This window comes from Nannobrachium achirus, assembly GCF_963921795.1.
Source record: "Nannobrachium achirus genome assembly, chromosome: 15".
Taxonomy (NCBI): Eukaryota; Metazoa; Chordata; class Actinopteri; order Myctophiformes; family Myctophidae; genus Nannobrachium; species Nannobrachium achirus.
The window spans coordinates 35,399,935-35,544,113 of NC_137822.1; the positions used below are offsets into that span (position 1 = coordinate 35,399,935).

The 144,179-nt window shown below is 41.9% G+C and overlaps 3 protein-coding genes across 3 annotated transcripts; 1 reads left to right on the plus strand and 2 right to left on the minus strand.

Moving 5' to 3' along the window:
- Positions 1-41,760: 41,760 nt before the first annotated feature.
- tprn (taperin) lies at positions 41,761-84,946 on the minus strand (the record flags this gene model as incomplete). Its single annotated transcript, XM_080743589.1, has 4 exons — positions 41,761-41,864; positions 42,744-42,868; positions 46,212-46,419; positions 82,550-84,946. The coding sequence occupies 4 exons, from the start codon at positions 84,944-84,946 to the stop codon at positions 41,802-41,804; spliced, it is 2,793 nt and encodes a 930-aa protein (XP_080599715.1). The 3' UTR covers positions 41,761-41,801.
- Positions 84,947-89,918: 4,972 nt separating this feature from the next.
- On the minus strand, positions 89,919-91,713 carry tmem203 (transmembrane protein 203). The gene is made up of 3 exons (XM_080743023.1): positions 91,616-91,713; positions 90,628-91,259; positions 89,919-90,047 (listed from the first exon to the last, which is right to left on the minus strand). Exons 2-3 carry the CDS (start codon positions 90,919-90,921, stop codon positions 89,925-89,927), a joined length of 417 nt encoding a protein of 138 aa, XP_080599149.1. The 5' UTR covers positions 90,922-91,259; positions 91,616-91,713; the 3' UTR covers positions 89,919-89,924.
- Positions 91,714-92,523: 810 nt separating this feature from the next.
- alad (aminolevulinate dehydratase) lies at positions 92,524-107,824 on the plus strand. The gene is made up of 12 exons (XM_080742994.1): positions 92,524-92,585; positions 93,577-93,704; positions 98,038-98,088; positions 99,876-99,972; positions 100,559-100,694; positions 101,945-102,028; positions 102,953-103,041; positions 103,390-103,445; positions 104,410-104,497; positions 104,966-105,052; positions 105,467-105,596; positions 106,546-107,824. The coding sequence occupies exons 2-12, from the start codon at positions 93,586-93,588 to the stop codon at positions 106,602-106,604; spliced, it is 996 nt and encodes a 331-aa protein (XP_080599120.1). The 5' UTR covers positions 92,524-92,585; positions 93,577-93,585; the 3' UTR covers positions 106,605-107,824.
- Positions 107,825-144,179: the final 36,355 nt, after the last annotated feature.

Genomic DNA, 144,179 nt, shown 5'->3' on the forward strand with positions numbered 1-144,179 from the left:
CCTCATTGACTACTTTTAAAACTCTAAAAAGCCATTTTTTACAGAATAGCTTTTAACTAGTGCTGGTCAATTGGGCTCTTTGTTTATCTGAGGACTCTATTTTTATTGTTTATCTTTCTTGCTGTTCTTTGTAATGCTTTTATTTCTTGCTGTAGGAATTGTCTTAACCTAATTGCCTGTGTTTTTAGTTGTTTTTAATTTTTCTTACCTCACTCTGTTGTCGGGGTTTGCACTTTGTTAACTTGCTTTTGAAAAGTGCTATACAAATAAAGTGTATTATTATTATTATTACAGTATATGAAATTAACTTATAAATACTGTAGCACCGCTTACTTCACACTAAGTGTGATTTTCTCATAAATGAACGCCCTACTTGATCGTACTACAGCGTTGCACGAAAGCATCAGAAGTAGCAGATCCACACACGCGTGTCGTGTTTTTGAATTTGAATCCTGAAAAGTCACAGTTTCCGCCTGACACAGATGATTTATGGACCCCTCAGGTCTTAATGGGTTAAAGCGTGGTGGTCACAGTGCTCATGCAGGCGGTGGGAAGGCCTGCAGAGGACATGCTTCTGACGGAAACTCAAAACCATTCTTGACAAACTGAGGAGGCTCCAACCTCCTCCAAGCCACAGGCAGGCAGTTCAGGATAAAGGAGTTATTGGTCATTGGATTTCAATCTACATGATACAGTAGATCACATAGTATAATAGATACTGCATACTGTGGGTTTTACACTGCACAGTACAGTATGCATCACTAGTCCCATTCTGTACCCAGTGGCGTCACACTGGGGGGAAAAGTGTGACAGACTTACTAGGGCCCCAAGCTGGGGAGGCCCTCGAAAAGCCTGGATTGAGATCAATTTGCTTTGTAGTTCACACTTCCGATCTAGAGCGGATACGGAAACGCAAAAGTGGGCTTGCATGTATGGCTGTGGAAGTTATCGGATGCAGTAGGTGTGCTCTAGACTGATAATATGATCACTGAACAAGTAAATGAAAAGCTGTCTTTTCATTGGCTTTGCGAAAACCAGCTGATTCATCGCAGCTAAAAAATAAATTCCACACATGGAATGACTGATGACTGAAGAAGCGTCAGAATAGCGATGCAAGTTTCGTAAACTAAGTCATGCCTTAAGTTGGTACACAAAAGTTAAATCAGGCTCTCAGAAGAGAAAAGAGAGACAGAAAGCAGAACTCCTCATTTCTTCCCCAAAAAGACAGGTGAGCAGGCAGTTTCGTTCGTTTGCAGTTGCAAAAATAGTCAAGCCTTGGTAGTTTGTTACACAAAAGTTAAATCAGGCTCTCAGAAGACCCCAAATTGCCATTGCATATTGAAATCCATAGAAAACAACTCTAAAAGAACGTTCACTTCTGTCATAAATGTAAAAGGTTGTACCGTATCATTTTTTAGAAATTATTTTGGTGCGCGAAAAGAAGCATACTGGCAGTGTACTGTTCACTGTCTACGCTGTGGTGGATGGTTTATTGCGACCGTCAGGTCGCATTTACTACCAAAACCTCCACCGCCTGTCTGTCCGTTTGTCAGTCTGTCTGTCACGTCACACTTTTGCCCTGCTCATATCTCCGCAACCGTTGCCCCGATCCATGCCAAATTGTGCACACATACTCCTTGCCTGCCAAACCACAACCTCCACCCATCAATTCTCACATGCCCCTCCTCTAGCGCCACCATGAGGCCGATTCTTGCAAAACACATTTTTGGACACAGCTCCTACAATTTTTGCCCTAAAATCACGCAAATCGGTACACAGTATGTATGCACTCATGTCATCAACATGGATCTGTCCCATATAGCGCCACCTTCAGGCCGATTTTTTTAAACACATTTTTGGACACTGCTCCTACAGATTTTGCCTTAAAATCACGCAAATCGGTACACAGTATGTCTACACTCATGTCATCAACATGGATCTGTCTAATATAGCGCCACCATCAGGCCGATTTCTTCAAACACATTTTTGGACACTACTCCTACACATTTTGCCCCAAAATCACGCACATCGGTACACAGTATGTCTACACACATGTCATCAACATGGATCTGTCCCATATAGCGCCACCTTCAGGCCGATTTGGAGATAAGCGACCTGGCGGTTGCTTATCTCCCTATTGGGGAGTCTTACTGGTTATGAAGATTAGACAGATAGTATCATAACCATAATCTTTGCATCGTGTCATTGCTAACCGAGCCCAAACCTGCTCATGAAATCCAGGGGTGGAAAATGTTGTACTCAGTAAAAGTATCTATACTGCAATGTAGAAACACTCTGTTACAAGTTAAAGTCCAGAATTCAAAATGTACTTAACTGTAAAAAAGTATTGGCATCATGTACCAAAAGTAAAAAGTAGCCTACTTATTGCAGAATGTACTATTTCACAAGTTTTCAAATGTATGAAATGTATGCAAATATTTTGTAAAGGGCTCTGACAGCTGCAGGGGAAAAAACTTTCTTAGCCTTGAACCCTGGGCTGTGAGTGAGACGCAAGGTCACAAACAGTCTTTTACTGGGATGGTGTTTATCTTTTTGAATGACTCAATCTGTACCTTCTCTTGTATGTGTCCTGCAGCAATTTATTGCAACCGTCAGGTTGCAAGTTACTACTAGTTACTCAGGGTTGTTAAGTAACGGATTACATGTAACGGGATTACGTAATCAGATTACAAAAAACAGGTAACTTGTAAAGTCTCAGGTTACATTTTAAAATGTGTAATCTGGATTACAGTAACGGATCTGAATGATGGGGGTTACATGCTGGATTACATTCTCCCCTTGCCCTCATCAATTTTACAAATAAGTTACAACGCCAAGCAATAAAATAATCAAGTCGAATCAGCGTAAAGTACTGCCACTTCGCTTAGGTAAAATTCTGTTGTCCTTTTCCTAATTTCATTGGCTCAATATTCTTGTCTAGTTATCAATGGTAAAACTTGTTTTATTTAATTAAAGCGAGTTTTGCTAAACAGTAATCCAAAAGTAACTGAAAGTAACTAGTAGTTACTTTTTAAATTGTGATAATCAGATTACGTTACTGACTACATTATCTTTGCAAGTAACTTGTAACTGTAGGGGATTCCTTTTTAAAAGTAACCCTAACAACCCTGTAGTTACTACTACCAGTCCCTCTGTCTGTCCGTCACGTCACACTTTTGTCCCGACTCTTATCTCCGGCACTGTTGCCCCTATCCATGCCAAACTTTGCACACACACTCCTTCTAGCGCCACCATGAGCCTGGTTTTTGTTAACAACATTAATGGACACTGCTCCTACAGATCTTGCCTAAAAATCACACAGTGATAATGCCACTTACAGGCCAATTTGTGTATATGTTACAGTACGTTTGGGTAACTCAGTACGTTCATTGTAAGAGCGATTGTTTTGTCGTTCACCACCAGATGGCGACGACAGCCATTCACTAGTGAAGGCGCTGACGTCACTCGTTTGCGACTCTCTTTATTTACTAGCCTAGCTCGGCAGTGTTTAGCCATTAGCTTACTATGAGCTAGGGAGCGCTCCATTGTAGTCACTTGGACAGGGCGTTTATCGTGGGCTTGCCCAGGCCTTACGGCCTGGGCATAAATATAACGATTGCATTCACCAGGGCTTCGTAACTCGCGCGGCGCGGCCCTGGCCCGCTCTTCGCGGCCACTCGCGCCTGCGGCGCTCGGGGGCGAAGAGCAGGACCAAGGTCCGCTGGCCTTCGCGCCGCTTGCAATGTCGTGGACAATCGAGCGGCTACGCCTGGAGGACGTTGTTGCGGCTCAAAGCGACCGCGTGTTCCGCCCCGTGCCGCACGACGAGTGCTCCGTTTCTCGACCGTACTGTTTCTCTATCAAACCGTGACATATACATGCAATCTGACGGTCACTTATGGCATGTGGCTGGACCAGTAGGCCAGCGGGCGCCCTGAGTCCAGAGCTAATCTTGCATATGGTTGCAGAGGCGTCAATTGGGTATGGCAAGGTATGGCAGATGCCATTACAGGGGAAAAAAATAAATGTATCATGCCTGTGAAGCGCGTGTGCAAGACACCAGTCATGTTGCCATAGCTTTAGCTGAACTGACGCCACTGTACCGCTGGACTGATCAGTGCCACATTCTTTATGCATTAGAAAAGGAAGGGAAATCTCTACACTGTTTCTACTGTCTCCCAGTAGAAACATTTATTAAGTGGACATATCAACTTTCAACCCAGCATTTCTTAGATGCACTGCCTATATAGGATAACTTAGCATCTCCACAAACAGATAGATACCATATTTTCTGCATATATATTTTTGTATTATTTAACTTTAGTTTTATAATGTAATTCAGTGGGGGGCTCTAGATTGGGCTGAAATCTTGCCCAAATTTGGAGTCATACGTCTCAGATAATGTCATAGAAGACTGAAGTCATAGTAGATACATGACATCACAGGCTGGCCGAGATTCACATGAAGCCATGTTGTTCCCATGTGGCTCTCGAGGTCCACATGATTTTTGTGTCATATGCTATTTTTACTTTAACCAGATTTACCGGTTTCATGTGCTAAATCACATGGGATCACCTTTATCTGTTAGTCTACTGCATGTGCAGACAGTTTTGTGAAAAATGGCAAGGAGATATGATCAGTTTGGAGAAATGCCCACCCATGATGTCTACTCTGCCAAGTCAAGACAGGGTCCACATTTTCCTCCTTTCTTTTTTGTTTAAAATATTGCCGTATTGCAGTATAATTGACAAACAGTAGGTTGTTTTGTCGCACAGTCGCACAAATATAAACTAGAAATGCACTCTATCGAGGTGCCAACTTGCGTCTGGCACACGCACAAGTAGGCCATATGAAATGCCTGTGTGTATCTGGGAGGTAACCAGTAGAGTCGCTGGAAAGAAACTCGAAGAGATTTTTATTCTTGTATTTGTTTTACTGAGAATAAGGTTAGAAATAACTTTAGGATTACGTATATCTCTCTGAGGTTAAGATTAGGAATAGGGCTAGGTCTTGGCACCGTTTTACTGAGGTTAAGGTTAGGAATAAGGTTCGGTTTAACGGTTTGGCCATAGTTTACAGAGGTATATAAGGATATTAAGGATCTCAAAGGAAAATAACAAACACGCCTTGCCTGACCTGAGTTTATTTTTAGTGGACATTGTATCAGTGAACTGTACGGTCATGAAACTGTACCTTTTCCAATCCAAAACTTCTAATAAATACCTCAAGCAATCAATCAATCAATCAATCAATCAATCAATCAATCAAAATGCATAAACCACCAGCTCAGGCGAGTTTCTTTCCAGTGACTCTTCTGGTATTCATCTGGGACACATGTTGTGGTTCTCAAAACCTTTCCACTTCAAAGGCCCCCAGTTTGGTAAGCAGTTGGCCACAGACACCCATAACTCTGAGAGTGTACGCATAGGACCAAATGGATCCGTAAGCATCCATTTGATTCAATTTGTGCAACTCTTACAGTTATAGATCAGTAACCTTGGGTTCATGTGGTTCCCATTACCAAATCATTTACCTGGGGACCCCCCTGGAACCCCATCAAGACCCCTGGGGGTAACTGGATCCCCCTTTGAGAAACATTTCTCTGGGTAAACCTATAAAGTAATATCAAAGCACACTTGTTGCTCTAGAGCAGTGGTTCTCAAAGTGTATTCCAGGGACTTTGTGGGTTCCTTTAGGGGGGGTCTAAATTAACCCATACAAGTATGTAACTCTGACAGAGTACCAACGGAACCAAATGAACCCTAACGGGTCCATTTGGTTCCGTTCGTACACTGTCATAGTTAAGGGGATACCTTGAAATTTGAAAGTTTGAGAAACACTGCTCTAGAGAGAAGAGGGAAGGGAGAACTGAGAAGATTACTCAACTGAATACAGATGAAGGGGCTCCCTGCCAAGCCCAGGGTTATTTGAGTGTAAAGTTGGAAGTGTGTTTCAGCCTGTCTTGTGGCCCGTGGTCTCGAGACCAACTTCACTGGGAGGAGGGTACGTAGTAGGTTTCGGTTGACAAGTCTGAGCGAGAGTGAGGGACGGGGAGGCGTGTGAACGAAAGAGAGCACCACGTGTAGCAAGCATGTTTAGACTCAACTGAAGGTGTGTGTGTGTGAATGGTAATCTCTCTCTAAATGGTAAATGGTGCATTTATGTGGCGCCTTTGTCCAAGGCACTTTACAGAGACTGTGCATTACATTCACCCGAATTTCACACACACATTCATACACAGATCGCAGAGGAAACCATGCAAGGCACCAACCTGCTCACCGGGAGCAACTAGGGGTTCAGAGTCTTGCTCAAGGACTCTTCGACACCAACTCTGGGGGAGCCCGGGATCGAACTGGGAACCCTTCGGGAACCCTCTGTGTTCTAATGATGGTTTCTCTACCCCTAAGCAACTGCCACCCTCTCTTAATCTCTGTGTGTATGATGTATGTGAGCTTTACTATTATTCATTTGAAAGATTTACGCCTGACAATATTTAGCCTGAGGATGGAAACCTGTTACACAGACAAGGTCAGATAAAATATAATATTTAAGGTCAGGTTAGGAATGGCACACTTCAAGATTTTCCTTCTGGACAGTGACAAATAGTTTCTAATATTCACTGTTGCTATTAGCCTACGGTGTTGTAGTGCAGTTTGTCGGTTCCAAACAAACCTCCTCCAAACCCACTGATGCACCCAGACTTTGGCTCTAAGCAGGCAAGAACACATTGTCCACATGCAGGTTGAAGTTTAGTTTGCATACTATTTTACTTATCCACAACGTGCATTGGTACAAACAGCTTCAGCTTCTGTGTTGATGGCATTGTTCTGTGACTCTGGTGAAAAAAAAAATCATTTTGTCTGTCAACCCAGGTGCTTGCCATTCCCTCATCACCAGCTTATGCCCTAGCTGTCAATCAGCCAGGCCTGGGAGAGCAGGCATGCCCTTGGTGCCCAAAATCATGCAGTCAATCAATTATCTAACAAACTAATCTATAATGAACTACTATTATGCCAAATACTACTAAATAATCACAGCTGCAATAACGATTATAATAATAAGTACAGAGTGAAAGGTCCTTAACCTTATTAAGTATTGAAAGTATATCTGAAAACACAAATCGACATGAATCCAAAAATACACTGATGATCGTGCTGTCAAACGATGAAACAAACTATGGAATCTCCGAAAAGGTTGTGGGGGTCCCTGCTTCATCTCTCTCTCTCAACTAAGGGGCCCTTGGCCTGAAAACGCTGAAGACTCACCTCGATGACTATCCCTTTAATGAGGAGGTTGTGTGCAGGTGCTGGATATCAAAGCAGGGGAAAAGCAAAAGGTTAACACATCCACACACACCAGTTGTATTAATGGCACAAGTACAACAACATTTTGACGATGTACCATAGGTCATCAGGCCAGGGGTGTAGTGCTACTTTTAGAAGTGCGGCGCGTGCGTGTGTCATGCTCATGTTCCATGCCTTATATATAGTGTCCTTGAGCAAGACACTGAAACCCTATTTGCTCATGATGAGCAGGGTTTGGTGCCATGCATGGTGTCCTCCACCATCTCGGTAAAGCACCTTGGATAAAGGCGCTATATACATGCTCCAATTCCCATTTTTAAAACCATCTGATGGAACATTTTTTAGAAGTGGTCGGTTACTTTACTCCCATGCCCGGGAGGATTCGATGTATGAGAACGGCCAGGTTGTTTGTTAACTGGAGGAATGTTTCACAGCCATTATTTACTAAAACAAATTTGAAGCTACGCTTTGCTGCCATCTAGTGGACATTTCTCAGGCTTGGTTGATTGAAGAGTTTATAGCAGTTTGCAATAGAAAAAAGTACAGTTTCATGACAGCACAAATCACTGGTACAAGGTCAACTAAAAGGAGATCCTAGTAAGCTTTATGGCTTATTTACACAGGAACCACTTTATGTATCTCATATAACATTGAAAGACAGACGGATAGAACATAGTAGTCTACTATAGGATAACATTTACAAAAGCAGAAAAAGGATAAGCTTAGTCTATTTATAAGTCTTGAGTAGCAGCCACCTGAAGGTGACTTTTCAGACCAATTTTGAAGGAGGCTAGGGATTTGACATTCTGTGTTAAATAATTTGACATATGGGCAGAAAGAACAGGAAAACCCCTAAAACCGGGTTAGGCCTATAACTGGTCTAAAAGTGAATGTTTTTTAGACGGCTAGGCTTAGCCTAGATGTATGTTGTCTGTTTTTGCGATTTTTGAACATTTAAAATACAATATGTAAATCCTTTAGGGACTTACATAGGGACTCCACGTTTTAAGTATTTTAAGGGAATGTTAGGAGCTATGTTAGCTGTACCTCTAATAATTTAATCTGTATGACTGTGAAATGATCTGTAAAGATCTACTTTTAGTAGACCTTGTATCAGTGAACTGTACCGTCATGAAACTGTACCTTTTCCTATGCAAACTTCTAATAAAGTCTTCAATCAATCAATTGAGTAAATGTAATTTATAATAATATTACGACTACTAATACTGCTACTGCTACTAATAATAACAATACAAATATCCAGTATTGTGCTTAAACCAGTGATTTATTTACTTGATTAAACAGAACAGTGTACATTAATTAAACAACCTGGAACCTACACCAATCAAGTTGAGCTTGTACAAATATTGTAATAATGTTGAAATACATGTTCACTTCAGTGAAAGATGATATGGTTGTAAATGTATGTTTAGATCAGAGCCAGATTCTTTAATCCAATGGCAATTTTAGAGAAGCAAAATTCACTGCCATTCATGACTACTGAAAAATGAATATATCGGCCTGACATATCGACTGGGTTTTAGTTTAGATACATTTTGTTCTGTACTTTGAGCTTTTTATACATACATACTGTACTATAGTTATTATAGTATATTATAAAATGCATGTTCCATTTGTAACCAAAGCTCTTAACTCATTGAATGCCCTTTTCAAGATGGCCGCCAAGTACCAGGATGCCACGTTCCTAAATTTCTAGTGCACGGATCAATTTTTAGTGCACGGATCGTGCACGCCCATGCCTAGATCATGCACCATATGTGTAGTACTTTTTAACAGCTTTCAAACAAAAAAATTCGCTTGGAAATCCGTTCAGGCATTCATGAGATACAAGCCTTCAAAGTCAGACAAAACAGCCATTTTTGACATTTTGAAAGATGTGTTTGTTATGGGGCTAAACATGCAATTTCGCAATTGCGATCATGCCTAATACATTTGAGGCATTTTTAGAAATATTTTTATAAAAAAAAAAATTGATTTTTTTTTTTTTTTTCTTCAAAATGGCTTCCAACTCGGGAAACTCGGGCTGTGGCAGCCTGGGAGTACTGTAATAACTCGTGAAACTCGTGCCTTGGCAGTCAATGAAATAGTCAACAGATACGTCTAAATAAACATGTAGGCTACCTAAACTTATTTAGCCATTATTATCACTAGAAGCGTCTAGTCGGCGACCTGGCCAACTCGGAACAATGTAAATAGGGAATGAATGCCCCGCCCTTTAATGCAAACCCCATTATACCTGTTTTCATAGGACCCGTTTTGACCATTTGTCTGCCTGTGTCCATTTATGCCCATATATGGAGATATCTGTATCTGTCTGTCGGTGTCCATTTTATGTCCATATATGGAGATCACTGCAGTTATAGTTCTGGGTCCATTTTATGCCCATATATGCCCATATATGGAGATATCTGTCTATCTGCGTCCATTTTATGCCCATATATGGAGATCTCTGTATCTGTCTGTCTGTGTCCCTTTTATGCCCGTATATGGAGATCTTTGTGATTCTGCATCCATTGTATGCCCATATATGCCATATATGGAGATATCTGTTTATCTGCGTCCATTTTATGCCCATATATGAGATTTCTGTCGCTTTTTCAAACAGATGGTCAAAACGGGTCCTATGACAACAGGTATAATGGGGTTTGCATTAAAGGGGGAACCGGCACTGTGTCTGCAACACAGTCGGTGGCACAGACAGATAGAGAGATCTCCATAATGGGAATAAAGGGACACAGACAAACAGATGGAGGAGGAGACAAACTTAATGCAAACCCCATTATACCTGTTGTCATAGGACCCGTTTTGACCATCTGTTTGCCTGTGTCCATTTATGCCCATATATGGAGATATCTGTATCTGTCTGTCTGCGTCCACTTTATGCCCATATATGGAGATCTTTGACCATCTGTTTGCCTGTGTCCATTTATGCCCATATATGGAGATATCTGTATTTGTCTGTCTGCATCCATTTTATGCCCATATATGGAGATCTATGCAGACACAGTGCCAGTTCCGGAAAATCCTGATGTCAGACATCAGAATCCGAACCTTTCGTGCTGGTTCCAGAAAATCGTGTATCGGGTCGGGTCGGGTCGAGGCCGAGCACTGCACTACCTGCTGCGGTGGGGAACGCACGTGCCGAATTTGAAATAGGGAATGAATGCCCCACCCTTTAATGCAAACCCCATGAATGCCCCACCCTTTAATGCAAACCCCAATATACCTGTCATAGGACCCGTTTTGACCATCTGTTTGTCTTTGTCCACTTATGCCCATATATGAAGATCTCTGCACACACAGTACCGGTTGCAGAAAACTCTGATGTCAGACTTTATGCCCATATCTGGAGAACGCGCGTGCCGGTGGGAAGAAGGGTTCTCGAGATACGCGGATTACATACATACATACACATTCACAGAGATTTTGTGTTGACTCATGTGGCGTACGTGATGTCAGAGCCTTTTATGAAGTGATGTCACAATGACTCAGCGCTTGCGCCGATTTCCTCCGGAACAGCCTGATGTCAACAATCAGCTCCGCATAAGGAGATTCCGAACGTTTCGCGCCGGTTTCGGAAAACCGCGAGTCGGGTCGGGTCGAGGCCCGGCACTGCACTCCGCGCGGCGGCGGGGAACGCGCGTGCCGAATCTGAAGCCGGTGGGACGAACGGTTCTCGAGATACGCGGATTACAAACAAACAGACAGACAGACAGACAGACAGAGATTTGTCGCATTTATAGATAGATAATGTATCAAACAGTGAAGAATTATGCTCATATTAACAAGGAACAGCTATTACATTGTTCGAACAATGATCATGTATGATGGAGAAATAACATGAAAGTGAGTAATTTAAGACAAACTAAACTTAATGAGAGCTACCGGTATTTTATCCCTTGGGGCAGGCAGGGGTCTTCAACAGGGGGTCCGCGACCCCTAGGGGGTCCGCGGAGGTACTGCAGGGGGTCCGCGAAATTATTGCTTTTTAAAAAAAAAAATCAAAAAATGTTTTTTTTTTTTTTTTCACATTTATGTTAAAAAATAAATCATGATTCTATCCATTTTGAATAGCTTGAATACATGATTACTATGCAATTGACAGATTGTTGATATTATTGACATTGGTTCTCAGTTAATAAGTAGTATGTTTAGAAATGGTAGTGGTACGGCCCACCCTGCTCGCTGTAACTTGTACATGTTTAAAATAAAAAAATATGTCGTAGCCCCGACCCCCCCATCCTACAAGGTGGTAGGGGGTCCCTGCTCCATCTCCCCATCAGTTTGGGGGTCCCCGGCCTGAAAACGTTGAAGACCCCTGCCTTGGGGAATATTCCGTTTTCAGCTTCAACTAGCTGAGTCCTTCAAACAGGGAAAGGGAGTTGAATGTCTTGCTCAGGAATCAAACCTGCTTCCCAGGAGGGCTTTCTACACATTGAACTATGACCCTGCCCCTAAAGTTGCATCTCATCAGCACCTTCACTCATGGTATCAACTCCTGAAGAGGTTGCTGTTGGTCCAGTATGTCTCTTCAGCAGCCAATCAGTGACCTTGTCAGGTGACCAGCAGTATGAACTTCCTGCTTCAGAGGGTGCTCCACCATGCACTGCAACAGAAGACAACAGACAGACAGCAAGACATTTACAATGAGAATAAAAACACACCTGGATGTGAAAACCCTGCAGCCATGCCCACCATCCATCTCTACATGTCTGTGTTCCTCACATATGAACCATGCGATGTCAATTTGACCTTTTCCATCCAAAATGTTTTCAGGGCAGCCTACCGATCATTCCCTCTTAGTTTCAAGACAATACACCCATCCATTCTTGTACACACTCACTCACCCGTCTGCCCGCCCAAATGAAACTTCGCACCCCCATTCTGGGGAGGAGATTCAGCAGAAATGGAGCTGATTACAATTTCACAACGCATTACGACATGCGGTCAACCAAGAGTACCGTTGTACTCGAAATTATTCAACCCCCTCTGAAAAAGAGGTTTATTAGTGTAGCCACTGTTCCTTTGAATTAGAACTTGTGAACTATGCTCAAAACCGTACTTTTTTGGAACATTCAGTGTCTTTGCAATTGTTTTATATCCTTTTCCTTTTTTTACAAAGCAATAATCTCTTCTCTGAACCTTTCTGACCATTCCTTAGATTTAGCCATGTTTCTAACTGCTCTAATCACAGTCAACAAGTCAACAAACTTCTAGTCAGGCCCGGTTGCACATCTGATGCAACTATTTTAAGCCCTTGATTAGTCGATTGCAGTTGATTACAGATATTTTCAGGTGTAATTAAGAGTTGAATAATTGAAAGTGACATTGAAAGTGGCATTTAGCATTGAATTTGGAGGGGGAAAAAACACTACAAATATTACTTTTGTTGAGCTATTTACATTGTTCTTGTTTAAGTGGTTAACACATTATTATTATGATTATTTACTACTATTACTATAATAATAATAATAATTTGTATTGTATTCATAATTCAGCTACATGAATTATTACTGCGTTACTCACTGCTTGGACGATATATTTCCATGCTGCTTGCTCTCCTGACAGCTGGCAGGGTTGGTTCTTCTTGAACCTTCTCTGCAAACTTCAACATCCTCTCTAGCATCTCCTCCTCTCGCTTCCTCCATTCTTCTTCTGTTAATACCATTTCTTTCAGCGTCATCTGTCCGGGAGGTCCAAGGTGCCGTCCTCTGTTCATCGTCAGCATGTCTTCTATTTTCTCCATCAGCTCTGTCTGTTCTGAGATGTCCCACTTGCAGCCATCTTGGACATGGTACCTGTTAGGGCATTCACGAATAGCGATTTTTAGTATTCAAATTATTTGACCTCAAAGTATTTGAATAGTTGAATATTCTACAGGACTGGCCAAACTGTCAAATATTAAGTAAGCAAGAGGCGAACATTGTGAAAATAGCAGATCTACATGCTCACAACGCCTCGCAACCCAATGCAGAACCGAGTCACATTAAATGTAATACCTACAATTCCAAGTGCTTGTCAGGGTGGGGGTCCCCAGTTCAAATATGTTTATTTTGGGGGTCACAGCCTAAAAAGGTTTGAGAACCCCTGGTATAGAGCATTAACAAATTCATCCACCAGGGGCATTGACAACTAATTCTTATGACTTCCTATCTAGTCAAGCTTTATAAACTATATTTTTTCCAAAATAATAATAATAATAATATTCGACTTTGGTGAACAACGTTGAATAGTGACTTTGATATCTGAATATTCGAATATTTGGTGAATTCCCAAGTACCTGTAGCCACATTTCTCCAGGAGCCTTCTCAGAGGTTCTCCTTCAGACTCCATGTACTCCTCAACACATCTCTCTCCCAGCCACCATCCCTTTGTGAACAGAACCAGAGCATGTCTCCAGACTCTGTCCCCCAGCAGCTCCATCTGTTCCTCCACTGATCTCCTGTCAGCTTCAGAGAAACTGGACCTGACATCAACAGTCACCAGGACAGCGTGGGCTCCAGGAGAACACAGAGTCACACCGTGTAGGAGGGTGTCTTTCATCTTCTGTGATGGAGGTGTAGTCGACCAGTCTGGACAGTTAACCACACTCACTTTTCTGTCAGCAACTCGTCTCTGTTGTCTGACACATTCTGTCAGTTTAGTCTGGGTTTTAAACTCCTGTAATATGAGGTTTAATGTATGTTAGTCACAGACATCTAGTGGAGAGAGAGAGAGAGAGAGAGAGAGAGAGAGAGAGAGAGAGAGAGAGAGAGAGAGAGAGAGAGACCTTTATGCTAAATAACATACAAAAGATTAGGAAAATGTAAGTTCTGGACATCATTTTCAAGATGGCGTTCACAGGACTTGAAATGCCTATACAATACATTGGGAGGGAATATGTGCCATCTTGAAAATTATGCCTTTACAGAGCTTAGATTATCCCAAATCTTTGGTATGATATTTTGATTAATTAGTCCAGCACCCAGCCTATACAGCATATGGCCTTGGATGTGCATGTCCTTTTGGCAGTTTTTTAGCCTCTAGATTAAATTATGTTATTTAGCAGAACCAACAGAATACATTGAAAACCTCTTCCATCAATTATTTGGCTTTTCAACCATAATACTGACCTATCTAATATTTGAGTCATTGAAAACAGACCACTAGGGGCAAGCCCAAATTGTTTGCACTGGCTTTTGAAACACTTATGCCCAAACCTAACACCATGCCAAAAGTCAAACACATCACCAAGTGCACGGTTTTCATGAATTCCCTCCCAGCTATGACAGTTCATTGATCACATGATGTCTCAAACAGTAGATACTTTCACATTATCATCAGACAACATTTATATTTGATCTCTTTAATGTTTACTTTTTTTTTTTTTACTTTTGTTTATTGGGTTTTTTAACAAGCATTCATTGTATGAATCAAGAAAAAGTCATAAAAATGCTTAATATATCCCCATTATCACAAAGAAACATCTGAAATATATATCATTTTTCCCCCCCACACAAGAGAAACAGAAAGAAAAAAAAACACTTACAAAAACAACAAGACAAAAAAGGAAATAACAACAATAATAATAATAAATATAGCTGCAAGCAGCGATAAAGTGGCCAAGGCAAAAGCATCAAGGGAAAGCAAAGAAGACATCAAAGACAAACTAGAAGCAGTGTTCTTCCGAACAGGTCAGGTGTTTTTTTTGGCCCACTGGTGACTCTATAACAGGCCAATGTGAGAAGGGTGGCATCTGTTCCTTGGCCTAGTGGGAATGTGTGTGCAAAATCTCACACACATAGCAGGCTGCGTTTGAGACAATTTGTTCAAAAAGGAGCAATCCTGCAAACCTTGGAATTCAATTTTAGCCAATTAGATAGAATATGATATCGGACAAATCCGTCATGATCACATCACTGTAGAGATACTGTGTACTGATTTGTGTGATTTTCTGTCTATAGCTGCAGAGCGAGATGAACAAATCTCAGTGAGAGTTGCAAGGGCCCCATAGCCTAGTGCAGTGTTTGTTATTTTTGCCTTTTTCTTGAGTTTTGCCTTTTGTTCCCGTTCCCGAGTTCTCTATTTTTAGATTTTTGGCAAAGTTTATTTTTGCCATTTTAGAATTTTGGGTTTCACTGTACAACTGCATGGTGGGGGCTGGATAAATAAAAATCTTAACGAGACACAAATTGCTTATAAGCAGACATGGCAACCCAGGTACATTCAGAGCCCAGAACGCCAACTACTGACACTTTAATGCAAGGACAACAGGAAATCAAATGATGTTTTTCAGGACAGCTTTTTCAGCCCCCGCCTCTTTCAGGATATGAACAGGATAACAGGGGCGGTGCCAGGAATAACATGAATATATAGAGATAAATAGTAATACTGAATAAAAGTACAAAGGTATTGGCATCAACTTGACATTTTTTGAAAATAGCAGATCTACAAGCTCACAATGCAATGCAACGCATGAGCATTTACTGGAGTAGCCTAGAAGTAAGACTATACAAGTGAAGTATAAAATACCTCAAAATTATACTAAGGATAGTATTTGAGTAAATGTACTCAGTTACTTTTACACCCCTGGCATTGTAGACCCAGATGCTTGTGAAACATGATAAAGAAATAGTCATGCAATAGTATGAATTTCAGTTTATTTACACAAAGGATTTGCAATTGCAAAATATTTGGCAGCATTATTTTCTGTAAGTGGCTAGCAGAGTCAGACTTAACTAAACTTAAATTGTTTTTATTGAAAAACGTTGAGGGGAAGGCGGCTGGGGGTCAAAACTTGGAACTTTAGGCGCTCACATGGGGCTGCCGTCCTGTGGGCAGAGCAGACTATGGATTCCAATTGGGGGGTGTTGGAACCCAGCCAGCCTAGGTGGGGGAGGGAGAGAGAAATGAGGTGAGCTTCAGAATAATTACAGTTGAGCCACAAGTTAGAGAAGAGGTGTTCAATCTGCCCGTTCCACACAGTTCAGAATAATGAACCCACTTACACTGCCGTTCTTTGGCTTCAATGAAGCAATCTGGGAGCTGGTACTGATTGTCAGCTGATTGTCAGATGGGCTTCAGGTGTGAGGCTGAGCTTCCCCTGCATGGTTTGAAACAATAAATGAATAAATGAATGCACTCAAACATCATTACTTTATAAAGAAACTCAAAGTCATTACTTCAAAATCAAATCAAACTAGGAATGAGTGTCACTGCGGCTGCTTTTTCCTACCCATAGGTCAGACAGGATTGTGTCAGTCTTTCTGCAGGCTCGCCATCTTTCAGATTCAGTTCTAGGCAATAAACCTGGCCTGGATCAAAGAAAAAGGCCAAATGAATAGAAAAACAACAAATTCAAATAATCTGCTGCACTACAGGCTTGAAACAAAATAATTCCATTAATCTCCCCAACTAGGCATTGGCATTAAACTCAAAATACATCAATTCAATAATCAACGTTGCAGCTAACATACAAGCATTACATTCCAAAAGAAATCGTTTAACATTTAGATACCAAAACCAAAAACAACATAACATTTCAGAGCACATGGTCAGCTTACCAAGTGACACATTGTTCCTCCATCATACACAGCCAGTGTATCGAGTGGATCAGGTAGGTATGTTCAGGTGAGGTAAATCTAAAAGCCAAATTATAGTATGGGTAAGTATAATGAATGAAACTGTTAGAAATTGGAATAGTTGTTGGAATAATGAACAGTGTACAGACCTGCAGCTGCTGCATAATGTAGCAGTGAGTAGCAGCAACCACCAGCACCATGCGGCTTCCAAACAATCTGGGAGGGGGGGAGTGGCCTCAACTCAACCACTATTTATACCCTTGCTTAAGAAGGTTGCCATGTTTGGTCGGGTTGCCATGTTCAGTTGCAGTACCAGGGTTTTCACGGCAAAATGTTGTAAAATGTATTTTAAATGCATGAGGTAAGGCTTGAACAGGGGACTTCTGGAATGATAGACAAAGGCCTTACCAGGTGAGCTATGCACAGCTCTGCACAGTGAGAAAATATTACTTTAAATGTTTGTTTTAGAAGCAGAAGAATAATTTGCATAAAACCGCAATATTGATGAATTATTTAAAAAAGCATGTTTCAATTTTTAAAAAATCCGATCTGACAGATCTTTAGATATTGGTCCAAAGTTCATGTAAAAAAAGTTCCGTGCACGTGACGCGAAAGTTCCGGAATAAAAGCGGGTTTAAGTGTTTTACGAACTGCTCCAAAAGGCAGAAAATCGAAGGGCGGAGCTTACTTAACAAAGACACAGATGTCTTCAGCTTGAGTCAAGGCACGCGTGTAAGCAAGTTGCATGTCTTCAAACGAAACGAGGCATGACTTATGCCCCTTTAAAGTTTGAGTTTTCAAACGCTTCGTATAGCGCCCCCCTATGGTCAATTGGAGTAAGATTGCTTTCAGTGATATTTGGACTAATCCTCTACATATTTGCCAAATGCCATGAACGTGTCACTTTGCATGTATGATTTAGAGGCAGAAGAATAATTTGCATATAACTGCAACATTGAGTGAATTATTAAAAAATAATGTTTCGCTTTAAAGAAAATCCGCCTAAGTTCTCAGACCGTATTGGTCCAAAGTTCATGTAAAAAAAGTTTCGCGCACGTTACGCGAAAATCCCAGGAGGAGATACATTTTTACTGTTTTTCATATAATTCAAAATTGTGGGAGAAGTAAAGGTCAAAAGTCAGAGCGTAAAAGTTGTTCGGCATGAGGAGACGCATAAGTGTATACAGGTTTCATTGCTGTACCTGAAACAGGGCATGAGCTACACCTGTTCAAAGTTGGCATTTTCAAAGGCTTCCTACAGCGCCACCCTTTGGCCGATTGTTGCGAGCTTCGCGTTTTAGCCGTTTGGCATAGTCCTCTGCCATACTGCCGAGTTTCGTAAAAAGCGACTGCACGGTCTAGCCGCTAGAGAAAAAGTGGCGGAAGAAAAACATGATGAAGTCCAATATCAATGAGTGGCCATTTGCCACTTCGTGGCCTTGGCCACTAATAAAATAAAATGAACATACAAAATATTTACTTTGAGCTCATGCATTATAATACATTCATATCATATCATAATACTCGCCTTGAATGGAGTTCCTGTAAACACAATCTGCTGCAGAATGAGATTTCCAGCTATACTCCTCTCAGCCTGCTTTCCACCAATCAGCATCAGCCTAACGTCTGCTAGACTCTGATGTTCTCCTGACACACACACAAACACACACACACACACACACGCACACGCACACGCACACGCACACGCACACACACACACACACACACAAATACTTTCTATAAAACTCACTTGTCACTCGCTATGGGAGAGCGCCCTCTGGAGTGAACACAGAAGCATTATACCTTTTTACATTTTACACCCTACCCGGCACAAAAACGTCAAGATTAATTGATATTATAAAATTACTATATAATATGGGTATTCCCAGATGATGCCCAGTTAGGGTAACCACACTAATACAATCTGTACAATTCTGTGTTCACCCCAGAGTGCGCTCTCCCATAGCGAGTCACTTTGCTTGTCTTATCATAAAACCGGGGTTATGCTAGTAACCTATAGTTTCACAAACATCACCTTCAAACAGAGCTTTCAGAGCAGTTCTTTGTCTGTGTGTCTTGGTAAGGAATGTGTGGACATGTTCCTCTATGTCCCTCTTCCTCTCTGACATCTTCTCATCTCCATCATCTTCATAGTGTCCACCTGTGTTTCCTGACACCATGTCCTCTATCTTCTCCAGAAGCTGTGTGACCTGAGTGACATCTCTCTTCGTCTCGTTGAAGACATGATACCTGTTCGCACATTTGCCAACAAGCCAGCGGAGGTCTTCCCCTTCAGCCTCAATGTATTGCTCAATGCTCATGTCTCCCAGACAGTCTCCATGGGTGAACAGTATCATAGAGTAACTCCACACGCCCTGGGGCAGAAGTGTCATATGTTCCTCTGCAGCTACTCTCTGTGCTTTGGTGAATGCTCTATGAAGAGGAACCCCCAGAAGGACAGCATGTGGTCCAGGAGGACAGAGAGACACACTGCGCTGGATCTCCAGTTTGTCCATCTCTGAGGTGTCCTGTAGAGGACTGTTGTACCACCAGCCTGGTGAGTCCACCACTGTCACGTGTCTCCCTGCTACTTCAACCTGTCCCACCTCACACTGCACTGACCTCTGAACTCCCCGACTAAATTTAAAACCACTTCCTGTTAGAATGGTGTTTCCTGCTGAACTCTTCCCAGACCCTTCCCTTCCCAACAACAGAATCCTAAGGTCAGTCAGTCCTGTCAGAGAAAACATTGATTATTCCACTTTGACAATGACCGACAGACAAACCATGTACCTTCTGATGGAGATTAATGAAATATTCTTTCTTAAAGTAAAACAAAACATACCAACAGCTTTTGGAGGTCCAGTTGATTGTTTCCGAGTGTTTGCCGTCCTTTGTTCTGCTTTTTGTCTGATAGTTCTCTCCGTCTTCTTCAGTTCCTCTGAGACGTGTTCTTCTGTCTCATAGTGACAACCATTACTAGTCACTATCTGATCTACCTTCTCCAACAGCTTTGTCACCTGACTTCCATCTCCTCTGTCACTAATGTTAAGAACATGGAAGCGGCCTTCACATTTCTCAATAAGATCTCTTAAGTCAGGGCTAGATCTGATGAGATCAGGTCTCATTTTGTTTTTATCGGCTACAGTGAACACCAAAATAGTGTGTTTCCACACTCTGTCACTGAGGAGAAATCTCACATGCTCCTCTGCGGACATCCCTGTTCCTACATATGGCAGGTCCAGTCTCATCACTAGGGCAAAGACATGGGGACCTGGAGGACACAGATTCACACTCCGTTGGATTTCTAACTGAGTCAGTTTTGGGGTCAGATCTATGGGCTCATGAGACATCCATCCTGGAGTGTCGACTACAGTGACCTGTCTCCCTGACACTAACCCCTGTCTCATGACACTCTTAGTGGTTCTGTTTTTTACAAAAACATCTCTGCCAAGGATGATGTTTCCTACTGAACTCTTTCCACTGGGTCCACCTCCAGGACTTCCCCCGATCAGAACAATTCTCAGTTCTGACAGGTTGCTGTTCTTCCCTGGTTGGAAAAAAATAAACATAATATTCATAAAAATCACAGATGTGACAAAGCCGGTGTCAGTTTGTTGGTTTTATGTGTTTGGATAGAACTCACCTTTGATGGAAGCTGAGGTTCCACTGGACATCATGTCTACAGCTGTTGTTTGAACTGTAAAAAAAGTAACATATACAGTAAGTTATAATAATCTGTTATTATTGTTTTGTTGTCATTGCTGTTATATCACACATTTGACCATGGCCGCTGCCACCTATGTTGCCAATATTGCCATGGCAACACTAGTTGTGGGCTAGCCTGAAAGGCGAGAACATTATGTTATCTTCATTATTTATTTACAGAGTTCTATCGCGGTGGTGGTAGCTGGAGTATTGGTTGAGCTTCATTTATTTACCAAGTTCCGTCGCAGACAGTACAAAGGCAGGGCCCTTAGCCAATGAGGTGCAATTGAGTTGCGGAAAAACATCTGGGAGTGGTGTTAGCTGGAGTATTGGTTGAGCTTCACATGACAGATAGCACGCTGCAGAATATAGTCACGTTGGCAAACATAAGAAATGAAGGGAAAACAACAATTTATTTGATTAAGAGTTTTTATTTTAGTTATTTTTTAAATTATTTATTTACGAGCGAGCCTAGCTCTGGTCCATCGCGTCACCTCCCGCATCGCTCCCGGTGACGCTCTGACAGACCCGTCGGGAAACGGCTGGACTCGAGATTGTCGGCCCCTCCGAGCGCTCAATACCAGTCAAAATAAACAAAACCGTTTCACTACTCACCAAACCAAAGGTCGTTTTGCGCTGTTGAAAGTCTATTCTCCGCGGTGGTGAACCCCTCAGCACCCCACCTACTCTGTAAAATACATTATTTTTGTCAAGAAAAAAAACGCACCCACCTCGAGCCACCTAGCGGCCACCACAGATACAATGGTTCACAACCTGGAAATAAGCGGCGGTCGAGTTGGATGCACTTGGGGTGCAGGTGGGGTGCTGAGGGGTTCACCACCGCGGAGAATAGACTTTCAACAGCGCAAAACGACCTTTGGTTTGGTGAGTAGTGAAACGGTTTTGTTTATTTTGACTGGTATTGAGCGCTCGGAGGGGCCGACAATCTCGAGTCCAGCCGTTTCCCGACGGGTCTGTCAGAGCGTCACCGGGAGCGATGCGGGAGGTGACGCGATGGACCAGAGCTAGAGCGAGCCCACACTGTTTCGTAGGAACAGTACTTCTAGTTTTTATCTGGTATTGCCTGGCAATACCACTTTTCCCCCGGATCATATGGCATTTTTATTTAGTCTTGAGCACTTGAGTAACCTCTGATGAAAACATATTGTAATGAAGAATCTGACTCAGGGTTGCTATCACATCTGCAAAGTAGCCCATAGTGCACACATGGGCAACTGGCGGCCCGGGGGCCACATGCGGCCCCCACCTTCACTTAATGCGGCCCGCAGGTTAATACCAGAATACTAATATATTATTGATGTCAGCTGTTACAATTGCAAACATGACCTGCTTTAATTCCGTCAGTCTATATTAGTAGCTTAATGACTAGTATAGTAGTATTGTTATTTGTATTTAGGTTCATAAAGTTAACATGACTATATAACTAAATGTGTTTGAAATTAAATAAAAATGTTACATTTCAGGATTCCAATTAAAAAATAACAAAAAATAAATCGCAGCACGATGCGTTTTGAGCTTGTAGATCGGCTATTTTTACTTCTTTTGTATGAGATACTAGAATGACAAAGTAGGACGTAGCAATATGCGATGTGGCCCTCTGGAGTGAAGGTGGAAATATAGTGGCCCTCGCCATCATCAAAGTTGCCCACCCCTGCCATAGTGCCTGGGCCGGGACAGTGATGATGGCCGTGCACCCCACTTGGTGTAATTAAGATTTTAACATACAGTAGGCCTATTGTAGTTGGGTGTCATAAATTAGGGAAACAGTTAAGTCGAGTCAACTCCACCAGTGCTTCAAGCTCTCTCTTCTCATTGATTTTGAAGCACTATGAATCAATTATTAGGCTATTCTCATTTTGAATTGTTCTTGAGCGATAACAAAATCATAACCTGATGAAAGTAAATAATTCTGATATATTCTCAAAATGCCAAATGCATATAGGCTAGCTACCATATATAGCTATAGGTATTCATTAGTCAAAGTCAGAAACAATTAGGCTACTTAGAAATGTGGGGTTTGTTTGTGGAATGATACATTACATATACTCTTATCTGTGATAAATCATTCAATAATTTCCTCATATCTCTATTTATTTTAGTTCTTAATTTGCATGTCAAACTGAACAAAACAAAGATCCTGATATTTAGGATACTTGCTGTATACTTGAACATTCAGCAACCACTGAGCCCCGTCACTGCTGGCCACTCTTGAACTAGCCACTTAGCCCAATATACTATAACAAATACAGTAGCTATATTATATACATTTTGTTGCCGAATATTGCCCTAACCCCAAAATAGGGATGACAGGTTGAAAGTTCTTAATTTGCCTGCATGTGGTTTTGTTGTATTGTTCAATAGCAAGGCAAAGTTACCAGGACAATGTCACTGTTGAACTTATAACCACCTTGATGATACGATCTAGAACTTGATAAGAATATCATGTTGCAAAGCTGTCTGCTACCACAGTTTGTTGCTTTGAAACGTCTCATCTGCAAATGCAGAAACACCATTGTTCTGTCAGCTATTCTTTAAACAAAGGAGGCCTATGTTTGTTTTGAAAGTGTGTGAGAGGCGAACGTCATTGTGACAAATATATATTGTAGCCCAATACCCAGCAATTGTAGCCATGACATTTATAAAACTAGAAAATTAGCTTGAACATCATGTTTACTTCAAATGGATGCCAATTCGAAATCTCAAAATACCAGAGAACAACTGTCACGTCATGTATTAGGGAGGGCAGTATGAGTCACCAGATCCAAATATCTGTCTTAGAAATGTAGGCCTAGAGTGATAGACATAATGTCTACATTAGTCTGTACTGATTTAACTATTTACCGCCTGGATTCACACATTCAGCTTCTGCTACTAATTATTACACAACTATGATCTGTTTTCACAAACGGCTTCCAATAGACTAGGCTACTACATTTGTATTTAATGAAGTCATTTTAAAAGCATCATCTTATAGGCTACAAGTATAATGTACACTTGTTCAGTCATACAGTTCTATTGTGCAATGTATAACACCATTACACATCCTTACCTGTCAATGAGTCTTGTTTGTCCACGGTTGGGAGTAGAATGAGCCTTGGTCTATAAGTTGTTTTGTAGTTGAACTGTAGTCAGACTGCATCAGATACAAGATCAAGTGGCGTGATGGGCGGAGAGAGAGAGAGAGAGAGAGAGAGAGAGAGAGAGAGAGAGATTCCACAGAACAGGGAGGGTCACAGGTGTCATTAAGAGGAGGAGAAGTCCATATTAACATGTTGAACAACAGGGTGGGTTGTGCCAATGCATTTCAATCTTATACATGATATACCATGATGTCAGTGAGAATGGAGTGTTGCAATGCATTGTGAGCTTGTAGATAGGCTATTTTCAAATGGATGAAATGGTTAATGCGTGTTTTGTAATAATAATACAAATCTACCAAGTAATTAGTAACTGTTTTCAAATAATTGTAGTGGAGTAAAAGTAGGCCTACAATATTTTCCTCCGAGATCTAGTGGAGTAGAAGTAAAAGTACTGAAAACTGGAAATACTCAGGGAAAGTAGGCCTAAAAGTGTCTTGTGTTGCACAGTGTGTGCAATCAATGCAGGACGACGACGTGTTACAATATAGGCTTTTTATTACAGACTGCTGGCATACATGTTATCAGGAAGGCTGACTTCACTCGACTGACTCTGTACCTGAAGACACACCTATCTAGTGGGTGGTCCTAACCTACACAACTGCTATGTGTACAGACAGACACTAGGTGGTATCATCATATAGATAACACAGGACAGGTAACCATAGGTAACTGATACAGATATTCTCTGAGAATATTACATCCCCCTTCTTTTGAAAAGCTTGCACAGTACAGTGTTAATAGAAATGCCTAAATAAACGCAGTAGTCTTGACATCAAAGAATATACTGTTGACCTTCAGCATTGTGCATTATTTCAAAATACATACTGTAACCTGTGCAAAGAAATATTCAATTTCAGTTATCAGTAGGCAGACTCCTTGTAAACAAAATATTCAATATACAGAAACACACTTTTTTCTTCTTCTGTATGCATCGTAATACTTTCAAAACAAAGTCAACAGCAATCAAATGCAACTCGGTATTCACTCAAAATATTCAAAATGACATTTTACAGGCTAATTCTTTTTTTTTTTTTCTTCTCTTCTTTTTTAAGCTCAATGTCATGCAACTCAGTCCTTGTGTGACTCTACCTACAAGTCCATAACACTTCTAGGTTTGACTGTACGTCCACACCTTGTCTGATAGGGGACAGTCATAGTTGGTGGTGCAGTGTCAGTCACAGTGGGAGGTGTGGTATCACCTGTTGCCTGTAGGGCATGTGGTGTTGTGTACTGTTCATCTGAGCTCACCTCATCACTGTGCACTTCATTTGTGTCCAGAAGATGGAGTCTGTTTCGCCTGTACTCACGTCCGTCTGTGGTGCGTACGTGGTAGGATCGATCTGTGTCAGCTGGCTGGATGACGACTGCTGGTTTCCAGTGGCCATTCTCCTGGAGTCGGATGCTTTGTCCTGGATGCAGTGAAGTCATCGGGCGCGCTGACCGGTCGTAGTACTTCTTCTGATGATGCTGTTGCTGAACTCTCTTGTCGTAGACATCACCGTGGTTGACTACCTCTGGTTGCAGCTGCTGGTGGGTGTTGGGTAGGATTGAGCGTAGGCGACGGCTCATTAACAGCTGGGCTGGTGATTTGAAGTTGTCCACGGGTGTGTTACGGTATTCAAGGAGGCTGAGGTAGGGGTCTCTTTTGTCGACTTTGGCCTTCTCCATGAGTGACTTGGCAATGTGCACAGCTTTCTCAGCGAGGCCATTGCTGCGAGGATAGTATGGGCTGCTTGTGACATGTGCAAACTCCCATTCTTTGGCAAACAGTTCAAATTCCTTGCAGCTGTACTGGGGGCCACCATCAGAAATCACAGTCTGAGGAATGCCGTGCTTGGAAAAGGCTGCCTTCAGTTTGTGGATCACGGCGGAGGCTGTTGTGCTGTGTAGCTTATCCAGCTCGAAGTATCGGCTGTAATAATCCACTGTGACGATGTAGTTATCGTTGTTCCAAGTGAACAGATCCGTAGCCACTGTTTGCCATGGCCTATCAGGGATCTGATGACACATCAGGGGCTCTTTAGTGTTAGAAGGTCTGTATGTGAGACAAGTGGGGCATTTTCCAACCATCTCCTCAATCTGCTTGTTCATCCCAGGCCAGAATAAGATGTCACGGGCCCTCAGCTTGCACTTTTCCATGCCCATGTGACCTGCATGTATTCGGGATAACATTTCTGTGCGCAGTAGAGCAGGAATGATGATCTTTTCCCCCTTGAATATAATGTCATTCATCACAGAAAGTTCACTCCTGTGATTCCAGAACTCTGCTATGCTCTGAGGACACATTCTCCTTTCCTCAGGCCAGCCAGACTGGATTGTTTCTTTCAGTCGCACAAGCTGTGTGTCTTTCTCAGTCTCAGCTCTGATTTCTTGCAGTTTGGTGTCACTGACAGGTAAGTTGCTGTACACTGTGTGCACCTGCATGTCCATACCTTCTCTGAGACTGTCATCCTGGTCAGACAGTGACTTCCTGGAGAGGGTGTCTGCGACAGGAATGTCCTTGCCTGGTCGGTGAATGATGGTGAAATCATATCTCTGCAGCTGGAGAATCATCCTTTGGAGTCTTGGAGGTGCTGCTGCAAGTGGTTTCTTCATGATGGACTCCAGAGGTTTGTGGTCGCTTTCCACGATGGTGTGGCGGCCATAGACATACTGATGGAAACGCTTGCATCCAAACAGAATAGCGAATAACTCCTTCTCAATCTGTGCATAGTTCACTTCACTGTCACTGAGTGATTTGGATGCATAGCCGATGGGCTTTCCTTCTTGTAGTAAGACAGCACCCAGTCCATATTTTGATGCATCCACTTGGAGTCTGAGCTCCTTGCTGGGGTCATAATATGTGAGAACTGGGCCAGGCTCTCGTGTGATCAGCTCTTTCATCCTCTTGAATGCTGCATCATGCTGAGCGTCCCATATGAATTCACTTGATTCCTTCATTAGCTGACGCAGGGGTGCATTGATGTCTGAGAGCATAGGGGCAAATTTTGACAGATAATTGATCGTGCCAAGAATTGTTTCGAGCTCACCTTTGTCTTTAGGTGGTTCCATATCTCTCACGGCTCTGACTTTGGCTGGGTCAGGCCTGATTCCATCTTTGGTGATGATGTGCCCAAAGTAGCTGACTTCCGTAGCGCAGATAGTGCTTTTCTCTGGGTTGAGCTTTACTCCTCGCTCTCTGGAGCGCTGTAACATGGCATGGAGGTTCTTGTCATGCTCCTCTTTAGTTTTTCCAAAAATGAGGACATCATCCACTATGGCGGTGACTCCCTGTAGACCCTCGTAGGTCTCGTCAACTCTCCGTTGAAACTCGTCTTGGGCTGATATGATTCCAAAAGGTAGGCGGAGGAACCTGTATCGCCCAAACACTGTGTTAAAGGTGGTCAGTTTGGACGACTCTTCAGTGAGCTTAATCGCCCAGTAGCCTGACCTGGCATCCATGACACTGAAATAGCAGGCTCCTGCCAGCTTAGCTGTGATGTCGTCGAGAGTGGGCAAGGGGTAGTGTGGCCTTTTGATAGCCTTGTTCAAGTCCTTGGGGTCGAGACATACTCTCAGCTTGCCTGTGCGTGGTTTTTCAGCTGCCACCATTGAATTGACCCATTCAGTCGGTTCTGTCACTTTGACAATGACCTGCTGCTTCTCCATGCTCTGCAGCTCCACCTTGAGACGGTCACGTAGTGCGATGGGAACACGTCTTGGTGGATGGACCACAGGCATTGCATTGGGGTCGACGTGGATGGTACATTCACCAGGAAATAGTCCTATTCCTGTGAAGACATCCGCAAACTCATCTAGGATTGACACATCTGGGTTGCCAGACACAGATAGTATGAGCTTGATCAGTCCAAAATCCAGACATGCTTTTAAGCCTAGCACTGGGGGTGCACGTGTGTCCACAACATGCATTTTCAACATTAACTTCATGTCCTTGTATTGGCATTTAATGTTGCAGTTGCCCTTGACATTGAGTTGCTCACCTCCATAGCCATAGAGTGGGCGTTTTGAAGGCTCCAGTACATTCTGTACTCCTAGAGATCTGAATACATCTGGGGTTATGACATTTGTGTCTGCACCTGTATCCAATTTGAAGCGAACTACAGTCTTATTTGGGCCAACTTGTACATTTGCATAGGCTTGCTCTGTATTTTTGGTGTTGTTTCCTTGTGTCACTGCATCAATAAACAAACCATCATTATCATTATCTGTGTCTGGGTTCTGATTCATTTCACTTACTGTATGCACTTTGCTTGTTTTGGAACGGCACACCTTTGCAAAGTGGTTCCACTTGTTGCAAATCTTGCATTGCTTTCCCTTTGCTGGGCAAGTGTCTTGTAGTCCATGCGCCTTGTTTCCACAATATCCACACGGTTTAGAGTGGCCTCTGTCGCCCTCCGTAGGATTTCTGGGGTACTGCGCTTGTTTTCCCTTTGTCCATTCTTGGCGCGGCTTCCAGGCGGCACCCTTTGAAGTATGGCGCGTTACTGCATGAACAGCCTGTTCGCGCGGGCTCGCGCTGCTGTTAGCAAAACTCCTGAGCTGAGCTTGTGCCATATCGTGGCTCCTAGCAATGTCTATTGCTTGATCCAAAGTCAAATCATTTCCGACGTTGAGTAGCTTCTCTCTCACTTTAGGTGAATTGATCCCAAAAACCACACGGTCTCTGACCATCTCTTCTGCCATATTTCCATATTTACAGTCCTTAACAAGTAGCCTCAAATCTGTCACGAACTGTTCAAAAGGCTCAGTAGCTCCCTGCATTTTCTCATGGAACTTGTATCTGGCGAAAATCACATTCAGTTTGGGCTCAACATATGCTTGAAAGCGGTCATAGTAGGTTTTCAATACTTTACGTTCATCTTCAGTGAGCGTCCATGTATAGTAGACATCTCTGCCTTTGTCTCCAATCCAAAGAAGCAAATAGCTGCACTTTTCCTCTTCGCTTTTCTTCTTGAAAGGACCAGAGAACATTAACTCCACATGTAGCTTGAATTTTCGCCATGCTTCGGGCAGGTTGCTTGCATCCCAATCCATTCGGGGTGAAGGTACTCCAGCGTCCATATTTCCGTCTTCTTTTTACTTTTTACTAGTAGGTTCGGGTTACTCTGACACCATGTCTTGTGTTGCACAGTGTGTGCAATCAATGCAGGACGACGACGTGTTACAATATAGGCTTTTTATTACAGACTGCTGGCATACATGTTATCAGGAAGGCTGACTTCACTCGACTGACTCTGTACCTGAAGACACACCTATCTAGTGGGTGGTCCTAACCTACACAACTGCTATGTGTACAGACAGACACTAGGTGGTATCATCATATAGATAACACAGGACAGGTAACCATAGGTAACTGATACAGATATTCTCTGAGAATATTACAAAAAGAATACCTGAAAATGTGTTAATTTACACCACTGCTTACCAGCAGGTCTGTGTCACAGGCTACAGGAAGACATTTAGAGATCTTTATACTGCATGTGTGCTTTTGGAATATCAATGTAATCAATCATTTCACAATCTGTGATTTATTTTTCTGCCCTAACCCTCAAAACAGTTGAATGCCACAAATGCCATGCTGTCTCAGGAACCAGTTGGTGCACAATTCACTCCTCTGACCTAATTTTTAATCAGCCAGTAAATCTCTCACAAGACGCACGTCAACCAAGTTTTAACCCCCTAGTAGGCTTTTATTAAATTTTTATCCCACGATTTTTGTAACCCATTTTTTCACCCGGTGCCAATTGCCTAAGCTGTGATCCTGGGCTCTACTCTCCCTCTGCCAACCTGGGGAGGGCCCCGAACTGAGCTCATGCTTCCTTCAATGCATGAGGAGTGAGCAGGCCGCTGCTTATCACCTGACAGGGGGAGCTTCCCCGGTTGGACGTAACGCGTGGAAGGAACACGTTATTCCAACCAGTTCCATTCCCCTCCATCAGGCGCCCCGGCTGGCCAGGGGGAGGCTTTATAGAGACCAGGATTACTGCATGTTTTTGTGAGGGTATCTACCCTAGGAGACACGGGGAGAACATGCAAACTCCACACAGAAAGGCCCTTTTGCCAACCCCACCTAGGGTGTGGGCACTGATGACGCGGAGGAGGGAACACGCCCCCAGCACCCACAGTGTCCCCCGGCGGGAATCGAACCCAGGACCTTCTAGCTGTGAGGCGACAGCACTACTGACTGCGCCACCGTGCCCCCTATGGCTTTTATAAAGATAGGCATACAGGTAGGCATTTTGAGATGGGGAATAACGCCGCAGTGAGCAGTGGTTTTCATTCATTTCAACAGAACACAGGAAAATACATCTACTCTGTTAAAAACAATTGAGGGGAGCAGTCACAGACAGACCCTCCCAAATCTCCTGAATTCTGACAGTGTCATTTTGGCAACCCTGGTTTTGACTGACCCTGCCTACAACAGACAAGCCAAGTGTGGGGGATGATGATGGGGACAGACAGTGAAGAGCCATTACAGCAGGTGTCACTCTCCAGTCTCTACCCGTCAGTCACAAGAGACACTGGCATGGGGCCACGGCTCCTAGGAAAACTTGGGCTTGAGCCTTGAGGGAGGCACAGGTACCCGGACACACCATCCTGTTGGAGAAGTGGTTAAAAATAACACCCAGCGAGTGTCAACAATAGCAGTGAGGGAATGTGGGGTGGTGGAATCGCAAATAAATAAGACAAATAAAATAGTCACCACCATGACCAGTCAGCAAACACGCTATCAATAATCACAAAAGGCCCTCAGACCAGTCCTCTGCGGTTGCACCGTTCCATTACCTTGACACATCACATATGACTCTGTCTGCATCTCTTCTAAGATCTAAGATCCTGCTGTGTGCTATTGTAACCTGTGTGCCAACTATTAAACGGCATAGGGTTCATTCCAGTTTAATGTTCCTCCAACACCGCCCCCCCCCCCCTCTCAGGTCAGGTGATGCCAAGTAATCAGGGGGACTGCCCATACGTCAGCGATCTCATTAGTCCTACATCTCATTAGTCAGAATTTAGTTAGCGTTAGGTTTTAGGGTTTAGACATAGTTTTACTAAGGTTAGGGTTAGGGTTTAGGACCAGTAAGATAATAAGCAACTGTCCTTGTGTTTTTGCCTGAACTCATCCTCTTCTCCTGCATGTGCCTCGTAGTCTGGGGATATCTTCAGAAATAGTGTCATATCCTGGAATAAATTCCTTACCAAAAACTTTCTTCACCAATGTGTTTGTAAGGGTGTCTAGTAACACATCTCACAAAGACTGAAATTCAGTTTCCATAGGGAGACTCTGTGACAGTTGCTGAAAGTTGGGGTCCCATTAAATTAACTATACAGGATAAAACACACCAAAATAAATCTGCTTTAAGTAGCATGTGAGGGGTCAAGCTAGGGGTTTTTCATGATTCTGAATCCATTGCAAGCATTTGTTTCGCATGAAAAACATTCTTTGGGGTAAAGGCGGCTCCCACAAAACTGTGAAAAGTGATGACTCATCACTTAACCATAGTTTTATGTGGGCGTTTTTATGGGGGAAACTGAATTTCAGTCTTTGTGGGATGTGTTACTAGACACCTTTACAAACACATTGGTGAAGAATTGTTCTGGTAAGGAATTTATTCCAGGACTTTTTTAAGATACCCCCCGACTATCAGGAAACATCTACGCACCTGCTCTGCTGCCTGTTTTCTTTCTGCCTGTTGGCTACCTGTTTGCTGGCTACATGTTTGCTGCCTGCGTGCAGGTTTTCTGCATGCTGCTGGTTGAATTGTAATTTAGGAGAGCATTAACATAATGAGAATTTGGCTAAATGTGTAGCTAGCTACAAGTCGGCCATCCTATCCAAAATTGCTATGTTCTAAATAGGCCTATGTGAAGTTCATCATCATCATCACCTTTATTTATTCTCGAAGTACAGTTGAGGGCAAGCCCTCATTTTCAATGTAGCCAAGGATACAATACAGAACAATAAAAACACAATATTAAAACATTATAAATTAAACAGAGTAAATTACAAAAGAACATCAACTAATAAATCAAGAGATGAACATGTGCAATCATGAACCTGCCAAGAGATGGCAGCATTGGCAGGGAGGACAGTTTTAAGGATTTTTGAAGTAAGTTCCAGGTTGTTGGGCCGCTGATGGAGAAAACTGGCTGCCTCGCCCAGTACTGTGCGCTAGAGGAGCCTTTAACATAAGGAGATCACTGGAGCGGGAGTGATGTGTGGTTTCACTCGGTTCTAGCATGGAACAAATATATGAGGGGAGCATACCTGAAATACCTTTAAATAAAAATCAAACCTCGGTTCGAAGTGAAGCGGTGGACAGATAAAACCTCTATTCTGAATGTATTTTTCATCTGTTTTGATAATCTGCAATAGATACTGCATGTACAAGACAGATAAACCCTGAAGGCCAAATTATCATGTGAAGCTTGACCAATCCTCAAAGTATCCATTCATCTAACCGGGAGGGACACCACACATTTTGCTTTTTGAAAAAGCCTATTCATTCTGGACTGATATTTTACACGTACGGGACAGGAAAAACCTGTTCATTCTGGCCTGGAGTGACCATATATGGACATAAGGTAACATACTTTGTGTTTTTGAAAAACCCTGTTCATTCTGGACTGAGATCACCATATATGGTAATTAAACGGACATTCTGTGGGACAGGAAAAACCTGTTCATTCTGGCCTGGAGTGACCATATATGGACATAAGGTAACATACTTTGTGTTTTTGAAAAACCCTGTTCATTCTGGACTGACATCACCATATATGGTAATTAAACGGACATTCTGTTTTTGAAAAAGCCTGTTCATTCTGGACTGAAATGACCATATATGGGCGTGATACACACTAAGCCATTCATTGGAAGCGGTTTTCACCGCTTCAAAAACAAGTACCACCAGTGTTTGTCCCGACTCTCGGTCAGTCCATAATATCAATATCCTAGAAATGGGGAAAATGCATGTGAATCTTTTGGATGTCTCATTGCGCCCTCATAGGTAGAATGAGTGTGGTGTGACTGTGCCCTAACAGTTTTTCTATAATGTAGTATTGCTATTTGTGTGTGACGTGACACTTGAGCGTTGAATGTTTGTTTTTTTACACTTTATGTATATATTCTTCTTTTATTGTGACAGCCTTTTGACACTTTATGTATATATTCTTATTTTTTTGTGCCTTGCTTTTTTGACTGTACACAACAGTACTTTTTTTTCTTTTTCTTACTTCTTTGTAACTTGTAACCTTAAACTGCTGTGCTGCCTCTGGGCAACTGATTCTCCCCCTTGGGATATCTATCTATCTATCCATCTACAAGCAAAACCTTGCTTAGCAGTTTTCCACAACTGCTGGTAATGAGGGCCTGGGAACCTGCCTCATCTCTCTCTCTCAGCTAGGCGGTCCTTGGCCAAAAAAAACCTTGAAGACCCCTGCTTTACACCAAACGTCTTCACTGAAACTAGCACATTGTGAGCTTATAGATCTGCCATTAACACCCAAATGTGGATTCTCCCCAGAATAGGGACACCACCAGTCTTCATGTGGGTTAAATCTGACAGCTTTCATATGAAACGCTGTAGATCACAATGTGTCACGTTGTCAACGTGGTCGCCTAGGCCTACTGTTCATCAAAGTTATACACATGCATGAGATTCACACATATTCAAGTCTATTTATTGAACTTTACTTTGTACAAGTGTGACATCACTTTTCTTTTTCTTTTGTTGCCCAAATCATTGAGAAGTAGGCTACATTGTTTTTCAGTTTTTTTCCTTTCTCTTTTCTTTTCTTTTCTTTTATTACAGTAAGCACATCTGTAGCGATGCAGATTTACATACAAGTAAAAGAGGAGCACAAGATGGACCTTCTACCATTATAGTCACTACAGTATGACATGACATTTTACTTCTCAACAGGAACAGACAGGAAAATAGTGCAGCCCAAGGCAGAGACAGGGTGGGTCATTCAGATTCAGAAGCATGTGATCACTGCAAGATTAACCACTTAAACCCTCTAGATCAGTGTTTAAAAAAAAATCATGTCAAGGTCCATTATTTCAGTGGTTCTCAACCTGTGGGTCGGGACCCCCAAGGGGGTCCCCAAATTATTTTGAGGGGTCCCCAGATGATTGACTTAATGTGCAACATTGTTTTATCACTCAACAGTAAACAAACCAACATAAAGTTTTAAGTGTATAGAGGGTATCTGCATGTTTCTAAAGTGACAATTTAAGGACTTTTAATACCTCTAAAATGACAAATTAAACATCGGCCAAATTGTCAAATATTAGAGGCAGAAATTGTGAAAATAGCCGATCTACATGCTCACAACGCGAGGCGTTGATGTAGATCGGCTATTTTCACCATAGAACCGTGTTATACAAAATATAATCCCTCAACTCTTAGTGCTCGCCAGGGTGGGGGGGCCCCATTTAAAATATGAATATTTTGGGGGTCACAGATATGGTGTAGAGGGGAGGGGAACAAGTATAGACCCCTGGGAGACCCTGATCAAATACATATCGTTGTTGTCGGGTGAAAACCTTCTATGTCCAAAACAGTTCGTTTTGCTTTTATCATTTTTTAAAATGATTTAAACTAGTGAAAACAGCCGATCTACAAGAACACAACCCCTCGCACCGCGAGGTGTTGTGTACTTGTAGATCTGCTATTTTCACTACTTTTGTGCGACAGCCTTGTGTGATGAAGCATGGCTTTACTTTGCGAAAGAACATACACATTTGAAACTTGGAGATATGAGGTTTCCACCCGACAATGACGATATATAGGGTTTAAATGGTTAAGATCAATTCATAACCCATCGCATGACAGTGTTTCTTGTGATGTTCAATGTCAAGCATCAGTTATTGTCAGAAAGAGACATTGTCGTGTGACGGAGTAGAAAGTCCATGGAAACCCCAAAACAGGGTGGAGAGGTAGAGGCAACGGCTTCATCGCCAGACAGTGTAACGCTCCAATACAAGCTAACCTACAGGATTGTAGACGGGATATTTTGGAGCTTGTTGTAGACGGCTAGTTCCTAAGGGGACTTGAGGTCTGTAGGGCAGCAGTTAGTTAGCACAGGTGGGAGCGTTTCACTGTTACTACATGTCATCTTTTCGACACCCAAACCCAACCCTTACCCTAACCTCCGTGTGGTGAGTCGCTAACCCTCCCGACGCTCCTTTGTCGAAATGACGGTCATTCGAAAGAGCGAGATTTCCCCAGCACAGGTCAGTGTTCTCGGGCCCGGGGACCCCCAGGGTTCTTTTGGAGGTTCCAAATGGACCTGTACAGGTCTGTAAAACTCTCAAGAGTAAGGGGGGTCCTGGGAATTAAAATGTTTGAGATAACCACTAGCGCAGATGATCGTGGCTGGTATGGCATCAGATCATTAGCCCCGTTCAAATAGCAGGACCAAGTAAAGGGTTTTCTGGGTCCCAAATGGGGGCCTTTCCCTTAATGCTCAGAATGAACATTTATACTTGGTTTTGGAATAAACAACGGTCTTCATCTGCAAAACAATTGCCGATATACAGTATATAAAGCAGGGGTCTTCAACAGGGTCCTCCGAGTTACTACAGGGGGCCGCCAAATCTTTGTGTGATATAGGATCATGTTTTTTACATTAACCACTTGAACCCTAGCGTCTCCATTCTGAGTGGAACATTAGCCAAAAATAGCAGATCTACAAGCTTACAACGCCTCGCGCTGTATCGGCTATTTTTGGCAAAGAGGTTTGTAGAGGGAAAAGAATAGCAGACTAAAGTATTTGAAGGTTCAAGTTGTCAAATGTCTGAAAACACAAATTACTCCAACATGATGACAGTGCTGTCAAACAAGTCTAAGCTGTCTAAGAAATCTATGAAAATTTTTAATCTGCAACACAATATTTTATACAATATGTAGTGGGTGTCCCTGATTCATCTCTCTCTCAGCTAAGGGGTGAAAATGTTGAAGACCCCTGATATAATATATATATATACTGTATATATCAAATGTCTCTGTGTCTAAGGGGAAAGGGGGAGGTTAGTTAATCCTGCAGTTGTTTCAGATTCACCCAGCTGGTGTCTGGCTGCTCAGATGACATGAGACATCATGGTGAGCGCTTGGTGGGAAAGCAATCAGGGGACAGGTGTGTCTTGCTCAGGGACAAGTCAACACGTGTTACCACACAGCCTCTCTCTGGCCACTAAGCTACGACTGCTTCCAGTCTGATTGAGAGATTACTGGATGTTGTAAACAAAGTCACAGTGGAACAGTAATTTCATGCCTTTCCTAACGTTTTACTGGACCTGCCAGGGCTGGGCAATCTAGCCTGGTTAATAAACCAGACCGCACAACACCACCCCCTGGCGGTAGTAACGAAGTGTGCGATAGAGGCTGGCACCGCCAGGCTATGGGCAATCATCAACCCAAAATACTTCGAAAACCATATTTAGGACCAATAAATCGGCTTAAACTTGCTCATTTGCTATTTGAATAATCAAGAAGCAGTTAAAAATAAAATAAATGAATAATTACATCTCTTCAATTAAAAAGATATATATTATAATGAATCAACTAAATAAATTAGTCGGTTAGTCGTGATATTAATTTGACGTTGCCCAGCCCTATACCTACTCTCCCACTACACAGAAATGAGGCATTTTCTTTTGCAAGTGGTTACCAACAGTTACATGCTGGAAGAAAGAGAACTATACCAACATTCCGTGCAAGGCCTCCGTTATACAATTAAAAACAAAACTAGTGACTAAGTTGTCTCAATTGGCAAATAAAAAAGACATAGAAAATGTTGTGGGAGCAGATTGAACTTGGTCCTGTATTGAAACTCAGCTATGGTTAGGTAATGACGACAACGCCAACAATCAGAGTTTTCAATTCAAGGCTGTGAAAAAAAAAAAAAACATGACATTCATCGGCAGTGCATTCATTCATTTCAATATTACATCGGTGAATATTATAATATACACCGATCCATTTTGAAAACAAAACAAAAAAAGCCTAAAAGTCCTTCATTAAACATTACTTTAAAACAAGAGGGCAGTGTAAAACCTTCATTTTGTCAGCCAATGTCTTATTTAATTTATCACCTGTAAACACTAAAAAAGTGCTACTTTGCCAACCATTTCTCAAGTATTTTGTCCCAGGCATCATTTCGTAGTGGTACATTTTGTTTCCCTAACTATGGGTATCAATTTGGACAAAACAAAACAACAAAACTCTTCAATTAAATTTCTTTCAAGGGCACATTTCCCATCCCCGTCACCGAAGCCTGATTTATACATAGTTAAACGCGGACGTCTCATGCCCACAACAGCTCATTTACAAGCTCACCGCACGCCGCGCGGCGCGCCACAAGCTTGTACATCAGCTACTTTCATGCACAATAATGGCCTGCAACTAAGTATAAGTCAAGCATTACTCTATATATCAGTGGTTGTCTATTCCTTCCCATGAGGTGCAAAACAAAGCTAAATCAATGACAGTGCAAATGAAACGAAAAAAAGAAATATAATTTAGACTGCAGATAAAACAACAATTTCTAATTGCTCGCGATACAGACAGAAGGTTCCATCATCTGTGTTGACGATTCCACCAAAACCAATTTAACGTGATCATAGAAATAAAAATAAAAATAAAATTTAATGCTAGAGGCAAGTAAATAAATATTGAAACTGTACATCAATACTGGCTGAGGGGAGTAAATGTGGGAATGAAACGAATTAGCAAACTCAAGTGGTGGCCATTACAGAAACACGTGAATAAATTGGCATTGCGAGTACAAAAATCTTTTGGAGACCTGGAAAAGTCTTGTATACAAAACAAATCATTAAAAAAAAAAGATGATTACATTACATCATTTTAAACTTTCCACCAGAAACACACTCATCACACACAGTCTATCATTCACTCCGGCAAACACACCACATTATGAAATGATAATAACAATAATAATAATAATCAATGTTGCCTTCATTACTGAAAAGGACCAGCTTACTTTCCGTGGAATGTTGAAAGTACACAAGGTCTGACTGGAAAAGATACAGAAGGGCCGACCGATCTATAGTCCAACGAGCCCCCTTCCAGTAGTGATGGGACGATAAGAGATATTATCGTGTATCGTGATTAAAAACACTCACGATAATCGTATCGTGGAGATTTGATTTATCGTGATATCGTCCTCCGTCATGCACTGGGATCAATTCACCTTTTATTTGCCGAGCTGCATATCCGGTACCACTTAAACCCTCTAGCATTGGTAAAAGGTACTTATAATATACATACTTGATCGTTTTTTTCACTCTCTCTAAAATGTCTTTGCAACCCAAAAAAAGCCGATCTACAAGCTCACAACGAGCCGCATTGCGACGCGTTGTGAGATTGTAGATCTGCTATTTTTTGGCAAATGTTCCGCCCCAGGATAATGGATTTTGATTATCGCGTTAATATCTTCACAATAATCGTGATATGCAATTCTCATATCGTCCCATCCCTACCTTCCAGTTCCACCCCGACAGCGATGTATCCATACAAAACACTTTTATAAACGAGCTGGCTCTCTGACATGCAAACTTCAACTTACCACAGGGAAAAAAATATATAGTTACCTTCTGACAAGGTGCCAGAGAAAGCCATCGTTGGGAGAATTGATGGTTTGACAGCCAGCCAAATAATGCGATTGTTACTTTGAAAAATGGGGAAACAGCATATTTATACACGGAAACATTCTGCAAAGATGTATTCGATATTGTGTGTTTGTATGCATCATTCACAATACTGACGTACAGATATTATTGGCCAAGGTCACTTTTCAAGTATATTATCAAAAGATTATACTATATGCTAATCAAGGGACTATGTTGAAGTTTACTTGCCATTGGATTCCACAGGTTCTGCTAGCTTCAAACAAAAAACCAGCAGCTTGAATACAGCATAGTTTGCCAGAAACAAACATACAAAACTAAAAGGCATACAGAAGCATTACAGTAAAGAGAGAGAGAGAGAGAGAGAGAGAGCCAACCGAGCCGTCGGGCTGAAATAAGAACATGCAGGTACAAAAAACGAGACAAAGAACTACAATTGTGGCACCCTTTCACTATTGAAGTCTTTTTTTGTTTTCTCTAACGAGTCCGCCGTTCGTCTTAACTGCACACAGGGTCCTCCGGCACCTACTGTACGTTTGGAGGTTGGTCTCTGAAATGACACGTTTCCATGCTAACACTGACACTTATTGTCACCATGGCGAGCTACGTGATGGACGGGCACTCGTGGCTTTCCTGCTCGTTAAGGAATTTTGGTCACTGACTTTCATCTCTCCGCCACTCCTCGCCCTCCTCCGCATACTGGCGGGATTCTCTGAGATGACGGATGCAAAGAGTAAGCGAAACGTCACAAAGACTTCATCAGAGTAGGGCTGGGCGATATAGATGAAATCAAAAAAGGTATATTTCTGACCAAATGCCTCAATATCGATATTGTGATGATATTATTTTCCCCTTAAACCAAATACCTCAATATCGATATTGCGATGAAATCATTTTCCCCTTAAAAAATTTCAAAAATAGCTAATCTACAGGATCACAAGCTTGTAGATTGGCTATTTTTGAAGATTTCTGAAAGTAGAAAATAAGGCTTAAAGGAGTAGTTCACCCCCAAAATTACTTTTTTTCTATTGATTAGTCACGCCATGGAGACTAGAGTTCAATAATATTTTTTTGTTCTTTGTCGCATTCCTAAGACAAAAATGTGATAACAATAAATTTACCCCCATTCGTTCCGGATGGGGACCCGTTTCAAAACGGGTCCCCATCCGGAATCAATGGGGGTAAATCTACTTGAATCAAATTTTTGTCTTAGGAAAGTGACAAAAACCAAAAAATATTATTGAACTCTACTCTCCAACTGCGTGACTAATCAATAGAAAAAAAGTCATTTTGGGGGTGAACTACTCCTTTAAGTGATTAAAACCAAGAAAAGACATCACTTAATGCCATATCACGATATCCAAAATCCAAGTCGACATCTAGTCTCATATTTGTAGTCTCATATTTACGATATCGATATATCGCCCGGCCCTACATCAGGGCAAAGAAAAGACAGCAGAGCTTGTTGGAAAAGTCAGTCCAGAGTCTCACAGTTTGAAGAGTGCGCTGCCTATGAGCAAGGCAGTGGATGAGACGAATACAGGAAAACTCGACCTAAAACAAATTTGACCTCATTCACACGGCCGCTTGTTTCCAAACGAGTCTGTGGCCTTAAGCTAGATGCAGAATAGACCAAAATCTAATCTTTGCTTCTGGGGGTCCCTGGAACAAAATATTTTGCGATAGGGGTCCATCCGTGGAACAAAATATTTTGAGATGGGGATCCGCGGCCAAAAACACATTTTGGGGGTCCTTAACCACTGATAGGCACATTCTACAAATCTATTCTAAATCCTAACCGTTTTCTGAAAAAAACGTATGTTGCTATCAGTGTTTCTCAACCTTTGTCATGTCAAGGACCCCCAGAATGATATGTATTTGGCCACGGACCCCCATCGCAAAATATTTTGTTCCAGGGACCCCCAGAAGCAAAGATTTGATTTGGGCCACAGACCCGTTGGGAAACGCATGGTCGTGTGAATGAGGTCGAGTTTGTTTTAGGTCCAGTTTTCCTGTTACCGATGGGGCGATTTGATGAGGGCTCAGCAGAGAGGACGGGACAGATTAACTGCCCCAGGATAGCGATGGAAGACAGTCCTGCTGCTTTCTGAGGTCTGTGTGTGACTACAGATCCATGTCTGGTTGTTAAGACAAAGCGGAGTGCGTCGCGATAACAGAGTGAAATTAACACCACATAACGGCAGAAATTGACTGTGGCTGTTAAAGTCGAGCTGAAATAAGGAACATCCCCGTCCTATTTAGCAATGAATGGCCAAATAAATAACTTAATTGAATTGTCGTGCTTTTACTGTATGTCAAAATCCTACTGTAAACAAAATGACAGGCAAGAACCAGTCAATTTCAACCAACAACTTCCACACAGAGCTAAGATTCATTATGTTATAGACACCAGTGTGGCGTCGTGTGCTGTACGCAGTTACGGCAGTGATCCACCATGTCCAAAACGATCTCATTTTACAGATAACAGACGGTACACCAAAATATAATTTCTGGAAACATTCCGAGGTGAGAAATAGCTACCGCAGCAACAGAAACTTTGATCCAGCACTGCCTAGTTTGATAAGACTTTACTTTGTGGTCCAAGACGACCTCCAGGAGGGTCATCATGGTAGCTGCTATGCCCGAGATGAGTGCTCATAGTTGGGGTAGGAGACGCACAGACAGTGGGCGTCCGTCCCGGGAGCTTCCAAAGCTCCATGTGGCTAAACCATCGCGGTGATTGATCGCCATGTTCCAACTCCTATCCTATTTCACTTGGTAATGCATCACCATACGAAAGTTAAATACTCGCGAAATACCGTTTCAGCTCGACTCTAACCCCTGACTTGTACTTGATTGCGCGCCGTGTCACGCACCGAAGGTCACCAGGATTCCAACCACACAGTTATTGGTGGAGAGGGATGCGTCGCCAAGCAACAGTGCTGAGTTTAGCACATCATCATCATGGGCTTGAAGAAAATTCAAAGTGTCGTTTGCTTCCTGCGACACGTTGTGTGAGCTTGTAACCATTTTCGGTGCGTGATCCCTGGCACGCGACCATGTACAGTATAAACCACCCATAAGCTTGTCTATTATGCCTGCTACGTTGGCAGTAAGCCATCATTCATACAGGTTCGTGTAGGTTTCAAATTACGTTTGTCTGGTGAGAGTGAAAGTTCTTTGAATCCTTTGGCCATTGTGGCCTTTGGACTTTGAACAGTCAGTGCCATGACTTGGTCGGGAAGTGTGCTTTTTCTGTCCTTGTTGGGACTTGGGAGTGTTGAGTGAAGTGTTGAGTGAAGTGCGACAGGCCCGGATCCGATAGGTGTGACTATGGAGGCTCTTACAGTGGCGGTTGCTTTTGGAGATGAGAGTTCTATTTGGTCCAGAGAGATCAGAAGTAAAGAGCAGGCTCGCTACTGAAGTCAGACAGAGACGAGCTATCAGCTGGTGTGAGCTATGAGAGAGAGAGAGAGAGAGAGAGAGAGAGGGTTTGAGGGTTCAAGTTAAATAGGGAGACATTATTTAATTTCAATTCAACCATGGAAATGTAATTAATTGAATTACTATCTAGGCCAAGTAATGCACCCACACGACACATGTGAATACCGTCATTGTGCCTTAATTATAAGCCCTGCACATGAGACACTGTTCTATTCAAGTTCTTCATTTGTCGTGTGCGTATGGTACAGCCAGTAGCTGGTAGTAAGTAAAATGCTGTAAATTGCACTGTAAATTCCAGAGTGTTCATTTGTACACTCTGAGAGTGTACACATGTCTGGGTCCATTTGGTTGCATTTCTACATTTACAAATGTTACAAATGTAAAAATTATAGAAGTGTGCTTTGGCACTGCCCTCACGATTCAATTCGATTATACGATGCATATATTATTGAACAACATGGCAACATTTTCATCAGTCAATACAAGCAGTCAGCTATACCTCCTACAAAATGTATGCCAAATATCTAAATAGCTATGAATTGGATTCATACTTATTTTGTATTTGTACCGACTGTCAAAACAGCACATTATAGGCCAACAGTGGTGTAATTTTACATTCCACAGACCATAAGACTCATACTTTCCTATAACTTGACAAAGCACTCTTATTTTGAAGTCCTCTGACCGGACCGTGCGCAGCCCTGCTAATTTCATACTCACACACACACCTGCCCGTTATATAGTCGCACGGCCGAATTGTGATGCATCGCTGAATCGATTATTGTTGACACCACTAATAAATGAACACTGAGGATTGTACTATTGATATATGTCTCTACATCACTTCTTGACAGCCGAGCTTGGTTAATCCATAAAATATCAACATTTTTACCATGACTTCCTCTGACATCTGTGTGCGCTGGGAATTGGCGTCCCCCTGGTAAACCGGGTCATCGAGTTTGTGTTCCTGCCAGGCATTAAAGTCCACAGAATGCTTGGGAACGTAGCTCGACAGGTCTAGAGAATGCAGAAGGAAACGCAGAATTATATACTGATCAAACAAACCATATTCAACACTTTCACCATCAATCAATCACAAAAGGTACAGTAGTGTGTCAAGGGCAATTGATTAGACAGGGGTTGACAACTTGACACTAAGGTCTCAGAGGCACTTGCCCATTGGGCAAGTACTAGGTATAGGTAAAATTTGAACACTTTTTGTTTACTTTCTGGGGCTGTGCAATGAAAAATGCCTCGATTTGTATGCCAAATACATACCTAGCTGTGAATTTGACTATGGGTTTCACGCTTGTTATTTTATATTTTTCAGTACAGCACATTACAGTGAAAACAGCACATTATAGGTAAATAGTGCTCTTATTTTACATTCCACAGACCAAAATACAGAGCGCTCTGGCCATGTTCAGGTGTTTAGACAGATATCTTGTGTTGCGTTTATAGATGGTTGCGTCCCCTCTCAAAGCAAGCTCCACCTGCCCGAAGGTTTTATTTACCTGCCAGGGGCAGGTGCGGCCCTTTAGATAGGAGTTATTTTCTAAATCGACATGCTGTAATGCACTGAACCTTTCAGTACTGTAAACTGACCTATAGGTGTCACCCAAGACTACCAATAAGCCAGACAGTCATCCAGGGAATGAATCCATTTAAGTTGCCTCAAACTGACTGGCAAAATAGCAAGTACACTATTACTACTATACTACTAGTGTACTGTGCCAGGTTACAATGTGTTGATGCGCTGTGAGATTGTAGATAGCCATTTTAGCGATATATATAAAAAAAGGCTATAGCATTTTGTTTTCTTTGACGGGAAATGGGGAGTGTGCAGACTATTTATGCTATAGACTCCTATCATTTTCAACCTCTCCTCTCCTCTCCTCTCCTCTCCTCTCCTCCTAATATATTTGGGAAGCCGTTGTCTGTTCGTTTGTGTTGAGTACCGACATCCATCAAAACGTATGACTCCTTAAATGCCTAAAAATGGTCTTCTAAGCTTAACACCAGAAATGTATACATTTATTGCTACTAGTGTTGATGATCAATTTTAATGACGCCCTGTTAGAGAGATCTCTGTGATGCCAGGGGGAACAAATCCCTTTTATGCCCATATATGGAGATATGGAGATCCCTGTGATGCCAGGGGAACAATCCCTTTTATGCCCATATATGGAGATATGGAGATCCCTGTGATGCCAGGGGAACAAATCCCTTTTATGCCCATATATGGAGATCCCTGATGTCCACATCCCTGATGCCCACATCACTGTTGTCCCTGAGGCGTCTTACTAGTGTATATTACTGTATGTCTTGATGAATTAAAAACACAAACACAATGGAAACAAGCCCTTAGGGATTTTTGTGTTATCCTTTTTTTTTGCTGATCTACAAGCTCAAGCTTGTAAATTGTCTATTTTCGGAATGCAGCTAAGTGAAAATCAGCCATTTCGGCCTTAGACGATAAAATCAACTGTAGACTTAGTCGACTGAAATCCTTAGTAGACGAAGACAAATATTTTAGATGACAAAAACGATATCATAATTTTCCGTCAAAATCAACACCGCCTTCATTAGTTGGTCCTGCACCCGTTTTATAGTGGACGTGTGAGCCCTTTTTCTTTTGATAGGATAGGATTTAACCAATGGAATTGATTAACACCTTCGGTAGCAGATCCATTGTGTGATGCCTGGCTTTCTCAAGTCACCATCAACAGAAGGTCAGGGGGGAAAGAGAATGAATGGGTTGGCAACTACCAGCCTCAGCCTGTGATCACTCATGACCAGCTGTTCTACACTGCCCTCTCCAGGAGAACATTGTAACGGTTTATTGTGGGTGCTGCAGAGGGAGTAACACTGTAAGGAGCTGCTTGTCTGTAAGTCAAGTTTGCTTTTGACAACAAAATAACATTCTGCATTCGGAATAGTTTACAAATTCTGTAATGAAACGTATGCTTTTCAGAAATAAAACTACATTGAAAAGTCAAATATCACAATATGTTTCCACCAAATACCTCGATATCAATATTGTGACGATAATCAACATTTTGAGAAATGTAGAGCGGCAATTTCTGCAATTTTCCAACATCTCTGACCATTTCTAAATGTATAAATAAGGGCTTAAGAGATTAGAACCAGGAAAAGACCAACACTTATATACCAGATCACGATATTACAATATCCAAAACCTATATATTCCAATAATTGTATTATACCCATATTATGAGGAGCCCATTCACATTAACATTTTAAGAGAGCTGTCCTGCGCTTTTCATTGATGAAGGGTTTAGTAAACCCATAGTCCGGAAAATGTGTCAAAAAGTGCAAATAATAGCCGAAACTATGAACTTCTCTAGATGTTAAATTATGTCCTGAGAACCCCATGACGTTATACATAGATCTATCGCTCAAAGTTCACCAGCGCAATACATTTAACTTACTTCCAGATTAGATTAGATTCCTGCCGGACCAATTGCTATATGCAACTTCCCTGTACTCTCTCTCCATGTCAACACAGTACCGATCAAATGAGGATTTTATTTCATTTTATTTTTTATCTGGTACAACAGGGGTTTTCAAAGTGGGTGACAAGGCACCCTGGGGGAGCCGCGAGATAATTTGATAATATTTGGAATTCATCACTATCACTACATCAATATCACTTCACTATGTTAGTAAAACAGACCTGATTTGCACTGTACTTGATGAGTTCTTTTTCCATCTACGACACACCTCTTCACCAAAAATAGCAGATCTAGAAGCTCACAACGCGTCACTTTGTGATGCGTTGTGAGCTTGTAGATTGGCTATTTTTGGTGAACCTTCCCCCCAGAATAGGCATGCGGGGGTTCAAGCGGTTAAACGTCAAGTATAACGTTATTTTCAGTCAGTTCTGATGGAAACAGAGGGAGTAATACTGTCTATAATATACAGTGGTTCTCAACCTGTGGGTCGGGACCCCTAGGGAGAGTCAGTAATTCAGGGGTGCCATGGATGAAAAAGTTATTCACAGGGGTGCCCTGAGTCAAAAAAGTTTGAAAACCCCTGGACTACAACACTTATCATCTCACCAGTGTTGGTGGTGGTGTGAGTGGGTGAGCTGGTGAAAGTGGACTCACCAGGTAACATGTCATTAGGTCGAACACCCTTTGGATCGACCACCAAACTCTAACCCAAACCCTAATCCTAACCTCAGTAAAACTATGCCTAACTCTAACCCTAAACCTAACCTCAGTAACCGTGACGCGGGTGATTATCTTAACCTGCCGACACTAGCGGGTGATTATCTAACCTGCCGACGATGTTTGACCCAACAGGAGTTCGACCTATGGGGCAGTCCCCGACTCACCAGTGTTGTTGGTGGTGTGAGTGGGTGAGCTGGTGAACGTGGGCCGGGGGATGTGGATGCGTCCCACCATGCTGGGCTGGTCGTCCGCCACCTTCCCTTCTCGCCTCACGCTCTCCTCTTCGTCCTCGTCTCCGCTGTCCCACACACAGCTCTCCGACGGATACTCGTATGTGCTGCTGAGGCTGGACTCGTTGAACGAGATCTTCATCTGAGAGAGGGAGAGAGAGAGAGAGAGAATTGTTATAACAACACGTAACTGTAAAAGGAAAAATAAAACCACATGGATCTCAGGATCCCGGTGGGAACGTTGTGGCTCCAATAGGGATCTTGGACTTCATGTGACCAAAATGTTTGACCAAACAGTCTGTCAAAGGCGAATTGACTAAAACAATTGTTGTTGTTGTTTTGTACTAAAATCTTAAATTTTTTAAAAATGAAAGTATAACACATAAAATGGTAAATGGTGCATTTATATAGCGCCTTTATCCAATGCACTTTACAGAGATTGTGCATTACACATCCACACATTCACACACTGATTGCGGAGGAAACCATGCAAGGCACCAACCTGCTCACCGGGAGCAACTACAGTAGGGGTTCAGAGTCTTGCTCAAGGACTCTTCTACACCAACTGTGGGCTGGGGGAGCCCGGGATCAAACTGGGAACCCTCCGTGTTCTAATGACAGTTTCTCTGGGCCCTGAGCCACTGAGGTCTTCTTTACTGTTTGCATTTAATGGTGAAAATGATGACCTTTTGTAAAGTACAAGTTGCATGCACAGAATATTCACGGCAAAGCAACACCACTAGGCAGATGGGATAAGCGTCTCAGTTAACTTTAACTGTGCTGATATTTTTGTATCAAAGGCAGAGTGATATTTATAGTGATGATGATGATGATGATGAGGCATATTTGATATTTGAGCACAGCTGGAATCAATCAGAGGTGGAAAAAACCTTAAGTTTAGAACTAGCAAAAGTCAGCACATGGCTAAATGACAACAAGTTGTCACTAAATCTTAAAAAAACTGAGTCAATACTCTTTGGGTCAAACCACAACCTAAGGGAATCTCCCGGACTCAAAGTGGTAGTAGGTAATAATCAAATCACAGACAGGCAGGCCGTCATGTATTTAGGATGCATATTAGATAACAAATTATCAGGTGAAAATATGGCATTAAAAGTAATAGCAAAAGTAAATCAAAAAGTGAAATTTCTTGCCAGAGTCTCGACTCAGGTGGATCAAAGAGCGCTAAAAATACTAGCATCAGCACTAGTCCAATGTCATTTCGACTATGCATGTACCTCCTGGTATTCCAGCATCCCTAAAGTCCTCAAAACAAAGCTACAGACCTCCCAAAACAAAATGATTAGACTAATCCTGAGACTTCATCCCAGAACTCATCTTCTCCCAGCACATTTTCATAGCCTAAAGTGGATGCGAGTCGAGGAGAGAGTATCGCACACAAAAATGCGCATGGTTCACAGAATTAAGAACAGGGAGGTACCCAGGTATCTGGTCAAATATTTTGTAGATGTAAAGGACACCCATCGGTATAACACCAGAGGTAGCTCTACTGACTTTGTACCATACAAATTCAACAGCGGTATGGGAAAGAGCACATTTCTATACTCAGCAGCCGTTATGTGGAATGGACTTCCTAAGAAACTTAAATCCATAGTCTCAAAGGACACTTTTAAATCTTCACATAAAAGATGGCTAGAAGAAAAAAGACAATTTTCATAACTATGTCACATTTGCAACAGTAAGATGCTTTTAGAGAACATTGTTGTACTGTATTATTGTACTATATTGTATTATATTATATTGGAAAAGGACCATAATGGAAATAAGCCTACCAGCTTTCTTATGTTCATCCTTTTGGCTATTTGTATGCTTATATGCTAATATGTCAATAAAGAAATCAATCAATCAATGGAGCACAGCCTTTCGACCAATCAAAATTGCTTGGCCACAACGCACCTTTACAGTGCGTAATGCACATCACTCATTATGATGATGACCAGATAATTATATCACCATGGCAAACATTAACAGTAATGATTGCCTCCTTATTGCTGTTGAATCATTGCTGCAGACACCCTTTATCTGATAAAGCACAGACTTGGCTGCAGACTTGCAGCATGAGTCGATAAAAGTTTCTATAAGTTCCGATAAAAATTCCTACATTTCCTCATTCTCGGAAAAGAGCAAATTTAGTCCAAAGTGCACCTGGTAGGTAGTGAATACATCAGACACAGCATTTTGTGGCGTCTATGACATCCAGCTGTCATTCATGCACTCAGGGGCGTCACAAGGGGGGGACAAGTGGGACTGAGTTACCAGGGCCCAAGGTGGAGGGGCCTTAATTTAGCTATTGAAAAATAGCAGATCCACAAGCTCTAAGCTCTCCACAGATCTACAAGCTAGCAGCGCGGCGCGAGCTTGTAGATCTGCTGTTTTTGAAAAGTCATGAAAATGTGTGCAAATCTTTGAATATTTTTTTTTAAGCGAAAATTTGTAACTCAAATTTTGCTTCCTGAGGGGTCCCTGGAACTTTTGAGATGGGGGGGTCCGTGGCCAAATACATATCATTTCGGGGGAGAAAAAGTTCTGAGCACCACTGACATAGAAACATGCGCAGATCTTCATGCCTAATAATGCGTTCCCAGTCTAAGTGGGTTAAACCCCCTCCCCCTATGAAGAACATTCATGGGGGGCTCGCAGTGAATCCTTGTACCCAGGGCCCAGAATTTGGTGCGACACCCCTGGCATGCATGCACTTTAAAAGGACAACTCCTCCCTAAATCATTTCTTGGCTCATTTTCCTACTTATATTGATCCCAAAAGACTGTCCATGGGGTCTATTAGGCACAAATGCCCCTGTTGTCCAGTTTCCCCAGCAGAACGCAGCAGCTATCATAGCATAGAGTTGAGCCTAAAAGGCTATTGCTATGACACTAATTGTTGTGGTCAAAAGTGTTTTTTTTTTTTTTTTTTCATGAATGTGTTACTAGTTGTCGTTACAAATACATCCATGGCTTCGTTGTCCCACACAAGCCACCACAATCTCATGAATGATGTTTTGGGGTGAGCATTATTCACAAGTGCCAATCATGCCAATTGTAGGGCATCTTTTCCGGGACTTGGCAAAACACATAAAAGCCTAACATCCGTTTAGCAGAGTGTGATGGCTTGTGTGGGACAGAAATGACATGAATTTGTTTGTAATGACAACTTGTACCACATTCATGAAAAATAAAAACACTTTTGACCACAACAAATAGTGTAAAAGCCAATAGGCTTATAGACTCCACTCTATGAGTGCTATAAGTGAGAGCTGCTGGGTTCTGCTGGGGAAACTGGACAACAAGGACATTTCTGCCTAATAGACCCCATGGACAGTCTTTTTGGATCAATATAAGTAGGAAAATGAACCTAGAAGTGTTTTAGGGAGGAGTTGTCCTTTAAATGCACAGCACTTTCCCCCGGTCAGATGGGGGCAGGTGGCTTCCTTGCGGGGGCTTCTATGCTCTTGCCATGTGACGGATCACCCGAGAGCTTGTTGTAAGACATGTCCATCTGGCAACGCTTCAGTGCTCTACAAACAGGGATCCATGGGGCGAGAGAGACAAGCCCTTGCACTTTTCTGCCCAGACCAGTCACTCCCAAGAATCACGACCGCACGTTATGTCAGTCACGTTTGCACATTGCCGCTGCTGTTTCGTATCCATTTTCGGACCAGGATCGATTTTTTCATATTTCAGCAACTTCAACTGTCCAAGAAACAAACCGTTTCCCGTTAGGGTTAGGGTATTCCAGTATTGCTTCCAAGATGATCGGACTTCCTACTAGCGATGGGACGATAAGCAATATTATCGTTTATCGTGATAAAAAACACTCACGATAATCATATCGTGAAGATTTAATTTATCGTGATATCGTCATGCACTGGGATCAATTCACCTTTTATTTGCCGAGCTGCATATCCAGTACCATTTAAACCCTCTATTGGGAAAAGGTACTTAAGTACTTGATAGTCTTTTTTCACTCTCTATCAAATGTCTTTGCCAAAAAATAGCCGATCTACAAGCTCAAAACGCGCCGCAACGCAAATGTTCCGCACCAGGATAATGGATTTTGATTATCGCGACAATATCGTAAATCACGATTTCTTTTGTCGCAATAATCGTCCCATCCCTACTTCCTACATCCACACTTTCTGGTGTGTGAACAATAAGGCCATCACACGCTTAACAATTTCAATAACAAATGACACTAAACTACAAGTACAGTACTTAGATAATTTCCACCACTGCACTCTAGTATGTATGACGTTAATTTACGGAAAAAAAAAACATTAAAAAGTTTAAATATGGAGATACAAGGTTTCACTTTCTGCTCGACAGCAACGTTATGTGTTAATGTATTCAGCCAATAAACTAAAAGAAACTTCTACTTATTTTCCATTTGTCAGGACTGCATGTGAATCTGATGCATCAAGATTTGGCATCTGTGTCAACTTAAAAGGCATCAAAGGATTTCAAAGAGCTTCAAATACTGTAGTCTGCTGGTGAAAATAGTTTTTCTTTTCACTGATGACATTTGAAACGGGTGAAGTAATTTGAGTGCATAAATGTAGTGCATTTTATTTATTGACCAGTGGTTCTGAAACTTTTTAATCTTTATTTGAAGGGACTATATAGAGTAACTTTCAGAGTACAAGTCCATTATATTTGCAACCACCCACTTAGAGAAATGTTTGGTATGTTTATTTAAATTTCCCCCAAACAATTTAAAATACAAATCTCGTTCCCCCTGGCACAAACATTTTTAGATGGGGTTCCCAGGCCAAATACATATTAATCTGTGGGTCCTTGACATGAAAATGTTTCTAGAGCCACTGCTGTGCAAGGTCTGTATATAAGCAGTTTGGAAAATGCAAGCCTTCACTCTCAGAGGGGTAGAAATGAATACAGAGATACCGCAGTCCGCAGTGTGCCCATTCAGTCACACAGTCGCAGGCAAGCCAAAACAAGCTTACTTTTAGTAATAACCGAAATGTTGGCACAACCCGCTGGCAAGACAAAATCATTAGACTGCATGTTGTTCTCTAAAACCCATGTCAAACACAAGACACTGACGTGCATGCAGTGGTGGAAAAAGTACTCAAATTGTTTTTACTTAAAGGAGCTATAGTCAACTTTTTCTTGAAAAACGGATGCTAAAATAAAAATAATGTTTCGAAAATATTTTATAAAAAAATAAGCTTCATATATGTGTTTCAATTAAAAAATGACCACAAAAAGCGTAAAATAATGATAAAATAATCATTTTGGCCCTTTGTTTACATTTACAGGGCCCGTACTTTGTTTACATCCTAGTCTGTAGACTAGGATGTACACCTACAATGAAAAAGTTGACTATAGCTCCTTTAAGTAATACGCAGCAATACTGCAACGTAGAGATACTCTGCTAAAGCAGTGGTTCTCAACCTTTTCAGGTTTTTTTAGCTGGGGACCCCCCACCCTACCAGTGGTTCTCAACCTGTGGGTCGGGACCCCCAGGTGGGTCCGCAAATTATTTTGGGGGGTCCCCAGATGATTATCTTAATGTGAAACATTGTTTTCTCACTCAATAGTAAACAAACCAACATACAGTATAAGTATATAGAGGTTATCTGCACATTTCTGGACTTTTAAGACCCTTTTAATTAATACCTCTAAAATAAAAATGTTTCACATTGGCCAAATTGTCAAATGTTAGAAGCAGAAATTGTGAAAATAGCCGATCTACATGCTCACATGTAGATTGGCTATTTTCACAATAGAACCGTGTTAAACAAAATTAAATACCTCAAATCTCGTCAGGGTGGGGGGAGGGCTGTCCCCAGTTAAAATATGATTATTTTGGGGGTCGCAGCCTGAAAGGGTTGAGAACCACTGGTCTACATTTCCCACTTGATATCCTCAACGACAAACACAAGTGGAATGTTTCTATGCAGCAATGCGCTCACTCTAGTCTCACCATGATGTTACACAGGAACGCTGCACTAAAAGCTGTGGTGGTAAATGCTATACCAGTGTGTTTCCGACTCCTCTTAAAAGGCCACTCCTTTTAGCGAGCGTTCGTTTTTAGCCCTGAAAACCAACTACTTCAGTGTCTCTGCTAAACTGTAGGCTTATACCACCAAAAGCATTTCCTTGCTAAGTCCACATCCTGTGTGTTTGGGAGGAAGCCACTTGATGCCAAACGAGAGTTTATCAATAAATCAGTCTAGCTGGCGGGCTTGCCTCCCCTTTCACTGTCTGTGTCTCCCTCTGTCTGCGTTGTACTTTTTCTCTTATTCTCAGAGACAGGGACTTGCAGAGAATGCAGGGGCAGACATTTCTAAAAGGGCCTTTTGGAAAAAATAGCAGCTCCAAGCTCACAACACACACTTGGAGGTCGGCTATTTTCTTTGTTTTATGCCACACTGAACTAAGCATAATCAAGTGAATATTGGAGATGTGGCGTAACGGCATGGATGTCTACACAGAGAGGGCAATTCTGTCAACATAAGATGCTGCATTCAAGTTCAGGAGAGTTTGGACGCAGCAATTCTCTTGAATGCTGCGAGAGAGAGAACCCAGGAATTCTCTCTATCCGTTCCTGGTTGATCTTATTTACTTGTATTTGGGTAAAGCACAAAGGGCATGTAGGGCTAAACAACCAGACTTTTAAGGAGCTTGCCCACTGAGCCCGAATTCTTAATCTGAAATTGTCGTACATTAAAAAAAAATAAACTGTTTAAGATTCGTTCAGTAAATCTTCCACAACTTATAGAATAATTATGCGCATCAGGCTCAGTGTGCAAGGTGGGTGTGCGTAAGGCTTTTCATCGGATCATTCATTCAGTCGGTTCACAACAATGTCCCCACCTTTGACAGCCATGGATGAAATTTGTCCTAGAGGTCAAAGACAAGTGTCTGTGCACTGTGCAGTTCTATGATGTGTGAATGTTTACGTTGGGTGTGTGAATGCTCTCACATTCGACCCAACAGTCTCTCTCAATGTATTTGTGAGGGAGGTTACCAATCCTATAGCTGGCAAAGTCCGCCTCAAATATCCCATAGCTGACAAAGTCGGGCAGGCACAGACAAGATCGTCACGTCTTAAGGGTTAAGGTCATTACACACCGGCGAATTAGTGAAGAAAAATGTGAAAAAGGTGTGAAGTTGAATAAAGTTATCAGTGGAGTTGTGTCGGGCTGGCATCACACAACCCATCACAGCAGCAGCAGCCAGGCAGTCGCAGTTAGCAGCAGCAGGCAGCCACAAACAGACCAGACACAAACTGTTAGGATTTAGTAGAAATTGTTTTAATCGGCTTCAGGTCTTAGTTAATGGCTCAATAAAGCAGCTAGACTGAGTGTTTACTGTTTTTGGACACTGTGAATAAAACCCAAATAACTTTGACTTATTCGTTCTCCAAATCTTGTCCAATCTTTGTGAACTCGGGGAAACGCAGAACGCAGGAACACATGGCCTAGCGAGGGGTGACACAACTGACCCGCATGTATGATGTCAGTGTGAGACCGAGCACCAGCAGGGTATAGCTTGCAACAAGGGTTCATATTTTAGATAGTCATTAAAGAAAAGAAAAGATGAGTGAAAATGTTTTCATTTACTGCTTTCTATCGTTTTAGTGATTTTAACTATTTTGATTTGCATGCATGCCCCCAATGGCTAAATATAAGCCCATTCCCAAGATGCACCGCAATCTTTCATGGGCAGATATGACTTATGGGGGCAGGTGTAAATAGTAACAAAGACATTGTCAGCTTATTGTGTCTAAAAATACAAATTTAGCCACTTGTACGCATGCCCCCACCCATTGAAATCAAAATACTAAAATGGCTAAAACGATAGAAAGCAGTAAATGAAAACATTTTAAACACTCATATTTTCTTTTCTCTAATAATAATCTAAAATATGAACCCTTGTTGTAAAAAACTAAAGTTGTCCTTTAATCTATAAACTTACTGTACTGTACATCTTGTTGCGATGCATTGTGAACTTGTAGATCGGCTATTTCGAGCCGAATTATGACAAGTTAGGGCTCAAGCGGGTTAATTCGAAAAAGTAATCAATAGATGAAACGCTAAGAAGATAGAATGGATAGTTTCTGCCCTCTGCTATTGTACAGGCTGGTCATTTACTCTGTGACTTGCAAGATTTCAAGCTTTTCAAGCTCAGATCAATGCACCATGCCAGCACACTTGGGTTGCTCGAGATGTGTGTGTGTGTGTGTGTGTGTGTGTGTGTGTGTGTGTGTGTGTGTGTGCACGCGCGTGCATGTGGGTGTGTCTGTGTGTGTGCATGTGTGCCACGTGGGTGTGTCTGTGTGCGTTGGTGTCAGTTCAATAGGGACGTAGGGATGTCTTCTCATCCAAACGAGGACACACCATGTTGGGTGGCCTGGATAAATATTTCCTGGCTCCACTCCCATCCTATCCATGGGCCTGGGAGGCACACACATGAAGGCATGATATCTCTCTCTCTCTCTCTCTCTCTCTCTCTTACTATTTACAGTAGCCCCCATAAGTCACATCTGCCCATGAAAGATTGTGGTGCATCTTGGGAATGGGCTTATTGTGTCTAAAAAGACATATTTAGCCACTTGCATGCATGCCTTAACACTTATGTTGCTATGATTTTTTCTCTTCAATGTCCCACGTTGCCATGGTTACCATAGACTTCCATGTAATTGCGCAATTGTGTAAAAAGTGCACGCCCATGCCTAGATGATGCACCACGTGTGTGCCCACTGTTCACAGCTTTCAAACAAAAAAATCCGCTTGGAAATCCGTTCAGGCATTCATGATTTATCAGCCATTATGTTTTCTTCAGATGTAAACAAACATGGCTGCCATGTTTGAAAGAATGGGTTGGTATGGGGGTCCATTTCTGGAGGTCCAAAAAAAATGTTTGAAAAATCTTTTTTTTGAATTTTTTGATTTTTTTTTTTTTTTCAAAAACCGCCCAAACTCGGGAAACTCAGGGTTGGCACAGCGTTGGTACCAATACAAACTCGGGAAACTCGGGGTTGGCACCAGATGTGTTAACCTGGGAGGCATGCATGCAAATGAAAATCATTAAAATCACTAAAATGATAGAAAAAAGTAAATGAAAACATTTTAACACTCATCTTTTCTTTTCTCTAATGACTATCTAAAATATGAACCCTTATTGTAAAAAAACAAAAACAAAGTTGTCCTCTAACAGTTTTCTGAAGAATAAAATCACACTTGTGTGAACTGAGTGGTGGAGGCTGCGTGTGCGTGCGTGTGTGTGTTAGTATGAGTGCTATGTTGCAGTGGTTTCGCTAAACGTTTTCAAGGACCCCTCAAAATGATATGCATTTGGCCCGCCGACCCCCCATCTCACAATATTTTGTTGAACATCTGATATTTTTGAATATCAGCCAAAGTATAAAATAACGTCTAAAGAAGAGGTTCAAATCTAAAATGACACACATGCTGTTGCCGCCCTGCAATAACAGTACAAGAAGGTCTGTTCAGGAGGACTGTGGGAGTGAATCATAGTATGAACATAGTGTACGCACGTGGGAGGGTGTGTGTGTGTGTGTGGGCGTGCACTGCTCTTCAAATGTGCTTCTGTGTTTACTCCTACAGTGGCAGGTTGAACCCGGAGTGCTGTAACAGAATGTGCCGGGGTGTGTGCGTGCGTGTGTGCATGTGTGCGTGTGTGCGTGCGTGCGTGTGTGTGTGAGTGCGTGTGTGTGTGTGTGTGTGCGTGTGTGTACGTGCGTGTGTGTGTGTACTTGTATTATATTACCATACTAGGGAGGAGCAAATGTAGAGATATGGTCGTTTTATGGTTTACTATTTACTCATTTTACTGTACTGTGTTGTATTGCAGTGGTTCTCAACCTTTTCAGGCTGTGACGCCCAAAATAATCATATTTTAACTGGGGGGCCCCCCATCATGACGAGCACTAAGAGTTGAGGCATTACATTTTGAATAACATGGTTCTATTGTGAAAATAGCTGATCTACATGCTCACAACGCCTCGCAACATCTGGGGGACCCCCCCCCCCCAATAATTTGGCAACCCCTCTGGGGGTCCCGACCCATTTACATTGATGTGAAAGCTGACATGTTGATTAATGTGCTTTGTCCCTTATAAATAAATAAATGAATACATAAATGGTTAAAAAGCATGCATGGACAATCTACAAGCTCCAAACGCATCTCAGCTCAAGCTGGTAGATTGACTAGTAGTTTCTATTGGCTATTTTTAATGGCGTCCTAAAATGTGGGTGTTCTCCAAGTATAGTAACACAAACGTGTGTGTGTGTGTGTGTGTGTGTGTGTGTGTGTGTGTGTGTGTGTGTGTGTGTGTGTGTGTGTGCGTGCGTGCGTGTGTGTGTGTGCGTACGTGTTAGTAGGAGAGCATGTGGAAAAGGATATGCAAAGGGTAAACACATTCCTTGCCACACAATGTGTGCAATATAGTGCAATATAGTGCAATATACAGTAGTTGAAATAATGACTAGAGCGAGGGGTCCCCAACATTTTTCCATGACATGGATCCCAAAATACTGTAGTACAGCCAATTGGCACAATAATCGGATAAAAATAAAAATAAAATAAAATACAATTTGACTATTTTCTCCTCTTCTCTCCCCCCACTATTTTCCTCTCCTCTGTCCAATTAGCCCCTAACCCTAGCACTAGCCCTCACGTTTAACACCTATGCAGTAGGGGTGTAACGATACGATACGCATCACGATACATGGTTGACGACACATGGACGATATTGGTTCTTTCATGACGATGCAATACGATTCGATTATTTAAAATTGATAGTAACTACCGGTATTTAGCAAAGAAATTAAATATGTGTGAAACATGTAAATAGTGCTGTTTTCTAAGGGAAAATCTATTATTATGGATATAATAGTATAAAAGTAAACACTGTGATTCTCTAGCAAATACATGGACATTATATTTCAACACATATGGACAAACCCACCTTGACATGAACACAGAGACACCAAGATATATGGAATGGAATTAGTAAAAAAAATAAAGTAATTAAGACCACTCTATTTTTATTTCCCTCTTAACTCGCTCCCTGCCAATTAAATATGGGCTTTTTGGCTCATATTGCCATAAATCTCCATAGACTTCCATGTAATTTATAGTGCACAGATCATGCACGCCCATGCACAGATCATGCACCATGTTTGTGCAGGCTGTTCACAGCTTTCAAACAAAAAAATTTCAGGCATTCTTGAGAAAATAGCCATTATGTTTTACATGTTATGTAAGCAAAGATGGCTGCCCTGTATGAAAGATGGGGTTGTATGGGGGGTGGAACATACAAAATCGCGATTGAAATCATGTTTACTAGATTTAATGGGGTCCAAAAAAAAAAGTAAAAGTCGATTTAAGTCGTTTGGCAGGGAAGTCCATAGTGAGATAGTTGATCTGAAAGTCGTTTGGCACTGAACTAGTTAAAATTGCTAAATACAAGGCACAAATACTTAGTTTCCATACAATCGATTATTTGCATTGCAAAACGATTCGATACCAATTATCTGCATTGTAAAACGATACGATACAAAACGGTACGATATTTTGCTTTTGCATATCGATATAGTAGATCATTGCAAATTAAAAACAATTTTTTGATTCAGTTACTATATTTTTACACCCCTACTGTGCAGTAGGGATGGGACGATAAGAAGAACATTTCATATCACGATTATTGTGACAAAAGAAATCTCGATTTACGATATTATCGCGCTAATCAAAATCCATTATACTGGGACCGAACATTTTCCAAAAATAGCCGATCTACAAGCTCACAACGCGTCACGTTGTGATGCGTTGTGAGCTTGTAGATCGGCTATTTGTGGGCAAAGACATCTGAAGAAGACTGTATCAAGTACATATATTATGTACCTTCTACCAATTATAGAGGGTTTAAGAGGTACCGGATATGCAGCTCAGCAAATAAAGGGTGAATTGATTCCAGTGCATGACAGAGGACGATATCACGATAAATTAAATCTCCACGATACGATTATCGTGAGTGTTTTTTATCACGATAAACGATAATATCGCGCATGGTCCCAGCCCTACTGTGCAGTAGGGTGTGTGTGTGCTCGGGGCAGAGTGACCAGGCTCCTGATGAGAGCTAATCTGCCAGGCAGCCAGGCAGGTAGCGTAGTTAATATTAGAACAGCACAGCTCTGCACGTGCCAGGGAGTTGTAAATACTGCTACGCTGGCACCCGGGGAGCGGGGCGGGGATAATTGGCCGTACCGGTTTCACTTTTATTAAAGCACAGGATCTAATTGTGGCCGACTGGTGACCCCGGTCGGTGCTTCAACCCAAGACGACCTGAGGCCCATTCTACAAAATGCCCTTTAAATCAGTGGTGCCAAGGACCCCCAAAATGATATGTATTTGGCCGCAGACCCCCATCTGAAAATCTTTAATGCCAGGGGCCGCCAGAAGAGAAGACTTGTGTTTCAAAATTATTCAAGGTTTTTCAAACACTTTCAAGATTTTTTTTTTTTTTTTTTTTAAACTGCATATATACCGGGTGTGGTTTTAATGGGTTAATTCAGGCTGTATGCATGCATAACAATCTGGATTTCAGGGGAAAAAGGTTCGGTTGGGGAGTGGGGTCGGAGGGGAAGTTATTTGACAGCAATAGCAGATCATGGTTAAAGAAGAAAGAAAAAAACATATATTCACATATTCAAATATTGATGAAATCAGGGAACTCCACACATGGGAATAAAAGGGATTCTGTTAGTGATTTCAGAGCGGCAAACCCATTCTGATAAGAGTGGTTCCCCTGACATCACAGTGACGTCAGAGCATGATGTCCTTGCGACAAACCCATAGAACCACAGTGTCAGGCGTGACAGAGACACATACATACGGACAAGATGCAACAATGTTGTATAGGACAGTGCATGAGGGGTAAAGGAGGACTCATGTAGACTTGTCAAATAAAGAAGCCAACACTAGAACATAGACATACACGAGAGTATGGTGTGTCGTGTGTGTGTGTGTGTGTGTGTGTGTGTGTGTGTGTGTGTGTGTTTCTTATCCTGGAATCCTAATGACAGGATAGAATGGCCGTGGCTTGTGTTGCCGTGGCGACAGGCGCCATGGATATGTGAGTGAGAGAGAGAGAGAGAAACGGGAGAGTGGAGGAGGTAGAGAGAGAGAGAGAGAGAGAGAGAGAGAGAGAGAGAGAGAGAGAGAGAGAAACGGGAGAGTGGAGGAGGTGGAGAGAGAGAGAGAGAGAGAGAGACATTTAAGGCTGCAACTATCGATTATTAGATAACTCTTGGCTTATTCTATCGATTATGCTTTCGATTCATCAAATAATCAAGAAGCTTCTTTTTTTAAATGTATCTATATCAACAAATGGATGAACCACACAAGTGTTATTTTATGCTTTGTCGCACAGCGGTGTCAGAATGACATGTCAAAAAGGGATGGATTATTAATGGGTTATTTTATGAAAAATAATCTGTGACCGCTTCGTTTTAGATTATTCAAAAATAGCAGACATACAAGTTCACTGCAGGCTCGTACGTCTGCTATTTTGGATTTTTGAAAAATCTTGAAAAAAAAGTGTGAGTACTACTGATTCAGAAGGCATTCGTAGAATCGTCCCTCAGGTCTTAATGGGTTCATTGTTGCGCCCCGAATGCAGACAGCCAGACGGAGAGAAAGAGCGGGGTGGGATGCACACACGCTGATAAGAGGCCATTCTCTGCCATGTATTCTAATCAAACAGGGCTGCAGCAGACTGTCCACCCAATATTTTATAAGCAGTTATTCTATAGATTACCGGTACTTTTCTCAATCAAATTGACCGTGAAGCGTGTTTTTTTATAATCTTTTTTATTTTGTATTCATCATCAAATTGACAATCAAATAATCAATAACTCTCCTTAACCATTATAATATACTTTGCCGAACATTGGTGGAAAACAGACAATCTACAAGCTCACAACAATGAAAAATAAGAGCGATTTAGCCACACAAATCTGCCTCACAAGGCATCATTCACGTGAGCTTGTAGATCGCCTACAGTATTTCCGGTGGAGAATTTTGGTATAGATACAAGTGGACCTGGTATAGAGCCCTGGGGGACACTGGTCAACTAGCGTTTAGGCTCTGTGAGCTTGTATATCAGTTATTTTTTTACGCTAAAATCTAAAATTACACAGATGCTAAGCTTTCCCGGTTTTAATGGGTTGAGTTGTTAATTGAGAGAACACGCTCGCGCTAGCATGCAATTATGTTAATGAAAACGACAGATGCATGACAAATCAACAACAAATTTGCATTTACATCTCAGATGAACAACCCGAACTCGTGAAGGCTGATTAGCCTACATTTTATGAACCGTGCCGTTCTTGACGAGGCTGCGTTATGCTGGTATATTTGAATATCATTTGAATTGCATATTAACTGAAACAAACGCCCTCTTTGTCCCACCACGTTACGTTAGGAAGCCATTATCAAGGCAACAGACTGGGAAATTCATCCAGTTATTAAAACCGGGCGATTTTTCCATGTCTGATAGATTTTGTTTTGATGAATGACTTCAACAAATCTGTCCAGAGATATTGATGAATATGTCTCTTAAAGGACAACTTTGTTTTTTTTACAACAACGGTTCATATTTTAGTTTGGAATTAGAGAAGAAGAAAAGATCAGTGCTAAAATGTTTTCATTTACTGCTTTCTATAATTTTTGCCATTTTACCGACTATGATTTCAGTTGGTGGGGGCATGCGTACAAGTGTCTAAATGTGTATTTTTAGACACAATAAGCCAGCGGCTTCTTTATTACTATTTACAGTAACACTACTAGCCCCCATAAGTCACATTTGCCCATGGTAGATTGTGGTGCATCTTGGGAATGTGCTTATTGTGCCTGAAAATACCTATTTAGCCACTAATACGCATGCCCCCACCGACTGAAATCAAAATCATTAAAGTCGCTGAAATGATAGAAAGCAGTAAATGAAAACATTTTCTTTTCTCTAATTACAATCTAAAATATGACCCCTTATAGTGAAAAAACAAACTTGTCCTTTAACCACTTAAACCCTATTACACTTTGGATGGACGGCCAAAATGAAAAAGTTGACTATAGCTCCTTTAAAGGAGTAGTACACCCCCAAAATGACTTTTTTTCTTCTATTGATTACTCAGGCCATGGAGACTTGAGTTCAATAATATTTCTGTTTTTTTTGTCGCATTCCTAAAACAATTTGCTTTCAATAAATGTACCCCCATTGGCTCCGGATGGGGACCCACATGCATTCGGGTCCCCATCCGGAATCAATGGGGGTAAATGTACTAAAATCCATTTTTTGTCTTAGGAATAATGCGACAAATACAAAAACGAATTATTGAACTCAAGCCTCCATGGCATGACTTTGGGGGTGAACTACTCCTTTAAGCCTAATTTGTTGCAAACGACATGCCTTTCTGGTGAAAATCTGCCTACTGTGAAAACACTGTTTAAATAATATCACCCAGCCTTAGCAGTTTCACTAACTAGCCTATGGAGGATTTCAAACCAATCACTTCCACTCCACGATAATTTAGAGAATCGCATCACATTAGAGAATGACCTACAAATGATGGCAGTTTTCTGTAAAAGCCCATATACTGCAATGAGCACACATTTTTCACACCCTCCTTGCCCTTGAGGATCAATTTTGGTCCATTTTCACTCTCTCTGTGTTAAATGAACACAGGCAATTTTACCGTGTACAACACTATACATGCTTGTCATTCGCCAAAGGCCTCCAATCAACTTGACTCTTGCTCTTCTCAAGAACAAGCGTTCTGTCTACCAAGCTTATGCTACTGTATATTTTGAGAATTGTCACCTAAAGTGACATGCCCAAAATCAAGCCACAATAGCTTCACCACCGTCAGGCAGAGATGCACAAACTTGTCTGAGGATGGATCATACATGGGAGAATGTGCAGACCAACTGGAAGGCTTTTTCCATTGACAGAAAATAAATAAAAAGGGGAATAAAAATCTAGGCTACAAGATCTACAAGCTCACAAGCAGTCGCAGTGCAACAGTGAGCTTTTAGATCTGCTATTTTCAGCATGCAACCAAGGGTAAAATCAGGACACATTTGGTGTTCCTGATGTGTATGGGACATATTGATGACATTGATGACACCTGTAAATCAGTAGTTCTCACACCTTCCAAGATCTTTCAAAAATGTTTCAAAAAATTGCAGATGTTCAAGACCCAGATGCTTTCCCGGTTTGAACGGGTTAACAATATGAACCCTAAAGTGGCACAGCACTATTCTGGGCTCACAAGTGGGAGCGTGACGCTGTTACGGTACCATCCTAATTTACAGTACACTTTAAGACAGAATAAGACATAATAAAGCCATAATAAGAAACAATGTGTTGGTAATTAGAACTAACTAGCCCTTATCCGTTCAAAGATATGAGCTCCAAAATGATGTGCAGTGTGTGGGTTATGGGATGTGCACTGTGCACACAGTATATGAGGGATGGAAAGTAACTTTAACTGGTGCTTGCATGATGTAGGAGCATCAATGTAAGAAACCCGTTTCGTTTAATGGCTACAGAGATACTGTCCCCCCCCCCCCCCCCCCCCCCCCAGCCCGCCCGCCCGCCCACCCGCCTGCACACACACCCGCCTGCCTGCACACACACACACACACACACACACACACACACACACACACACACACACACACACACAACGGGCTTCACAGTTATGTCAGGTGTGTTCATATGCTAATGGTGATGCGATTTCAGATCAATTGCTCCAGCCACTGAGGAGAAACGCGGTTTCAGACAGACAGACACTCAGACATTCGCAAAATTATAGTATAGATATGTTTTATTAGACAGAAACAAAGACAGAATAGCAGAAAGAGCAAATACATTCTCTGGCACCGGCACCCGCCGACCGTCAGTTCGACCGTCAGTCGTGCTGCATCGCCGGCAATAGGACCGGCAGCCACAGAACTGTAGGTAGGACTGGCATCGCTGGTAACTGCCGCAGCAGCCACCATCGCACGGACCGGCAGATTACCGCGACGGGACCTGCCGGTCAGTGCGGCGGCCGCCGGTCCTACTGCCGGTCCTATCGTCAGTTCCGCGGCAGGTAACGGTGCCAGAGAATGTATCCACTCTTTCTGCTATTCTGTCTTTGTTTCTGTATAATAAAACATATTAGTTCTAATTACCAACACATTATTTCTTATTATGGCTTTATTTTGTCTTATTCTGTCTTAAAGTGTACTGTAAATTGGGATGGGACCGCTGTTACTACAAGTCATATTTTCGTCACCCGACTCTAACCCTCACCCTAACCCTAACCTCCGTGGAGTGAGACGCTAACCCTCCGGTCGAAATGATGGTCGTTCGAAAGAGCGCGATTTTCCCCTCACAAGTATGAGCTTGTGGATCGCCTGCAAACAGATTTGTTGTAGAGACGGAAAAGGAGCAGACCAAAATATTGAGCCTTGGGGCTTTATTAACTAAAAACCAGCTGAACACATTACTCCTAGTTTAACTTCCCTATACATTGGTCGTCTGTCTGCTTTAGCATTGATTTTTTGAGATTTTACTCATTAACTTCAAAGCACTTTGTAGGGGCCCGCCCAGGCCCCTAATTACATTTGAGAGTTATTAACCCTTCCTGGACCTGTGAGTAGCCTAGGGCAGGGGTCTTCAACAGGGGGTCCGGGACCCCTAGGGGGTCCTAAGAGTTACTACAGGGAGTACAGGGGGGTCCTCCAAATCTTCCAATCATTTTTATATTAACAACTTGAACCCTAGTGTCCATATTCTGAGAACTGTAGCCAAAAATAGCAGATCTACAAGCTGCGAGGCGGTGTGCACTTGTAGATCGGCTATTTTTGGCAAAGAGGTTTGGTGTATAGGGGGAAGAGAGCAGACCAAGTACAGAGTGAAAGGTAATGACGGCTCGAGTGGTTAAATATCTCAAAACACAAATAGAAATGAATCCAGAATACACTGATGATTGAGCTGTCAAACGATGAAACTATATGGAATCTATGAAAAGGTTGTGGGGGTCCCTGCTTCATCTCTCTCAGCTAAGGGGTCCTTGGCCTGAAAACGTTGAAGACCCCTGGCCAAGGGGTTCTCTCCAGCAGGAACATACTTGCTGTGCCGGAGGCCAAAATGTACTGTAAAGCATTCCATAACCTTGTTCTTATAAGTGCTCTATAAATAGAGTTATAGAATACAGTTATTATTTATAGAGAGCGGCCTCTCTGATCTCCACCTACCTAGATGCTCACTACGCTATAGCCCACACGGACGGTTCTTTTCATACACCTCTGAGTGAGCGAGTGAGTGAGTGGAGAGTTTGAAAACGTGACCAATGATAAAAAAATAAATAAAAAGAAATCCCATATCTGTTGGGTGAAGTACAACAATGTGCAAATAAATCAGCAAGATATGCGAGCTGCTGTGATAGGAGAAGGATATCAAATGGAACACAACCACCTTAAAGACTACTGATCATGGTGTATACTTTCCTGCACCGTCTGCATCGAGTAATCTTGATACATGAAAACTGTTCCACCCCTTTCAATTGTACATATTTGATTTTGATAATGTCGTATTGATTGATTGTATTATACTGTGTACACTTCTGCTTTGGCAATGTAAACGTATATTTTCTCATGCCAATATAGCCCTTTGAATTGAATTGAATTGAATCGAGTGAGTGAGCGAGCGAGCGAGCATGTGTATACTATGTCAAATGTTTCCATTTGACAACAGACTATGATGACTTGACTATGACAGTGTATGGCATAATGTTGCTCTGTTATTTCTTTGTTGATTCTGCTGCATTTTGACAGACGTGCTTTTGAAAGCATTTTAAATCCTATACACTTCATTGACCGGGGTCCTCTAGGACTCTGTCCTACTATCCTAGGCTCTATCCTACTCTGGGCAGGTCTTAATAAGACTGGGTGGTTTAATGTTATCTCCATCTTACAGTCTTTTCTTCTGTCCATGCAGTTAAAGGTTATACATCCTGGCACGGCCAGACTAATATATCACAGCGTAAATATTAGTCTGGAACTTCTATGTGTTTCCAAGGTGCAGTTACAAACCCTTTTTGAATAGGTGATTGGTCAATGGTCACCCACAGCTCTGGGGTGATGTAATTCAAACAGCTTTTTTTTTTTTTTTTTTTACTGTGGCAGATTAATCTGGTTTTCCGGCAGAATTAGTAAAAGCATTTATTGCATTTATAATATTCTGATCCTCACAAATATAGTAATGCAAACGTGTGTGTGTGTGTGTGTGTGTGTGCGTGCGCGTGCACACTTGAGTAGATGCATGCAGTAGTAGGCTATTTCACACAGACCCCTGCAGCCAGCAGGAGCACATGGTGCAAATGTCAAGCCTGTTCAAAGTCAAACAGGCCGCGGCGCTGAGAGACTGCAGCCCTTATCATCAACATATTTACACCTCTGTTTGGGTCGACAGGGGGACAAATAGGCATGTTCCACACACACACACACACACACACACACACACACACACACACACACACACACACACACACACACACACACACACACACACACACACACACACACACACACACACACACACACACACACACACACACACACACACACACACAGCTGTGACAATGAGACAAAGTCATGTTCAAGGCGATAGTGGCTCGAATGCAACTCAAGCCAAAACAATGAACACGCACTGTAAAATTTACAACTTAGTTTTTTTTACAACAAGGGTTCATATTTTAGATTGTAATTAGAGAAAATAGAAGATGTATTAAAATGTTTTCATTGACTGCTTTCTATTGTTTTAGCGATTTTAGTAGTTTGATTTCAGTGGGTGTGGGCATGCGTAAAAGTGGCTAAATATGTATTTATTTTTTAGGTAGAATAAGCCAGCAATTTATGTGTTACTATTTACACCAGCCCCCATAAGTCACATCTGCCCATGAAAGATTGCGGTGCATCTTGGGAATGGGCTTATTATACATATTTAGCCACTTGTATGCATGCCCCCAACCTGGGGGCATGCATACAAAAAATAATCAATATAAAATACATTTGGGGGGGAACTACTCCTTTAAAACTCCTCGACAAAGTATTCAATCAATCAGTTCAAACAGACTACAATGACCCAAAGAGAGTTTGAAATCATGACTAATAACAACTACAAAACGCTCCCATATCGGCTGGGTGAAGTAGGACAATGTGAAGTAGGACAACACAGCAGGACTAGTGAGTCGCTTTGACAGGAGCAGCATGTCCAATGCAATACAACCACCTTAAAGGAGTAGTTCAATATTAAGCCCATATCTGGGAATGCCCATATATGGACTATGGACATATTGTGTCAGTCTCGTGTGGTCTATGACGTCAGAAATCTACGATGTGAGACGTCTGTCATCTTCAAATTTGGGGAAATATGGTCAGATTTTGTCCAACTTAAACAACCAACAATGTCACAATTGAAAATGAATTCCTTTTTATGCCCACATATGGAGATCCCCGTTATCATCAATATTAAGCCCATATCTGGGAATGCCCATATATGGACATATCACTCTCACCCTTTATGACAAGGTCAATTATTTACACACAACATTTTTTACTTTTTGTCGCATTCCTGCGCCAACAATTGGCTTAATCAAACTATTGACTTAGGAACGCGTCATAAAAAATTAAATAGAAATCAAGGCTTCATGGAGAGTGTAATTCATAGAAAATAGGTCATATTTTGAGTGAACTTCTCATTTAAAGCCTCCTAATCATATGTGCACTCCTTCAATATTTGCACCAAGTTAAACAGCCATTTGTCTCAAACGTTTTATACCAAGGGACAGCAAAATCTCGAAATATCGCTACAATTCGTTGTAAAATCTGTAATGTAGACCAAGTCATCTTTGCAAGTGGCAACGGGACACAGCCCTGTCTACACATTTATTTATTCCCTTTACATACATACTTTTTTTCTTTAGTTTCGGATTGTTTTATTTCACACTTGCTTTTGGCAATGTAAACGTATGTTTTCTCTTGCCAATAAAGCCCCTTTGAATTGAAAAACGAATTGAGAGAGAGAGGGAGGAGGGGGAGGGGTGTGGTGTGGTCGTACAGTAGCATTCAGGCAGAGGCGTCAATTGGGTATGGCAAGGTATGGCAGCTGCCATACCTTGGCTACTGGGGGGAAAAATGTACTTCTTAAAATAAATTCATCATGCCTGTTGCTAAGGTATGGCAACATGACTGGCAGGGGCGTCACAAGGGAGGGAAAAGTGGGACTGAGTTACTAGGGCCCAAGGTGGAGGGGCCTTAAAGTTGTACCATGTAACTTTTTTTATAAAACAAATCTTAAAATTGTCCTAACTGTTAAATCGCTAAAGTTTTAGAACACCCACTCCGTTATTTTCAGCTTCTGAAGCCTTCTCTTTATATGTTTTCTTCTTAGCAGTGACAGGGGCGGGATTTCGCGCCAAAATGACGTAATCTGCATCATCTGTATACGTTGTGTATACGTTGCCCAATCACATCGCCGATCATGCACACATGGTACACTACCGGCCAATCACAGCTTATCTGCTCTGGTCTCCAGGAAGCGCCTCCGCTTGGCTACAGTGTTTACCATGGTGAAGGATTTTAACCTCTTAATCCACAAATCCTGGCCAGAAAATTACGTTCTACCATGCGTTCTACCCCTCCACGGATTACTATCGGTCGCGGTGGTTTGCTGGCGCCGCTCCGGTGGTCCGCGGCGGTGGTCCGCGACGACTCCGGCCGAAAAACGGCCGAAAAAAGCAATACCGCTACTGACCACTAGTTGAGCAACTTACACAGTACAGAGCGATATATAAGAGAGTGGCGTCACGCTTTGAACTCGCCGCAGACCGGAAGTGGCTTCGCATGGAGCCGTTCTCATTCCTAGCGAGCCTCTGCCCCGTCCGCCCCCATTCTAGCCGAGGCATTTAAAATCGCTGGAAGTAGACCAAATCACGTCTTTTTCACCATTGTAACGCATTCACGGGCCTCGCTAAGGTAGAAAACATTATTAAAAGAGTGAAAAAGACAATTTAGTCTACTTACCAGCGAGTGACAAAATGAATGGGGGCGGACGGGGCAGAGGCTCGCTAAGAATGAGAACAGGCTCCAGTAAGCTAGGCTAAGTTAGCTTCCCACCATAGAGTAAATAGGCTTTCCACGCTTATTATGGGAGTCGACGTAAGTGACGTAACTCTCTCTTCTACAACTCTGACACAGTATAGCTTTAATTATTAAGCTATTGAAAAATAGCAGATATACAAGCTCACAGCGCGCAGAGCTTGTAGATCTGCTATTTTTGAAAAGTCGTGAAAATGTGTGCAATTCTTTGAATAAATGTATTTTTTAATCGAACATTTGTAACCCAAATTTTGCTTCTGGGGGGTGCCTGGAACTAAATCTTTTGAGATGGGAAACAGATTTTTCAAAAAACCTTAGACGGATTTTAAATATTCACGATTCACAATAAAAAAAAAAATAGCAGATCTACAAGCTCGCAGTGCGGCACTTCAATAGTTAAAGCACAAAATAATGCGTAATAATGCGTTCCCACCAGTCTTAATGGGTTAAACCCACTCCCCCTTTGAAGAACATTCATTGGTGGCCCTCAGTGAACCCTTGTACCCAGGGCCCAGAATTTGGTGCGACACCCCCGATGAGTTTAAGTTTAAGTTTAAGTTTATTTCGGTCATTGTTTACATTTAAAACAACATTCCATTTGTAAAAACAAAACAGAAAAGCAAAACATTTCACATAATAAAAACAGAAACAGTTAAAACAAAACAGAAAAACAAAGCAGCACACGACTGCTGGACCGAAAAGGAGAAGGCTGAAGCTAAAGCTTATAATGCCTACCCTTCTAATTAATTATTTAACAAAACTATTGCAAAATATAATATAATAATATAAACAAAGCAAAAAATATGTATATGACATTTAAACCAGTAAGACTCCCTAATCGGGAGATAAGCGACCGTTGGTCGCTTATCTCCATAAATAGAGCAAAAATGTGTTTTTCCAAAATCTTCCTGATCCATGTTGTTGACATGAGTGTAGACATACTGTGTAGTGATTTTCGTGATTTTAGGGCAAAATCTGAATCGGCCTCATGGTGGCGCTAGAGGGCCATGTGAGAAATGAGGGGTGGGGTCTCCTCGCCGCCAAGGCGGACGAATAGGTACCGGCCCCGGCTCTCCCGGTCGCTCCTAGCCCGAGTTACGGCATTTTATGTGAGCTGCAGTGGCAGGGGGTCCTCCACTGGGGGCGCCACCACTTTTGCATCCGTTCTGGAGCACCAGGAGTGGGTGGTCCCCGGGAATGCCCCGTGAGCAGCCCCGTTGGGGTGGTCATTTGGTCATTTTTGCACATTTGGTAATTTTTTACACCTGGGGGTCCCCCAGGGACCTGGGGGTCCCCGAAACTCCGGGGGTCCTTGGAGGTTGTAGTTTGGCAGGCAAGGAGTGTGTGTGCAAAATCTGGCATGGATCGGGGCAACGGTTGCAGAGATATGAGCAGGGCAAAAGTGTGACGTGTGACGTGTGACAGAGGGAGTGACGGAGGGAGTGACGGAGGGAGTGACGGAGGGACAGCCGGTGGAGGTTTGGATAGTGTGCAAGTAACTGCGACCTACGGTCGCAATAATTACATTATTAACAATCTCAGGTTGTGGCCTGTAATTATCAAATTTTATTCTTTTTTGTTTTTTTTATTTTATTATTCATTTGTGCAGTTTATTATTCTATATATTACTGTATTTTTGTATCATATTACTTTTGTAGATTCTCTTGAATTTATATATGGAGCTACATGTTTTTAATTCATTTTCACAGCTATTCCATTTATGGATTGCTTTAGCGGATACACAATGCTTTTTGATATTTGTTCTGGACTTTGTTACCTTTAGCATATTCTTTCCCCTCAACCAATACTGGCTCTCCTTGGCTTCAAACAGCCGCTGAATGCAGGGTGGGAGTTGACCATTTTGTGCCTTGTATGCAACCAGCACAGTTTTTAAATCAACTAGATCTTCAAATGTTAGAGTATTTAATTTAATAAAGAGTGTATTTGTTGATTCATAATAGTCTGTTTTAGTTACTATTCTTATTGCTGGTGTCTTGCACGTGCGCCCCTGCGCGCTTGCAAGACACCAGTCATGTTGCCATACCTTAACTTTTGCTGAACTGACGCCACTGCGTTCAGGAAGTGTATAAGGGAGGAGAGATGGGGAATAGCTTAGCTACAGCTTGGTAAATAATTAAACACAATGGACTTTCACACCTGTAGTCCTGGCGCACTGTAAAACAAAACTCGGAGAGTGCCCTTTCATTGGGACTTCCCGTTCCTGTACCCAGACAAAGCGCTTACCCCATTACAAGTTTGGGTATTTTTACTCAGTGAACAGTGAACATACACGCTGTGACATTTGACCGCAAAATGACAACCATGGGGCGGTCAAGCCAGCGCTGAATGAAACATCCTTCCTCTGCAGACGCAGACAACAAGAGACACAAAATTGGGTCCACTTTGTCACAATTCAAAACTATTACACTATAGTTAGGCCGAGGACAAAGCAGGCACAAAGAGCGGTGGAAATTGACTAAGAACCTTTATTCATGTGCTTAAAGGAGTAGTTCACCAACCTTTTTTTCCCTATTGATTACTCATGCCATGGAGACTTAAAGGGGAAGACCACCCATTTTCAATATTGAACTATGTCATTAATATACCTTAGAGGAGTTGTGTGGAAATAAAAAAAAAGTTCCCCCCCTTCTGTGTTGCCTAGAACTGGAGGATTGATTTTGGGGTTTGTATTGCAAATTACAACTTGATGACATCACACATTGTACTTTACAATACAAACCCCAAAATTTTTGTTGAATTCCTAAGACAATAATTAGATTTTAGTAATTTTACCCCCATTGATTCCGGATGCAATGGGGGTAAATTCATAGTAACCAAATTATTGTCTTAGGAATGCAATAAATACAAAATAGAGTAATCAATAGAAAGAAAAGTCATTTAGGGGGAGAACTACTGTACTCCTACAATTTTAGGTACTTTTTACTACATGTTACTAATTTTTAGGAAGTTAGTTTGCAGATTTAGTGTAGATTATTATTACAACAAATATATTACTTATAAGCCTTATTTTATACTTTGGCTATAGCCGATCTACAAGCTTATATTGTGTTGCGCTGCAATGCATTGTGAGCTTGTAGATCAGCTAGTTTCAAAGAATTCTGACACATTCTGAAATAGTAGTAGTAGTACTTCTTCCACCACTGGTCACAAACCACTTCTATTAACCTATTAAAACCTGGGAAACATCTGTGTCATTATAGATTTTAGAGTCGGCTATTCAAAGATATCAGATGTACAAGCTCACTGCGAGTTTGTACTGTGCATTTTTGAACATTTTTGGAAAATCTTGAAATTGTGAGAACTACTCGTTAACTCATTCCCTGCCAGGCCCGATAGTCCCGAGATTATTCCAATGTCTTTCCCCGCCAGGCCCGATAGTCCCGAGAATAAAAAAAAAAAAAAAAAAAATCAAAAAATGTTTTGGACCCCAAAAAATGGAGTAGGCATGATAGCAATCGCGAAATTGCATGTTTAACCCCCATAGCAACCCCATCTTTCAAGCATGGCAGCCATTTTGGCAGCCATCTTTGTTAAACATAGTGGCTGTTATCTCATGAATGCCTGAACGGATTTCCATTCGGATTTTTTTGTTTGAAAGCTGTGAGCAATGTGGACACACGTGGTGCATTATCTAGGCATGGGTGTGCATGATCCGTGCACACCCAATTACATGGAAGTCTATGGAGACGAATGGCAGGTGGGAGTACGGAGGTATGTTAAAATGGCGGTCAATGTGTTAAGAAGGTATTCGTAGAATCTGCCTCGGTTTTAAAGGCATAACATAGGCCAGGTTGAGAGAGAGATGAAGTAGGGACCCCCACAACCTTTCCATAGATTCCATATAGTTTCATTGTTTGACAGCACCATCATCTGTGTATTTTGGATTCATGTCAATTTGTGTTTTCAGATATTTAACCACTTGAACCGTCAATACTTAATAAACTTGACCTTTCACTCTGTACTTAGTGTGCTCTTTTTCTCCCCTACACCAAACCTCTTTGCCGAAAATAGCCGATCTAGTACAAGCTCTTCTGATCTGCCATTTTTGGCTAAAGTTGTCGGAATATGGACACCAGGGTTCAAGTGGTGAATATAAAAAAAGAAGAAAAAAGCTTTCTATCACACAAATATTTGGAGGCCCCCCTGTAGTAACTCTGAGGACCCCCTAGGTGTCCCGGACCCCCTCTTGAAGACCCTTGATGTAGGCTGTCACGTGATGGTCTTAAGTTCACGTGCACTCAAAGCAATACAAAACGACTTCCTGAACACGGGTGGAACAGTGACAGCCCTTAGGCGCCTCTGACAACAATGACATCATCACCTTAACGACCATAACCTCCTGGACAGGAGGAACACGTGATTAGAAAGGTCAAAGATATACACTGAACTGCTGACGCCTTGAGGGCTGCAGATAACTGAGAAAATTATGTGACCACCACTGTTGCCATATTTTGCGAGAGAAATAAGCCAACAGACAACCAGGTCTATGAAGCAAGCCCAAAAGAAGCCACTATAGAGGGTATGCACGTCCACTGGGACCCACCCCCCCTAATCTAGACTGAGTGGCAAAACATTGAGCAGCATGGAGCGTTGGAGTTTGGAAGTGCTCGTTGCAAATCACTCAACGGTCCTGCATACCACCTGTTTCTAAATGGCACATAATGCAGGAGGCAGCAGGATGTTATGTTGTAGAAAACGAGTGCTTCCAAACTCTGACACTTGGAAAAATAAAAACCTGCACAGAATGTCTTGACAAAAAGTAGCTCATAACATGCCTATGGTGGATTTTTATGAAACAAAAACACTGCAGATAGAAAGAGGATAATTCAAGCTTTCAGTACAGCCGCAATGTTGGTGAGTTAACTTTGTTTAATACAATCAGATCTGTTGGGATGTATGGGCTGTCAATGGCAGAACTTTGTGTTTTGCCACTCAGTAGGCGTTCCCACATAACTTCCAGCAACAGTGATGTCACGCGCATACCCTCTATTACATTGACTATTTGAAGAAAAAAAAGCCATAGAGCTTATTTTCATAACCCATTTAGTCAGATTAAAAAAAAAGCCTTGCAAACCTATGGCCGATTTGAACATGACCTCCAGGCTAAAACGTATGTTTTTTTCTGGATAACGTATTAGTCAGCCTCTGTAGCAGCTAGAAACAAAATTCCCAAACTATTTGATAGCTTACACTTTGGCTTTCATAGAAAACTTTCAGAAAACTTCAAATATGATTTTAAAAAAAGAAGAAGAAAAACGTTGCTACATACTCTACATGTACTGTACTACACAAAAATGTGTTCCTGGCCTGAGGGTAAAAGCACAAACAATGTGTTCCTGTCCATAAGGGATAAATCTTGAAAAAGAAGTGTCAACATGTGGATTCTTTTTAAGTACTGTATGTGTAGAACTTTGTGTACTAGGCATATTGTCATATGTTCTGAAGCAGTCCAGTTTGGATAATGGATTCATCAATTACATTGCAGGTAAATGTCCCCCTAAAGCCCTTTGCACACAGGCGCGTTTATCCGTACGGATAAAACGGACAATTTCACTTTTTAAAAAGAAAACAATGATTCTCTACGACCTCATGCACACCGGATCCGAATTGGCCGTGCGACAAGTGGCTGCGGCCGTGCGTCTTTTTCTCGATCGAACCCAGTTCGATTTGTGCGTCTTGTCGCATGCGGTAAAAAACTCATCACTCCTTTTATGACTCCTTTTGGGATCCGCAGCGCCGATTCCGCACAGCATTGCACACCAAATCCAATGTGTTTTATTCATGCAGCAAACGAAAAAAAACGCAACTGTCCTGTGTGCAAAGGGCTTTATGCAAGTAAATAGAATAACATTCCATATATTTGAAATAAATAGGCCAACGTATTAAAGCAGTTATTTCAATTTCGGTGATAGACCCTATTCACGGCCCGCCCACACACGCGCACCCAGCAAATTTCTCAGCAACTTCCTGGTGCTGACGTCAGCTTTGAAGGGTAAACTAACACAGAAATTGCTGGACTTAAAGCCAACAAATCATTATTTCGAACGGTAAAGTAAATTATAACGCTTTGTGCCATTTACTATCTTGTGTTCTTGATCATGCTAGCCGTATTTTATCCTTTACTATTCGGAAATTGCATTAAATTTGCCATTTCTGTGTTAACTCTATGGGCTTTTAATAGGGTTTCCCCTTCAACCGTGACGTCAGCACCAGGAAGTTGCGTAAAGTGAATTCGGTCAATTTCTCACGTGGGCGTGTATGCGTGAGTGTGTGCACGTATACGCGCGTGTGACATAGCACTCCACTAGTAAACAAACCCACAGTCCACCTCTGGCCACATGTCTTTCACAAATGTTCTGAGCATATAGACTGGCTGATTTTTTAATAGGGTTTAAGTGATTAAAATAAAAACGTTATGAACTATCAGTGAACCATCAGACCGTCTCAAAGGCATAGAAGGAAAAACAAAATGGAAAAAAGCCAGGGGGATTAACTGTAATCTCTGGCTATCCTTTACTTCCTCTCTGTGGATGCTCTTCTCACAATAGGGGTGCACCAAACCAATCACTTAAAAATAATAATCAATAATTTAATAAAATAATAATTGATCAATAACCAATCCTTATTTTCGGCATGTCGTTAAAACACACACACACACACACACACACACACACACACACACACACACACACACACACACACACACACACACACACACACACACACACACACACACACACACACACACACACACACACACACACACACACACACACACACACACACACACACACACGCTCTTCCCTCTCCGTGTGGATGCTGTGCTCACAAACACCCGCGTCCGTCCGTCTCTCTCTTCTCATAACAACCAGTCACAGAAGAGGAGGAGAACCACTCCACCTCCTCCCATCACTGCCAGCTGCCCCCCCCCTGCCCCCCCCCCGCTCAACAAAGAGCAGTGTCATCATCATGTACTGTACCAAGAGTAGAAAACACACCTGACCTCAATGTACAGAACCCAAAGGAGGCCCTGCCGGGCCAATCAAAGCAACAAATGGAATCTTTGGTGTGTGGAGCCCGTCTATCCTGTTTAGACCGGGAACGCGTCATTGCGCATTATTACTCACACTATTATTACACCGAGTGCCGCGCTGCAAGCTTGTAGATCTGCTATTTTTTGAAAAATCTTCAACATTTGTGCAACCCGATTCTATAAATGTCTTCTAAATCCTTCCAAACGCATGTTTCCACGTCAGTGGTTCTCAAACCTTTTTATGTCAATGTCAGAATGACATGTATTTGGCTGCCGACCCCTGTCTCAAAATATTACGTATCAGAGACCCCCCCAGAAGCAAATATTTGAGTTGCAAATGTTCACTTTAAAAATATATATATTCAAAGATTTGAATCTCAAAAATAGCAGATCTACAAGCTCGCAGCGCGGCACTCGGTGCCGCGCTGTGAGCTTGTATATCTGCTATTTTTCAATAGTTAAAGCATTAAATAATTCTAGGTCTAAATCAGCTATATATTTCTCGGCGAGCCCTCCCTACTAGATTTTATGCAAATGCCAGACGATGCAGTTGCACGACGAAGCTGCACTTGACCTATATAGCACCCCTATTCCACTGCCTCTCCAATACAGAGGAGAGGATCAAAGGAGGACTCTTGGAAGCAGAAGGACCAGGCCTTATTAACCGACACAATACAGGAATACAGCAGAGCATGGTGAGGAGGATGGGTGAGGGATAGCAATCCTTAGGGAGGTGATAAAGAAAAAACAGTGCCTACAATCAAATAAAATACATCCTGACTGTTAATTTAACTCTGAAAGTGAAAAAAGGACTTAAGAGTTAACCCATTTAGGCCTAGAATAATTTAATGCTTTAACTATTGAAAAAAATAGCAGATATACTTTGAATATATATTTTTAAAACATTTGCTTCTGGGGGGTCCCTGGCCTGGAACAACATATTTTGAGAGAGGGGGTCTGCGGCCAAATGCATGTAATTTTTGGGGTCCTTGACATGAATACGTTTGAGAACCACTGATTTAGAAGAAGTATTTAGAAGACATTTATAGAATCGGGTCAAGAATATTCAAAGACTTGCACAAATGTTCACGATTTTTCAAAAATAGCAGATCTACAAGCACTCGGTGCCACGCTGTGAGCTTGTATATCTGCTATTTTTCAATAGCTAAAGCATAAAATAATGGTTGAAGTGGTTCAAATCTAACATGATGACATAGATTTGCTTTCCCGGTCAAAATGGCCTGTATTAATTAAGGATTTTGTAGAGAAAGTTACAGGGATCTAGGTTAAGATGAATACACAGTGAATTTCTCTGTAATCATTTTAACTCTGAGAGTGTACAAATGGAAACAAATGGATGTGTATTTCCATCGTTAGCAAGGATCCCATCCATAGAAGAGGAAGCAGGAAACACATCCACGGGGCCTCTGTGACACATTAGTTCCATGTGAATGTGTGCTTGTTATGAGGGCTGTCGCGAGCATGAAAAAAATGTCAGTCCGTCACGTCACGCCACACTTTTGGCTCTACTCTTATCTCCGGCCCCTATCCATGCCACACTCCTTGACTGGCAAACCACAACCCCCGCCCCTGATTTCTCACATGCCCCTCTTCTAGCACCACCATGACGTTGCTTTTTGCAAACAATATCATTGTGTATACATGCGACCTATTCATGCCAAACTTTGAACACACACTCCTTGGCTGCCAAACCACAAGCTCCGAACCCTGATTTCTCACATGGCCCTCTTTTAGCGTCAACATGAGGTTTCCGACCTGACAGTCGCTTATCTCCCGATTAGGGAGTCTCACTGGTAATGACTAATTCCAATTAACGATTGAATTGTGTTTTCGGCACTGAACACTGGAGCATATAAAATTACATTTCTGTTTTGCTTCTACACGGCAAAGTAGATGACTGTGAGCATGGAAGAGGGATGCTTGTTATGACCAATTCTTTCTATATGATGTAGCATAGTATTATTCAGTATTCACACCATTTCACACAATCCATCTCAAAAAGGAGATCTACAGCTTTCCAGAGTGAGAGCACATAATCAGAGCTTGTTGTGACAGAAACAGTTTGTGAGACGCATTTTGTACCATAAAAAAAGCAAAAGAAAAAAAGCAATAAAAACAAAGTATGATGTGATGATCCGCTTTGTTCCAAGTTCTGCTTTCTTCATGTGAACGAGCAACCACGCATCCGGAATGTTCGTATTCAGCCTTGTTCCCCATTAAAAAATGGGATGGAAAAAGAGCGTTCACAAACCACCCATAACTAAAGAGCTGAGTGCAAGCCATTCTGGGCTCTGAGCTCTCATACGAGCAGTGGCTCTGAACAAAATTCCACACAAATTATACAGGCCAGGCTAACCCTTGATGCCTTTGTAATTGCGTAGCGCACAGCCCTGCCCAGTGAACTCTGGGCCATGACAAGCCTAGATGATGATCACAAAGAGAGAGAGAGAGAGACAATTTCTTTATTACTGGATTGCTTTCTTTTGTTGTTGACTATAGTGTTTGACTGTCTTATTTTCTTTGAAATCTGTCTTGTTTTTGCCATGTTGTGAAGTGCGCAGAGACCCCTCGGGGTGATGCTGTACTATAAATAAAAATAAACTGAAACTGAACTGACAGAGAGAGACACAGTCGAACACAGACAAAAGGACATGGTATTTGTTTGAGCCTTCAAACACAACATGGATAATGAAATACAGAGGGTAACAAAACCACCGAAGGATTAGTTAGTGTCTCCTAGTCCTAGCCACACACACACACACACACAGGAGCTCTTGGCGCACACACAAACACACACACAAATACACACACACAAACACACCCGCGTGCACACAGCCATACTTATGCGTGGAACTGTAACAAGTTAGAGGTAGACAATAGATATGACTGAAAACCAACATCAAACTTAAAGGACAACTTTGTTTTTTCTTCTCAGGTTCATGGTTTAGATTGCAATTAGAGAAAATAAGCGATGAGAGTTCAAATGATTTCATTTACTCCTTTCTATAGTTTTAATTTAGAGATTTTAATGATTTTGATGTGTACAAGTGCGTACAAGTGGCGAAATTACACACAATAAGCTCATTCCCAAGATGCACCGCAATCTTTCATGGGCAGATGTGACTTATGGGGGCTAGTAGAGTTACTGTAACCAGTAATAAAGAAATTGCTGTCTTATTGTGTCTAAAAAGACCACTATTTAGCCACTTGTGCGCATGCACCTACCCACCGAAATCAAACTCGCTAAACGTGCATAAACGATAGAACGATTATCTCATTACAATCTATAAGTTATGAACCCAGGGGGAAAAAAGTTGTCCCTTAATGTTCAAACTTCTGATTTGGTGATGGCTGTTTGTCCGCATCAACGACAATTTTAACACCAGAAAAACGACCTGGTTGCCTCAATGTTAAAGTACTATGGCCACAATTTTAACTGCGACCAAATAGAGCCCTGCGGGTCAGCTTGTCCAAAAATGTAGTGTAAACAGTGCTGGACGACCGTCACAGCTTATCATGGATTATATGCTTGTTGTGATTTAGTAGCCTGGTTAGCTTTAGAATGATGTTAGAGTTATGCCTATTTTATATGCCACTGTACGACAGTGTACAGCGCTGAAAGTAGCAGATCCACATGCTCACAACATGTCACATTGTGAACTTGTAGATCGGCTATTTTCTGTGCGGGACACCCTTGCACGACCATATTGCCCAGGTAGTAAAATACATGATAATGTACTTTATACCAGTGGCATAATGGCTCAAGACCCTGGCCTACATTTTAGGGTTGCCAACAGGCTCAACATAATCAGTGTCAGAGAAAGGTGTGGTCCTGCACACTCCACACAGCTACTAAATTGATATGGCACAGTAGTAACACGACCAGGTTTACACTGCCAAAAATAATCATATTCACTTCCAAAACATATGTACATACACAACGTGCCAATAATACATTCACAGGGAGCGTAGCGTTATTACGGCGTTCGATAGTTCGACTTTAGATTTGTCCAACACTGGTGAGTGCTAACCTGGTGAATGCTACTATGCCTAACCTCAGTAAAACTATGCCTAAACCTGACCCTAACCTCAGTAAAACAATAACCCTAAAACCTAATCCAAGTCCCTTAGTCGGACTAATTGGATGTCGAAATATCAAGATTTCACCACATTCACACATGTAATCTAAATATGACACAGCCATTATCAAATTGGATAAAAGCATTTATGAAATTGAATTACAAGTAAGATTGGGGCCATGAACTAAAAAGGGGCATGACAGGACAGGACAGGACAGGACAGGACTACTGTGAATGAACAGAGATCAGTGGAAGCAGATTGTGTCTCGGATCTCGAGGGCACTTGAAGGATGATGATGACGATGAAGGGGCATGAAATCCTATGCTGGTGTTGTACAGTAGTTTGTTTTCCAGTTTAGGTTAAAAACTACAGAAGACAAAACTACAGAAGACCGTATATGGCAGGCTTATGAGCCAGGTATTTTCAGCCAGCTAATGAAATGAATAATGGGTGTGTTTGATTTAGGTGTGCCCAGGGCCATGGATGTGCCACAGTGGTCAATGCTTGCACATACCTAAATGTGTAACACACCCATTATTAATGTTATTAGCTGCAGCTGTGTTGCTTACATCACGGCCAGCCTAGGGTTTCATCCCCGTTTAGTAATGACGTGAAATGGAAAGGAGCTAATGACACTATGACAGTAGAGGAACAAAAGCAACCCTATGCTGAAATTGATCCTGGCATGTGTGTTGACTTGAGCTGAATCTAAAATCACACCCGTGTGAAGTGGAGCTGTGTGTGTGTGTGTGTGTGTGTGTGTGTGTGTGTGTGTGTGTGTGTGTGTGTGTGTGGATCATGTATACCGATTTTTGTGACATTTGAAGAAAATATGTAGGAAAAGGAGCAAAAAGTGTGTTTTGGAGAAAATTCAAGATGGCGGAAAATCTATCATGGCGCAAATGGGCGTGGCCTATATGGGGAGATGCGTCATGACCCAAGGAATCCAGGGAAAAAATATTTTTAATTTTCCGACCTACAGTTCAAGAGTTACGGGCCAAAACGTAAAGTGGGGTGTTATGGCGCCACCATGCGGCCAAATGACACAATTATTTTTTATTTAATCCTTGAAATCATTATGAACCTCCTCTCCAAGTCTTGAAACTCTAGCCCCTATGGTTTGCGAGAGACAAATAATTGAATGTGAGTTTTTGCGATTCCCATTATAAGTCAATGGGGAAAATTAATTCAGTAATAAATTAATATCAATTAAACTATAGAACCTTTCTCTTAGAAAAGTAATAGCCCACGATTCCCGAGTAAGCCGGTCGATTTGACATATGGCGCGAGTGTGTGGTGGCAAAACTGTGGGACTAGTGGCGTGCCGAAGTTTAGGAAGTTCAGGCTACATACAGACACACACACAGACAGACAGACAGACACACAGACCCACACAGCCACGTATAGGGAGCCTGTGCTTCACACAGCTCCAAAAATGGACTCTGCACGATCCCTTGAATGGTGAATCAAGATGAAGTGACAATTGTTTTTAAAATACATTATATAAACAGGAACCTTTGCTAAATTTAACTGCTTGTGTTTTTATCTCTTCACTACTGCAGAACCCAAACATATGCTAAAGACTTTTGACAAGCGGTATACCAAAACGTTGACCTAACTACTTTGGGGTAGAGTGAATATTTCTGCTTCATCTCTGGGGCAGCAGTGGCTCAGGGGTAAAGAAACCGTCATTAGAACACAGAGGGTTCCCGACAGGTTCCCAGTTCGATCGGGCTGCCCCAGAGTTAGTGTCGAAGAGTCCTTGAGCAAGACTCTGAAGCCCAAGTTTCTCCCAGTGAGCATATGAATGTGTGTGTGTGTGTGTGTGTGTGTGTGTGTGTGTGTGTGTGTGTGTGTGTGTGTGTGTGTGTGTGTGTGTGTGTGTGTGTGTGTGGGGGGGGGGGGGGGGGGGGGTGAATGTAATGCACAATCTCTGTAAAGGGCCTTGAATAAAGGCGCTATATGCACCATTTACCATTTAGCACAGGTGTGTTATGAAGTGTTTTGTCAACTCTGAGTATGTATAAATGTAACCTAAGGGACCTGTCTGTTTGGTTACATTAGTACACTCCCAGACTTAACATTATTAACACTCAGGATTTTAATGTGTAGAGACAGTTAGAGCTCTACCCCCCCCCCCCAGGCCCAGAGCCAAATCCTGGGAATTGAATCCAGGCTTGATGAGATTGTTTGGGTCGAGGCTTGAAGGAGGGTTGCTTAACCCAATAACGTGGCCCCGCAACAAATAACATGCTTTTGTGGGGCAGCAACACACAAACGGCCCAGCTCCATGTGGCTCTTAAGGCAGTGTAAACACACTCAGTAATCCACTTATGCAGCATGGCATAAGAACAGGTCAGGTGATGTGACCTGAAGGTTTAAAGTAGTACCTCCACTCTAGGGCTGCAGCCATCGAATATTTTCTTAGAAATTCTATATTATTCTTCCGATTCATTGAATAATCTTGAAGCATGTGCCATTTTTGAAAATCAATTGTTTGATTAAAAAAAAATTGAGTAGTTTGATTAACTGTGAGACACATGAAACTGAGACTATTCAAAAAGCTGTAGCTGTAAAGATGTTGAAATCTGTTGGGGGAAATATCACTGCAAATATTGGCGCTTTTAACTTGCAGCATAACGAATACATAGACTTCATATCATGTGGTGGAGGACTTAATGTTTCAGGACACAGGCACCTTATCTTAATGTCTGTGTGCTGTGCTTTTCGACCTTTGGCACTTCTTTACTAAAGCCTGTTTGCTATGTTGATGATCCTAGGAATTACAGCCCCATTCTGCCACTGCAAACAGTATAATAGTATCATGAGCATCATTAACATTCCTGAAACATAAATGTTAAATGTCACAGGCGGCTCAGCGGAAGTGAAAGGTCACGTCTCACCTTCTTGCCCGCGGAGCCCGTCTTGGCGAGGCAGGACTTGGCCAAGGAAAGGTACCCGCCGATGACCTCGATCTCCTCCACGGCAGGGTAGCGCTTCTTCAGCAGAGAGCCCAGCTGAGCGTACGGGGCCTGGGTGGGAGGCGTTGAGCCAGGCTGGCCATCCTGCTGCTGCTGCTGCTGCTGCTGGCCTTCGGGGCGTTTAGGCACCACAGTGAAGGTCTTCCCCCCCCTCCTCTGCACCACGGGACTGGGGGTCGGAGGAGGGCCAGTCTGGGGGGTGTCAAAGTCAATGTCATCGATGTTGGTGATTGGCAGCCGGTCCACGGGAACGAGAGGCTCCACTGAAGCTGGGGATGGAGGATCAGAGGGGACAGGAGATGCGGGCGGTGACACCGAGGGAACAGGGGACGAGACAGGGGAAAAGACAGGGGATGAGACAGGCGATGGAGCACGATGGACCGGAGCTAGAATAGGGAGGACGGGATTTTGGAAGTGTGTAGGTGACGGAGGAGGGGACATGGAGGTGGTTGCGGACGCAGGCTTAAATGCCCTCTTCACCTCCTCCTTTTGCTCCGGGACCCTCGCCTTGTCCACCGGAGCAAAGGTGGGAGATAAGCGCGTGGGTGAAGCAGGAGGGGAGAGGGAGGTGGTGGTTGCGGATTTAGGCCTAAACACTTTTTTCCCCTGCTTCTTTTGCTCGAAGGCCAGCTTCAGATTGTCCACTTCCTTTGTCTTAGAGGGGGACACCGGCGGGGCGAACGAAAAGGACGAGGAGGGGGATAAGCGGGTGGGCGAAGGAGGAGGGGACATCACAGTGGTTGCCGACGCAGGCTTAAATGCCCTCTTCATTTCCTCCTTTTCCTCAGAGACCTTCCCCTTCGAGGACGTCGGGACGGACGTGAGGGTGATGTGGGGGGTTGGCACTCCTAGTGTGGGCACCTCTGCCGCTTTCTGGGAAGAGGGGGGAGACTTCACGGGCGTGGAGGGGGCCGTGCTGCCAGGCGAGGACGGGCCGCCGGCTGCGCTGCGGCGCTTGGGAATGACGGTGAAGGAGTTCCTGGACTGTAGTCTCAGGTTAGCCAGGGCGCGGGCTTGGGCGTCCCCCTCGGGGATGGAGGTGAGGTCTGGCTTGGGCGAGGGACGGATCTCGAACTCGGACGAGATCTGTGGCGTTCGGGAAGAGATTGGCCTGGCGGGTGACAGGTCGGCACAGACACGGCGGGTCTCTGGAGAGCATGGCACCTTGGGTTTGGGGGACACGGCAGACGCCGGCTGAGGTGGCTGAGCGTGGTGGTGGGGCCTGTCTGTCTCGGGGACAGCGGCCTTTGGTTTGGAAGACTGGGAGCTCTGGAAGACTGGTGACAACGGGGCACTGAAGGGGGCAGGCATGTTGCGAACCGGCGAGCCTGGCTGAGGGTGCGAGGTGTATTTTGGCACCAGATCTGGCTGTGGTGGCATGGTTCGGAGTCTTGGCCTGCTGCTGGTGCAGCTGATGTCCGACAGCTCCAGCAGGTTCTCGGTGCTGCGAGACTTCTTCTGCAGTTTCCCATAGTAATTACTGTCAAACTTCTGCAGCATGCGACTCACGCGGCCTTGACCCCCCTCGCCCGTTTCATAGAAGGAGAGGCCGTCGTGACCAAGAGTGCTCAGGTTCTCCTCGCTCTTGCTCAACGTGGTGTCATAGATGACCACCTCCTTCGCCCGTATTTCGGTGACCGCGCTCCCTCTCCGATCCAAGAGGTCACTGAGGGAGCTGTAACTACTGACACCGTTCTGGTGGTGTCCACCGCCGCCGGGCTCCGGGAAGTAATCCGGATCCGATTCTATGATAATGATGTTCTCCGCGCGGATAGTCCGGATCCCCGGGACGCTGCCGTACAGCTCCAGTATGTGCTGGACGGGACGAGCGGCGTTCTCTCTGTCCTGTCGCCTCTTCCTCTCCTTCTCCAGCTTGATGAAAGGGTTATCCTCCAAGGGGCCTAGGCTGTCATGCAAAACCAGGCTCTCACCACCATGATGATGATGATGTCCCTCGCATGCACCGTCGCCGAAGGCAGCATCGTCTTTGTTTGTTTTCGCCGGCGACAGATCGCCGCCACGCTTGCTCGCGAAGTGCTGGCTGGCCGTGTTGACGGTGTAGTTCCGACCGGAGGAGGACCCGGTGGTGGTCGCATTGTTGTCCTTTGTCGTCGGCCCGCTGCCGCTGCCGTTCCCCGTCACCTCGCCATTACTGACCCGCAGCGCGGAGGACGAGTCTCCCCCCGGAGGAGAAGCCGCGGCACCTGCTCCCCCCTTCGCTTTCCTCCGCTCCAGGATCTCTCGCTTCCAGGCCGGCATCCTCGGGCTCTCCTGCCCGGCCTCCTGGCGGAGAACGCGGGTTTCTCCGCGGCCAGACATCGTCCCGTCCGTCCGTCGGTCGCCGGTCCGGTCCGGTCCGGTGGGGAGGGGTGGGGGAGACAGTCAGAGAGAGACAGAATGTCTCCCCGGCGGGGGGATATTGCCTAGTGGAGGACTGTATATTCCCGGGGCTTGACTGGGACACACAGCCGCTATGTGTCTGTGCGCCTGGAAACTGCGTTACCTGCAGCAGCGCCGATGAACGCACACACACACATCCTCCTCTCTCTCTCTCTCTCTCTCTCTCTCTCTCATTCGAGTCGGTCTCTCTGCCTCTCTCTGAGGTGGGAGGTTCGCCAACGACTCGAGTCGATTGAACGGCTCTTTGAAAATGAACGATGGGATCCGGTTCGCAGTAAAATATAGGGAGCTGTTCCTTTTTTAGTTTTTTGATTGATTGAATGTTTTATTAGAAAAAAATGAGAATTTTAACAAATACCCCCCAAAAAAGTAAAAGTACAAAAGTATTGGTATCAAAATGTACTTACAGTACCAATAGTTGAAAGTAGGCCTAGACCTACTCATTATGCAGAATGTCCCATTTCACAAGTTGTCCATCTATTCGAAAATAGCTGATCTACAAGCTATAGAGCGGCTAGTTTCTAATGGCGGAAATGTGTATGGCCGGGTTGAAGTGTTTTCTAATTATAATCAAAATCTACAAAGTAACTATAGTATTTTGAACGGCTCTTTGAAAGGAACGGATCCCAGAGATCCGGCTCACTTCATAGAGCCATAAATCCCATCTCTCTCTCTCTCTCTCACTCACACTCTCACACACACACACACACACACACACACAGCCCCGCCCTCAACGCTACAAGCACCTGTAGACCTGTTTATTTTCTATTATTAATAGAAATTGAAAAGGTATAGGCCTACAGAATGTTTACAGAAACACTATTGTCACCAGGCTTCATACAATGCCTTAAAAACGACAACATTTAGGCTTTCCGCTTTACCTTTACCATATTTCATTCATCCAATTCCCCTCCAGGCAAGCACTCAAGAAACTACAAAGCACTTTTTTAAACTTTTTTGTAACCTGATAGGAAATGTAGTAGGTTGAATAGTGAGTGACATTTAAAGCTGTGTAGTACCATTGTAGCAGTGTGTTTTGTGTGACTGACAGACTTTGTTCAGACCCCACCATCACACAAAAGGCTCTAATAAAAGGCACGTCTTATGTAATTTATTGTCTCCTGTTCCCCTTTGCTTTGATGTGTATTGTTTGTACCTACAGTTCAATTCAAAGGAGCTTTATTGGCATGAGAAAACATTGTGCAGAGCAAAAGCAAGTGTCAAACTGTCATAAAACAGTTGAAAACAGACTCAGCGTCACATTTTGTACAGGGTATGAAGCTTTTTGGAACAAACATACCTACAGTATGTCTATGTTGTGTACAAGAAAGAAAGAAAGAAAGAACCCAATTTGGTAGAATTGGTTAAGACACGCCCTTTTACAACGAAACCCCGCCCATTTCTATTGTTGACAAGGCGAGACGGAGCTGTCAATCAACCACTTGCGGTAGGTCTCGGCGCGCGACACCGTCGTGCCTTTTAACCTTATATTGATTATTAACAAGCTAGCCTAGCATACCTCTATGCTAGTTTTAACCCTGTTCGTCGATACAGTCATTATCCTAACCCCCACTCCCCAATGCCTAATGCTTAGTGATTTTTATGTATTTACCCATCCACATTGTATTTTTGTTTCATCATTTTGTGGAAATATAGCTCAGTGTGCTGTGATCTGTGACTTAATTGTCTTAATTATTAGCCAAGCCAACATGTAGGTCTATCATTTGGGCTCTCAAGCCTAGGCTAGTAAAACGCGAATTCGTGTGGCATAATAAAACAATCCGTTTGGTGTAAATACATTAAAGAACTGCGAGCATCTGCGTCAAGGGGCTATTCTTGGCATTGCAACAACAGGGATTATTGTACCTCATCAAATATTTATGACCACGCCAGCCTATCACAGAGCCCCGAAGTGCACCACTCAAAAGAAACATAATTAACACAGTTTGGCCCAAATTATAGCCTGTTGTGTCAGTTACAAATAAACCCTCTAGTCTAGTGAGTCTTGTATTGCAAACCAGACAGCTTGACAAACTGAACACCATTAAAATACATTACAATTCGTGCTTTCCCTTCTGTCCGTCCATTGGTGTAACCCCCATGTAAACTAAATACAATTAGGTTAGTCAAACTGTCAACAAAACCATTTCAGTATTCCAATCAAACTGATTTTGATATAGGCTACGGTGGCAACCGTTTTGTTTGGTTTCCCCTCACCACGCCCAGAAACAATGTAAACAGTGCCACCTTGTGGTAAAGATTCCTCCTCACCACATAATGACCACTTAGTTCATTCTCATAAGTAAACTGGACATGAGTTACTTCTGTACTTGGTGTACTTTTTCCCTCTACACTAGTCTACACCATTTTCTTTGCCCCAAACAGATCTACAAGCTCTCAACAAGCTTATAGATCTGCTATTTCCACCCAAATTGGGGTGCTAGGTGCATGGCCTTTCATAAATAGTAGTTCCCAATGATGTTTATAAGACATAACGCACAAGTCAACTATCCACCTGTTTCTGCGAAAATTTACTGTAGAATTATGTGTGGGACGGGACACATCCGGAGAACAGCAGACATACAAGCTCACGTCGCGTAGCAGATGCAACCGTTGTGAGCTTGTAGATCACTCTCGGCTGCGACGCCGGAACTGCCGCACAACCTCTGCGCAATGCATGATGGGACGTTGGAAACTTGTGGATACAGTGTTAAATATTGGTTTATTTACATTTATACAAATGGCAGCAAGGATAAACAGCATAACATAAATAACAGGTGCATGTCTTTCCAGAATCAACTCGTATTTTACATTGAATTTCACAACAAAGAACTACATTCAAATGAGGCATTGAATACATGCAGGAGTGGTAGGATCATAATGTAGATCAAATATACACAACAGTTCATGTGCCCCAGTGAACCTGGAAACTTGAACCAAATACAGAGCAAACTCCCAAAGGCAACATACTGTGGGGGTGACATTGCAGAGTAGACAAACCTGTGGAGGGTGACCAGCAAAAACTCAATGTCTCTCTTGGTCTTTGGTTACTTTTGCTTTTTTAACAAGGAAAAAAAAGCATATCTCTAACAAGCCGTTGTCTCTATAATTCAATTTGAGATGAATTTAGGAATCAAATAAAATGAGACGCGAAAGACACCACGTGTCAACTAGTGTGAACCGATCGTTGGCATCCCCAGCAAAATTATGTGATGCCTGTGTAATCCCCCCCACCCCAATATATCTCCTACAGAGTCAAATCCAGCGTTCATTTAAGAGTGTAGAAATGGAACCAAATTATGTTATCCCATAAGAGTTTGGCAATTGGTACCGTCAACAGCCTGACGGTCGATGTAAGGATTGATGTAAGGATAGCGTTAAGGGATGCATTTAAATATTCGAGCCATTATCGGATAACCGACTAATCAAAACCATTTATATAGTGCCGATTTTAAAATCACCTTCTAAATCCGAACTACGTTTTTTTTTTATAATGCAGTAACTGTGATTGCAGTAACTGTGACTTTTTTTAAACAGTGCATTGTTACCTGAAATAATAGGTCTACCAACGCACATATTAGTTCAAACAACTTAAAATGTAAAGATGTAACATTTATTGTTACAGAAGAATTTCCCTACTTGTATTTGTTCTACACAGGAAGAGCATTTTGAAGCTTCCCCAGAAAACACTGAATCCATAGCCTTCAAGAATCATCACAAGGATTTTTCAGCTTCACATTCAAACAATTATTATAAAATCTAACAGCTAAAATATCTAGATTATTTTGCAGATACCGATTTGAACGATATTGCATTTTTAAGTAAATATCGTACTATATTGAAGTGATATGATGACTGATTAATCATGCATCCCCATGAGGTTCCATTTGTACACTATGAGTTAACCAATTAAGCCCCATTTCAAAAATAACAATTGGTGCATTGTGATTCGAGAATCGTGACACACTGAGCTTGTAGATCTGCTGTTTAAAGTTTCTTTTAAGCAAAAGGACACTTTGGCAGAGGTTTGGGTTGTGTGTAGTCACCTTGACATTATGGAACTAGTCCAATGGCAACAACATTACAGTATAACATCACAAAACTCAGTGCTGTGTTTGTTCAAAAGAACAAAGTAAACTTCCTGTTGATTTTACAGTTTGAAGATGCAGATCCGCAGATCTAGTCTCAAGTCTTCTTCCTTCCTTCTTCCACAGAAAATGTCTCAATGATCTTTTTATTGAGACAACAAATAGTACTGGGTTTTGTGAAGTCATATATTGTTAGAATCAGCCTTGTTTGCGTTCATGTGCTAAAAAGAGTGACTTTAAGAGCAGTTTTATTGTACAACAGAGACACTATTTCTTTTTGGATTATAACTTTTAGCCAACTGCACAACGGAGCATTACATCTCGCCAACAGGACTAACTACATCATGACAAGGGAACTACACACGGCCCCTACCAAAAGTGTCCGCGTGTATCAAAACAGCAACTTGGGTAAGGCCAGACCCACCCGCGGAAGTTTCCGTTTAGCTGAACCGGAGGTAGGGAGCGCTCCGGTGTGTTCACTTGGTCAGGGGGGCGAAGATTTACTATTCTGGCCCCCTGGTTTACAACTTCTAACGGCGCTGAGTGAGCTCAAGCGGACTTCGCAACGCTCAACACGGCGAATCACTCGATTTAGCTCGCTCTGAAGTGTCTCACGTCCGCTTGAGATGGCACGCCTCCGTCGTCTCCTCCAAAAACAAGCGCTCCTTTACCAAGTTGCGCTCCTTACCCAAGTTGCTGTTTTGATTCACACGCTTTAAATGAACAATCAGGATTTGACAGTGCATGAGCAGCGAGAGGCATGCGTGGCGGGAGAAGCGGACAGAGCATCGTCAGTCACCCCGTGTGGCTCAGTTGACGCGACAGGCTCGGATCATCAGCAGCTGCAGGAGGATGAAGAGCGGCGACACGATGAGGCCAAACCACAGGTGCGCGGCCTGCTCGCGCTCCGCCAGCTTCTGGCACAGCAGCACCTGAGGAAGATATTATAGTATATTATGGTATTATGATTGATTATATGTGACCTTATTTACAGTACATTATGTTGTCCGTCTTATGATATTCATATCTGTGCCTTATGATATTTGATAGCTTGTAAGAGCCTACATCAGTGTTTCTCATACTTTCACATTTCAAGGTCTCCCCTGAACTCTGACAGTGTACAAAATGGAACCAAATGTCAGGGTTCATTTGGTTCCATTCGTACACCGTCAGAGTTACAGACTTGTATGGGTCAATTTAGACCACCCTAAAGGAACATACTGAGTCACTAGAACCACTGGTTCTCAAATGTTTCACATGTCTCCAGACTCTTCACTAGGCCTGATTTCTATTGTTTTTGTAAAGCCTATCTTTTAGTTTTTATGGTTCAGCTCGTCCTTGAAGCAGCCACAGTATAACTACGTTGTCTGACTTGTGCCTCCTGGCAGAACTACTTTACCAATGACGTGTGTATTGTACTTCTCTCCATGATATCATGTACATAAAGCATAACCATCGCCACCTAATTGCCTCATTAATTACTAATTGATCCGAATTCCACGACACACGCACCTCGCACACCAGCTTGAGGCCGAGCACCGTCAGCACCCAGAGCAGCCGCAGCACCGCCAGCCGCTTGTCGTTCTCCTGGTACAGCCGGATGGACACGATGGCCGTGAAGTAGGTGCTGAGGCCGTCGGCCGCGAACAGCGGCACGAACACCTGCCACCAGCTCAGCGCCGGCGCGAACATGTCCACCCGCAGGGCCACCAGCACGCTGAACACCAGCAGGGCTGTAAGGTGCAGGAAGAGCTCGAAGGTGGCGAAGCCCAGCCATTGGACGAGCTCCCTGAGGGAGAACAGCATGATGGGGGAATAGGAGGGGAGGGGTCCCTCAACCAGGTGATGAACTAACTAAGGCCTAGTCGTCACTCGCTGGCCAAAGTCAGGGGCTGCGGTGGCCACCTAAAGCGGGCAGTGGCCGCGGTGGTGAGCTGTGATGTTGTTGTTGCCTCAGTGGAAAATGCGACTGAGTAAACGGGGTCACATCCTTGAATCCTCTGCTCTCCCAAGGGTGTGTGTGTGTGTTGTTGGAGAAAAAGAGGCGACAGCCAACCAGGAGGGGAGAGCGGAACCGGAACTCCTCCAAGGCCGTGGTGACACAAACTCGAAGAAGGCCTGAGTCACAGCAGGCAACCTTCAGCCTAGTATGAGAGCAAAACAAACAGCATTCAGATACAAAATAAAACAGGACAAAACAGCATCCTACACAGAAGTACCCTGGGTGTTATTTTAACCACTGGAGTGTACAAATGGAGCCTACTGGCCCATGGGTCAGTATTCTGTAACCCCTGAAAGTGTACAAATTAAACCAAATAGCATTTGGTTGCATTTCTACACTGTCTGTTGGGGTTGAAATTAATGGTCAGGAATCAGGATTTTACATTGTGTACAATAGCTGTCTCATCATCATACGATGCTCACATACAATTTACAAATAACAACACATTATTGATAAGGAACAGCACCTAGCCTAGTATTTTAGCAGCATATATTTTACCTTGTCAAATGTTGGACGTTATTTGTTCCATCTAGCTGGTGTAAATGAGGGCAGCTACTGAAGCTAGCAACATTAGCTGGCTTCTGCTATTATTTTCCTCGTCGTCTTCTTCTTCTTTTAGTGTTTTGCTATTAGGTGCATACCGCCACCTACTGTACCGGAATCAAAGCAAATGCAGGGATACTACTACAACCTTTAAATGCCTGAATGTTCAACTTATTTCAAGCTATGATTTCAATAAGTGGTTAAAAGTGTAAAAAAAAAAAAAAAAAAACATAAAAAATTAAAGTCATACCAAAATTCTTTATCTAATCTAAGCAACAGTAATGGGCATACAAAATGCTCTCTCCAGACTCCTGTCACTGAAATAGATACTAAACATAAGTGTTAAATATATTCTGATTGTTGTTCACTAAATCATTGGTTCTCAAATGGGGTCCAGGCAGACCCCCAGGGGGCAGGGGTACTTGTGGGAGTTCCTGAGGGTCCCCAGCTAAAAGGGTCCCCAGCTAAAATTAAATTAACATTTATTTTACAATATAGCCTGGGGTCTCTAGAGATAGAAATGACATTAAATTAGGGTCTGTAGCCTAAATAATACATGTCTGGTCCTTTGAAATTAAAATGGTTGAGAATCACGTAAAAATCTTCTCTTTTGGGGGTCCCTGGCATATCTTTTAAAATGGGGGTCCGCGCGATAATAAGTGTCAATTTGGGGGTCCGGAACATTCACGTCCTGGACCTTGACATGAAAAAGGTTTGAAGAACCAATGCTCTGATAACAGTCCCCAAAACGAAAAGCAACCCGAAATGAATGCTATTGGCTGGAAGGGCCGCGGGGGCGGGTCTTCAGTCAGCAGAACCAATAGGAGACGGGAGGCATGCTGCTTCATTCATTCTACGGTATCCGAGTGGTCCAAGACACTAGTAGATCAAGATCAACCTCACTCCACTACAAGGAAACTCCAAGGTAGGATCAGACACTTTTAGTTCATTTCTTGTTTCAATTTGTATTTATTTTTGTATTCATGACATTTCATACATGGAGTTATTCACGCTGCGGACGTGTTGTAATACAAACAATATGAACCATGTACATTCTCGAACGTGTGTAATTATATAACTTGGCAGTGGCACACGAGAGAGTACTTTAGCTGTACTGTAGCTGCATGCGAGCATGCTGGCCTTGCCAAGTTCATAATGTTACGATTACGAATTTCCGAACATATAATTGTGGCGTGGTTCATTTGTTATAGCAGCAGTTTGCCACTGCCAGACTAGTGGTGTAACCTTGTCTGATCACTCTGATAAAGGTACAACGTTGCAATACCACAATGTAGAGATAGGCTAGTAAACATGGGTTGCAGTGACAAGTGCACATGCATTTGAATCAACATATTAAGAAATACCCAAATTAATGTACTCGATATGCAGTAAGGTCCAGTTCACACCGTTATGTTATTGGATTGTAATTACTAAGGTGTCCATGTTTTCATCACATAAATATTGTAACTGCTATTAAAAAGGTGAAGTTATTATCAGTTAATGTTTGTTTTATGTTAATAATCTGCATAATATGCAAACTGAAGGAGTAGAAGTAACTTTTAAGGTTTCAAATGAAATGGTTGTAGTAAAATGGTGTAAAAAGTACTGAAATGTAGTCGAGTAGAAACGGAACTTCTTCTGTTCTGTATAGTAAAAGTATCTAAGGTGTACTTCTTCAAACAGTAATTGAGTAAATGTATTTTCCATCTCTGCAGTTTGCGACACAGAAAGCCTTGGTTCTTGCACTGGCAGACATTTGTTTTCACAACCAACATCATGCATGCTTGATCAATTCAAGTCTGTGAGTGTAGTGTACACTCTGAGAGTCACAGGTCCACTGGAAGGGGGTCCATTTGGTCGCGTTTGGTACACTGTCTGAGGTTTTACTGTGTTGTTTTGTTCTCTTCCTCGGTCAGGACAGAGACATGCAGACAGCCCTGGAGTCAGTTCTTCACAGTGGATATTTCCACCCAACACTCCGGTGCTGGCAGACCGCAGCAACCACTTTGAGACCCGAGAACCTCATCTACCCAATCTTCATCACGTAAATATATATATATTGTATTAACCCATTAAAACCTGAGGCCGATTCTATAAATGCCTTCTAATAGATCAGTAGTTCTCAAACTTGAAGGACCCCCAAAATGATATGTATTTGGCCACTGAGGGTATAAATCCTACATCATTTATGGAATTAAAACTCTCAAAAGAACAGCTAAAGCCCCGTTTTCATAGAGCAAAACTTCTGGAAGTTTTTTCCAAAATTACGGCAATTTTGAAATTCACGCCATGTGAAAACGGCCACCTATTTTGTGTGCCGGAAGTTTTGGTGCCCCAAACGTGACGTGAAAATACCTAGTAATTTTCGCTGAAAGTACCGTGACAATACACATTTCCCTCCAGTGAAAACGCATGCCGCGAATTTGCCGTTTTTTTTACAACCAGGTGCATGAAAGGAGCCAGTTAACAGTTTAAAACATTGTATCTGGGATTGAAAACGACCTGAATGTAAAGGAATATATAGAAATAAAGTAGGTCTACAGCTTCACCTTGTATAGGGGATTAATTATTTAGGCTAGAATCGCATTGACAAACACAGCAGAAGTCTCTTTCTTTCTCTGGTCATCCAGAAGAAAAAAAAAACACAGCTAATAATCTACAAGCCCACAAGTGCAACACGTTGCATCATGCAGCGATCCTTTCTGAGCCTTATGTGTTTTTGCATGAAGAATATGTCTTGTAACTTGTTAAATCCATTTGAAGGGTTCAGGAACCGTTCAGGCCGGGTGAGAGAGAACTAGACCAGGTCACCTGGTCGTGCCAGACCCGCAATGAAAACTAGTATGGCACTGAACTAACACATGAACACACAGGATTTTATAGTCTCAGCAACAAAGCGTAGTGAGCTTGTAGATCGGCTGTTTTGACTAGTATGGCACTGAACTAACACATGAACACACAGGATTGTATAGGCTGAGCTGCTGGAAATGTTTGTGAGCTTGTAGATGGGCTGAGGAATTTATAGTGTCAGCAGCTCGTCAGCCAACTCAACTCAGCTGGTCCTGTACAGGTGACGGCACTCAAGGCAATCAGCCGAGCAAGGGAAGGGAGGGGCAGATGAGCAGGCACACTGAGGAAAAGAGGGACAGGCACACTGAGGAAAAGAGGGACCGACAGACCGACAGACCGACCGACAGACCGACCGACAAAGCCTTATGTAGGCCGACCCCCTGGGTCTGGCAAAAAGAAAGACAGAAGCGAAGACTCGAAGCACCCGTTACGGCTGCTCAACAAGCAGTGAGACTGTATGGCGTGTTGCCATGCCTGCTACTTATAAGCGACTATGGGCTTGATTTCCGTAAAGTTGCTTATATATAATTTGATAGTTTCTGGTTGCGTTTTATTTGTTGGTAAGCTTCTAGATCACTTTTCAAGTAGCTGATGCGGCGATGCGTTTAGTTTTAAAGTGCTCTTGTGGCCTAGATAATATCACTTTTTGGGCTTATTTTCGTACACCTGGTTGCTTATTTCTCTCGCAAAGTTGGCAACATTATCTGACTTTCGCCAGATGGTGGCAGCATTGCGTTGCATTGCTTTACCATCTGGGCTCGGTCCGCCAGCGTTGATAACACTCGTAAAGTCCCGGGCCGGACCAATCAGCGGCAGCTATGGGCGGGCTCTGGGCGGCTCTGAGCCAATAGAGTGACGTTGCCTGAGTGCATGACGTTGCCTGTCTGCAACGTCATGCAGACAGGCCAATATGAGTGGTTGGAGTTGGCACTCCCAGACTAGAAACGGCCACATCCAATCACCTGCTACAGAAATTCAAAAAATGGCCCGCCCCTTACATAGAGTCTGGCCGAGAGATCCCAGATGTAAGGCAGAGCGTTACGCACTGCTGCAACTATCTGGCGAAAGTCAGGTTACTGGCAACACGGACTTATACCGTGACAATGGTTTTAGTGAAAACGATGTATTTTATGGCTATGCCTGCATTTTTGCTCATGTGAAAACACCCAAAAAACAAAACTCCCGGCAAGTTGAAAATTATTATGCTAATTATTTTGCAGGAAAAATTCCGGAACTGTAGTGAAAACATGCCCTAATATAGAACACATTTATTTACAGCGCAGTAACAGTCACACACACATATACGTACATCCAACCTACACCAAAGACAGACAAGAAGACAAGACTGACCTGCCCTCCTGTGACTCTCAGTTCATATTGGATAAGCAAAAACAATAACACATTCTTCTCTATAGAGCGTGTTAATGCCAAGAACATTATCTCTTTCACACAGCAATAAAACAAAGGGGGCGCTGACTGGCAGTGGCATCCTATGCACTCTCTACCTCTCCTCTCTCATCCTAGCTTGTCTCAGGGTCATGTTCTGAAATCTACAACTGGTGTTTGATCCAAGTTCTCAGGACTCACATCAATTTGTGATTAATTTAGTGTTTAATGTTATTTCTCATAAGTGAGCCCCAAAGCCAAGGGGGTGGGTGTCACCATTTTAGGCAAATGCCTTGTGAAATCAGTAATCAGTACTCGTCTTCTAGATGACTTGAATGACAAGACTAATCTGATTATTTCTATTGTGAAAGAGCTATATCGCAACGAGCATGATATAAGATGTTTATAAAATACAATATGCTAGTATAAGCTATGTATGGTTTCAAAGAAACACAGTGGTCAGCATTATCAGATCTGGAGCAACGATGGAGTGATTTCAAAATTGCACTTACAAGTTTACAACAGCAAAGTTAACAACTCAAATAATGTTCAAACATGTACTGTACGTCTTCAGCATGAGATGACGACAGGGCATGACTTTTTCTTCGGTCAGTCTTTCAGGAGTGGGCAAGAGCTCAACTTGGGTGTGCTGTAGCAAACCCTGCCTTAATGGTGGCTCGGTTTTACTAGCACCATATATTCAATTCAATTTCAATTCAAAGGGCTTTATTGGCATGAGAAAACATACGTTTACATTGCCAAAGCAGAAGTGTACACAGTATAATACAATCAATCAATATAATACAATCAAAATGAAATATGTACAATTTGAAGGGGTGGAACGTTTTTTTGTATATGGAGATTACTCGATGTGTACTGTACACCATGATCGGTAGTCTTTAAGATGGTTGTGTTCCATTTGATATCCTTCTCCTATCACAGCAGCTCAAAATCTTGCTGCCGAGTTTATATACTGTGTTGACTTGATATACTGGTTCCATGTCAACACATTGATATGCAGAGTTGGCCGCTTGTGTAGCTTGGTAAAAGGTGCAAATGGGGCAGCCAGTGTATCTATTGTTGTTGGAGGTGTTTTTCCTGCTCAGACTGCCAGAAATGAAAAGCTGATTCTCCGCTTTTAGATGAAAAAGCCCATAGACCCACAGAGCACAGACACTGGGGGGCAGATGATGACCCCCCATCAGACAGTCTTACTTACTTAATGCACACTACAGGGATTAGGAATAAAGTACTGGAAAACAAAGAACATTAGATAGGTACTGTATACTTGCTTGGCCCTCTGCACTCGTCTTTGCTTTGCTTACATTTTAGGCAGTTAGTTGGTGCTATTATCCAGAGTGACTTCCTGTATTTAGGCCTAGGATTATTGAATGTTTTAACCAGTGAAAAATAGCAGATATACAAGCTCACAGCGCGGCACCGAGTGCCATGCTGCGAGCTTGTAGATCTGCTATTTTTGGAAAAAGTCGTGAAAATGTGTGCAAATCTTTGAATATGTGTATTTTCAAAGCGAACATTTGTAACTCAAATTTTGCTTCTGGGGGGGTCACTGGAACGAAATATTTTGAGATGGGGGTCCGTGGCCAAATACATATCATTTTGGGGGTCCTTCACATGAAAAAGTTTGAGAACCACTGACATAGTAGTCTCTCAAGATTAAGAACAGACTAACTGAGCTCCAGTTAAGTGAAAAGTACCTTTTCTTTGACGATGGCTGGCCAGATTGCTGACATAGAAACATAGGTTTTTCAAAAAAAACCTTAGAAGGATTCAAAAGACACTTATAGAATCGGGTCAAAATTCTAATTTTCACGATTTTTCAAAAATAGCAGATCTACTAGCTCGCAGCTGTGAGCTTGTATATCTGCTATTTTTCAATAGTTAAAGCATAAAATAATGATACACAATACTGTGTACCCGTTCTAAATGAGTTAATGCTAACATTACGTATTGGTGACACATGGAGCTAATGGCATAGATAGCAAACACCAGAGCCCACTTCCCATGTACCCCCAAAGCCCAATAAATCACATTTATGGTGTAAGAATTATAGACAAGAGCTAAGAGGAGGGAAAACATGTTGATTTGATCGTTGTTTCTTTTCATATTCTCCCCTACAGAGACAGCGAAGATGCAGTCGAGCAAATTGCCAGCCTACCAGGAATAGCTAGGTAAGGAACGCTGTGTGTGTTTGTGTGTGTGTGTGTGTGTGTGTGTGTGTGTGTGTGTGTGTGTGTGTGTACATGATTCATATTATATTTTGTTTACCTTTTAACATTGTATGAACATTTGTATAATATTATTGAATGCACAAAAAAAGAGAGAAACTGACGAATTGCTTGGACTGCCCTGTTTGCTGTTGAGCGATTACATGTCGAGGTATTGCAATTAACCACTTGTACCCTAGTCTCGCGTAGCCAGACAACTATTCCACAATCTCCGAATGCTATATAGAGTCTGGAACGGCAGCTCCCGAACGGCGAGTATCGGAAGTAGCCAGTGCTGCACTGAACTGTAGTCCCATTGGAAACATAACAGAAACACAATAGCTAAGCTCAGACAAAGTCATTCGAGCGGCCTATTCTTGTTATGGGTGTATAGTTTAAGAAAACGTTTGAAAACATCATGGAGGTAACACCAATAACACCAGAGAAAGACGAAATAACGCCCCCAGAAATATTGAAAGGAGACTTGACGCTTCCAGTAGGACATGTTATTGCTACTGCACCAAGGGAGCGGTTGCGTCACATCCGCTTTATCTCGCACTCATCGTTTCTATTTCCGTTTGCCAGACTGTATGCTGGGAGCATTTGCCCAAATCGCGGAGGCAACAGTCTGGCCTCACGAGACTACTTGAACCCCAACATCCGTATTGTGGGGAAAGCTTTCCCAGGAAATAGCAGATCGACAAGCGTGTCGTAAGGTTCTCGGTCGGCTATTTTCAGCAAAAGCTTTCCCCACAATAACAGAAAATACACTAGCATGGAGCCCTGAGCTGTGGATCAAGAGTGTCTCCTAAATGCGTAAATTGTTAACAGTTGGCTCTGTACTTGAGTCTGCTCTTGTTGCCTTCTACACTCAATCTCACAAGGTGCTGTGAGCTTGTAGATTGGCTATTTTGGATAATGTTCCTCCCAGAATATATATGGATGCTGGTGGTTCAATGCTGACTGATGATGTGGGGGAGACGCAGAACCCAGGCCAAGGCCACTCCTCAGATAAATGCAGTGAGGTTAGGGTGGGCCTGTGTCCAACCACCACTGTAGCTGGAGCCAGATAAGAAGATAGAAGATAGTTGGCTAACTGTTGCTCTGAATACAAGCACACATTCATATCGTGAACATTCATGCAGCGTGCTCTAAGTTCAGTCCTATAGAACAGTCGTTCTCAACCTTTTCAGGACGCGACCCCCAAAATAATCATATTTTAACTGACCCTGACGAGCACTAAGAGTTGAGGCATTACATTTTGTTAAAGACGGTTATATTGTGAAAATAGCCGATCTACATGTTCACAACGCCTCGCATTGCAAGGCATTGTGAGTATGTAGATCGGCTATTTTCACAATGTCCGCCTCTAATATTTCACAAATTGGCCAATGTTTAATTTGTCATTTTAGAGGTATTAAAAAGTCCTTAAATTGTCACTTTAGAAATATGCATAAACCCTCTATACACTTTCTGTTGGTCTTTTTACTGGTGAGTGAGAAAACAATGTTTCACGTTATGTATCATCTGGGGACCCCCCCGGGGTCCCGACCCACAGGTTGAGAACCATTGCTTTATAGAAGCAGTGCAGCGCAGAAAACATATTGTGCCATGTTGTTACAGGCTAGGCTGCTGTCAATATTTGAATGAATGTGATTTCTTAAACCTTGATTAAATGTAAAGATGATAATTGTACGCCTTGGTGTACAGCATTTATTGCTGTTCTGAATAACCATTTTCCCTGTTCATAGATATGGGGTGAACAAGCTTGAGGGAATGCTGCGCCCTCTTGTGGAGAATGGCTTGAAGTGCGTGTTGATTTTTGGCGTTCCTGCAAAAGTGGCAAAGGTGGGTGATCTGTGGGTGCTTTTGCTTTTGGCCTGTTTGACATGTTGTTTGTTTTCATGACACAGTGTGTTATTTGATTTCCCTTCATTGCTCACATGTACTGTATGCATATTGCATTGCATATTAATTACATTTGGTAATACATTGAAGGATGATAAGAATCATTTTCATCATCCTGTCAGAATTCCTCCAGCTACTGAACAAAAACAGAAGATGACAAATTAAAGGAAAAACCAACAGGTTTTGTCTTACAGCTTCAGTGCAGTGAGTGCACCTCTGCGTATATTTTAGTGTCTGGAATGATGGAATACATTCTAATATTCTAACAAAATGTTCTCGCTTAGTGTTGTTTTGACAATGACAGCAGAGAGTGCCGTCCTAAATCTCCCAAGGTGTTCAATTGGGTTGAGATCAGGTGACATTTGTCATACTAATCAAACCATTCAGTACAACTAGTCCTTGCCCGTTGTGGTGCGTACTGAGGTGAAAGTATCACCTCGTAGGACAGGATTTAAGTCTGACATATTAGTGATGTAAGTCATCTTGTGTGGACATAACTCACAATTCTTCCCACACGGTCCGTCAGGACGAGAGGGGCTCTGGTGCAGACACTGACGACACCCCTGCAGTCCTGGCCGTGAAGAAGATCAGAGCCCTGTTCCCTGACCTCCTGGTGGCTTGTGACCTCTGTCTCTGTCCGTATACGTCACATGGACACTGTGGTCAGTGCTATCTCAATGAACAACTCCTCTCTATCGATTATAAAACTTGCCACAAAAAGTTCGGAAATCTAACTTTGGTCAATTATATCTCCCCTTTAATAAACCCAAATGGTATTGTGTTTTTTTATATCATTTTTATCGTTGATTTGTCACCTTTACAACGAAGTACAGCTTGTAAGCATCGGGCATTCGAGGCATGAGCTACACAGCCAAACGTGTGGGTAGCGCCGACCAGAATTTTGCCAAAATGGCTTGCAATATACTGTTCTGCTGGCATTTACTCTCGTTTTGGGCTTCCCTGACACAGCTTAACATTAACAAAGTGTAAAAATTGCCAATATGTGTTGTTATTGTGTGCTGTGAGAGAGTGCAATCATTCGATGTCCCAAGTAACAAAGGTGAACACCAAAAGAACAGTATTGCAGGCCTGCCAGGCCATTTTGACCATTTTTGGAGGGGCGCTACCCACACGTTTGGCTCTGTTGCTCATTCCACGAATGCCAGATCCTTACAAGCTGTACATCATTGTAAAGGTGACAAATCAACGATAACAATGATATCAAACACAATACCATTTGGCACAATTAAAGGGGGGATATAATGGACCGAATGTTGGCAAATTTTGGGTAGGCGCTACCCACACGTTTGGCTGTCTAGCTCATGCTTCGAATGTCCGATGCTTACAAGCTGTACCTCGTTGTAAAGGTGACAAATCAACAATAAAAATGATATAAAACACAATACCATTTGGGTTTAAAGGGGAGATATAATCGACCAAAGTTAGATTTCCGAACTTTTTGTGGCAGGTTTATATAGCAGTGTTGATATTTTGGCAGGCTTTGATGGCGTCGTATGGCCTGATTTAAACATGGTTGCATGCTGAAAATAGCCGATCTACAAGCTGCGACGCGCTGTGAGCTTGTAGATCGGCTATTTTCAGAGCGTAACGCCCGAGCACGACCAAACATAAAATGACCTGTCTTTTTGTTCTGCTGCATCTCTTCTCCACTAGTCCCTCCCTAACATTTTAGTCTAGTTTTTATTTGTTGACGAAATTGACAATATCTTATTTAGCCTTTATTTAGTTCTTAATTTAATATTTAGTTTACGTCTGTGAAAAAGGGTAGTCGACAAACATTTTTTAGTCTACAATATCAACACTGACATATAGATCACCTCTACAATCACCCATTAAATATGTTGTTGTGAATTGACACATCGTGGTGACAATGCTCTTAATCATGTTCCAGGCATTTTACGAGAGGATGGTACACTTGACAATGATGCCAGCTGTCTACGCCTGGCAGAAGTGGCAGTGGCGTATGCCCGGGCTGGTAAGTTTTATTTTTTCATAAGCATGTATTGTTATCAAAACTAACTACTCTTAACCATCTCCCCATTATGATTATTTTCAGTAACATAATGCTATAATAAAGATATGAAATAAAACGTAAAGGGAAATGTGCCGATATACAATCATGAAGTTGTAAGATGACAGTTTTCCATGGGTTCTGCGTGGTCTGGTGGTATTTCCACAAGCGAGCTCTCGAGACGGGAACACAATGGAAAGAGTCACATTCTCATCACATTAGAACGATAGGATTCCCATGACCTGAGGCTGATTCCACAAAAGCCTTCTAAATTCTAAACCAAGCTTTCCGAGAAAGCTTGTTTTTTGGGGCTTTTATGCAGGCGCCCCTATTTTTAAATCATGTTGCTACATTATATATATATCGTTGTAGTTGGGTGGGGTATGTCCAAAACGTCTGTTCCTTAATTATATATATTTTAAACGCTTTAACATAGTGAAAATAGCTGGATATTGGTTATATATTTTACAGATGTATTGTGTCCAGGGCAGGAATTTCATGGAGGCCATGGCTGTTGTTGCCCCTCTGTTTGGCCTTGTGCCCCTCAAACCAATGGCATGACCTGAGGCCACAGTGGCTTCTCTTTCTTGTCAATATGTTGCAGTATAGTTTATTAGCACATCATATAAAACATGTAACATTACATATACATGGGAACAAAATACAGTGCAAGGAAAGGATGAAGCCATCAGGCTTATTTGACACCTGTGTCTCTTTCTTGTCATGTACAATCCAGTGTCTTTTGTTGGCCTGTGACATGTGAATCAGTTTTGTAAAATGGCAGATCTACAAGCTCACAACGTGGTGCTTTTACATGCATGTAAAAGCCAGCCATGGCCTTCATGGCCTCCATGAAATTCCTGCCCTGATTGTGTCACTACTCTCTAGGCTGCCACATCATTGCTCCCTCTGATATGATGGATGGGAGAGTCAGAGCCATCAAACAAGCACTGATGTCCAACGAGTTGGGCAACAAGGTAAACAAAACAGAGGGCCTCTTCACTGTGATGCGTTTAGGAAAATACCAACAGTAAAATAAAGGAAATTATCATATTTTAAGTCTATTGTCACTGTTTAAAGGGGGTGAAACACTAGTCCAAATTCATTTGTATTTGTTTTTCCATTTCTGGTTAGAAATGACAGTAGATTATTAAATATCATAGTCCGTGATGTAAGCAAGACAGGTGCAGCTTGTGAGAATAGTGTGCTAGATTAGCTGTAGCTGCGTTGCTTATTGGCCTGCCATGTTTTTTACACTGCCATGTAGTTTTAACCTGAACTGGAAGTCAAACCATGCCTCTTTAATTAAAACATTTGTCCCCTAGGTGTCAGTGTTGAGCTATAGTGCGAAGTTTGCTTCCTGCTACTATGGTCCCTTCAGGTATGTACTGTGCTTTAAATAAGGCAGAGGTTGGACAAAATTGTATTATTTAGTTTTTCAACTGATTCTGACAGGAAATTAGGTCTACTAGCCAGGATAAAAAAATCTACCATGATCTGCTCACTGCAAATACCCACAGTGGCCAAATCAAGTTGGGCTCCCATCGACTTTCTATACAGGAGGAAAATAGAAATACCCAGAAAAAAATCTGCTTTAAGTAGGATGTGAGGGGTCTAACTTAGCCTGATACTTCAGTCCGCAAATCACCACCCCCTGTTGGTGGGTGGTTTGTGTGAGATGTCTGGCGCTCGCAGTCAGGCAAGGTCTAACTAGGGGTTTGTCATGATGCTGAATCCATTGCAAGCATTTGTTTTGCACAAAAAACATTAATTGGCCCCAGAAAACGCCCACAACCTGGGCGTTTTCTGTCAACTCATCACTTTTCATCGCTAAACCATCATGTTCTGGGGCCATTTTTAACCCAAGGAATGTTTCTTGTGCAAAACAAATGCTTGCAATGGATTCAGCATCATGACAAACCCCTAGTTAGACCCCTCACATCCTACTTAAAGCAGCCTTCTTTTCTGGGTATTTTCCTCCTATATATATCGATGGGAGCCCAACTTGATTTGGCCACTGTGGGTATTTGCAGTGAGCAGATCATGGTAGATTTTTTATCCTGGCTAGTAGACCTAATTTCCTAACAGAATCAGTTGAAAAACTAAATAATACAATTTTGTCGAACCTGAGTGTATTTTTTCCCTATATTTACTAGACTACAGTGGTTCTCAACCTGTCTGTGGGTCGGGAGGACTCGGGACCCCAAATTATTTTGAGGAGGTCCCCAGATGATGAACTTAATGAGCAATGTTGTTGCGAGACGTTGTGAGCATGTAGATCTGCTATTTCCACAATAGAACCGTGTTATACAAAATGTAATGCATTGTGTGTTTCTGTATTATAGAGATGCTGCACAGTCCAAGCCTGCGTTTGGAGACAGACGCTGCTATCAGCTGCCTCCTGGTGCAAGAGGCCTGGCCCTACGAGCCGTGGTGAGTGAGTGTATGGCTCAGGGCTGAGGTAACGATATTGCATTTGGGTTCTGAGAGTATTTGGAAAGACGTTGATTTAAATTTGTATTCTTCAGATCAGAAATGTACTTTAAAGGGATAGTTCACTCCCAAGATTACTTATTTTTGATTACTCATCCCATGGAGACTTCCGGCCGCACAAATGCATTTGTGTCTCACTGTCTCCATCCGGAATCAATGGGGGCACATTTATTATAGTCAAATAAAATTATTATCTTAGGAATGTGACAGAAACCATTTTTTCTTTTTCTTTTTTCTTTAACTCAAGTCCGGTGAGTAATCGATTGAAAAAATGTCATTTTGGGGGTGAACTACTCCTTTAAAAAAATCAGGAAAATACTGTGTAAAATGTGTTTATTAGGCGCAGGTGATTTCTCCATCATGCGCATGATCAGCAATGTGTGTGTGCTTTTAACTCTATGCCATCAGGAGCGAGATGTTAAGGAGGGAGCTGACATGCTGATGGTGAAGCCAGGACTCCCCTATCTGGACATCCTGAGAGAAGTGAAGGACAAGGTCAGTGGCTGACTAGCAGTGTTGATTTTGTCGACTACATTTTTTCACTGACGAAAACTAGATCAAAACTAAACTGTGATGACTAAAACTAAGACTAAATATATTGTCAATTTTGTCAACAAAATAAAAACTAAAACTAGACGAAAACGTAGGGAGGGACTAGTGGAGAAGAGAGTCATTTTATGTTTGGTTGCTCTCAGGTGTTGCGTGCTGAAAATAGCTGCGACGCGTTGTGAGCTTGTAGATCGGCTATATCAGCACGAAACCAAGTGTAAAATAAGTAATTACATCTCAGTGGGGTTCAAATATAATTATTTTCCCTCGCTGTTGTGTTTAGCACCCTACTCACCCCTGTTCCCTCTCTATTGTGTTCAGCACCCTACTCACCCCCTGTTCCCTCTCTGTTGTGTACAGCACCCTACTCACCCCCTGGCGGTGTACAACGTGTCCGGGGAGTTTGCCATGCTGTGGCACGGCGCCCAGGCCGGAGCGTTTGACCTGCAGGCGGCTGTAATGGAGGCAATGACCGCCTTCCGCAGAGCAGGTGAGAGGAGAGGCCACGGGATGTCAGCTGTACATTCATTCATTGAGAGGCTGTTTGAATGGCCACAACATTATTCCAATCCAGTGTTTCTCAAATGTTTTGACATTATACAAAAGGGGCTTGTAACAGTATACAAATATATACAAATGGAACCAAATGATTTGGTTCCATTTGTATACTGTTACAAGCCCCTTTTCCACTATGAGGCGGAACCAGAACTTTCCAGGACCTGAACCTATTTTTTTTCCGGTTCTTGTTTTGTTTCCATAGCGCAGCCCGGTTTCAGACAAGGTTCTGGGAACCTTTTTTTAGGTCCTGCTCTTGATGTAGTACTAAACTTGAGTTCTGGGAACCTGCTGCTCTTTACTGGGACCTTCCCGGTTAGGTCTGGTTATATGGTACCGGAACATCACAGGTTCTTTAAAGTTCTTGGTTCTGGAAAGTTCTGGTTCTAGTTCTGGTTCGGCCCTGTAGTGGAAAAGGGGCTTAAGAGTTACAGACTTGCAGAGGTCAATTTAGACCCCCGTAAAGGAACCCACAGAGTCCCTGCAATCCACTTTGAGAACCAATGCTCTAATCACTCTATTCATTACTCACTCTCTAACATAATGAAATAAAGCATATTTATTATAATCAAAACGAAAGAACTACATAAAGAAGTAATAACACTAAGTTTACATCACTTCATGCAGCAAAACGTAGCCTACTCAGGCATTTTAGGAAATAATGAACACAGGGTATCCAATTGCATTCAAGCCCTCTTCAAGGCATACGTTGATGCATCACTTATGTCTCAACATAATAACATGTTGATTTTCAATATAACAATATTTTAAATAAATTGTTTCATATACATGGCCACGATAATCACTGAAAAGTACTACTAAATGTTTTTTTCTGGTTAAAAAGAAACCAAACAAAAGCTCAGTGTAAATGTTCCTTGTTCCAGGTGCTGACATCATCATCACCTACTACACACCTCAACTACTCACCTGGCTGAAACAGTAGACCACGTCCATGCAATGGAGAAACACTGGACCAGGAAACACTATACATTTTTTATCCCCTTAATGTATGTATATTAATCAATAACTTGTTTCAACAATCTTGGTACAACATTGGTTAGAGTCATTGACGGATTTATACCAAGTACGTTTTGTTTGGGGCCAAATTAGACGTTTTACCCGCATGATAACGTTTCCTTTTGGCTTTCCTTCATTGCTTTCCTCTAACATTGGGAGAGGCAGTCAGGACAGGTTCACGTAATGCCTTAATTTGACGTCAATCAAGACCGTTCATTTGTCGCTCCTACATGCAGGTACAAGCAGCGAGATGTTAGTGTGGCATGTTCTGTGAGAATGTGCTAACAACAGAAATACAGTATACACCAGGGGTTTTCAAAGTGGGTGACAGGGCACCCTAGGGTGCCGTGACGGCAGTCCAGGGGTGCTGCGAGATAATGTTATTTTCAGTCAGTTCTAACCAAAATGGCTATTGTCTCAACGTTTTCCTCGCAACATAATCACTAAAATATCGTCACTGTCAGGCAGAAACCTTGTATCTCCAAGTTTCAAATGTGTATGTCTTTTGGTAAAGCATCATACAAGACCGTCGCGCAAAACTAGTGAAAACAGCCGATCAGAGGCGATCTTCTGTTTTCACTAGTTCAGTACATTTGTTAGATAAATACAAAACAAACGATCTCGGACATACCGTACAAGGTTTCCACCCGACAACGACGATATGCTATACATATAAGGTGCTGGGAGTGAAAATTATAATGTAGGGGTGCCTCAGATTAAAACAATATTTATGGGTTGCCCTGAGACAAAGTTTGGGAATCCCTGGTGTACACGATAACAATATTTAGTTTTATTTCACTACAATCTTGTGTTTCAGCACAGTCTTGCTGAACATGCCACATGTACCTATATGAGTGAGTGATTAATAACGCTGTTGATTCTCTTGATTGAAGTCAAATAAATGAAGGCAGTCTGCCTCTGTCCTGACTGCCAATATTAGAGGAAATGGCCAAATACTTTTGCTCAGCTAATTAACCAGAACCAATAGTAAGAGGGGTAAAAAAAACAGTCAATCTATCCTGTATAGAATGTAAAATTTATGTTTTCTTTACCATACAGTATGTTATGTTACGTGGGTTCCTGTTTGTGTCTTGTTCTTTGAAGTATTTACATGCTTACTATTTAAGTACTTGTGTTTGGAGCCAAATGAACCATTTCTATGGCAGATACAACCCTGCCAAATTGAAAATAAAAATATTGATGAGTAAAAAAGGTCTTTATTTGGTTTCACTTAAAACAACAATGAATCTGTTTCACTGATTGTGTTATTGAACTAGAAAATATGCAATTGGAAATTGCAAGTGTGGTTGCCGTGACTATATTCTGCAGCAAGCTAACTGTCATGTGAAGCTCAACCAATTTCCAATTGCATCTGGTTTCCATCATTTCCAATGGCAGCGGAAAGGTGGTTTATCCAGTGAAAATAAAGTTTATTATCTTTAGTTTTATTAGTTTTGGTGTTCATGGAATTTATATTTTATGATTAAGGTTAATGGTATTTGCCAAATTATGCAATATATGAATTGTATGATATTTGTTTTTCTTTCTCTCTTATCCACAAAATTCATATGTATTCAGGAATATTTAAAGAGATTATTTACCAAATGGTAGATTGATAGAATGTCTCAATTGTATGGCACAAATCATGCTTAAGACTAACACACACATTAGGCCTATACAGATTTGCACAGGGCACATACCCATTACCCAGTGCCCAGTTCTTAAACGACTGCTTTGCAAAAGTGCCGAGTAGCTAAACGGCTGCAGCCTGCGGGAAGGCTGCAGACTCGGGTCTGCAGACCCCATCGTGCAGGTTGCAGTCATAGGCTACTCTGTCATACTTGAAAATTGTGGACTCTGTGAAACTCTGTGGACCACATTTACGTCGGGGGCGGCCGCCGCTCCACTCCCATCCGACTTTGGGGCCTCGCCTCGGCCTGGGATGGCCGAGTGGCCCATGTCGCGGACCACCTCCGGGGACCCCTGGGAGTATCGCGGAGCTCCGGGGACCCCCTGGCGGCGGCGCGCCGCCTCGATCCTGTGTAGCCAAAAAAAAGACACCACTATAACAGACTTCCCGCAGACTGCAGCGGTTACTACTTGGAAGTGCCCAGTTCACCTGTATCCTTGACTACAGCCATGGAGGCGCGACCATCCTTTCGACCTATGGGATCCAATTCAAAGTAGGGTGACCAGATCCAAATAGTTCATTTGAGGGACAGAAGTACCGCTTGTGTGGGACAATGTGGGACGGGCAGGCGATGGGGTTATAGCAACTTATTACTTAAGTTGATATTACATTCCTTGATGTCATAGGCTATAATAATCAACCATAGCCAACCGTATCCTTGACTACAGCCATGGAGGCGCGACCATCCTTTCGACCTATGGGATTTGGTAGAGCATCGCAGCGGAAGTGGATTCCTGGGGTCACTTAATATTCCCCATTCATTTTCGCCATAGACTTTTACAAAAATATTTATAACAATTATTTTAAGCCTCCAACCAAGCCATCCAGGATGGAGGTGAATCATGACCATATAACCTTTTTTCTATGAAAAGAACATTTTGAAAATCGCTAAACAAAGGGTAGTTATTAAATGTAGTATATCAAATAATGTAATATTAAAATATGTTTTCACATAGGATCAAAGGTTATATGATCATGATTCACCTCCATCCTGGATGGCTTGGTTCGAGGCTTAACATAATTGTTAAAAATATATTTGTAAAAGTCTATGGCGAAAATGAATGGGGAATATTAAGTGACCCCAGGTATCCACTTCCGCTGCGACGCTCTATTACCCAATTCCCAATTGGTCGAGGGGGGATGGGAACCCGCGACGGAGCGTTGTGTATGGGATTAGATTCATGCCAATAGTCCAAACCTTGAAAGTAGTATTTCAAGACTGTAAAATGTTTTTGAATCTCTGAAAAAAAAGATTGAATCTCTGAAAAATATTTTTGAGTCTCTGAAAAATGATTTCGAAACTCTGTACAATGTCTTGGCAGAATTTCTTCAGAGATACAACACATTTTCTCAGAGATTCAAATCGGTTTTCAGAGTTTCGCCAACACATTTTCAGAGTGTCAACTTCATCAGAAACACAGTTTCAGAATATGCATTTTGGCACTTTTCTCCCTCTGTGTTTCATGTTTGAAACCTTGTAAACTCCTAAGGTTTCAAAACCTTGAGAGTTATTTTCAATCTCTGAAAATATTTTTTGCAAGACTGAAAAATGATTTAGAAACTGAAAAAATGTGTTGTATCTCTGAAGAAATTCTTCCAAGACATTGTGCAGTGTTTCACTTTTTTTTTTTTCAGGTATTATTTTCTGAGATCTTATTTTTACAGATTCAAATAATTTTTTTTCGGTTTCAGATTATTATTATTTTTTTGTGCTTCTTACTTTTTCAGTTTCAACATGAAAAGTTTCAAGTCTCAAGTTTCAAGGTCCAGTTCTGGCAGTGTTTATGGCAACCATGCAGGGTTGCCATGTTTGCTCTTACTTTTTCAGTTTCAACTTGAAAAGTTTCAGAGTCTCAAATCTCAAAGTGCACTTCTGGCAGTGTTGGCATGGCAACCAGCTAGGGTTGCCATGTTTGCTAGAAGTGAGTTCTCTGGGCTTTCCTATCCATAAGTTTAGCTAAATCCATCACCAGTCCCTGTCCCTATGGAAGAGATATACATGTTCTATAGATCTATGGCAGGGCTACTCAACTTGAGATGGCTCAGGGGCCACTCAGCAAAATACCAAAAGTCCAAAGGGCCGCAAGCTAAAAATGACGGTCCTATTTTGGACGTTTACATTGATTTTGTAACACACTTCATGACAAGTCTAATAATTAAGGAAACGCACAGAAAACAGACACATTTCCATTTATATAAGCCAGGCCAAACCTCATTGAACCAAAAGATTGTCATGGATGGAATGATGAAATTGATGACATTTGAAATTTTTATCAAATTAGGCTTTATTCACAAAATGTTAAGTGAAATTGAACAGATCTGGTTCAATCTTTTTGTAACCCCCCCTGTGTCTGGGTATGCAAGGCTAGTGAACTTTGGCAATGTAAAGGTATTTGGCATGAGTCATGCCACTAACACTCCTTTTCATTAATAGGACAATTTTAAATAAATAAACGTTTATACTTATTATTCAATCACTCAAACCGCAGCATACCTATTCTTGGGGGACATTTACCAAAAATAGCCGATCTACAAGCTCACCACAAGATGCATTGTGAGCTTGTAGATCGGCTATTTTTGGTGAAGAGTTATTGTATGGAAAAATAACTCAAGTACAGTTCAACTCAGCCTCAGATGCACTGTACTTGTAAAACAGTTTGATGCTTTGAGCTTTGTAAAACACAGCAGCTCGCTGGAGGAGATTTGTGGTAATAAGCATAGTTCCTTGGCTGCTGCGCGATCTGTTCATGCTTGCACTGTCTGTCCTGACTGGCGGAGTTGCGGAGGCAGAGACAAGCAGCGGAGGCAGAGACAAGCACAGACAAGGGTTACGTCTTCATTAGCCTGAAACATGACGATCGCGACCGTTCATATATCGCACGACCGTCATGCGTCTCCACTCCAGTGAGCCCGACTGTGGTTGTCTGCTGCAAAATCTCCGCAGATTTGTCTGTCTCGTTGTACTATATAGCTCTAGTCCGGGAGAAGAAAGCCTGGTGGGCGAGGTTAGCTCTAGTGTAGCCGCCTGCATCTCCGCACTGCTGTGCTCTATGCATTGACTACATTCGCTTCCTGACTCTTATCCCTACCTACGGAGTGCACGGAGGCTCAAACATCACCGCGTTTTGCGTTACGCGTTAACTTTGACAGGCTTAGAAAAATCTTATTTTTATTGGCATGATCATGACGGGCCGCACAGACATGCGGAAAGGGCCGCATGCGGCCCGCGGGCCGCGGGTTGAGTAGCACTGATCTATGGAGTCATCATATGTTTTACAGATCTACAGGCCCATCCCCATGTTCTATAGATCCATGTTTCTAAGGTCCCATCCATATGTTTCACAGATCTATGGGCTCATTCCTAGGCCCATCCCTATATCCTACAGATCTACAGATTTACTAATACATTCTATAGATCTATGGAGTCTTCCCTATGTTTTACATATGTTTTACAGATCTACAGGCCCAACACCATGTTCTATAGATCTATGGAGTCATCATATGTTTTACAGATACAGGCCCATCCTTATGTTCTATAGATATATTGAGTCATCTATGTTTTCAGATCTACAGGGCCATCCCCATGTTCTATAGATCTATGGAGTCATCTTTTTGTTTTCAGATCTACATGCCCATCCCCATGTTCTATAGATCTATGGAGTCATCCATATGTTTTCAGATCTACAGATCCATCCCCATGTTCTATAGGGCCAATCCATGTTTCTAAGGTCCCATCCATATGTTTTTTAGATCTATGAGCTCATACCAAGGCCCATCCGTCCCTATATGCTACAGATCTACAAATGTACCCATACATTCTTTAGATCTATGGAGTCATCCATATGTTTTCAGATCTAAAGGCCCATCCCCATGTTCTATAGATCTATGGAGTGTAATAAGTGCAATAGTGTAATAAGTGTAATAGTGTAATAGGTGTAAAAGTGTAATAGTGTAATAGGGCAATAAGTGTAATAGTGCATTAAGTGTAATAGTGTAATAAGTGTAATAGGTGACAAATGTAATAGTGTAATAAGTGTAATAGCGTAATAGTGTAATTGCGACCGTCAGGTCGCATTTACTATCAAAACCTCCACCGCCTGTCTATCCGTCAGTGTGTCTGTCACGTCACGTCACACTTTTGCCCTGCTCATATCTCCGCAACCGTTGCCCCGATCCATGCCAAATTTTGCACACACACTCCTTGCCTGCCAAACCACAACCTCCACCAATTCTCACATGGCCCTCTTCTAGCGCCACCATGAGGTTGATTCTTGCAAAACACATTTTTGGACACTGCTCCTACAATTTTTGCCCTAAAATCACACAAATCGGTACACAGTACGTCTACACTCATCTCATCAACATGGATCTGTCCCATTTAGCGCCACCTTCAGGCCATTTTTTAAAACACATTTTTGGACATTACTCCTACAGATTTTGACCTAAAATCACGCAAATCGCTACACAGTATGTTTACACTCATGTCATCAACATGGATCTGTCCCATATAGCGCCACCATCAGGCCGATTTATTCAAACACATTTTTGGACACTGCTCCTACAAATTTTGCCCTAAAATCACGCAAATCGCTACACAGTATGTCTATACTCATGTCATCAACATGGATCTGTCCCATATAGCGCCACCATCAGGCAGATTTTTTCAAACACATTTTTGGACACTGCTCCTACACATTTTGGCCTAAAATCACGCTGCGACCTGACGGTCGCTTATCTCCAGATTAGGGAGTCTTACTGGTAGGTGTAAAAGTGTAATAGTGTAATAGGGCAATAAGTGTAATAGTGTAATAAGTGTAATAGTGTAATTATTAAAGCTGCTATTACACTTATTACACTATTACGCTTATTACACTATTACGCTTATTACACTATTAAAATTTTACACAATTACACTATTACACTTATTACACTATTACACTTATTACACTATTACACTTATTGCCCTATTACACTATTACACTTATTACACTATTACACTATTACACTATTACACTATTACACTTATGACACTATTACATTATTACACGTATTCCACTATTACACGTATTGCCCTATTACACTATTACACTTATTACACTATTACACTATTACACTTATTACACAATTACATTTGTTACACATATTACACTATTACACTTATTACACTATTACACTTATTACACTATTACACTTATTACACTTTTACATGTGTTACACTATTACACTTATTACACTATTACACTTATTACATTATTACATTGTTACACTTATTGCGCTATTACACTATTAAACTTATTACACTATTACACTTATTGTCCTATTACACTATTACACTTTTACACCTACCAGTAAGACTCCCTAATCGGGAGATAAGCGACCGTCAGGTCGCAGCGTGATTTTAGGCCAAAATGTGTAGGAGCAGTGTCCAAAAATGTGTTTGAAAAAATCTGCCTGATGGTGGCGCTATATGGGACAGATCCATGTTGATGACATGAGTATAGACATACTGTGTAGCGATTTGCGTGATTTTAGGGCAAAATCTGTAGGAGTAGTGTCCATAAATGTGTTTTAAAAAATCGGCCTGAAGGTGGCGCTAAATGGGACAGATCCATGTTGATGACATGAGTGTAGTGCAAGTGTGTACCGATTTGCGTGATTTTAGGGCAAAATTTGTAGGAGCAGTGTCCAAAAATGTGTTTGAATAAATCGGCCTGATGGTGGCGCTATATGGGACAGATCCATGTTGATGACATGAGTGTAAACATACTGTGTAGCGATTTGCGTGATTTTAGGTCAAAATCTGCAGGAGTAATGTCCGAAAATGTGTTTTAAAAAATGGCCTGAAGGTGGCGCTAAATGGGACAGATCCATGTTGATGAGATGAGTGTAGACTTACTGTGTACCGATTTGCGTGATTTTAGGGCAAAAATTGTAGGAGCAGTGTCCAAAAATGTGTTTTGCAAGAATCGGCCTCATGGTGGCGCTAGAAGAGGGCCATGTGAGAATTGGTGGAGGTTGTGGTTTGGCAGGCAAGGAGTGTGTGTGCAAAATTTGGATCGGGGGCAACGGTTGCGGAGATATGAGCAGGGCAAAAGTGTGACGTGACGTGACAGACACACTGACGGACAGACAGGCGGTGGAGGTTTTGATAGTAAATGCGACCTGACGGTCGCAATTACACTATTACGCTATTACACTTATTACACTATTACATTTGTCACCTATTACACTATTACACTATTACACTTAATGCCTGTAGATCTGTAAAACATATGATGACTCCATAGATCTATAGAACAGGGGTCTTCAACGTTTTCAGGCCGGGGACCCCCAAACTGATGGGGAGATGGAGCAGGGACCCCCTACCACCTCGTAGGGTGGGGGGGGGTCGGGGCTACGACATATTTTTTTATTTTAAACATGTACAAGTTACAGCGAGCAGGGTGGGCCGTACCACTACCATTTCTAAACATACTACTTATTAACTGAGAACCAATGTCAATAATATCAACAATCTGTCAATTGCATAGTAATCATGTATTCAAGCTATTCAAAATGGATAGAATCATGATTTATAAAAAAAAAAGAAGAAAAAAAAACATTTTTTGAAATCTTTTTTTTTTTTAAGCAATAATTTCGCGGACCCCCTGCAGTACCTCCGCGGACCCCCTAGGGGTCGCGGACCCCCTGTTGAAGACACCTGCTATAGAACATGTAGATCTCTTCCATAGGGACAGGGACTGGTGATGGATTTAGCTAAACTTATGGATAGGAAAGCCCAGAGAACTCACTTCTAGCAAACATGGCAACCCTAGCTGGTTGCCATGCCAACACTGCCAGAAGTGCACTTTGAGATTTGAGACTCTGAAACTTTTCAAGTTGAAACTGAAAAAGTAAGAGCAAACATGGCAACCCTGCATGGTTGCCATAAACACTGCCAGAACTGCACCTTGAAACTTGAGACTTGAAACTTTTCATGCACTTTTCAGCGCAACAAAATAATAATAATCTGAAACCGAAAAAAAATTATTTGAATCTGTAAAAATAAGATCTGAGAAAATAATACCTGAAAAAAAAAAAGTGAAACTCTGAAAATATGTTGGCGAAACACTGCACAATGTCTTGGAAGAATTTCTTCAGAGATACAACACATTTTTTCAGTTTCAAAATCATTTTTCAGTCTTGCAAAAAATATTTTCAGAGATTGAAAATAACTCTCAAGGTTTTGAAACCTTAGGAGTTTACAAGGTTTCAAACATGAAACACAGAGGGAGAAAAGTGCCAAAATGCATATTCTGAAACTGTGTTTCTGATGAAGTTGACACTCTGAAAATGTGTTGGCGAAACTCTGAAAAGTGATTTGAATCTCTGAAGAAATGTGTTGTATCTCTGAAGAAATTCTGCCAAGACATTGTACAGAGTTTCGAAATCATTTTTCAGAGACTCAAAAATATTTTTCAGAGATTCAATTTTTTTTTTCAGAGATTCAAAAACATTTTACAGTCTTGAAATACTACTTTCAAGGTTTGGACTATTGGCATGAATCTAATCCCATAGTTGTGTTCCCATCCCATGCTGGGATGCTGTTTTGAGACACGCACTGTCGATGCCGGGATGCTCGTCAATTTCCCTGCTTAACTGGTTGCTGCTGGACGCTGTTAGAGAACTACTGCAAGGTAAGTTAGAACGTTTCGCATATCGTAACCCACTGAGCAATAGTCGGATATTACACGACTAGTTATTTTTTAGCCATCATTTCAACCAGCTAGAATCCGGTTATATTCACACCGAAAATATACTTTGCAATTTATTCCATAATTCGATAACTATTTATTAAAAAAAACAACAGTAGGGTGCTTAACTGATCTCCTAATATTGGACTAACATAATTATAATATCCGTTGATCATTATTAAGTATAGTTTAGATCTAGCCGAGATTTAGCCGACTAAGTATAGTCGGCGTATCTACGTTTATATTTAGACAGAATTTAGACAATTGAAGTTAATCCCTGTTTTAATAAATATTTATTTAAAAAACAACTGCACATTGCAGAACTGATATCCAAATATTGGTGTAAAATTATTTTAATAGCCATTCATCACTATATAGTATACGTCTGGACGGTCTGGGTGTAGTCGTTTTAAATACAGCATTTCAACGACTATCTTTAGACCATGTAAAAGTTATCCTTGGTACTAAGGCGCGGTAAGCCGGTAGAGTGTTAATTAATTACCGTGATTGTGTGTAGTCAGACTAGTCACTCACTGTAAAGTGGAAACGTCCCAACAGCATGCTACTCTGAATTACATTTCTGACAGCAGCAACACACACAGTCAAACACAGCCGCGGCGCCGCCCCCGCCAAAATCATTCAATACGTATTGATTAAACATAATAATTGTAATCGCTATAGGCTTATTGGGCTCCCAATACATTTAGTTTCCTCAACAATGCGCACTACCCTAAAATGAACACAGGTGGGCAATGTCACCTTTTAATACGGCCAGAAAGTCTATACTAATATATCAGTATTGTTGGCCGAATGGATAGCGTCGTTGACTTGAATGCCAGAGATCATAGGATCGAATCTTACCGTCGCCCTACTTTTCACAACTTTCGACGGCCGCTAACGGCGAAATGTAGACTTTTTGTATCCGACTAATAGTGGTCTAGTGTAGCAACCTGTGTAAATATAGCCGACTAAACAACTAGCAAAAAATTGCAAATCTAGACCTTTACAACACTGATTTTCAACGCGTGGTGTAGAAGATAAAAACACCACTATTAGGCAACTGATAAACCTCAAAATGCTCAGTGGGAAGGATCACAAGTATCATCATGTAGGTCGAAAAAGACTCGAAATATAGGCCTACCACTGATTGAATGATTGATAGATTGATTGATTTGTTGTACGTTTGCATAAGAATAATGTTCAGTTAAGAGGCCAAATAGTTGACCCACTACGTCACGTTTCAGAGGCGTTTCAAACGCGGAAGTACGCTTCATGCGCTGGGTGCCTTATTATTATAGCTCTATGGCTGGGTGAGCAACTCAATGCAAGTGGACGGGCGGGGATATCAGTTGCCCTCTCTATTATTTCAGCGCAGATGACTGCCTGCAGTTAGTCATAGTTGGAATTCTAGGAGGGCAAGGAGCGCTCGTTTTCACCAGCGTCGGCAGGTTAGCTACTCAGCGTCTGTTTTACTGAGGTTAAAGGAATAGTTCACCCCCAAAATGACTTTTTTTCTATTGATTACTCATGCCATGGAGACTTTTTGATTGATTGATTGAAGACTTTATTAGAAGTTTGCATAGGAAAAGGTACAGTTTCATGACGGTACAGTTCACTGGTACAAGGTCTACTAAAAGGAGATCCATGAAAAGACTAAGCTTATTTCCACTGGAAACCATTGAAGTATCTCATATAACATTGAATGACAGACAAATAGAACACAGTACTATGCAGTAGATATGTAAAGAAAAACAAAATAGAAGACAGTAAGTCAAAACAAACAGTATATACAAAGAAGGGGCAGGGGAGGGTAGGGTTGGGCTAGATTCTTTTTTACCAGTTGCGAACGGCTGCTGCCTGTAAGTGGTTTTTCAGGGCAATTTTAAAGGATGCTAGTGATCCACACTCCTTTGTGGCCTTCGGTAAGGCTTTCCACATTTTGGTGGTATAGCAGAAAAAAGAGTTTGACCCTTTGTTGGTTTTGACTCTGGGTTGAAAGTGATCTGTGGCGCTGCCTCTGGTGTTGTAATTATGGACATCCTTAATGTTTATAAAGTATTTTGACAGGTACTTGGGTATCATAGTGGTGTAGTGTATCTTGTACACCAGGCCCATTGCAAGTTGCTGTACTCTGTCAACTACTCTGAGCCACCCCACTCTTAACTGGTGAGTAGCGGTGAGGTGAGTCTGATAGGGAAGTCTAAGCAGGACCCTAATTAGTTTATTTTGGGCTGTTTGTAGTTTAGTTTTCAGGGCTTGTGGGGCGTCACAATACCATACGTGGACTCCGTAGTCAAAGAGGGGCTGGATTATTGCACCAGCTATGGTCTTCAGTGTGTTGGAATTGACCATCGGGGCGATCCTCTGTAGGAAACGAGTTCGTTGGTTGATTTTATTTATTACTTTAGAAGTCATCTTTTCACTGGAAAGATTAGCTTCAAGGATACATCCTAAGTAAGAGATTTCGTTTTTTCGTGTTATGACCTTGTCACCCACTTTGATTGTGAAGTTATCAACTTTTTTGAGGTTATGATTTGATCCAAAGAGGATGGACTCTGTTTTACCCAGGTGAATTGATAATTTGTTGTCGTTAAGCCATGTGCAGATCTTACTTAGTTCAGAGTTAAGTGTCTTCTCAACCTGCAAGTGGTCCTTGCCCGAGACTAGGAGAGCCGAGTCATCCGCGAACAGGAACAGGTTGCAGTCACAAGCAGATGCCATGTCGTTCACGTATATTAGGAACAACAGAGGTCCCAGTATGCTACCTTGAGGAACACCACAGTTTACCGGGAGGGGGGGGGACAGGGTACCGTTAATCTCCACCACCTGTTCCCTCCCCACCAGGTAAGACTGCATCCACCTCACTGCTGCGCTGTCAAGACCGATGGCTTTTAGTTTCTCAATCAGAATAGAATGATTTACGGTGTCAAATGCCTTCTGGAGGTCCATCATGACCATGGTCCATGCCGCTATATTTACCGTCATCCGCTTCGCGTTTGATTTGGTCAGTCAAATAGAGAAGGCATGTGTCAGTGGAATGAGATTTTCTGAATCCAGATTGGAACTCGTAAATCAGATTATTCTCATCGAGATATCTTGCTATCTGTTCGTAGACTATTTTCTCCATGACTTTGGATATGGAGCTAAGAATGGAAACGGGACGGTAGTTTCCAGGGTCTAGTTTGCTACCTTTTTTATGCAGGGGGGTTACTTTTGCTAGTTTGAAGTCCTGTGGGACATGACCCTGTTCGATGGAAAGGTTAATTATGTGGGTAATTATTGGAGCAATGGTGGCGGCTGAATCTCTGAGAAATCTAGCTGGAATTTTATCAAGGCCAGTGGCCTTGTGTTGAGGTAGGGCACTCAGTTTTTTAAACACTTCATCAGTTGTCACTGTGGCAAGTTTAAAACTGTCTTTTCTGACGCCCAGTTTATTGTAGAATTTCTTAACAAATTTTACACCATACCGCCCAGATGGGGCGACCAGTTTTTCAACCAGCGAACGGGCCACGGTGGTAAAGGTTTCGTTAAGATGGGTAGCCACTTCACATTTGTCAGAAATGAGAGCGGTGTCCGTTTTGATGTTTATGCTGTGGCCTATGGTTTTAGGTTTTAAGCCTAACGTGTTGTTAAGCAACTTCCATAGGTCTCGTGGTTTGTTTTTGAATTCGTCGATTTTTTCATCAATGTAGTTTTTTTGGGCGGCTCTAATATAGGCAGTTGTCTGGTTTCTAAGCTTCTTGCACTGAGCAGTAAGATGCTTGATTTGGATATTGAGGTCAGGGTTGAATTTTTTTTTAAGTTTTTTGCAGCACTTACGTTTTTCATCGTACTTTTTGTCTCTGAGTTTAGCTGATTCAGCAATATCTGAGTTATACCATGGCTCTTGGCGGGCTTTAACCCTGGTGGTATTCAAGGGGGCCACGATGTCTAGAGCATCGGTCAATTTGGTTTTAAAACCACACCATGCTCCTTCGACATTTGTACACTGCAGTTCAGAGGAAAAGTCTGTATTCGCTAGAGTGTTATTTAAAGCCTCACTGGAGTAGTTTTTGAGGCTTCTAGCTACAACTGTTTTGTGGCCACTAGCCTTGGGTTTGTGTATTTTACGCGTACAGTAGATCATGTAATGATCACTAAGACCGCATACAATAGCCCCGCTAGCGGTGACTTTTGATTTGTCTGTGGTTACGATGAGATCTATGAGGGTTTGGGAGTGCTCCGTCACCCTAGTGGGCACAGTAACAAGCTGAGTGAGGCCATATTGATTACATAACCCATTAAAGGACTTGAACAGGGGTGCTTCTTTACGTAAAGCATCAACATTAAAGTCGCCCAGAGCGTAGTACTCAATACCGTCCACCTTAGCTAAGCTCTCATCAAACAGCTCAAAGAAATCATTCTGGTCAGGGGGTCTATAGACAGCACATATTAGTATATTTTTAGCATGTTCAAAAATTATCTCGACCCATACAGTTTCAAGAGAGCTGTGGTGTAGGTCTGGGCGAATGATAAAATTTAAATCATTGTGAATATACATGCAAACACCACCTCCTTTCCTGTTCCTATCATTCCTAATGACAGTGTAATTGGCTATTTCAATTCTAGCATCTGAGAATGAGTCATCGAGTTTAGTTTCTGAGAAGGTTAAAATTTGGACCTTACCATCAAAAAACATAGCTTTGATTTGTTCCAGTTTGGGTTCCAAACTGTTGACGTTGAGATGGATCATTTTCAGTCCTCTTTTTACAAATGTTTCTTTCATATTTGAGGTGATCAAATAGCCATTATCAGGGCTGGGGGTTTCTGCTGTGTGTGAGTCCACATCCGTCTGTAGTGGTAGTGGGGGTGGGGGTAGGGGGGGGAGGTCATGTCCCTTTGTTGTCTGTGAACCTAGACACCAGGATATCCAGCTTCTCTCCACGGCACGAGGGGGGGAGGTGTCGGCGCAGATTGTATCAAAGCCGAGACGTGTCAACAGCCACGACTGGTTATGATCCCTGGGGGGTGACGGGGCCAGCGGGGGGGCATCCTGCTCGATGGTAATCTCCGCGAACTGGGCACCAGCAGCCTCGATGTCTGGTGGTGCGGGGTTGGACATGCCGTCGTCCGAGTCGCTCCGTGGGTCGGGTGGTCCCTGGGTGTTTAGTGGGGAAGTCGGCGGGGGGTCGTCTGTGACTTGGACACCGTCGGGAACCGGGGGTTTGCCGCCAGGCGCCTCGGCGCTGCTGTTGTCAGGCGGCTCAACGACCGAAACCTCGCCGATGCGTGCAGGGTTCATGCAGGGATCCTCTCTCGCGTCGTCGTATGTAGCCACGGCAACCGCTGGGCGATCGTATTGCAGAGAGCCGGCTGGAGAGCCATTGTTTTTAGCATAGGACTCACCAGCTGACCTCGTAGCGGCCGGGAGGTCTTCTGTCTCAGCTACGGATTCACTCTTGGTCAGGGAAAACATCTGTTCTCTCGCCAGACGAGCGGTTGTTTGTCGAGTGATCGCTGGGCCTGGGTGAACGTGAATATCACCCGAGAGTAGTAGAAAAAAGTAAATAAAGGACCGTCTGTCCATTCTACCAACCGGGGGTCTGTTTTTTGGTGTTATCAGCGAGCCTAGGATAGCCAGTTTGTAGAGGTGTTTCAGTTCCGATCCATCGTGGAGGTAAAAATCACAGTGAGATTCCTCTCTGTTCTGCACATAATCCACTGTATCCATTTTCTCTGCATGCCATGGTGAGCTGAGGCACGAGTCGGTGTAATACACGAGAAATATCAGAAAAGTGAAAAATATCCTTCCCTTTGTTCCTGGAGTGTAGTCGGAACAATGGGTCGCGGAGCGGAAAAAAATGCGGCCGTCCTTCATGACTGCTGACTGCTGCTCCTAGACTAGAGTCTAGGAGCAGCAGTTCAATAATATTTTTTGGTTTTTGTCACATTCCTAAAATTTGATTTGAGTAAATTTACCCCCATTGATTCCGGATGGTGACCCGTTTCGAAACGGGTCACCATCCGAAATGAATGGGGGTAAATTGATTGTTATCACATTTTTGTCTTAGGAATGCGACAAAAAACTAAAAATATTATTGAACTCTAGTCTCCATGGCATGAGTAATCAATAGAAAAAAAGTCATTTTGGGGGTGAACTACTCCTTTAAGGTTAGGGTTAGGGTTAGAGTTAGGGTTAGGGTTAAGGTTATGGTTATGGTTAGAGTTAGGGTTAGAGTTAGGGTTAGGGTTAAGGTTAGGGTTAGAGTTGGGGTTAGGGTTAGGAATGGTTAATAAGGATAGGTTCAGGTTTTGGTGCACCTCTGCCGCGGTCCAAGAAGATATTTAGTTAAAAAATAAGGGGGCACATGATAAGACATGTGCAAGGTAATGCAGAATATGGAAATACAATTTAAAACTAATAACATTATAACCCATAACAGAAATTAAAATGAATAGATTTAATGTATATAGCCTATTATAATAATAATCAACAATCACATACTTTAAACCAATTACTGTAAATACGGACAGTAAAGATTTTTAAATGTGATGTAAAGTTTTATGAATAAAACACTCATCTAGCAGTGGTTCTTTCTTAACCTTTTCAGGCCACAACCCCCAAAAGAATCATATTTGAACTGGCCAGGGGCTTTGTATAACACTGTTCTATCAGGAAAATAGCAGATCTACAATTGCTCACAGCGCCTATTTTCACAATTTGTAATTTAATTCTTAAATTCACACTTTAGATTAGAAATGTGCAGATACCCTCTATAAACTTCATGTTGGTTTGTTTACTGTTGAGTAAGAAAACAATGTCACACATTAATAATCATCTGGGGACCCCTCAAAATAATTTGCGGACCCCCAGGGGGTCCCAACCCGCAGGTTGAGAACCACTGATCTAAAGTGCTGTTCCCTGTACCCTCTAGCTGAGTCCACAGAAGTTATTTTGCTCGCCACTAGGGGGATGCACCCTCAAGCCCTTACCATGTTGATGTCACTTAAGTCAGTGAGTCAAGAGGGCTTAGGGAGGACATTGGAATTTGGCCAAACAAACACACACCTCGCTCTAAAAAGCAGAGAATAACCGGGTGCTCAAGGGAGATAAAATCGTATAGTAAAAAAGTGTGTAAGTGGTGCTTCTAGGATTAGTGGGATTAAAACTTTGTAGAAAAGAGATGAGATCCGAGCACTCGAGGAGTTTAAAATAAAACAAAGTTTATTGTCTATCGGTCTTCATCAGGGCAAAGAACACACCTCGCTCTACTGAGAAAGGATCATGATCTTTTTTATCTAGCGCCTCTGCTGGGCGGTAGCTGGTGACCCTGAGCACAAAGGTGGGGGCCGATGGGCAAGGAGGGTCGCGAGCTTGATGTATTTATTAGAAGTATTCCATAGGAAAAGGTACAGTTTCATGACAGTAAACTAATATTATTGATTCACTTGATTAATAGTGTAATATGTACACGTTAGGAAGCATATTTGGAAAAGTAAACGTATATCATGTATTTTAGGAATAGCTATTGTATGCTACAGTACTCTGCTTTCCATTTTGCAAAAATGCCATGAGGAACCCACCCATGATATAAAATGACGAGAGGCACTCTGGCCGATTTCGTAAGACACTCATCGCCAATTGTAGGATATTTAAAAGTTCTTCCCACTACTAGACCAATAAGGATTTATATTGTCTGTGTTATTGTTTACAACCACAATTATTCACGTGTGGCAAGATTTTACTAGTAGGCTAGTGTAGGCCTAGAAGCATTTTCAGAAGTTAATTTAATGTTTTCCATTTAATTATTTCCTTTATCGGATGTGATGAAGGGGGCTCGCGACCCTCCTTGCCCATCGGCCCCCACCGTTGCGCTCAGGTTCACCGGGAAAACCGCGGTCGCCTCTGCTGGAACACTTCACCAATCACCATGGCAGCTCCAGTTACACTGCGCATGTGCAATACCCCCTCACATTTTGTGCACACCCTTTCTGCACTATCCTTCTTTATTATCATAGCAACAGTTGGCCCGCATCGGAACACGTTGGGAACAGTTCTAGTCAGGGAGCCACAGCCCCAAAAGCTCAAAGAAAAAGGGTTGGACCTCTGATGTCATGACATACTTTTTATTTTAGTTTGTTCTATTAATTGGGTAATTAAGGTACATAGAATGAGAGGCCTGGCCTGCCCTGCCTGAAACATCGCAAAAAAAAAAACCCCCACTAAGTTATGGCTATTTGTATATTCACTGTCCCTTTGACTTCACTTCACACCTACAGGAAAATAATACAAAAATAAATCTGCTTTAAGTAGCATGTGAGGGGTCAAATTATGGGGTTTTCATGATTCTGAATCCATTGCAAGCCTTTGTTTTGCATGAAAAACATTCCTTCTGCTAAAAATGGCCCCCACAAATCTGTGGTTTAGTGATGAGTCATCACTTTTCAGTTTTGTGGGTCCGTCTTTTTAAATGGTTACTGCATTATCTATTTCTCGCTTCAAATGTTTTCAAAAACATTCTTGAGAGCAACGTTATTTACGTTAATTTGTTTGTTTACATATGGTTGGATACAGCAGAAGATCGACTGCCCTACTCCCTGTGACTACTACTCCTTTCCTACACACCGCAAGGAGTGTTGGTTGACAACATGCAGCATTTTCTCAAGGTAACAAGAAGTAAACCCTACGACCCCTACGACCCAAAAGCCCCAGACACGCCTATCGGTATGTCGGGTGGAAACCTTGTATGTCCAAAACCATTCTGTTTTATTGTCTCCACCAGCCGAAGGCATGGGGGAGAGTATGTTTTCGCCCCTGTCCGTCCGTGCGTCCGTGCGTCCGTTACCAGCTAAATTCCGGCGCTGTTGGTCCGGTCGCTGCCAAACTGTGCACACACACTCCCTGGACACCAATTCAGAACCTCTGCCCCACATTTTTCACATGGGCCTGTTCTAGCGCCACCAGGAGGCCATTTTTTGCTAAACTAACTATGTCCAGTACTCCTACAGATTTTGTCCAAAAATCACTTAAATATTTTCAAATCAGCCTCATGGTGGCGCTATAACAGGCCGATTCATGTTTTTACCTATAACTCCACTGATCAGTGTACAACTTTGTATGTGCACTCCCTAGAGGCCAAGGAAAAAACTTTGCCCTGCATTTTTCTTATCTGCCGTTTATTGCGCCACCAGGAAGCCGACTTATGTAAAACACATTTTTTCCTATTATTCCTTGAGATTTTATCCAAAAATCATGCAAATCACTACACACAGTATCTCTATAGTCATGTGATCAAGACAGATCTGTACGATATTTCATATTCCATCCTGATTGGCTAACATTGGCTTCCAAAGTTTGCAGAATTGGTCTGTTTTGAACAAAATCACTTAAATCATGAACGCAGCTTGTGATTACAGAGAAGTTCAGCACGCACATTCCCACTAGGTCAAGGAACAAATGCCAAGTCATGCATGCAGGGTCACATTGCCGTTAAAGGCCAAAGAAGACATGGCACCCTTTTCACATTTAGCGCCACCAGGACCTACATGACCTGGTGGAGACCTGTGCTCGGACGAGCACTGCTTCTAGTTATGATTGAAAAGAAAGTAAAATTGTGAAAATAGCCGATCTACAAGCTCACAATGTGTCGCTTCGCGCCATATTGTGGGCTTGCAGATTGTCTATTTTCCATTTTCTGACAGTCTTGTATGATGAAGTAAGGTATCCATTGTCTAAAAAACATAAAAATGTGAAACATGGCTATACAAGGTTTATTGCACTGACTGAAAGTGTTTGAATTTCCTTTCAGGCTGGATGGCTGCTCCTGGTGGCATGCAATATCCACCATGGTATGTTAACCTTTATCTGAGTCCCAGAAGTTCTTTTTTTTTGCCACTAGGTGGTGCTTGTCTCCACTATTGAGCATGCCATTGTGTGCGCGTGTGTGTGTGTGTGTGTGTGTGTGTGTGTGTGTGTGTGTGTGTGTGTGTGTGTGTGTGTGTGTGTGTGTGTGTGTGTGTGTGTGTGTGTGTGTGTGTGTGTAGGGTAGGGTAGGTGTAATAAGCATTCTTTCTGTTCACATCGTACTGGTGTTTGTCTAGGTGTTTGTAAAGAGCCACTGCCTTCACCACAGTGTGTCGTCATTGACAAATCCTCCTTAAACTGGTCCTCTCTAAGTCAAGAAAAAGGTGTAAACTACCTCTACACTGTCCTGTATCAGAGGTATGTCGTCGTCAACACAAACATGTCATCATGTAATTTAAATGAGCTGGCTGCCATCAGTCAGGGGACACCCACAAAAAGACCACCCCAAAAATCTGAAGGGTTAAGAATGCCAAAACAAATTAAATGTGTATATATAGGCCTATATATATTTTTATATATTCATGAAAATATTTTTTTGAAATGTAGAATAACCTGGGGGTGAGTGTGTTCGCTCTCACATGACACGAGAGGCTTTCATTAGGTTAGGGTTAGCGGTTAGGGATTAGAATATACATAGCCCACATTAGTATAATATTGCATTGCAAATATTGCATTTGCCATGTGACTGAAATGTGTTAATAATAATGCGAGGTCTGCATTTAGGATAATTCTTTGGGTGGGAAAAATGGTAGTAGTTTTATTGATCAGAGATTATTTTTCTGAGAATTAAACCACACTTTGGATGTGTGGAATAGGACTTTAACAAAGTCTAGTCAAGTGCATCCTGTCTTATTCTGCTAAGCCAGGTTTAGTTGAGGTGCAGCTAGGTGAAGCCAGGTTAAATTCATATGCATGCAGGTCTACAGCTTCCTTCAAAAGATCTTGACAGGTTCATCACAGATTTCAGTCCACAAGTTCAATAACATATTTACTGATCCTGAAACAACGAAGACACACTTATGATGATGTAAAGCATGTATATAAATATATAAATTAAATAAACAAATCTTCTCCACTGGGGGTCCCTGGCACCAAATGTAGCTTCAGCGTTAATTTATGCATAGATTGACTGATTGAAGACTTTATTAGAAGTTTGCATAGGAAAAGGTACAGTTTCATGACGGTACAGTTCACTGGTACAAGGTCTACTAAAAGGAGATCCATGAAAAGACTAAGCTTATTTCCACAGGAAACCATTTAAGTTTCTCATATAACATTGAATAACAGACGAATAGAACACAGTACTATGCAGTAGATATGTAAATAAAATAAAATGAGAGAACAAAAAATAAAAAAACAGTAAGTCTAAACAAACAGCAGGACACTAGAGTCTTGCCCCGCCCGGCTGTAGTCAGCTGTCAGTCAGCTATTTTCCCATTCCTCATTCACATATCAGCTGGTCATTACATCACACTCATACTCCAATCAAAACGCTCATTTTCAAAACGCTCATATTCCATTTATGCAATAAATGGTTAAGCCTACTTTGACGTGAGTGTTCCTGACTAAAATATTTTCATTCATACTGTACATGAATTTGGAGGTCCTTGAAAGTTTGAGAACCAGTGGTCTAGATTTTGTGATTGTTGTAACAATGTAACTACTCTGGGTGAATCATGTTTATTCTAAGTTTATTCATGATTGATGTTTGTTTTTCACTCTCAGCTTTGACACCAAAAACCTGACTAGTGTGGAATCCTGCACTAGAAAACCGCTTACACACTGCGATGTTGCGAGCACACAGAAAGATGACGTGGCTCAGTATGGCTGTTTAGAGTTTAAGGTTGTTGACGCGCACAACCACAACAACGTACTTGGTGTAGCATGCAGCAAACAAGGTATTAAAGTGTGTGTCTGTCTGTATGTGTGTGTTCAATTACAGCACATCATTTATTTCTTAATGTATGGTATGAAAAATGTAATGTTATATCCATATTGTGTGTGTTTTAGTGTGCACTGTGTAACCTTTGAATAACAAGTACAAAAGAGTATGTTAATACAATATAACTTATACTGTTGTATTTAACTGCCACCATCTGGCGGAGTCAGGTTAGTTTGTATTTGTCAAAGGTCATGTCTCAACTAGACACAGGATCGGATGCCTCCTTCTACCTCCTCCGGCTGTCTGTCAGTCACGTCACGTCGCGTCACACTTTTCCCCTACTCATATCTCCGCCACCGTTGCCACGATCCATGCCAAACTTTGCACACACAATCCTTGGCTGCCAAACCACAACCTACAACCTCATTTCTCACATGCCCCTCTTCTAGCGCCACTCTTCTAGCTCCTACATATTTTGCCCTAAAATCACACAAAGTGGTGCACAGTATGTCTACACAGTCATGTCATCAACGTGGATCTGTCCCTTTTCCCATATTCCCTCCTGATTGGCTACCATTGCCTTCTAAAGTTTGTGTATGCGACCTGATCGCTTATCTCCCGATTTAGAGAGTCTTACTGGTATTTTGTCAAAGGTCATGTCTCAACTTTACTAGACACAGGATTGGATGCCAATTCTTACCTGATGGTCAAGATTCAATTTATCCCCTGAGCAAGCAGGCGGGCTCTATTAGCTCAAATTTGCGCAGGGAACCATGTTCAATTCCAGGGTAGATGAGGAAAGTTACATAGTGCAGCTTTAACATACAGCCTGTACTGTGCTTATCCCATCTTCCAGGTGACTCCTGTACCCCGTCGGTGCATCTGAGTGATGCTGTGCAAGGCAAGCTATCTGTGCAGCTCAACAGCAGCCTGAGGGATGCTGACTTGCTCCGTGTGCTCAGTTACACGGTTCATGCTGAAGTGAAAGGACCTCAAGGAAGGCGTGTAAAGGTGAGACATCTCTGTAGTTTCAGTGTATCCAAACGCCCAAATGGATTCTATGTACTGTAGGGAAAACACTGATAGTGGTTCCTTTATATCAGGGATGTCAAACATACGGCCCGCGGGCCGAATCCGGCCCGCGAGATGATTCAATCCGGCCCCCCAGGCTAGAGCATACATTTCTGAGCATTTAGGGAAAAAAAGTAAGTCTCTAGCCCATTCCTGTCAAGAGTTATGATTGTTTTAAGAATTAACCTAACTAATGTCTGTACACTGCAGGCTAGGTTTCTCCCACCTGGCAGTGATTGAGTTGATTGATTGGAATGTTAAGTGACCAGCTCTCTCTCTCTCTTTGAAGATGACAGCATTGCTAGGAATAGGGTGGTTGGTCTGGCTATGAATAATACGTGAACATACCTACAATATTCGAACTGTACTCAAAGATTACACAAATTAGACATGGAAATTAATGTTGTTAAAAAAAATAACTTATTTAAAAAATATAATAATAAAAAAATGTAAAAGTTTTATTATTCCGATAATTTCGGAATATGCCATTATTGTTCATTACTTTAATTTTTTATTATAAAATACAATAAAAATAATTATTGTCCTGCATCAATAATATTTTTTTTTAGCCATTTACAAATTATAGCGTACTGGAGACTATCAGGAATTGAATTATTCTATTATCAAATGGTTTATTCTTATTGGCACTTCTTAAAGGAGTAGTTCACCCCCAAAATGCCATGGAGCCAATGTAGACTCATTCCTAAAACAGAAATTTGATTACAATAAATGCATGCCTATTGATTCCGGATGGGGACCCAAATGCATTTGGGTCCCCATCCGGAATCAATGGGGGGAATCAATGGGGGGAAGTGTACTATTATCACATTTTTGTCTTAGTAATGCGACAAATAAAATAAAAATATATTATTGAACTCAATTCTCCATGGCGTGAGTAATCAAAGAAAAAAAAGTCATTTTGGGGATGAACTACTCCTTTAAACAAATAGCATCTCTCGTACCTAACTGCAACTGTAATACCAATAATGAAAGTAGCTATTTTACTTAATAATGAACACAATTTGTAAAATGATATACTGCTATACTGCTAGCTACAGCAGTGGCTGAGACGACAGGAAGAAAAACAGAGCGAACATGTGCGCGAGTGTGCATGCCATCCGATCCGCGACTGGTTCGGCCCTCATCAAGTCACCTTTCATCCAATCCGGCCCTCACCCCAAAATGAGTTCGACACCCCTGCTTTATATTATACAGTATACAAATACAAATGGTAGATCTACAAGCTCACAACGCCTCACACTGCAAGGCGTTGTGAGCTTCAATGTTGTGCCTGAAGCCCTGAACGCGTTCAAAGAACGATCGTTTATGAACTCGTTCATATTTTGGGCGACCGTGAACTGAACTTTCTTTGTTTCCTCTTGATGAATGTTAATTGTCAAACGTGCTCATTCATCGCCTCCTTGTCAAGTCTTCCATGTGAAGCCTGACTTTTACTTTGTCATATGACATGTTGCATGCTGAAAATAGCTGATCTGCAAGCTCACAACGCGTCGCATCCACAAGACGTTATTTAACCATTTTAACCATGCGGAAACATGCAGGATGTGCGACAGTTAGAAACCTCTGCCTTCACAATAAAGGTGCAGGAAGAGTGGGCACCTAAACATTGTGGGCACCTCAATGTTAAATTGAATGAAATAATTGCTTTGTGTGGTTCTATATGGGCCTTTTCAATAATTTTTACAAATATAAAAATAAATAAAACTAAGTTCATTTTAGTTTAGAGAACCATGAACTTTAGTTCAAAATGTGGAATTATGAACTATGAAATGAACTAGTTCATTTTAGAAGTTGTAGACTAGAGGCAAATAGAAAGAGGAGACTTGGTAGAGAGTGAAAGGTAAAGTTCACTAAGTCAGGGGTTTTCAAAGTGGGTGACGGGGCACCCTGGGGTGCCGTGAAGGCAGTCCAGGGGTGCCGCGTGATAATTTGATAATATTTGGAATTTATTTGGACACTTCATCTCAACGTTTTCCTCGCAACATAATCACTAAAATATCGTCATAACTCCATGTTTCAAATGTGTACGTCTTTTGGTAAAGCAAAGCCCTGCTTCATCATACAAGACTGTCGCACAAAAACTAGTGAAAACAGCCGATCTACAAGCACACAACGCCTTGTGATGTGAAGCGTAGTGTGCTTGTAGATCTGCTATTTTCACTAGTTTAGTACATTTATAAGGTGCTGGTAGTGAAAATGATAATGTAGGGGTGCCTCGGATTAAAACAATATTTATGGAGTGCCCTGAGACAAAAAAGTTTGGGAACCCCTGCACTAAGTACCGGTATTACCATCCATACAGGAATATAATACCACATCCTCGGTGCCTATCAGCGTGCCTATAGTGGAGGGAGAGAAGTGCTGTATTTCTGCCCAGTATCGCCTCCACAACAAGACCTATGGCCCTCCCAGCTGTCCTGTATGTAACGACATACCAACCTCAGGTAAGCCGGGGGAGGGGGACGACGACGACTGCATGTAGATATCAGGCCAGGATGTGGCATATTAGCTTAGCATACCGTATTCACACACAAACACACACAGAGATGTAATAGATGTTGTGACGCCCCTACGGCCTGTGGCAGTATTGGTGTGTGGTTTGCTAATTTACTGTGTCTTTCAGTGTGCCCGTTTCCCTTCTGTTGTGGTCTGGGAGCCGGTCAGCCGGACCATAACAATGTGTGTGTGTTGTTTTTCCAGCCACTCGCACGCCGGTTGGAGTAATCGTGTTAACAGTGCTGATAGCGCTTGTGGCAGTCGGCTTTCTAGTGTTCATTGTGAAGGTACAATAATACAACACACACTAACACACTGTGCATTACATTTTCCCAGTGAACAGGTTGCTGTTATCATTAAAGTGAGCAGATGTTACGTCTAACAATGATAATTGTCATGATGATATTATCATAATGATAAAAGCACATTGAGCTAGAGCTCAAGATGCTTTTGCAAGTAGTACAGTGCCATGACACCTGACATGTTGGTATTCTGATGAACACAATTCAGATCTATATACATGTGAAAATGATTCATTCGTCTACATTATAATGTCCAATTACAAACATCAGAATGAAAGAAGAACTTGGTCTTGTCTTTTATGTCTTTACTGTCCATCTTCACTTTCATCACATCTGCGTGTCTGTCCCTTTCCGGTGGCTGCCATTATGGCGTCCAACAGTGCAACCGCTGGAACAAGAACAAGCAAACAACATCAACAGGATCGCATTGCATCCCTTTCTTCGACCTGCAAACAATCCCTTACTACGACCAGCCCCCAGAAGTTCACCAGCCAGCACCTGAGAATCCCCATTTGTCGTCACCCCACCCCCACCCCCCACCCCCACACACACAACACGGGCACGGCGAGCAGTAAAATGTTACGAGAAGCTATGGTTCTGTACACATATAGGCTACTGTAAACTGAAGCATTTTGCCTAAATATGTTGCTAGAACTACAGAATGTCTTGACCCGACGTGGCGTTTTTCTCCACCGTGGAGCTGTTGGTAAAGTTAGTCTGGTTCACTGGTTGTCATCAGTTGTCTGTCGGTAACATTACATCACAGTCTAGATTTGGACTTGGACTTGACTGTCTTTGCCATTTTTTTGGACTAGTTGCAATACTGGAATATTTGGACGTACTGCAGTATTGTATGGGCCAGAACATATGATTCATATCTGTACAGTATTTATCTACTTCAGAAAAGATTTGTCAGAACCGGTACTCATTCAAAACGACTTGACAACTCTGCTCCTCTTTTTAATAAGCTAAAACCTTTTAATCTTCCAGATCAACTCAAATATCAAAAAATCAAATATACATTTTAGTATAAGATCAAACGTATCTCCAACTCCATTCCAAACCTTTTTTAACTACTTCCAAACCCCCTTTTTACCATACTAATCAAGGCCCTAAAATACAGAGGTACTATATAGCATCATTGAATGTAGGCCTATACAAGAACATTTCTTTTCTTTTTTTTTACTACAAAAGGAAAAAAATATATATTGTTGTTATATATATAATATATATATATTTTTTTTGTTTTGTTTATTGCAATACATGTTTTCAAATTGTTGTTCAAATTTGTTTCATAGTACTGTATACATACACACACCAGTGTTGTTTATTGCAATACATGTTTTCAAAATTGTGTTAAAAATGTTTTTATTTTATTTTTTATATATATTTTTAAAATAAATCCTGCTTTGATGGCACACCAAAGTCTATTTTATTTGAGAACTAGAAACTGTCAGTAGGCTCATTGTTGCAAACTAACACCGTTGTATATGGGGAGAAGAAAAACTGTAGAAAACAGTAGAAAAAATAATACCCGATTTTGTAGTGCGTGTGTGTGTGTGTGTGTGTGTGTGAGTGACTGTGTGTGTGCGTGCGTACTGTGTGTTACGTGGTGTGCTAAAATAACTAGTAACTATACAGCTCCTTGTTACACAGTTGTGCGGGGAATAAGCACACAAAACTGTAATAAAAATAACCCAAAACGGATTAAAAAAAATTAAAAGTGAATTTTCGGCGCGCGGCCAAGGCCGCACACATGGACTCCAAGCTCAGCTCCTCTTGGGATTTGGGAGTTCCAGCGTCCCTGAAAAGTGATGCTGCTATCTGCTGCCAAACAATTATGAGCTATTATGAGTTTAATCACTCTGACTTAAAGGGATATTCCACTTTCAACAGGTACTGCAGTGGTAACAGTGGAAGGGCCTCTCTCCACATACACACCCATTGTAACTTCAAACTCCATTTTAACCATGATAGATTCATTAAAAACACCCATTATTTTTTCTGGAGACTCATTTTACCTTCCTAATATGTGAGCAGGCCGTGTTTTTTCGATAACCTTTTTCATTTATTTGTAATAATTATTTGGGAAAATGAAAAAAAATGAAATACAAACAAATAATTATTAAAAATAAATGAAAAAAGTTATTGAAAAAACACGGCCTGCTCACATATTAGGAGGGTAGTATGAGTCAAAATAATGGGTGTTTTTAATGAATCTATCATGGTTAAAATGAAGTTTGAAGTTACAATGGGTGTGTGTGGGGAGATGCCCTGGGCCTGGAGGGCCTGGTAACATTTACATCAAATATCTAAATATTCAATCAAGCTAATTAAAAACTGTTCAGGGTGTTCATAAAAGCCTGATTAGACGATACAATTACCAAAGGTTTTTTGAAAGTGAAATACCCCTTTAAGGTCTGTTCCCAGCCAACTACATCTTTTATCTTTAGATTTTGCACAGAGAGTAGCAGACAGTGTCAGATGCGATTGATACAGTTACTATATTATTTGCAGAGCTGAGATTTTGCAGTGGCACACACTAGACATTGTAGCCTAGCCCCAGCAGTTTGACTTCTTTTGAGAGTTATTCAACGTTAACATAAGTATTGTATTTGCTGTATTTAGGTTAAATAGCATTACAGCCAAGATAGTGTTTTGTTTATTCTTTTTCTGAGAACTCAGAATTGCACCGTATTTTTCGTAATCTTTTTGATTTTGACCGAGTAACGGACAGTAGAAGACAATGACTTGTTGGGAGTTATGTGGTTATATTTAGCCTAAAAGACGAAGACTAAACTAAGACTAAAATATTTTGTCTAGAATAAAACAATTTCACAAGACTAAAACAGGACTAGTGTGATATTCAAAAGAAAAGAGTAAATAAAAAGAATCTGAAAAAATTAACACTGCCTGGTGGTATGGTCACGTGAAATTCATGCATTGTGTGTTCTTAAATTATTTTGTAAGTATTTCTAACTGCTTGTTCCTTGTGTTTAATACATCTCAAGATGAAATAGAAAGCTGTTTCTATATTATTTGATGTTTTACATCTGGTTACAAATGGCTGCAGATGAGATTAAATTCGGCTACACAGCCAACAAAGGACTATTTTTAAATAGGCCTACACTAGTTGTAATGGGATGTGTGTGACTTTATGAATGACAGGAGATGCAGTCAGCACTGTTTAGTGTGATTCTTCAATGAATTTGTAAGGATTTCTAACGGCTTGTTCCTTGTGTTTTCAATCTCAAGATGTGAAAGAAAGACGTTTCTTTGTTAATTGATTTTTTACATCTGCTGCTTTTTCAGTCAAGGCAGCTGAGCAGAGCAGTGGAACAGTGTAGCCTACCAACTGTTAAGTGAATAAATGTCTATTTTTGTAAAATATACCGTAGTGCCTACTACTTTATTTGCCTCAACATCCAGATTGATCCTGTGGCTTTGAACTGCACTGGAATATAACCAATGTGCTTGAATAAGACCTTTTAGTGGAAATGACAGTGCCTCATGTGTCAGACAGGCACCGCAAATTCTTGCCATCTTTGTTGCAACCGAAGGTCGCAGATAAGTATGTAAACCGTCACATCCTGTCAGTATAGGTCCGTCAGCGATTCTGGAACACCTCAGTGTCTATGGCTGACCTGCCCATATATAGAGATCCCTGATGTCATCCTGCCCATATATGGAGGCTAACCTGCCCATATAATTGGAGATCCCTGTCTGGACATCCATATATGGAGCTGAACAAAACCGACATCATCAACTCTACATCACCCATCTCCATATATGGCTATGGTTGACTCATTCTGACATCACCAGGATGACTCCTATATCCGTGAATGCCAATATACTGTATATCTCTGCTGTCGTGCCAAAACCTCCTAACTCCGAAAAGTAAATTTTCGGGAAAATGAGCTCATGTGGAGTTGACCAAAGGACTTTTTACTACTTTTCATTGGTTCAATATTATTTTAACCAACACACAGACGTAAAGGGTGTTCAATAGCACATTTATGAAATAATAATCAAACCTTGGTTCGAAATGAAGAGGTGAACTTTTATTCTATGTGTTCTAGAGCTATGAACTCTGTATATTCGGTTCGAAGTGAAGCGGTATGTGTTCTAGAGCTTCAGAATTCTGAATTCTGAATGAAAGAATGATTTTATCTGGAGGGCCGAATTGTCATGTGAAGCTTGACCAATCCTCAAAGTATTGGACATTTTTAATCATCCAATCATCAGACCGGGACGGACACTACACACATATTCTGGACGTACGGGACAGATAAAACCTGTTCATTCTGGACTGAAATGACCATATATGGAGTATGGACGTGGGGGACACACATGGGACACACATTTACGGACAGATGGACAGATAAAACCTGTTAATTCTGGACTGAAATGACCATATATGGACGTGGGGGACACACAAAGCCACTCCTTGGAAGTGGCTTTCACCGCTTCAAAAAAGAGAGGGCCAATCGGGTGGTTTGGCAGAAAGTGTGGAGTACTTTAACCAACACTCAGATGTAATGTCAATAGCCCTGATTTATGCAAAAAAAAAATCTAAAACCTCAAAAATGGAGTTAAGAGGTTTTGGCCAGACAGTGATATACATGTCAGTCTAACCAATATGCCCATATCTCCATATACATGGATCTCCATATATGGGAATCAGGGATATCCATATGTGTAACTGGTCCGATATATATTAATAAAGGATAAAATATAAGTCCATATATGGGAACCACACCAAGATAGATGGTAGGGCGAGGTCCCTTAGGTGTCTTACTGGTTTTACTCGTTTGCCACTTATACCAAGTGGTAGGCCTTCTACACTTCTTTTATAAACATACCCTGCTGACGTCCTGAAGATAATATGGTAACAACACTGTATTTGTCTTATCTAGCGCATACATCCACGTAATTAACACTTAGTTTATGATTAATGTAAAAAATGTAGGCTAAACAAGTGGATAGCACTCAACACCAGAATACCGGTTAGAGTATTTCGGGCCAGGACCAGATAGAAAGGCATTGAAGATGTATTGCAGGTTTTACAGCAGATTGGAATGATTTAAATGCTATTGTAAAGGTAAAAGGGAAACGAGTACAGAAACCAAAATAGGTAAGACAAACTAAATCAGGAAATAAACTGTAATATTCACTTAAATAATGCATCAAAAGGAACACAGGAAACAAACTCAAGAAACCAAACTCAGGAAACCAAACAACTGTCATGCCCCTGCTTGACTGCAGTGAAATGGCTTCCTTTTAAAGGGCACATTACAATTAGGTGCAGGTGGTAATTGTCATTAGGAATAGGATCAGGTGTGTTCAGTGTGAAGTCAGTCTAGGGCTCCCCCCACCTGGGGCTGAGCAGGAGGGGATTTTGTACAATTAACTAATACATCATTTAAGAATTAATTAATCATACATTCAATCATTAATTCCTTGTCTTCATCATCAATCAAGCAGGGGCGTCAATTGGGTATGACAGGGGTATGCATCTGCCATACCCTGGGTCCAGGGGGGAAATAAGTTACTTTTAAATATAAATCCCTGAATGTCTCCTTTCTCTATCTGTTCTGGTTATTATGTTGTTAAATTACAGTAAAATAACTATAAATGCTAAATTTTACAAATTGGTCATATCACTTTAAGGTATTATAATTACATATATTCTCCACACTTTTATCTCCCCATCTTGACAAGATGGTATATTCCCAGGTTCCGCAGGTCAGCTGCACAGGTGCAATGCATGTTTACTGTGTGGCATGTTTACTAACATGCCAAGTTTAGCTGCTCTTGAACCACCATTCCAGGCTGCCATATCCAGCCCAAGAAACCGTAGAAACGCAGGTAAAAAACAGACAAAACAAGATTTTTTTCACGCATGCCCTGAGGACCCCCATCTTTACCATACCCTAGCATTTGCTGAACTGACGCCACTACAATCAAGTAACAACAATATGACAAAGTTATATTATTTCAGTGGCTTTTATTCCTGGGATGAGTGCTCATACTGTAGGTGGGCAGGATTAGTTTAATGTAGCACCAGTGATACCGCTTAGATTTTGAGTCCATGTTTTGTTTTCAGTGAAGTTCTAATATCTTAATTGACGCTATCATTTGTTATATTCTCAGATAAAGTTAAAGTTTCCATAATGCATTCTGCAGTTGTGGAAAGTCAGTGTGCATTGCATGGTCAATAGGCCTACAGCATATACACATCACACATGTCAACCGCAACGTTTAGTCTGAACCATCCCCCTGCTGCTAAACCCCACAGCGAACATCCTGTGTGTGTGTGTGTGTGTGTGTGTGTGTGTGTGTGTGTGTGTGTGTGTGTGTGTGTGTGTGTGTGTGTGTCATTTTCAAAGAGGGAAATAATACAAGGGTTTGTTGCACTGAAACCACCAGGCATTGTATTTCTGAGAAAACAAGACTTAAGGGGAATACCACTCATTTTCAACATTGAACTACGGTATCTCATTAATATACCTTAGAGTCGTTTGGAAATAAGAAAATGTGATCAGTAACACCATGAAGATGTACTCTTTGGCTTGCAGAGTACATCTCTAGGGTATACCATTTTAATGACATAGTTTGATGTTGAAAATGAGTGGTATTCCCCTTTAAGAACTTTGCTTTAATGTAATGTACGCAAGAACAGTAACCGCTTGGCCTTCAACCTTGAATCCTGCAGCAGGAAAACTACATTTTATTCAGAATTTGTTGCTTTACCAAACATAGTGAGTGAGTGTGTGTGTGTGTGTGTGTGTGTGTGTGTGTGTGTGTGTGTGTGTGCACACGATTCTCAGGTTCTCAGGGTTATAGGTCAAGCAAACAGACACCTGTCCTGTCCGCACGGCCAGGACTCACATGACTGCACATTCCACATTTTCCCACATGGTGATCGAAGAGAGGGAAATTAAGACACTTTCGGACAATTTATTAGATGTGTCCCAGCTGGTAGTGAATTGAAAGAAATAACAAAAATAAAGAACTGATATATGAATGAAGTACACCATTATTCATATTAAACTATTGACGTATTTTCTTTTTGGATTGTTTGAATTATCAGCAGCATTATAAGCAATTAAGCAAATATAAAAGCGGTGTGATTATGATAGTTTCTCCTTCTGGGGTTTCATGCCCAAAAAGGTTGCCAACCTCTGTTCTGTTGTAGAAGGTCCAGGGGCCGTGGGCAGCCAGAAACAGCGCTACTACAATATTTAGCCTTTGTGAGCAGAGGCCACACTTAGTAGGAAATCTCTAGCTTAGGGCCGGCAAACAGACACTTTTACCACAGAGGAAGTGCATGTTTTCTAGAGGCATGTTGGTACATTATGAGTCCTGTTACACATGGCCTCCTGTGCGTGTGCGTGTGTGTGTGTGTGTGTGTTTGTGTGCGTGCGTACGTGCGTGCGTGCGTGCATGCGTGTGCGAGTGCGTGTGTGTGTGTGCGTGCGTGCGTGTGTGCGTCAAAGTGTCTCAAAAAGTGGTCTCTGAGGGTTGGCAGGGTTAGAGCCATGCAGGCAGAACAGACTACAGCTCAGACCAGTCTATTCTGAACCAGTGAAGACCAGACAGATTCTGGAAAAAGTGAGTAAGATTCCATTTAAACCATATTTGATTTGAAAATAAAGGTAAATTATATAAAAACCTGATAATGCCATAATATTGTCAGGGTAGGAACCTCATATGTACAAAATCTTTACTTTTCAGGATTCAAATCCAAAAGTAGCAGATCTACAAGCTACGAGCTGCGTTTTGAGTCTTGAGCTTTTGTGTGACGCTGTAGGCCGTAATTTACACACAAAAAAACACACAAACTTAGAATATGGACGAGATAGAGATTTTTTTCCAGGCGGCAACGACAAGGCGTAGTTTTTATTTTAATTATATTTTTTAAATCGATTTTTTCCAGACGGCAAGGACATGGCGTAGTTTTTATTTTAATTATATTTTTTAAATAGATTTTTTCCAGACGGCAACGACATGGCGTAGTTTTTATTTTACTTATATTTTTTTTAAATATATAGGTATAGGTAGTTAATTATGTACTTAAAGTAGGCTACTTTTTTGTGGTGTTCTTTTATTGTTCTCTTGCTTGCTTCTTAACCGTTTATTTTTTTATCCCTTCCCTGTCCCCAGTCCTTTCTCTTCCTACCTGTAAATCTGTGATAATAAATGTAACAAAAGTTGATTCTTGATTCTTTAAGACCACGCATTTGTGCCATTGATGGCACAGCAGCAGCGTGTGAGGTACGATAGAGGAGCCAGGAGGGAGGAGAGGCAGGAGGTGAGCGGGGAGACGGAGGAGAGCCGGGTGAACATCACAGACCCAGGAGGAGGCTCACAGCAGGAGGCTGCCACAGATCAAGGTTTGAAAAACACTTTGATTTGATTTGGATTTGGTTGTTTATTTCGAATAATGATTAAAAAAAGAACAGAAAACAAAAGAGAAACTCTTTTGCAAGCCATCAAATTACAAGTCAACAAGAGGGGTCCCCAGCAAAATTGTTAGTACTCAGGATCACAATAATTTTAAGAACTTTATCTATCATGTTGGCTATTCAAAAAATGAGAGCTTGTACATATGCCATTAAAAAAAAAGAAATCTCTGGGGATCTCTGACACAAAAGCTTTTAAGATGGGAGTCCACAGCCAAAATGTGTGGGTCCTTTTGAGAAGCACACATTCAATCAGGAATTTGATATTAAATAAAATAATTTAATTGAATTACTCACATGCACACAACACGTATGGATCCATTTGGCTCCATGCATTTCAGCGTTGCCTGTGGACTAATGCCTTCATTTTCTTCTCTCTCGCTTGAGTGCAATTAAAGTAAATTTACCCCCCTTTAATTACGGATGGGGACCTAGATGCCCATCCCCACCCGGAATCAATGGGGGTACATTTATTGTAATACAATTTTTGTCTTAGAAAAAAAAATGGCATGAGTAATCAACAGGAAAAACAAAATTGGGGGGTGAACTACTACTTCAAAGCTGCACGCACACACATACGGCTCCATTTCACCGTCGAAGGTAGTAATTCATTAAAGGTTCACCCCCAAAATGACTTTTTTTCTATTGATTACTCACACCATGGAGACTTCAGTTCAATAATATTTTTAGTATTTGTCGCATTCCTAAGGCAATAATTTGATTATAGTAAATTTACCTCCATTGCTTCCCCATCCAGTGCCTTGCATTTGGGTCCCCATCCAGAATCAATGGGGGGAAATTTACTATAATATTTTATTGTTCTTTTTTTGTCTTAGGAATGCGACAAATACAAAAACATATTATTTAACTCAAGTCTCCATGGCATTAGTAATCAATAGAAAAAAAGTCATTTTGGGGGTGAACTACTCCTTTAAAAACAAGGGAGGAACCTTTGTATTGAAATGCACTCTGCACTCCCTGCGCTCCCTTTAAATGTATAAAAATACATTAATTATTAACATAAAGCCCTATTTCAAACATAGTTAAAAGATCCAATTTATAACTCACAATGCTTTACACTATTTCTATTTTTTTAATGAATGGCAAATGTTGCTTTTGAAAAGGTCTTTAATTCATTTGAATTATGTTTTAATTTGTTATTTCTAAAAATAATAGATTTCTTTCATTAGTGAAAACATTTTGAAACAAATGTTCTATGAAATGAAACATTGAATTAGCTGATCGTATTAAAGTCCAACTCTAGTGTCCTATCATCCTCCAGCGGTCGGGAGAGAACTCCTCATCCACAGAGGCATCTTCAGAGCGGCCGCAGTGTGTCTTACGGCGCTGTGTGGTCTGCTAGTGGTGAGAACCACTGACATGGCCCTGTACTGTGAGTATCAGGGGACAGGGGGTAAAAGGTAGGGATGTGACGATAATCGCGATTATCTTTAATCGTACTGTGGACACTTAAAGCTGCATATATTTCCGGTACCACTTAAACCCTCTATCTATGGTGAAACGGACCCGTAAATAATGTACTGGATACAGTCTTTTTTTTCACTCTACCAAATCTCTTTGCCAAAAAATAGCCGATCTACAAGCTCACAACGCGTCGCAAGTAGGTCGGCTATTTTTTGGCAAATGTTCTGCCCCTGGATGTTGGGGATGTTTTATCGCAATATAATATCGTAATTCTCTTTATTTTTTGTCACAATAATAGTGATATGAAAAATAAATTTTTAGTCCCATCCCTAGTCAAAGTTCAAATTCATGCATCAGGAGCTTTCTTCTTCTCAAAGCTTCTTTTTCCAGATGATTGATCTCACCGTGAAATGTGTTTTAATGATCACGTTCTGGTCCGTTTGCAGACCATTCAGACATTAACCAGACCAACTACAACAACCTGATCATGGAGAGAGACCACTTGTCCACCAAATACAACAACTTGATCATGGAGAGAGACCAACTGCAAAGCCAAGTCAACCAGCTTAAGAGAGAGAACACAGGTACAGGTAAGAAAGAGATGTTTACATTTTTTTATGGAATATTAATTAGCATGTTATTATTAATATTTTGTCTAATTTGTTTTACCACAACATTGGAAGAGCAATAGATGAAATGTAAATAGATCATACATACTCTGGGGGGAATTCAGTTGTTAATGGCAGTACAATACCACTCATTGATTCTACTAATATATCAAATAGTTTCCGAGGCTTTGGTTATTGAAATATATTTGAACAAACTGTCTGTGACAGTTAACTGGCTGCACAACTGTACTCTTTGTGGTTAACAGATGATGGTGACAGTGTGTCAGCTTGTATTTACTTGCGCCGCAAGTACTGCGTTCAGTGTATGTATGTACTGTGCACATGTACAGTATGCATATCGGTGCCTGTGTTTGTTTAAGACCGTAGCCCAATCAGGGACCACCTCGACAGTGCAGTTCTGGTTTACTCCTGCAATGTCATGTTGTCAGTTTTCTGTCATGGTGGAATATGGCTAGCAGCAAAATTCTAGGAAAAACAATATATGTGGTCCCACGTGCTGGACAGACACCCATCAGTAAAACACTTGATGTTTGATGTTTTAGTGAAGGCGTGTCCCAGTGGATGGAAGACGTTTGGATGCAGCTGTTATTACACTTATACTGATAAGAAGTTCTGGGAGCAAAGTCGAGAACAATGTTTGAAGGCAGGAGCTGATCTGCTGGTGGTTAACAGCAAAGAGGAGCAGGTTTGTGCAAATACCCCCCAAAAGCAAATACACACGGAAATCATTTGGAGGGGTCCCCAAATGATTTTGGGGGGTCCCCAGATGATTAGTGTGCAAAAAAATTGTCTCTCTCAACAGCTTTGCGAGGCGTTGTGAGCTTGTAGATGGGTACCGGTATTTTCACAATTTATATATGTGGAATTGAGTCCAGCTAAATTCAATGTCTCGCCTTCTACAATTCCAAGTGCTTGTGAGGGTGGGGGGTATTACCTGTTCAACTTCAAATATGGGGGTAAAAGCATGAAAAGTTTGAGAAACACTGGGTTAGTGTAAGCATGTGTCGTGTGCATGCTTGTGTGCATGTGTGAGTGTGCATGTACCTGTGTGAGTGTATGTATGTGCCTGTGTTTTTGCGTGTCCATAGATGCATGAGTAATCCTGTGATTACCTTGAAAACCTGAATATCTTAATGAAAGTACATTATGTTTCAATCATGGATTAATCAGGAATTCATCAGAGGATTGATTGATGGGTCTGGAGAATCATGGATTGGTCTGAAAAAGACCGAAGCAAAATGGACGTGGGTGGATGCTACGCCACTGACAACACAGTGAGACATTTTAGACGTTTTTGTCTCCGCCAGGCCGAAAGGCATGGCCGAGACTATGATTTCACCCCTGTCCGTCCGCGTGTCCTTCCGTCTGTTTGTGGACAGCTAATCTCCGGCACCGTTGGCACGATGCATGGCAGTGAAACTGTGCACACACTCCTTCTGTGCCAGAGCAGAACCTCTGCGCCCAATTTTTTGCATATGCCTGTTATAGCGCCACCAGAATATCATACAATATCTCTATAGTCATTAAACGAAACAGGTCTTTCAGATTTTTCATATTCCATCCTGATTGGCTAAGATTGGCTTCCAAAGTTTCCAAGAGTGCTCCCTTTTGCACAAAATGCCTCAAATCATTAACACAGACTGCAATTTCCGTGAAATCGTGCACGCACATTCCCACTTGGCCAAGGAAGAAATGCCACTTAAAAATGTTCAAATCAGCCTCATGGTGGCGCTATAACAGGCAGATTCGTGCTTTTACCAATAACTTCACCGATCACTGTAAAACCTTTTATGCACACTCCCTAGAGGCCAAGGAAAAACCTTTGCTTCAGATTTGCCTTTTATAGCGCCACCAGGAGGCTGATTTATGTAAAACACAATTTCTAATATTACTCCTTTAGATATCTTCCAAAAATCACACAAATCAATACATAGCATCTATAT

Excerpts from the sequence above, each read along its gene's own strand:
- tmem203 (XM_080743023.1), bottom strand. The coding sequence starts at position 90,921 with ATGCTGTTCTCCCTCAGGGAGCTCGTCCAATGGCTGGGCTTCGCCACC. Across the intron at positions 90,048-90,627 it reads GCCTCAAGCTGGTGTGCGAG|GTGCTGCTGTGCCAGAAGCT; the intron begins GTGCGTGTGTCG and ends TATCTTCCTCAG.
- alad (XM_080742994.1), top strand. The coding sequence starts at position 93,586 with ATGCAGACAGCCCTGGAGTCAGTTCTTCACAGTGGATATTTCCACCCA. Across the intron at positions 98,089-99,875 it reads AGCCTACCAGGAATAGCTAG|ATATGGGGTGAACAAGCTTG; the intron begins GTAAGGAACGCT and ends CCCTGTTCATAG. Across the intron at positions 104,498-104,965 it reads GCCTGGCCCTACGAGCCGTG|GAGCGAGATGTTAAGGAGGG; the intron begins GTGAGTGAGTGT and ends CTATGCCATCAG.